The sequence below is a fragment of the Zalophus californianus genome, chromosome 6 (genome assembly GCF_009762305.2).
Source record: "Zalophus californianus isolate mZalCal1 chromosome 6, mZalCal1.pri.v2, whole genome shotgun sequence".
NCBI classification, from domain to species: domain Eukaryota; kingdom Metazoa; phylum Chordata; class Mammalia; order Carnivora; family Otariidae; genus Zalophus; species Zalophus californianus.
The window spans coordinates 57,791,008-57,935,186 of NC_045600.1; the positions used below are offsets into that span (position 1 = coordinate 57,791,008).

At 38.5% G+C, this 144,179-nt stretch overlaps 2 protein-coding genes, 1 non-coding gene and 3 pseudogenes across 7 annotated transcripts; 1 reads left to right on the plus strand and 5 right to left on the minus strand.

Annotated features, from left to right (window-relative positions):
- Positions 1 to 2,962: 2,962 nt before the first annotated feature.
- Positions 2,963 to 24,476, minus strand: GEMIN2 (gem nuclear organelle associated protein 2). Its single transcript, XM_027569841.1, has 10 exons — positions 24,280 to 24,476; positions 23,809 to 23,893; positions 22,333 to 22,422; positions 21,429 to 21,488; positions 18,371 to 18,484; positions 16,667 to 16,711; positions 15,468 to 15,536; positions 10,484 to 10,594; positions 8,316 to 8,374; positions 2,963 to 3,414 (listed from the first exon to the last, which is right to left on the minus strand). Exons 1-10 carry the CDS (start codon positions 24,447 to 24,449, stop codon positions 3,375 to 3,377), a joined length of 843 nt encoding a protein of 280 aa, XP_027425642.1. The 5' UTR covers positions 24,450 to 24,476; the 3' UTR covers positions 2,963 to 3,374.
- Positions 3,459 to 8,239, minus strand: LOC118357052 (annotated as a pseudogene).
- A 1,088-nt stretch (positions 24,477 to 25,564) lies between the features above and the next one.
- Positions 25,565 to 97,999, plus strand: SEC23A (Sec23 homolog A, COPII coat complex component). 5 transcript variants are annotated; one of them, XM_027569836.2, is made up of 21 exons: positions 25,565 to 25,875; positions 26,070 to 26,262; positions 42,672 to 42,913; positions 44,556 to 44,613; positions 44,815 to 44,901; positions 46,029 to 46,265; positions 49,657 to 49,736; positions 51,132 to 51,276; positions 53,393 to 53,551; positions 54,853 to 54,968; positions 58,060 to 58,183; positions 61,343 to 61,423; positions 63,015 to 63,104; positions 64,293 to 64,399; positions 70,464 to 70,617; positions 78,438 to 78,515; positions 80,715 to 80,876; positions 82,829 to 82,915; positions 85,217 to 85,372; positions 87,205 to 87,270; positions 96,575 to 97,999. In XM_027569836.2, exons 3-21 carry the CDS (start codon positions 42,693 to 42,695, stop codon positions 96,662 to 96,664), a joined length of 2,298 nt encoding a protein of 765 aa, XP_027425637.2. In that variant the 5' UTR covers positions 25,565 to 25,875; positions 26,070 to 26,262; positions 42,672 to 42,692; the 3' UTR covers positions 96,665 to 97,999. The 5 variants fall into 5 exon arrangements, with proteins under 5 accessions (XP_027425637.2, XP_027425636.2, XP_027425639.2 ...); XM_027569835.2 differs by having other exon boundaries at positions 25,565 to 26,262; XM_027569834.2 differs by lacking the exons at positions 25,565 to 25,875; positions 26,070 to 26,262 and adding an exon at positions 36,653 to 36,869 and having other exon boundaries at positions 96,575 to 97,969.
- Positions 98,000 to 111,172: 13,173 nt separating this feature from the next.
- On the minus strand, positions 111,173 to 112,038 carry LOC113909293 (annotated as a pseudogene).
- An 8,546-nt stretch (positions 112,039 to 120,584) lies between these two features.
- LOC113910386 lies at positions 120,585 to 120,798 on the minus strand (annotated as a pseudogene).
- A 343-nt stretch (positions 120,799 to 121,141) lies between these two features.
- Positions 121,142 to 121,214, minus strand: TRNAK-CUU. Its single transcript has one exon. It is a non-coding gene; the product is annotated as a tRNA-Lys (tRNA).
- Positions 121,215 to 144,179: the final 22,965 nt, after the last annotated feature.

Below are 144,179 nucleotides of genomic sequence, written 5' to 3' on the forward strand. Positions count from 1 at the left end.
ATGAGTATCACAGCTGTTGTTTAGCTTGCCTCAGAACCTGTGGGGTGGTCTTGTGGCTCAGTTCCTTCCCTTTATAGATCAATCATACATAGGGAATGGTGTAAAGTAATGCAAATACCGATGTCACCAAGGTGAGAACATACACCTACAATGTTGGGTGTTGGCTTCCAGGCCTGTGGTTATTTGGTACCAGAAGCTATAGACAGGAAGTCTGCAATCACACATGATCTAGGGGTAGGTTTAATAGCTACCATATTTTGAACTACTGTGTGAATATTCTTTTTTTTAAAGATTTTATTTGAGAGAGAGAGAGAGCACATGAAAGGGGGGAGGGTCAGAGGGAGAAGCAGACTCCCTGCTGAGCAGGGAGCCCGATGTGGGACTCAATCCAGGGACTCCAGGATCATGACCTGAGCTGAAGGCAGTCGCTTAACCAACTGAGCCACCCAGGCGCCGCTGTGTGAATATTCTAAAACATCTGCAACTACAATTTGATATGAAAACATTAGGACTTCTAAACATTAGGTCCTTGAAAACATCAAGGACCCTTAATGAATAGCTAACAAAGTCACAGTTAGCAATGAATGCTGCTATGGTTTGTTGCCTGTATTTGGAAATGAAAGAAATGCTAAGTAACAGGAGGATAGTAAAAGTAAAGATGTAATTTTTTTCCCATTCAAGTTCATGGACTCCAGGTTAAAAACCTGTTATGAGGGGCACCTGGGTGGCTCAGTCAGTTAACATCTGCCTTCGGCTCAGGTCATGATCCCAGGGTCCTCGGATGGAGCCCTGATGGAGCCCTTAGTCCGGGTCCCTGCTCAGCGGGGAGTCTGCTTTTTTCCTCCACCTCTTCCCCTCCCCCCTGCTCTCATGCTCTCTCACTCTCTCTCAAATAAACAAAATCTTTAAAAAAAAAAAAAAAACCTGTTAAGAGGGATAAAATCATAAGATTGGTGTAAACATTGAGATAATCTATGTAAATAGATTAAAGTGTCTGTTGTGTGTATATATGGAAATAAAGAGTAAAAACATCACAGAATATTGTGGCTTATAAGCCTATTGCAATTAGAAAGTAGCTTCGATTTCAGTATCCTTTTGCATGATTTCATCTTAATTATAGTCATAAAGGACCCTTAATAGCATACCTGTTTTAAAGAGATGGATTTTTATTTATTTTTTTTTTTTAAAGATTTTATTTGACAGAGAGACACAGCAAGAGAGGGAACACAAGCAGGCGGAGTGGGAGAGGGGAGAAGCAGGCTTCCCACCGAGCAGGGAGCCCGATGCAGGGCTCGATCCCAGGACCCTGGGGTCATGACCTGAGCCGAAGGCAGATGCTTAACGACTGAGCCACCCAGGCACCCCGAGCAGATGTATTTTTCAAAAGTAGAAAACTATACTGTATGGGGGTGATGGGGTGGCTCAGTTGGTTAGGTGTCCAACTCTTGACTTTGGCTCAGGGTTGTGAGATCGAGCCCTGCGTCAAGCTCCACACTGGGCATGGAACCTGCTTAAGATTCTCTCCCTCTGCCCTACCCCCTCCCTCTAAAAAAACAAAAACTATACGTATGAACTATACTGTATACTGCCTATGTAAACTGTTTAGTCAGTGGCTTCTACTAACCGTAATGACACAGCTTGATCTCTCAGGTCTAGCAATACAACCTCATAAGAGGACTTAGGACTGGAGATGTCATCAGAATCAGTCTGTCTGGGGGCGCCTGGGTGGCTCAGTTAGTTAAGCGTCTGCCTTTGGCTCAGGTCATGATCCCGGAGTCCCAAATCCAGCTCCTTGCTCAGCAGGGAACCTACTTCTCCCTCTGCCGGCTGCTCCCCCTGCTTATGTTTGCTGTCCCCCCCGCCCCGTGTCAAATAAGTAAATAAAATCTTTTTTTAAGTAAATAAAATCTTTAAAAAAAAGATTTGAGAGTGAGAAAGAGCAGGCATGTGCACGGGGGGAGGGGGCAGGTAGGAGAGGAATAGCAGACTTCTTGTTGGTCCCAGGGCCCCAGGATCATGACCTGAGCCAAAGGCAGATGCCCAACCGACTGAACCACTCAGGTGCCCCAGATCCGCAGGTATTTCCAATCCCCTTTTCTCTCCCCACCCCTTTCTTTTTCTTCCTCCTACTGGAAAGACTGGAAAGGCTTACAATTTCATTTCTCCACCTTCCTCAGAGCTAGAGGTGATCATGTTATACTTGTGGCCAACAAATGAACACATATCTTTTGTAAATTTCTGGGGAGTTTTCCTTTTATGAGAAAAGAATCAGATGTGGAAGGCTCTGAGTCCTTCCACCTTTTTCGGTCTTGAATACAGACACATTGCCTTGAACTGCAGTGGCCATCTTGTTACCCTTTAAGGGAAAGGCCATAAGACTCACAGATAATTGGTATTGTGGAGTCATCGACCCAATACCAGTAGCCAGCTCCTCTTGACTTCTGGTTGTGTGAGAAAAATAAATCCCTACTGAAAAACCACTGCTACTTGGATCTTCTGTTAAAGTAGAAAACATTCCTACCTGATAAAGAAATAGGTAAATTTTAAGTGATATGACAAGAGATTTGACAGACAAAACAGATGACTTATTAGGGTATTATACAAAATGATTTAAGAAAGTTTTATGTAATAAAGCAGTTAAAAAGAAAAGTATTGAGCTTAAAGGGAAAACATTTGATTAGTTTTGTTGCTGACTATGAAAACATTTGCCATTTAACCAATTATCTTAATTCTAATGCTAAGGACATTTATCCATTGTCTTTTGTTTTGTTCAAGAGTCAAAGTAAGGGGCACCTGGGTGGCTCAGTCAGTTAAGTGACTGCCTATGGCTCAGATCCCAGGGTCCTGGGATCGAGCCCCGCATCAGGCTCCCTGCTCAGTGGAGAGTCCACTTCTCCCTCTCCTCTGCCGCTCCCGCTGCTTGTGCTCTCTCTCTAATAAATAAATAAAATCTTAAAAAAAAAAAGAGTCAAACAAGATTTTAATAACCAAAACACATTTTCAATAAAAGTTTATGTGTATATGTAAAGAAAGAATGAAAAAGCACCAAGGATCTCTGTAAAATTTCATCATACAGTTTCTGTACAGAATGCTTCATCAATAAATGGCACTCAGTTTGTTTTAAAAATATGTAATTACAGAAAACTGTTTTAACTGTTCATCAAAAACTGGCTGGTTGGGATTTTCCAAAGAATACTTCAGATATTCAAATCAATACAATATATCTTCTAAATGTTAACTTCAGATGCACAGGTTAAGATGAAGACCCTTCAAATAATGTTGAAGATGTAATTCAATTCTCACTTAAGTTGCCCCTGTACATCCTCAGACTGCCTTCATCACAAGTATCTTCTACCCCTGAGAAGCCAGCTACATCAAGATGGTTCATCAGCTAAATCACGTTGGTCAAAATACCTAGTAAAAAAAGAATTTCATGTATGTTTAAAAATATTAATAGCAGCACCTACTTGTAATAACAAAACACCACAAATAACCCAAACATCCATCAATAAGGGCACTCATTGAATAAACTATAGTACATCTGCACAGAAGACTCGAGGCTTTTTATAAAAGCCTTTTTTATAAAAAGAAATGAAAATACACTGCTATATAGTGTGACTTCTAGGATTTATTAAGTGAAAAAAACAAGGTACAGAACAGTATGTTTAGTATGCTACCTTTTGTAAGGATGTGTAGGAATGCAGATATATATACTTGCTTACACTTTTAGAAAGAGTGAATGGAAGGATAAACCAAAAATTAATAATAAATGGAAAACTACAGAAGGGAGAAAGGCTAGAGAGGATAAAGGTGGGTTCTAAAATATTTCAAATGTACTTTGTATTAAAATTTTAACTTTGGAACAATGTAAATATTTAATTATAAAACAAGATTAAATAAGAAAATCACCAAACCCAAACAAATGAATCTTCTCATTTATCAGATTGCTGGCCTAACCACACAGAAGGGAATAATTTCTAAAATTTGATGTTCTGGTGTTTGTCCCTAGTGAGATATACCAGAGAGAAAAAGAACTGCAAAGAACTCTTAAACTGATTTCAACAGTTGTACTATCAGTAACACTGTTAGTATATTTATTCTGAAACTATTATGTGCATATTGTTGGATAAAGCCAATAACTGTTAATGTTAGAAACCAGAATTTTCAGCAGAGGAGAAAAGAAACATAGGTTAAAGAAAAATCATGTAATCTTAAATCAACTGAAATTTCAATCTGAGGTCACGATTTCATTTTTCTCTTTCTAAAAAATACATACTTCCTACCTGTGGTCATTGAAAAGGCCTAAAGGCAACGACCAACCTGATAACAGCTAGCTTCCCTAATGTCCAAATTGTGGACTCCAAATACCATTTTCTACTTTAGAAGAGGAACCAGCAGTTCTGGGAAAAAAGACTGATTCCAGATCTGGGGCCAGAAATGTCTTAAGATACATTTGAACCATCTTGATATACCTGAAATAAAGAAAGCTATAAAAGACCGCCAGGGTTATATAGAACAAAAAGCATAGGAACTGACCTAATGGGTTCCTACTGGCCAAAGGCGGAACAATTTGAGCATCAACAAAGATAATGACTGCAATATCCCTTTACCTGAATGCAGTGATCAGCTTCACACTAAAAGTGGAACAACCAGACATTACGTGCCTCCTGATGTGCACAACAGCACTCATGGAGTCTTGCCAAACAAACAAAATAACACTATATAATAATCAAACCTTTAAACCAACCTACCAGCTTATAGAAAATATGGGAGATAAATGAGCACATTAAACACTATCATGAAGATAAGATATAGCTGTCAAAACCAAAATGTGGGAAATTTTACAAGTCAAAGGACTTTTTTTTTTCAGTAAATAAATGGCAAAGAGATAAGCCCAGGAAATTGATGGGGAGACTCAAGACATATCAAACAAAGCAATGAGTGCATTTTACTTGGATCCCGATTTGGGTTTTTGTTTTGTTTTTTTGGGTTTTTTTTTTAAACAACTGTTTATTTTCCATCAACCTTATTTCCGTTTTGTTTGACTTTGTGGAAGAGTGGCTTAAGACTGCTTGGTGGTTGTTCCTATACATTCAGTGGCCTGAGCAGTGGAAGCTGCAAGCTAGTCTTCAGTGGCAGGCTGAGCACTCCAGTTTTCATTCAGTAGGGAACTGTCTGTGACCAGTCTGTGACTTCAGGTTGAGGCAGTGAACTCAAGAGCTGGAGCAGTCCATTCACCCTGAAAGTCTTCCTTGGTCACAGCCTTTTCAGCAGCAGCCTGTTCTTCCTTTTCAATCTCTTCAGAATCCCTGTAGTAGTAGAGATCAGGCATGACTTCGCATGGGTGTTCATGGGAAATGGTGCCAAGCACGCAAAGAACTTCCCGGGCCAGGATCCGCCACATCAGACCAACTGAGTGAGCTCCCTTGTTGTTATAAGGAATGGCAATGTCCATCTAGCACAGAGCAGAGTCTGCATTACACAGAGCGATGTAGGCAGGTTAACATAAGACACCTCTGTGACAGGCTGTGTCAGTCCTAGGATTAGTAACCACCAGAAGTCTTGGCTCCAGGAAGGCTGCCTGGATCTGGTTAGTGAAGGTTCCAGGGGTGAGGCGGCCAGCAGTAGGGAGTGGCTTCAGTAGCAGCAGCAAAGTTCAGCACAGCTCGCTGGCTAGTATTTTTGGATGACAGGACACTGACATCAGCTGGGTTTTCAATGGCAACAGTGGCACGAGTTGCCAGCAGAAGCATCTCCCAGGTTCTCTCCAGATTGTTTTTTTTTAAAGTAGGCTCCACGCCCAGCATGGAGCCCAACATGGGGCTTGAACTCACGACCCCGAGATCAAGACCCAAGCTGAGATAAAGAGTTGGATGCTTAACCAACTGAGCCACCCAGGCGCCCCTCTCTTCTGATTTATGATGTAAATATTATCACTTTTCCTTCTGCAGATGTACTATTCCATTTGGAAGTCAAGGTTGGTGCTACCTAAGTGGGTTCCTCCTGTGAGGAATTTGAGGACATCCTCCTCCTTCATTTGCAGGATATCAAGGGCTCTGGACGTGTGAAAGTTTCTCTTTAAGTTACCATGGGAATGCAGAACAACAGCACATGGTCGGACCCCTCCCTGGCTACTGTAGAAAGGGAAAGGGTTGAATCCCAATTTGAACAATTCAAATGTAAGAAGACATTCTGGGGACAGTTAAGGAATATGAAACATGAACTGGGCATCAGATAATATTGTGGAGTTATTAAATTTATTAGGTTCGTGATACCAGTATTAGAGTCATGTTTTTAAAAGGTCCTAATCACTCAGATACACTAAAACAGGAGAAATGACATGTCTGAGATTTGTTTAAAATACACTGACAAAAAATATGAGACAGATGAAACATTCTGGTGAAGTTAATAAATGTTGAACTTGGGTGGATTGCTTGGGTTGGGGGGTGCATTTTATTCTACTGCATTCGTATGTGCTTGAAAATCTCCAGAAGAAGCAGCTTAAGACATTTTCACTGATAAAATAATTAAGGTGGCTAACATATGGCTATTAGATCCCATTTGAATAGGTATTTCTATCAATTAGCAGTTTTTGCCTTAAAGCTATAAGACAAACAAGACCAAAAAAAAAAACCACAACAGACTTATAACAATATTTGCTACTTATATTGAAATGGCTACTGCAAAGAGTCAAGGTCTATGTTATCTTTTTTCAAACTTTCTAGAATCCTCTTTAAGTCTGCTTTTCTTTTTTTTAGAGAGGGCCCACTGTGTGGGGCAGAGGGAAATGGAACCTTAAGCAGGCTCCATGCCAACGTGGGCACCATCTCATAACCCTGAGATCATTACCTGAGCCCAAATCAAGAGTCGACGCCAAATGAGCCACCCAGGCACCCCTCTTCTGCAAGTTTTCTTAAGCGAAGCCTATAGTCTAAGAAAATTTTCTAGCCTAGAACTTATCTTCCATTTTTACGTAATGTTCTGAGGAAAAAAAAATAACCATGACCAATTACTTGGATATTTCTTTTCTCATAATTGCACATTATAAACTATCAGTGGATTAGTAGTCAGATGATATGTTTAAGTCTCTGGTTCCATTCAGTACTAGTTTACTGAACCTTAATTACTTAATGTTTCTGAACCTGTGTCCTCATCTGTAAAGTAAAAGAAAAAACTGAGTTGCGAGGATTAAAGACCCAGTATACGTAGCACCTAGGGCTCTCATTTAATCCTTATTACCAAGAGATGAGGTTGTTTGATACGGGCATAGTCCAGAACTTAGCTCTGGAGCAAAGCTGCCTGGTTTTGGATCCTAGCCCTACAATTTACTAGCTTTGTGATGGCAGGAAAGTTATCTCTGTGCCATGATTTCCTCAAATGTAACTGATCACAGCACCTACCTTCTAAGGATTAAATGAGTTTCTATTATGAAGCACTAAGAAAAATGCTTGGCACCAAGTGCCTAGTTAAGTATTAAGTTTCACCAGCAGCGTAATTATAAATTTAGAAAGTATATGTTGAACACATGTGTACTCTGAAAAACTGTCTTGTTTGAGGAAGGATACTGTACACAGATCATTTACCTTCTCACTATTTAAATATAAAGCTTTAAAAAGTTATCAGCATTAGATTAAAAACACTGACCAATGTACAAAAATATCAAGCCCAGAAAGACACCTAAAATAAACATGTGTGCATGCGTATGTGTAAGTATAATACACACATACTCATACACACGAATTCAGAATATGAGAACATTTTCAATGTGGAATTTCAATGTAAGAAATGAAATCAAACACATACTAAATATGTCCTAACTGAAAATGAATAAAGAAACAGGCAATTAAAAAAAACTGCAACAAAATATTTTTTACCCTTACTGGTAATTAAACAAATGCAAATAAAAATAATTTGTATCTTTTTGTTATTAGAATGGAAATATTTATATCAACCGAAAATGCCCAAAAAGGGCATTTTTCTGGGCTTCTTTTGAATAGAAGATGGGCAGTCTGACACTTTCATGGGAAAAGAGAAAGGTATGAGTTTCTGGAAGGCAAACTATTAATAAATATCTCAGTTTTAAAAGTACATGCATGCCCTTCAACTTATTTCTAGGAGTTTGCCCTTAGGAAATAATAGAGCTATAATGTATACAGATCTACATGGCAGCAGTACTTTTAGAGAAAACTCGAAATACAGGGAATTGTGATACATAAAATATTGTTTCCTCACACCTCAATTTCCTCTGCTTGAAAATGAAAACAGTATTTTCCATTAATAACATATTACAAAGCAAAGAGTCAAGGATTACTTACCTGCTAACCAGGCAGATTAATAAATTCAAAGCAGGAACCCGCTCATCATCTTTGCTGTCCTAAAGAAAAAAAAAAAATCAGAAAAATGTAGAGTGTTCTCCTTAATATTTTTGAAACAAATTTCCTTTTAAGATGCAAAATATGAAAATTTTATTAGATAATAGTAATAATCACATGGAAGTAGAAAACCTCAAAGAAAAAGGAGAAAACTAAACCCTTGAGAATCATCTGACATGATCTTTTTTAAAGATTTATCTATTTGTCAGAGAGAATGAGAGAGAGAGCAAAGCAGGGGGAGCAGCAGACGAGGGAGAAGCAGACTCCCTGCTGAGCAAGGAGCTCGATGCAGGACTCGATCCCAGGACCCCAGGGTCATGACCTGAGCCGAAGGTAGACGCTTAACAGACTGAGCCACCGAGGTGGCCCCTGCATGATCTTTTAAAGAAAGGTCCTTAACAGAGAAAAGAAATAAAGCGTTGAAGGTTTAAAGGAGAATAACTTGGGAGAGAGATTTTTCCCGGTTCCAAGTAGAGGAGCAAAAAAAAAACCCCAATGTCCTAACTAGACAGTAGTGAAAACAAACTATATAAAAATATTTTAAAGAACTTAGAATTGAGGAATGAAATCCTGGCTTCTAGCATAAGACATACCAGAAAATACTCCCAGCAGATCAGGGTTCTCAATTACGATGGAGGTAGTTGCTGAACTATATATATATATATATATATATTTAAGATTTTATTTATTTATTTGACAGAGAGACACAGCGAGAGAGGGAACACAAGCAGGGGGAGTGGGAGAGAGAGAAGCAGGTTTCCCACAGAGCAGGGAGCCCAATGCGGGGCTCGATGAGGGGCTCGATCCCAGGACCCTGGAATCATGACCCAAACCGAAGGCAGACGCCTACCGACTGAGCTACCCAGGAGCTGTGTATTTTATAAAGTGGTGTTACAGAGCGTGAAGTTTATTTTTATACATTTCAAGATATAGTTACAATAACCTATCGAGTAATGTTATAACAGACATGTCACATGTTAATTCAAACTTGGGACACACTTTCATAATGTTAGTGTACTCAACTCTGTGTCAAGCACTATATGGAACAAAGCTGAATAAAACATATTACGTGCTAATAGCAGAGAAGATGAAATATCCACATTAACTTTAATGAAAGGAAAAAATATGAAGTATACTGAAAAAACAGAGAATGCAGAAATTCTTTTTAATTGTTAGGGTCAGGGAGAGTATCACAAAAAGTGGTTGAATATGAGCCAGATTGTGAAAAGTAAATGGTATTTAGATGCAGATTGGAAGAGTGAAAAGGCACTTCTGTAGAGGAAATAAAGTCTAGGAACAAAACATGGGAAATATTTACCAAGTAGCAAGTACATTTTGCTTGGAGTACAAGCCATAGAAGCTAATTTGGGCCATATCATGGATGTTTAACAAAAATATTTTTGAGTAGTCAATAGAGAATGAGTATACATTTTGTGTAAGAGAAAGGGATGAAAGAAAAAAAATCACAAGTGAACTTAATCTGGCATAAGATTTATATTGTAATGCTGCAGGCATGAGTTAGTGAAGCACCTGATTGGAGAAATTCGAAACAATCATCTTGCCAGACTGTTAGTTGACCACTCTAACTTCTTGTTTTCCCTTACTCTTTAGCAAAGGAAGCTCATTTTAACCTAAGCACACTGTCCCCCAGCTAAAAGCAAACATTTCCCATAGTTCCTTATGGCCATGTGACTAAATTCTGGCTAAATGAGTTACATATATATAGCCAGATATGCTTGTGGAACCTCTGGGAAGCTTTGTTAGAGGACAACCTTCTCTTTCTAGTTCCTATAACCGAATATAATGGCTGACTCCAGCAGCCACCTCGGACCATGAGATGAACTTGGTAACGGAAGCTACATGAGGCAGAACTCAAAAGCAGGGTTACTGCCATATTAGATTTGCTCTGTCCACCTGCAGACTTCCTTTATCTAAGAAAAACATGTCCATTTCATTTAAGCTACTGTTATTTTGGGCTTTTTAAAATTATGTGGCCAAATCTAATCTTGACTAATAAAATATTCCACGTTTTCCTATTTCAATGGCATCCTTTTTTATCACCATATAAATCAATGAGCGCTCTCAATTTGAAACAGCAAGTTGTAACTTACCACTAAGAGCCTTACTTCAGAGCACCTTCTTGCAAGCTGCCGAATCAGTGAATGAGCCTCAGGTAATAAAGGTTTTTCAAGACAAGCCAATAAAGCATAAAGCCACCTTCCCTAAATAAGATTTTAAAAAGTAGTAAGTAGCAAATACTGTACCATAAGTTTAACTTATTTTTTAAAATGTCCAAAGTTGTATCTGGTTATTTGCTATGAATAAATTAATGCAACATTAACTGTATTATATTTGGATGTAGACAACAAGGGATCATCTAGACAGCCAGCTGATATTTTCTGTTATCTTCTTACTACAGACACAGAACATTGAACACTTCAAAATACCCTTAGTTCCAAAGAGTTCATTTCAGAGATTCTTACTATAATTGAAGTCCCAATTTATAGGTAGAAAACTACATTAAGATGTGCATAAATCCTTGCAAAAATTAAGACACATATTTTCCTCTGCCCTTTATAGACAGATATACAAATAATTTTATAACTTTATAACTTTGCCCCGTGTCTATACAAAGGAACTATACTCTAGATGAAATCATGTTTTGAGGGGCACCTGGCTGGCTCAGTAAGTGGAGCATGCAACTCTTGATCTCGGGATGGTGAGTTCAAGCCCCACGCTAGATATAGAGATTACTTAAAAAAATAAATCTTAAAAAAATTATAAAAAATGTTTTGATACTTCTGTAAGTATCATGGCAAACTAAATCTATCCCCATCTTTTTTTTTTTTTTTTTTTAAAGATGGAGCCCAATGCATGGCTTGAACTCATGAACCTGAGATCAAGACCTGAGCTGAGATCAAGAGTCAGATGCTTAACCAACTGAGCCACCCAGGCACCCCATCCCCATCCTCTTTTATTTATTTTATTTTTTCTAAAGATTTTATTCATTTATTTGACAGAGAGAGACACAGCAAGAGAGGGAACACAAGCAGGGGGAGTGGGAGAGGGAGAAGCAGGCTTCCCACAGTGCAGGGAGCCCGATGCGGGGCTCAATCAACCTGAGCCAAAGGCAGACGCTTAAAGACTGAGCCACCCAGGCGCCCCCCAATCCTCTTTTAAAATGAAATTTTTTTCAATTACAAAAGGAAGAAATACTAAATGCTGAAAAACTGAATACAAAAAGCACAAAGTAAAAAACACCTGCAACCCCACCATCCAGTTTCTAATTTTAAAAATGCTAATTTTTATCTTTTTCGTATTTATACGTACAACTTTAAAAAAAATAAAGTTCCATTATCATAGTAACATTAATAATGTGGTAATAACATTTTGTAGCCATCTTTTTTACTTGCAATACATAATGAATATCCCCCATGTTGTTAAATGGGATTTGGGAGGAAATGTTATTAATCTCAACACAGCACTTATATAATACTCTTTCACCAAACACTTATACTTTCCTGTCATTGCTGGTTTAGTCTTTTCTTCCCCAAACTCTGTGAGAGTATAAAATTAGATATTATACTCCTAGGACCCAGACTTGAGTTGGAACACAATAGGCGCTTAAATTAAAATTTCTGTGGAATGAATGTTCCATTTTGGATGACCATAATTTACTTAACCAATTTCTTATTGTTGAGCACTTAGGTTTAATTTGTTGCTGTCATATAAAAAATAGTGTGATAAATATCCTTGAACATAAATTTTAGACCATCTCTGATTGATTTTTTGGGCTAAATTACTAGAAATAAAATGGTGGTATCCAAGGGTATGTATGTTCATAAATGTTTCTGAGATATCATCAATGAATTGTGCCTGAGAAAAATTATATGAAATTATATTTCCACCAGCAGTGTATATGACTGAGTTTATTCTGAGCAACACATCACTTTGGAGAAACCTAAAGAATATTAAACAATGTTTACATAGCAATTCATGCAATAAAAAAAATTAGCTCCTCAAGCTACCCCAAATCAATAAGACTTTTTCTTAAACAAAAGATTCACATCCAGGTTTCTTTTATAAATAGTAAGTGGAATTCTCTTCTATATCAAAAAAGCTATTACACATTTAAATTTGGCTCAAATTCTGAGGGCTACATTTACCATATATAACTGGTATTCAGGTATTCAAATGGTGCTTAAACCTCTACTGATTGTCTAAGATGTATTTATACTGAGAGGTGCCTTTTCTCAAAGTCAGTGGGCTCACTGTGGTAATACTAAACGTAAAAATAAAACCCAAAACAAGATAGCTGAAGATATTCCTTCATACCTCACATTTGGATGAAAAATAAGGCTGTATTTATTTCTCAAGAGAAAATTAAAGTAATCCCAAGTAAAGACATTTAAAAAAGATCCATTTTCCTTTTGCTAGTTTATGATAAGCAAACTTTGTGATACCGGTTTTTATACACTGATATTCTCAATAGTAGAGTTCTGATAGTACGGTTAATTGGATAGTGGAATTGAACACCGTTGATTTAAGAGAGAGATTAACTCCAGGTTAGAAGCAAAGGATTAATTAAGTTAAAATTTAGTAAATCAGTTGTCAGTTCCTCTGGCAAATATAGCTACTTTTTGGTAATATGCTCTCACTAATTAACAGGAACAGCCAAACTTATCACCCTCTTCAGTGGGTAATCTTTAGAAGTTAAAAAAAAATAAAAATCTTACAACAAAGAGTTGAAAAAATAAAGATTAAAGGACGAGACGGAAAACAGGTCAGGTAATAGTGCTAAAACGTCACTATCAGAGAGAAAGAATGGATATAGAATTTAAAGTTCAATATCCAGATTCCAATGAATAAATAATATGAATATGAACAAAGTTATCTATTAAAGGTATACCTAATATACCTATGATGGAAAAATACAAATACAAATTACATTTACTTTGAAGTGCTACTATAAATTCACTAAATTTGAAAATAAACAGAAATCATAAAATGTTAGATGGAACCATATGGAATTACTGATAATCAAATTTTTTAACCTACAAAAATGGCAAATGCACATGGTTCAACTTAAATTGGAATTGCAGGGAAAAATAAGAATCCTTTGCCAATGGCATTATTAACTGGTTCATTCCTTTTGGAAAGCAATGTAGCAGAAAGTAACAAAACAAAAGCTTATGAAATCTTGATCCAATAATTCTACCCTAGCAATATCCTGAGAAAATGATAATTAAAATGAACTTAGTATAAATGTTTATAATTTAGTCATGATTATAAAATATAAGAACCCAGATGGTCAATAATGAGAGAATCAAAGTAAACTGAGACATTAAGACAATGGAAATTATATGAATTACAGTATCATATAGAAATATATATATGTAATCTAAAGCTAAAAAACCCAGAATAATGTATGAATTACACTATGTAAAAGACATGTTTGACCACTGAATCAGAAACCGTGATTTTGTCTTTCTTTCTTTCTTTTTATTTAGTTAGTTAGTTCCATGCTGGGCACGAAGCCCAATTCAGAGCTTGAACTCACAACCCTGAGATCAAGGCCTGAACTGAGCTCAAGAGTTGGATGCTTAACCATGGTCTTGAAATCCAATTTACAAAAGTATATCAAATACCAATAATAATAGCAAGCACTGTGTGCCAGGCATTACTCTAAGGACTTTGTATACAGTAATTCCTTGAATCCTCCAATAACCTATGAGCTGTTACTTGCATTTTACAGACAAGGAAACTAGAGTACATAAAGATTCAGTACTTGCTTAAGATGACACATACCCTTACTGGTGGAACTGAGAGTCACACCCCAGCAATCCAGCTATACTCTTAAGAACTATGCTGCACTGCCCCTCTGCTTTATAGTTTTATATTCACAGCTCATTTTCACCTTCAAAAATGGGTCAGTTTGGTGGACATGATATAAATAATATGCTTAATCCCCTAGGAAGAAATTTTATTATTCTTTCAAGTTAGATTTAATTTTTAGAAACATATATTTTTTATAGTTAAGGATATTTGCAAAAGAGTGTACCTGAAGCTCCAAAGCTCCCTGTCAAAGAGTAAGATATAATCTTTGCCCACCAGAAACTTATAGTCTGCTGGGAGAAACAGATAAACCAACACTGCAATACAATGTACAAGTTTTGAAGCCTGCCATTCATCCAAGTAGCTAAGTCTCTTACGTAAGTATAATGATCATATTCTTTACCACGAGATTTTCATTTTTTGTTTTTGTATTTTATTCTTTTAAATCTCTACTATATAACATGTACATTTAAGGGAAAAAAATTAATGTTTAAAGTCACTGTTTCTGGGGCACCTGGGTGGCTCAGTAGGTTGAGCATCTGACTCTTGATTTCATCTTAGGCCTTGACTGATCTCACGGTCATGAGTTCAAGCCCCATGTTGGGCTCCACGTTGGGCATGGAGCCTACTTAAAAAACAAACAAACAAAACAACACACACACACACAAACAAACAAAAAAAGAAAATGCATTTCAAATTTCTTTAAGCCAGTGCTACTCAAAATGGGATGTCCAAACTGGATGTCAGTTGGTGATCTATTTGTTACTGGACTGCAGTAAGGTAAGTTGCTTCTCCCAGGATATAAATAAGCTCTTTTTTTTTTTTTAAGATTTATTTGTTTATTTGAGAGAGCAAGAATGAGAGGGAGAGAGTACATGAGAGGAGGGAGGGCCAGAGGGAGAAGCAGGCTCCCCGCCGAGCAGGGAGCCCGATGCGGGACTTGATCCCGGGACTCTGGGATCATGACCTGAGCCGAAGGCAGTTGCTTAACCAACTGAGCCACCCAGGCGCCCTAAATAAGCTCTTTAATTGACTTTTTCCAAGGCAAATCTTTCTCAATGAAGGAAGTTTAATGTTGATTTGCATTCTACTCTAAGTTCCTTATTTCACTGCAAGCAAGCACAGTTTGCATTGTACATGTAGTTATATGTACAAGTATAATACACACATATACATAAATATCTTAGAGTCATATCTCATATATAAAATAAGTCTATACAATTTTGTCTGCATTATGAAAATAAAAAGATGCGATACTACCAATTCTGGAGTAAAGTCTCTTTCTCCAAACCAATTACTCAGATATTCCAAGACACTAGTTACCGTTGCCTAAAAAAAGGGGAAAGGGAAGGTGAAAGAAATGTATTAGTAATAAAACAAAGACAAGTTCAACATGGGTTTCATTAAGTTTGGTTAGAAAGCAACTCTGATATCTAAAATAGTCCCGTTCTTTAGACTTCCAGAGAAAACTGATTGTATTTAGTAATTTGGTTAGGTGGCTCACTCAGAGAGAAGAGGCTTTTTAGACATATTTTTATATACTTTCAAGTATCAATACCTTGGCTTAAATCCCAGGATTTAGTTTGTAACTACTAATTTAGTTTATAAATACTTGAAAAATCCCACACGCTCTTAAAAAAACCTTTGCATAAATACCTTCAAGTTATTTTCATTAAGTCAAAATCAAAATATAAGGAGAAAGTTAGCTGGAGAAAGCTCTGTTTTCAAAGTTATATAGATAGAATTTACTAAACTGTTGAAAATATTCTCTTGCTTCTTCAAGCATAGTTGGACACTTAACAAAAATCACTCATTGAATTTAGTATAACTACTACAGTATTTTAATGCAAATGATCAAGTAACTGAGACCAGTATATGATTTACAATAGACCACGACACTTAAAAAAACTTATTTTCCAAGGGAACCAATGCTATGTGAAGGCAAAACAATCAAATTTTTCATTTGCTCTTTAAATGGATAACAGAGTTCTTCATCCTAAAAGAGTGAAGAAGCTTCTGATCCAAGAAATTATGTATTTCATTCTTAATGGGATGTGCAGAACATCTGGAACTAGAAATAACAATCTAACCTTAGTTTTACTTCAAACCCCAGAATCTAAGACTTAAAACTGAAATGTATACAGTTGAAGAGTTTAGCAACATGGTTTAGCATGAGCTCTGGAATTAGATCAAACAGGGGTTAAATCCCAGTGTTGCCATTGTAACTTGCTGAAAAACCACCTGCAAGTCACTTAACTTTGAATTTTGTCTCCCAATCTATAAAAATTGGATATTAACAATAATTCTCCATATAGGGTTGTATTGGGGATTAAATAACAACTGTTACAGAGGTTAGGACAGGGCCTTATATACTGTAAGTATTCAATAAATGTGTTCATATTTTCATACACATAGAAAACAACAAAATACATACATTCTTATTATTAGATGGATTTTACCTGATTCATTCTGCTAACAATACTAAGCAAGGGAGGAAAACCAATCTGAAAGAAAAATAAGACTGAAATTTACTAAATGGCATTATAAAGGGTGATTCATTGTTTTCAAACTGGTCAATTTCTTACCACATTTTTTAAAAACAAAGAATGAATAACAGGAAATTCCTTCATTACCCATTATAATAAAACATTCCATCAACTATTATGTTGGTAATGCCTCAAAAAATGTTTTGCAATTTGAATATATAAATTTAAAAATAATGACTTTAGTAATTAAAATATGAAATTTCTTAAACTGATACTATGATTAACATGCTGCACACTTTCAAAATCTTCAGCTAAAGCTAACATTTTCAGGAATTAAGGGTACTCAGAGTAATTTTTTTTTCAAACCTAATATAAATCAATTAAAAAAGTATTTTGAAGGTTAATGCTGGGAGCCTTCGTTACGAAAATAGCACTGACTTTAGAGAAAGTTAAGAGGAGGATGTGCGTTAACTCTGCTTCCTTATGTTATGGTTCTTCCACATGGTGTATTTTCCTTGTATGTATTTTGTAGTAACAAGCTAAATAAGTTTTAATTTTTTGTCAAATTAAAACACATTTTGAAATGTAACATCCATTAGGGCTATTATCCAAAAGAAAAACAGATTGTGTAAGAAACAGGGCCAAGTTAGTTCACTTCCAGATCTGAATCTATTTATACCCCACCACCATGTGTAAAAGTGCCTATTTTCCCAGCCCTTGTTAATACAGCGTATCAAATTTCCTTTGCCAATGTTATCAAAAATAGCAGCTCAGTGGAGTTATGAGTTATATCTCTATTATGAGTGAATATGGCATCTTCTAACAGCAATTCATATTTTTCTTTCTGTGAGCTATTTATTTCTTTTGCCTTTTCTGTTTTAATTGGGTTCTTGGTCTTTTAGTGATTTTTTGGTGTTTTTTTTTTTTTTTTTTTAAAGTAGTCTCCAGTGTGGAGCCCAATGTGGGGCTTGAACTCATGACCCTGAGATCAAGACCTGAGCCGAAATCAAGAGTTGGATGCTCAACCTACTGAGCCACCCAGGTGCCCTAATTTTTAGAGCTTTTACATTTTTTGGATCAATTACTTTTAAATGGGAAAAACACACACCTTGGGGGGCCAAGAACCAGTTGGCCACATAATTTATGATTAGAATAAAGCCACAGGAAATTTAAATATACCTTTAAAACTTCATCTCCAGAATACGAAATCCACTAAGCATTTTTAAGCACCTAATTGTGTCATGTTTTCCTTTGTTTCCCTGACTACTCACAAGTCATAACCCATGCTTAATCATTAAAAAAACAAACGAACCCTGATACTATCTAACTCACGAAGTTAACACATAGCTAAAACCTAAGAGATATGAAGCCCACCTAAGAAAAGTCACAGTACATTGTTTCAGAAACTGGGCTGCACATTTTTAAGTTAAAGAGCCAATTAACTAGGTCATAGGTTGGGAAACATTTTCTGTAAAGATCCAGACAGTAAGCATTTTAGGCTTTGCAGGCCACACACTGTCTCAGTAACTTAGTATTATAAAAAAGACACTCTTAGCTCATGGGCTGTACAAAAACAGGCTGCAGACTAGATTTGGCCTAGGTTGTAGTTTGCAGAATCTTTGCATTAAATCATGCACCAAAAGTAGAACCCTTTTTGTTTATCCACAGATCACCTACTTGCACATAATCGATTCCAGGACCTTCACTTGTAGCTGGTCCAACAGCTCCTTCAGCACATAACCTTTCACCCAGACAAAATTTTTTCCAGCCTTCTTCATCTTCAGATTTTGGCTAAAAGAAAAAAAAAATTTACTTATTTCTATGTTTTGTTTTTTTTAATGGAATAGTAAAAAAGATATAAAGTCCTCTATATTCCTACCACTTCAACAGAAAGATATGGTGCCTGTTATGGGCTGAATTTGTCCCCCCCCAAATTTCTATGTTGAAGCCCTACCCTCTAGTATCTTAGAATGTAATGTGACTGTATTTGGACAAGGCCTTTATAATGGATTATGTTAAAACCAGGCTTTTAGGGTGGCCTTTCATCATCTAACCAATGTCCTTATAAGAAGAGGAAATTTAGGGGCAGCTGGGTGGTGCAGTCAGTTAAGCGTCCAACTCTTGGTTTACGTTCTAGTGGTGATCTCAGGCCCCTCGTCGGGCTCCACGCTCAGTGCGGAGTCTGCTTGAGACTCTTTCCCCGTCTCCCTCTGCCCCTCCCCAATGCCCCCCCATATGTGCACACACTCTCTCTAAAATAAATTAGGGGTGCCTCGGTGGCTCAGTCATTGGGCGTCTGCCTTCGGCTCAGGTCATGGTTCTGGGGTCCTGGGATCAAGCCCTGCATCAGGCTCCCTGCTCGGGCAGGACCCTGCTTCCCCCTCTCCCACTCCCCCTGCTTGTGTTCTCTCTCTAGGATGCTCTCTCTCTCTCTGTTAAATAAATAAATCTAAAATAAATAAATAAATAAATAAATAAAAAGAGAGAGGAAATGTAGACATAACAAGAGGCACTAGAGATGCTTGTGCACATAGGAAAGACCATGTGAGGACATAGCCAGATGGCCACGTGCAAGCCAAAGAGGACTCAAGAGGAACCAAACCTGCTAATACCTTGATCTTAGACTTTTAGCCTAGAGAACTGTGAGAAAATAAATTACTGTTTGCTAAAACACCCAGTCTGTGGTGTTTTGTTATGGCAGCCCTAGCAAATTAATACAGTGCTCAAGTGTTACATATTATGTGAGATGTGTTTAGTTTGGATACTGATACCGACAAATAAGGGTTTGTTCAAGAGGGTGATAAAGATGGAAACTGGTATGGGAAAAATGCATTAAAAACACAAGAATGAAAGATGTTTATGCCAGGGAAAGAGACAGAATTAAATGCTTCACATACTTGGAAGGGCAGTCCAATCAAAGAAAGAACAGATTTATTCTACACTACCAAATGCAGACCAGTGGGGAGAAACATTGACAAAACAATTTTTGATTGTACACAACACCTTACACATTACTTTGCATAGGTGTAGTTTCTCCCCCTGAGGATAAATAGCTTTCATTAGATTCTCAGGACAAACATGAGACCCCTGAAAGGTTAAAACCTATTGTATTAGAACAATGTATCTGCCCGTTCCCTTTACTCCATTAGGTCAGAGACTATTTCTATTTCAGGTAACACTGAATACCCTGATTATTAAAGATAGGTGCTTAATAAATGACTGAATAAGTCAATAAATAAATGTTTATATTTATCTAGTTACTTTAAATAAAATGTCAGAGTGCTTTACTTTAAAAATTTTTCATTATTTACATAACATTTACTTTTGCCATGATGAACATGCTATTAATATTTCACTGTTTTGATGGATCATAATTTATTCAATCAATTATGTTTGGTCATTTACATTTCTGACAAAATTATATTGTCATAATGTTACTGATGCAGCTTCTTTTTGAATTAGTAAGCATGTACCCAAAAGTCCTTCTACTGAGCAAGAAAAAAATACGTCTACTTACCTACTTACCACCTGTCCCCCTACCCCCTTTTCCCAGGAGGCCTCACAGCACAGCAAAAAGCTTTATGGCCAAACTTTGGTTTGAATCTCAGCGATACCTTTTATGAGTTAAATGATCTTGGGCAAGAGATGTTAGTTCGTTTCACACATTTCCTAGAGCAGAGCTTTTAATTGGTATGGAGAAGCAAGTAGAGTCCATATACTGAATTTCTCAGCTTTCAGCTCATAGTCTAGGGCTATGCAAGCAGCCTCCTCCATTTATCCCAAGGTATTACAATGTAAAAGATATATGAAACACTGCCCAGAGAAAGCTTCTAAAATCTGAAATCTATGAACTACCTGAAACTGGGAGCAAAACTGTGTGCCCTGGTGCACACAATTTTTTCCTCTGAAGATAAGGATTGCATGAAGATAAGATGTATGATTCTCAGGAAGAATATGAGACTCCCTAAAAAGCTAAAAGTCTTGTCCTGGAGAAATATATCCATCTCTTCTCCAACTCCCTTTTTTATTCAGTAGTCCAGATACGACCTATCTCCTGAAGTTGAAAATTATATCTAAGCTGATAAAGCACAGAAAATACCACTTTCTAATATGCACAACAGGCTTTATTAAAATGTCACGGTATTAGCGCCATTACCTCACCAGGAAAATCCAATAAGCCTTTATTCAATCTTTTTGTAAACACTGAAAATGTATTTATTTTCTAAAAAGGCAATGTCTAGAAGAACCCTTAAAAATTTGTAGAGGCTGGGGTGCCTGAGTGGCTCACTCATTAAGCACCTGCCTTCGGCTCAGGTCATGATCCCAGGGTCTTGGGATCGAGTCCCACATCGGGCTCCCTGCTTGGTGGGAAGCCTGCTTCTCCCTCTCCCATTCCCTCTGCTTGTGTTCCTGCTCTCACTAGCTCTCTCTCCGTCAAAAAAATAAAAAAAATCTTAAAAAAAAAAAACTTAAAAAAAATTGTAGAGGCTGAACAAGTACCTATTCAAAGTCTCTCAAGATGCTGTGGATTAAAACTGTCATAAAAATAACAACTTGCATTACTGATTCTATACTTTTAAGGCTACTAATACAACAAAATTGCTTCTATTAATGGTGAATAAAAAAGAACAAAAATAATATAAACTAAGTAAGTGAATCTTTAAAGACTGGCAGGAAATATGGACTATTTCAAATAGGCACACACTGTACAACTTAACCAAAGAAACTTACATACCATGGTCACGTTACTGTCTAACTGTTGTGATTTCCAGTGACTTCTATGTCTGATCACACTCTAAAGGAAGAAAAGTTAGGCAAGTGACCTTCAGAGAATGGATAACTGAAAAGAAATCAATTATGAAACATCCTAACAATCCTGAAACTTGGAAGACATGTTTTAAACTGTATTATGTCTAATGATTATAATCTGGTAATTGATTTATAAATATTTTAACTTTATCCTTCAGAATAATGAATCTTGGGGCGCATGGGTGGCTCAGTCGGTTAAGTGACTGACTCAGTTTTGGCTCTGGTCATGCATGATCTCCTGGGTCATGGGATCAAGCCCCTCTTCGGGCTCCACACTCATTGCTCATGAGAATATGGCTGAAGATTCTCTCCCTCTGCTCCTCCCCCAACTCACATGCCTGCCTGCATGTGTGTGTGCTCTCTTTCTCAAGTAAATAAATCTAAAAAAAAAAAAAAAAAAAGAAAAATGAATCTTATTTTTCTAGCTACAGTCTAAGAACAGAAATAAATCTTGAGGGAGGAAGGCAGGAAGTGGTTTAATTTAAAATTCAATTAGCCAACATATATTACATCATTAGTTTCCGATGTAGAGTTCAATAATTTATCAGTTGCATATAACACCCAGTGCTCATCACATCACGTGCCCTCTTTAAAGCCCATCACCCAATTACCCCATCCCCCACCCACCTCTCCTCCAGCAACCCTCAGTTTGTTTCCTATAGTAAGAGTATCTCATGGTTTGTCTCCCTCTCTGATGACTTCCCATTTAGTTTTCCCTCCTTCCCCTATGATCCTCTGAGCTGTTTATTATATTCCACATATGAGTGAAACCATATGTCTTTCTCTGGTAGAAGGGGTTTAATCTGATTAAATAATTAAAGTACACTTACCTGTCGAACAGATGAAAACTGTGCCACTTGTTGTTGTTGCCACTGAAGTGTGGGAGAATATCCTTCAGGAGCAGGTTGGCATCCTGAAAGCTGGAGATCAGTTCATAAATATTAGAATCAATGTTAGTGTTATAACTAGAATCTCATGCCTCTGCAAAGTAAAAGCAGAATCAAGATGAAAAGTAATAAAGTAAATGATTAAGGTTATATAAGAAAGAAACTACACTTCTTGCAGATGCAAAAAAGTAGGCCTTTCACTTCATTATTTTTGTCCAAGTTTAAACATTAGGAAAAGATCCTTGTGGAGTCACTTCAATAAGAGCAATCTGGAATGGTTTATAGTTGGGAGTTTTTAAACTAAGAAATCTAAATTATATGAGCCCTGAAGATAGAACTTAGTCCTACCTTTCTATAATAAAAAAACTGTTTGAAACAAAGAGATATATCCCAAATAAAGAATTTTGTTATGGGCAGAATGTACTCAAATAATCTAAGACACTTGACTTTACAAAGGCTACTTTAGCTTCCTAAGACAGCAAAATAGTTCATAATTGACGACAGACTGCCTTGAGATAAAAGTGTACTTTTCAAAAGCTAGGTGCATGACATTCTTGTCCATCAACTAAAAATTTCTGAAAAAAAATTATATGAAACATTATAGTATCTGAATTAAAATATCCTGATAATAAACATCAGATAAAGAAATTACTTGGAACATAAAAGGAAAAGGACCTAACACAATTTAAAAACTGCTGCTCTCCTTTGACCTTAGGTTAAATAGCACGACCTTAGAGAGACCTTCTGCGACAACTCTACCTTGTACTTATTGATCATTATACATGCTAATTTTCTTATCAGTAGTCACAATATATAATTACTTAGTTTGCTTGTTCACTCTCTGTCTTCCGCAGGAGAATGTAAACTCTACTAGGGTGGGGATTTTTGTGTCTCATTCTCTCTTGTATTCCCAGTGCCTGGCACAACCTAGTCGCTTAATAAAAAATATGCTGGATTAATAAATGAACAAAAATGTTCAAGGTGTGCAAGTAGCTAGAAAAACATAAGATACTTGAGTTTCTCTTCTTAAAAAACAAAACACAGTCAAATTCAGAACATGCCAACTACACTAAATAACATTAAACACCAGCCCTAGAATAATTATGAAGACAAATGGAAAAAGGTTCCCTAAAAATAAATGATAACGTAAGTAACCCATTTAAAGAGTCTTTTAGGACTGCCCTAAAGTATGATGAGTCTCCACGAATGCCAAGGTTACTGAAAACCTCTCTGGAGGCAGTAAATGCCAACTGTCCTTTTGGGGGGAAAGTAGAAGCTAATGTTTAATGTCACAGGGAGTAGTCACATCTTACATATAGCATGAAGATACTGTGGGATACCATAGGAAAAGCCTTGATCTTTCCACTTGGGCGGGGGAGGGGGAAAGGGGAGAATCCCCTGCTGGGTAATAAAACTCACAGAAACATTCACACTTTGCTTCCTTTTCAACTTCTTTGGGTCAATCTGAGCTACCACAACATCTGGACATTGAGCTGCTTCGATCCTACAAATAAGTAATAAATGCAAGAAATGTGATTACGGCTGTGCTTTGTTCATGTGTAGTAAAACGAGCGATCCATTTCTACGGTTCTTTACGAAATAAGAAAAAAAGTTCAAAATTGCCATTCACGTACTAAACAACGTATTTCCGAAATTAACTGGATTGAAAGCAAGGAAATCAAAAAGTACACATCTTGACACAGGTAAACATAATTAGGCTCATAAAAACTCGCCCAGGTAAATATGTAATCAAGTGATCTTGATTCGACCCTACCTCGCGAGAGATTGGGAAGGGCAACAGAGGCGGGGCTTTATCACACTTAGGGGGTCGAGCTGTGCCCAGGGGCAGAGCGGACGACCAGCCCACCCGCAAAGGGCCAAATCACTCACTGGACCCGCCTCAGGTATTCCTGAGGCGTCCTCGGGGGTACGGAGGGATCAAAACTTTCTGTCAAGTCGCAGGGCTCCACTGGCAACAGCCTGGGCATCAACTCTTCTACTGCAGACTCCACTGGTATCCACGCCATGGTTTTTAATCCAGCCAATCCCACCCAGCGCATGCGCCAAATGTAGGTCACAGCGCAGGCGCAGAGGTAGGCACCTTAGGCGCGGAGTTGAGGGAGGCAGGGCTTAGGGGGCGTAATTGCACTTGAGGAAGCCTGCTGATTGTCCCAAGGTTAAGGGTCCGGTGCTGTAAGAAGACAGTGAATTTAGTTCCTTGCAGAAGTGGTTCTGAAGTGTTTCTGTGTGTTTCCCTTCGTTCTCTCTTAAAAGGCGAGGGTAAAGACAGAGGATTATTAACCTTTATGCATCTGCAGTAGTGAGGGATCCTTGAATATTTTTCGAATTAACGAGCGGTGTTACTGTAATTACCATTTATTGAGCTCTAGATTCTTTTTTTTTTAAATTGTCTACAAGAAATCTATTTATTTATTTATTTATTTATTTATTTATTTATTTATTTAAGTTCTGGATTCTTAAACCCTGGTAGACACGTCACGTATATTTCCTCGTTTAATTTTTTAAACCAACCTTTTGAAGTAAGTGGTATTATCCCGGTTTTGTAGGGGAGGAAATCGATGGAAAGACTGTGTCACAGCTGTGACTTTCTTCCGAAGGGGAAGAGTCATTTCCAAACCAGATTTATCTGATGCCAAATGAATAAAAAATAAATTTTCCAGAGAAATTTCTTGTGCTTGGCTACTTGAAAGATCACTTTATACTTTCCGGAAATGAGTATTAGACGTTACGTAGCCATTATTTTCTTCTTCTTTTTTTTTTTTGGAGAGACCTCTTTGTTTAAATATGAGTAGTGAAAGGATAAAGCTAATGCCCGTACCCAAGAGTTACCATGATTAATCTTAGGGCCAATCTTGTGAAGCAGGTACTATTATCTCCATTTTGCAGGTGAGGAAACAAGTCAGAAATGGATTAAGTAACTTGTGCTGGGTGACAAATTACAAGAAACAATGAAAGTATTATATCTTATTCTTTCTAAACAAGCTCTAAGTGAATACAATTGACTTGTATTTTCTAAGATTGTTTATTTTTAAGGCTTTTTTTTTAAAGCACTGCCTTTAGCTTGCAAACAATTGATTTTTTTTTTTTAAGATTTTATTTATTCATGAGAGACAGAGAGAGAGAGAGAGGCAGAGGGAGAAGCAGGCTCCCAAGGAGCAGGGAGCCCGATGTGGGACTCGATCCCAGGACCCTGAGATCATGACCTGAGCTGAAGGCAGACGCTTAACCATCTGAGCCACCCAGGCACCCAGCAATGGATTTCAATACCAGAATGTAACTCTCATTTGAAGATAAAGTGAGAACAAGTACTTGGGTTAGAGCTAAAGAAATTTGTGCTTATGAACAATAACTAAACAATTGAGAGGCTCATAAACACACTGCTTGGCAAACTGGAAGGTTATTTGGTTTAAAATGTTACTGATTTTGTAATAACTTTGGTGACAGATGGTAACTACACTTACGGAGGTGAGCATTTAAAATTTTTTATTTTATTTATTTTTTTACTGATTTTGGAAGAAACAAATTTAAAGAGAAATATGGAGACTCTTGTCCCCAAACATTTTGGTAATAATCAAGAAAAAATTAGAAAATGTAAGTGATGACTTCATTTCTGGATTTTCTTACAATTTTCTTTTTTTGGGGGGGAACAAATTTGTTAGCAATTCCCACCCATTTTTTGGATAAAAGAACAGGTAATTACCTAGGAGACCAACCACCAAAGGAACAATGCTTGACACTGGATTTCATGTATAAGTACGTGGCAGAAATACACATAGATGAAGAAAGAAAGGAGAAGAACAGCAGAATGGAACACAGGTTGTCCCTGACGATAATTATTTTCCAAAAGAAGAGGTGAGTAATAAAGTACATGAATGATTTGAAATGGTTCTAAAATTTTAAATACATAGGAATGAATTCATTCAGGAAAGAAGAAAGTAAATTAAAAATTTATAAGGGTTGCTTTCTGCTACTGCAGTGGAGTAAGAAAGCTTTATACTGGAAAAAAAGGGAAGGCTTTGATATGCCCTGGTTGGAGGCTGTGTGGCAGGGGAAAGCTATAGGTGGGCTACTGTAGGAGAGGTAAAATTTCTCCTTTACCCTCTTAGAGTCTCTGGCTGGGACTAATAATTAAACTGACATAAGACTTATGTCAGGAGACATAACAGGAGAAAAGCATATAAATTTTATTTAGTATTTCTTACATGTACATGGGACCCATCACAAGAAAAATCAAGAGCCCAGTAAGATAGGACTGAAAGCTTATATAATAGGTTGCACAAAGAGTAGTGAATTTTGATAATGTAACAAAGGGATTTGGGCTGGGGCAGTTAATTGTGGGAAAGTAACTAGGAACATAAGGGTTTAGTTTAATAAGGTTTGTCTGTACACATTTATCTCAGCTTCAACTTCCCATCTCTGGTGATAGGAAAATCCTACTGGTATAGGGAGGGTACCTTTCACATGAGAGTTTTATTTCCTGCTTTCAGGAAAAAAAAGGAAGGTTAGAGGGCCCTTCTTGTATATGCTTTTTTTTTAAGTGCCTTTAACTCAAAATAATATGCCAAGGTGGCATATTTGGGAGTGGCATGCTCTGACCCCGTATTCTACCTAGAAGAGGAACATCCTATGAAATTGGTTAGGGGTGCATATTTGCTTTCTTTGGTTGGTTGGTCCTAAATTGGAAGCAGGGAAAAATATTAGGAAAGCTGTCAATTGTTAATCAAGTCCTGGCTATCATGGGACAGTTATTGTGAAGTTTTTGTTTGGCTTTCTGGATTGTTTCTAGAGATAGCAGTATGACTTCCTACAAGTTTGACTTCTAGGCTGCTTTTCCTGGCTGGTTACTGTAGAATAATAGGTTGATTTCCTGGGATGGTTACTGCAGATTTTAGGTCAGAGTCATATTGTCCATTTGTATATTCAATCTCAGCAGGTGGAGGAAAGGGTTTGTTCAGGGCCTTATTACAGAAGAAATAGGTCATGTTGGAAAAATTGGAAGGAGGTCAATATAGCTGATGCGTAGAAAATAGGGAATGAATGGTGCTAGACAGGGTTGTGAGAAATGTAGCTGTACATAGTTATGTATGGGGCACTTACTGTGTGCTCGGGGCTGTCAATGCCCTCCAACCATAGACTACCAGAAAACTCCTGTAGTCACGTGATTATCGAGACTAGGGTATGTCTCAGTAAAAGGATGCTAAAACCAACTTATTTATCATAGGATTTGGGCCTTGGTGATTTGGGGATGTCAGGAATTGGGGATATTCTGAGTCTGACTGCTGGTTAAAAACCTATGGGTAGGGGCATCTAGGTGGCTCAGTTGTTAAGTGGTTGCCTTCGGCTCAGGTCATGATCACAGGTTCCTGGATGGAGCCCCACATCAGGCTTCCTGCTCAGCGAGGAGTCTGCTTCTCCCTCTCCCTCTGCGTACTCCCCCTAGCTCATGCTCTCTCCCTCCACATCAAGTAAATAAAATCTTTAAAAAAAAATCTAAAACTATGAAACAAAACAAAACAAAAATACCTGTGGGTGATTTTTCACACCTGACCATAGCAATTAAAAAGGATTTACCTAGCAGGCTTCACAGGGGAAAACTGCTCTCCCCACACCAGACTTGGTGCACAGCCAGTGCATTGCAGGCTCTGAAGAGAGTTGCCATCAGACTCAGCCCCTCCTGGCTGGCCATGCTCTTATGTATAGTTGCATTCCTAGCCAGGTGTCCCCATTTGGAGGTCTTCTTATCAGGAAACTGACCCACTCTCTCAGTACCCAGTACTTTTCCATTCCTACCACCCTTTCTTCCCCACCCCTCACAATGGCCTAGTTCCATAAATCTGCAGAAAACACTTGTTAGGGACCCCCTCAACAGTGAGATGACCCCCAAGTTTGCGCTGATCCACTTGGCCCTCAAACAGTGGGAGAATTGATTCCATAGGATAATGGAAGTGATTAGAGCCTTCACCGTTAATTCCGCTTTGGCTCATTGTTGCTTTAATTGCCTGCTTTGACATCGAGCAGCTCAATTCTCTCTCTAGCTTATCTGAGCACAAATGCTGTGATTAGGTATCTTAATACTTATATAGAAGGTAGAAGGAAAAAGGGAAGCTCATGATATAATTGGTAAAGAAGGCGCAGTCACTCAAAATAGGTTAGGGAGGTATTTGGTCATTTTGTGGCTTGGACAAACTTCTTGATTTGTCTGAGTTCAGACACTAATACAGAGTTGTCTTGTTTTTGTCTTGATCCTTCAGGGACACTAAGTGGCCTTGTCTGATGTTGGTGTGCTGTGAAATGGTTTATAGTCAACAGGAGAACCACATGGCCTTGCTGTGAGTGCCAGGACAGCTCCTAACAACAGCTAGGCACAGTTGATAGAGCCCAGCCCAATTTCAGGCTCTTAGAATCTTCTTTTCTTTCTTAGGGCTAAACATTTTATATAGATTATTTCATTTAATTCTTACAATGTGTTGTTATCCTAAGTTGTAGGTTACTATATCTTCACTTTCAGATGAAGAAACTATGACTCAGAAAAAGTTATGGGAAATACCTAGGTTACACAGCTAGGAAGTGGATGGAGTTGAGATTCTGCCCTGGGTGGTCAGACGTAATGAGCCATTGCTGTAAATCGCTATGCTTCACAAGATACAGCTCAAAAAAGATAAGTAGCTAAATAGAGCCTTTACGACCTACTCGTTATAGAGTAGAGAGAGGCAATGAAAAGATAGATACAAGGAGATTCTAGTTTTTTTTTTTTTTAAGATTTTATTTATTTATTTGAGAGAGAGAGAGCACAAACGGTGGGGAGGAGTAGAGGGAGAAGTAGACCCCCCGCTGATCAGGGAGCCCTGTGCAGGGCTCGATCCCAGGACCCCAAGATCATGACCTGAGCCGAAGGCAGACACTTAACTGACTGAGCCACCCAGGCACCCAGATTTCTAGTCTTAGTACCTACCCTCTGAGCACGAGCAGTCTCTTTAATCTCTCTGTCTCTATGTCTCCATCTCTCTGTCTCTTTGAGAATGCTATCCTCCAACACTGGAGTCCAGGTGCACAAAGAAGACTACAAAGCTGACTTGATATCAGAAAATCAAGGCAAGGACTAGTTTATTTATAGAAAATGAGGGGCACCTGGGTGGCTCAGTCGTTAGGCATCTGCCTTTGGCTCGGGTCATGATCTCAGGGTCTTGGGATCAAGCCCCACATCGGGCTCCCTGCTCCGCGGGAAGCCTGCTTTTCCCTCTCCCATTCCCCCTGCTTGTGTTCCCTCTCTCGCTGTGTCCTCTCTCTGTCAAATAAATAAATAAAATCTTAAAAAAAAATTATAGAAAATGAAACAAAACAAAAACTTTACTCCTCTTTTAAAGTAAAAACACAAATCTAGTTCCTTCCTTTTAAAGTAGAAAAGTTCCCTTCTTTGCTACATGAATTTTAAGAATTCTTATGTTCTTTACAAATCAAATAAAAGATAAAAAGAAGGGGCACCTCGCTGGTGCGATTGGTAGAGCATGCCACTCTTGATCTCAGGGTTGTGAGTTCGAGCCCCCTGTTGAGCCTGGAGCCTACTTAAAAGAATAAAATAAAACAAAAATCCTGTGTATATAAAAAGAAAAACAATCTGTCAGTATATAACTATGATTTGTTTCTTTGCATTACTATAAATGGTTTAAGAGTAGATCAAAGGATTTCATTTGTTTAGTTTGATTAAATAAACTCTTAGTAATCATTCTGGAGTTGATAGAGTGGCAGAATGAAGTGATATTGGAGTATAATACTGGTGGGGCACTCTGTGGAATAGAAACAGTTGCTGTTTGAGCAAGAGCTAGAAAGTTTAAAGGCAAGTCTTGTCAGCATTTAAAGGGGAAAAGACATGCATGAAATGAAAACTCAGTGTTACAGGTTTTAAATGGGCACCAGCACCTCGATCCTGGATATGCTATTTAATTTCTCTTATCTTTAATTCATTGTCCTGTATAGGGATTAGACCAAATGATCAGTAAGGTCTATTTGAATTTAGAATTCTATAACTCTCATGTGTAATTTATAAATTAGCCTTATTTATTATTACTATATTTAATGTGACTGTAGTAGTTGTGTGTGCAGACTAGAGCCCCAGACACATGATATCCTATATACATGGACTTGACACACTGTTGATGCTGAAAATTCAAAGTTAGAACAATCTAAGTATTGCTTTTTCTAGTGAGTACTACAAAAATAGTTGGTGGGTGCCATGTAATGTCACCATCTGAACAAATGAAAGAGAATTCATGTTAGAAAAAACTGCAGGCACTTGATTTATACTAGAAAATGGGTTAAACCAAAAAAAAAAAAGTACTGGGGAAAGCTCCATCTGGTGGTGACCATATAAAATTCTAAGTAGTTTACATTACACTTCCCTTGACACTGTTCAAAGTTCTGGAAACTTCAGTTGAGAAATATCCGTGGGTTTAGAAGTACACAGGAAAATACTGGTTGTTACACATTAACTAGTATTTAAGGTAATTAATGACTGAAAACAAAGTCATAGGGTATTTATAATACTTGATCCCAGATGGTTCCTGGAAAAAATGTTCCAAAGGTCAAATATCTTTGGGAAATGTATTTAAATACTGTGCTTAAAGATTCACAATGAATATTAGCATACTAAAACCCCTGACAAGTCAAGAGACCTATTTTACATAATTTAACTGGTGCTTCCAGACTTTATTTGACTCTAGAACCTCTCCCTTTCTCTTTCTCTTTCTCTTTTTAAAGATTGATTTAATTATTTTAGAGAGAGGGGCAGGGAGGGGTGGAGGGAGAGGGAGAGGGAGAATCTCAAGCTGACTCCCCTCTGAGTGCAGAGCCCCATGAAGGACTTGATCTTTTTTTTTTTTAAAGATTTTATTTATTTATTTGACAGAGAGAGACACAGCGAGAGAGGGAACACAAGCAGGGGGAGTGGGAGAGGGAGAAGCAGGCTTCCCGCTGAGCAGAGAGCCTGATGTGGGGCTCCATCCCAGGACCCTGGGATCATGACCCGATCTGAAGGCAGGCACTTAACGACTGAGCCACCCAGGCGCCCCAGGACTTGATCTTAAGACCCTGAGATCATGACCTGACCTGAAATCAGTAGTCAGATGGTTAACCGACTGTGTCACCTAGATGTCCCAATAATAATAATAATAATTTATGATTGTTTAGGTTTTCATGCACATTCAGGAACATTTTTTTCTTGTGTGTGTGCAAAATGGTGGTGGTTTTATTAAAGCATGGGAACAAGACCTGTGGGCAGAAAGAGCTGCTACACATTCATGAACATTTAAGGAATAATTATCTTGTGCCAGGATCTGTACAAGGTGGTGTAATGAAAGTAAACAATTATAATCAGTTGCATGTTGGTAAATGTTTAACAAATATCCTTCAGGGGCACCTGGGTAGCTCAGTTGGTTAAGTATCTGACCTGGACTCAGGTCATGAGAACGGGGTCCTGGGATCAAGCCCCGCATCAGGCTAGGAGCCTGTTTCTCCCTCTCCCTCTGCCTGCTGCTCCCCTTGCTTGTGCTCTCCCTCCCCCCCTACCCCCGTCAAATAAATAAAATTAAAAAAAAACAACAACCCCCCCCCCAAATATCCTTCAGAGTCAAAGATTAATCTCAAATGCCTTGGGCTAGGGATGTCTATAGATTAAGTTAGAAAGCTAAAGAAGGTTGTTTTAGGAGAGTCTTCCCTTTCTCCAATTCCTAGTCTAATTCTCCTTTCCCAGGAGCTTAAGATATTTTCCATTCTCTCTCTATTCTTCTCTTCCTCAAATCAAAACCTCTTAACTTTAAGTATACCAAGAAAAATAGTCTTCACCATTTATAATCTAAGTCCAATGGACTCTTTAATTTTTATATTTTTATATCATTTCATGAGTTATTTATACAAATTAGAGTAAAGGGATATTCAAAGCTGTTATAAAAAGAGTACACTGTTATAAAAAAAGAGTAAAGGCATAATGGAAAACAACTTTACTGGAAATTTAGGTAACTATCTAAATATAGCAAATCCCAATTTTTATTCCATATTTTCCTGGTTTTGAAGACATATCCCAAATGGGCAATGTCCTCTGAATGCAACTGTGATGCATGAGTCTGGAACATACCCATCTTGTAAATAGTGATTGCAGATTTCAAATGCTTCATTACTATATCCTAGCTAATTGTTACCTCTGGTTCTTTGTGCATTTGTATCATCAAAACACAGGACCTGAAGAGTTTTTTGAGACCTTTAAAAAGGTTGAATTTTGTTGAAAAGAGGACAGACATCATTTTGGCTCCCTAATTGCAAAACTTTTGTACTTTTAGTTTTATAAATAAGCAACCCAAAGAATTAAAAATTTTTTTTTAATTTTAAAAATTATTTATTTATTTTTAAAAAGATTTTATTTATTTATTTTGACAGAGAGAGAGAATGCAAGCAGGGGAAGGGGCAGAGGCAGAGGGAGAAGCAGCCTCCCTGCTGAGCAGGGAGCCCATGTGGGGCTCAATCCCAGGACTCTGGGATCATGACTTGAGCCGAAGGCAGACGCTAAACCAACTGAACCACCCAGGTACCCCTAAAATTTTAAAAGATTTTATTTATTTATGAGAGACAGAGAAAGAGAGAGCAAGCATGCAAGTGAGAGGGGAGGGGCAAAGGGAGAGGGAGTGAGAGAATCCTCAAGCAGACTCCCTGCTGAGTGGGGAGCCAAACAGAGCTTGCTCCCATGACCCCACAGTCACAACCTGAGCTGAAATCAAGAGTTGGACTACTCAATTGACTGAGCCACCCAGGCACCCCAACCCAAAGAATTTTTAATTTCTAGGGTATCTGTTTCCTTCCTATCATCTTAGTATACACGACTACCATTATTAGCATTTGTCTACTTAAGAATCATATCAAGTAAATTTATCCATATAAACATCATAAAAGAATACTGTCATGAAGAACTTGATTATACAATATTTTGCAAGAATAATCAGGATGGTCTCATTTTGCTAAGAGCACATATCAAGTTATTCCTTTTGAATGAATAACTGGATAAAAATAACATATTTCAGGGCACCTGGGTAAAAGGGAAGAGATAAGTGGGGTGGTGTAAGTTGTCTTTAATGTAGTATGCATTACCAGGTTTAGTGATCACATAGATCATCATAGATGACATGTTTATAAAAGTAGAAAGTCTGAAAGAATTTATATACTACTGTTGGAATTAATATGTTAAGTTGTCAAGACTTCTAGATCAAGGTCAATATACAAAATTCAACTATATTTTTTATACTGGTGGCAAACATAGAGAAAACAGCATTTACAAAGATACAATATAGGGGCGCCTGGGTGGCTCAGTCAGTTAAAAGAGACTCTTAAGGATAGAGAACATAGGGTTGATGGAGGGAGGTGTGTGGGGAGATGGGCTAGATGGGTGATGGGCACTTGGTGTGCCCATAAGTGCCCATGAGTGATGAACCAGTGAATTTTACTCCTGAAACCGATATTGCATTGTTAATTAACTAAAATTTAAGGGGCACCTGGGTGACTCAGTCGTTAGGTGTCTGCCTTCGGCTCGGGTCGTGATCCCAGGGTCCTGGGATCAAGCCCCGCATCAGGCTCCCTGCTCGGTGGGAGGCCTGCTTCTCCCTCTCCCACTCCCCCTGCTTGTGTTCCCTCTCTCACTGCCTCTCTCTCTGTCAAATAAATAAATAAAATATTTTAAAAAATAAAATAAAATTTAAATAAAAATTGAGAAAACAAACAAAAAAAGAAATAATATTAGCTCACTGATACTTGAGTTTGAGAAATTCTAGGAGATAGTAATGTAAAGATACACAGTTCGGGGCGCCTGGGTGATTCAGTTGGTTAAGTGTCTACCTTCAGCTCAGGTCATGATCCGAGGGTCCCGGGATCGAGCCCCACGCTGGGCTCCCGGCTCAGCAGGGAGTCTGCTTCTTCCTCTGCCCCTGCCCCCATCCATGCTCTCTCTCAAATAAATAAGATCTTTAAAAAAAATGAAGATCCACAGTTTAAGATTTCACTGTCATTATCAGGATCTAGATTGCTGTTCTCTGTATCTCTGCATTCATCTTCCAAATTCTGAATTCTTATATTTATTGAAAACTAAAAGCATAGTACAAAAATCTTGAAAAATGCTGCAGTACTTTGAGCATTGCAAGAAGAAAATGCAATATGACCTACTTCACTACTGTATCATCTTTGGTAATTCTATTGTTCTTCCATTTTCTTATTATTTTAGTCTTTTTAATTTAAAATTTTTAAAAGATTATTTATTTATTTATTTGACAGAGAGGAAGAGAGAGCACAAGCAGTGGGGTCAGGAGAGGGAGAAACTGGCTCCCTGCTGAGCAGGGAGCGGGATTGGATTCAGGGCTTGATCTCAGGACTCTGGGATCATGACCTGAGCCAAAGGCAGATGGTCAACAGACTGAGCTATCCAGGCACCCCTATTTTAGTTTTTTTTAAAGAGCTTGAATAATTGATGGGTAAACGATTCCATGGATGATGAATTAGCAGAATATTTCCAGATATAGAAAAATAAGATCAGTAAGGTCCCATGATATATTCTAGATTTATAAGAGTCCAATGGACCAATAAGGCAATTACAAATAGAATAAGTTTTATTCTATTTTTAAAAATTATTTTCTCTGTTCTTTGGAAGAACTCTAAGAAAGAATAAAAGTCACGAAACATGGATTCTTACATACAGAACTCCAAAAAAAAGAAACCCCCAAAAACTAAAGTTGAGTCCAGTAGATCTTGATGCTATAACTCATTCATCTTAAAGTACAATGAAGACGGATATAAATAAATTTATTTCCCATCCTAATATCTATTTCATTGTAATAGGGAACACAGGCCTTTGTTCAGCTAAGAACAAGGGATTTATGACTTCTTAGGTTTCATTGAGCTGCAAGGCAAAGATGCATTTCTGGGGACCACAAAATGAATGAAATTATCAAAGGTGCTACACTTTGGTTTATTCCTCACTGAATTCCAGATTTCCCATGGATCCTCTCATCTATGTCTATTTACCCTACTCATTCTTGGATCTTGCTTCTTTTTTGTGAATGTCCTTATTCCACCTTTTTACCATTGCCCACAGCTCTTTACTTGCTGTACTTTAAGTCAAGAATCCTCATTAAGATAGCATCCTTATCTCACTTTATTTGCAGGCCTACACTGAATTTTTGTGTTTGATTCCCATTTCCTCTTCAGGATTGTATTTAAATTTGACAAGCAAAAGCATCCTCTTCTACCTTACAAAACAACCTTAGCATACACATTATAGGCAGAAAATATATGACTGGTGTGCATCTTATTTCTCAACTATAATGAAGAACAAGGGTTGGGTCTTTTTTCCTACTCCTTAAAAATGCTTATAAGGCTAAGCCTGACTGGATTTTAGGTGTTGTCATATATGGAATTAATTCCATGAGCAACCCCTCGCTTAAGGATGGGGTGCTCCAGACCACCAAGCTCTAATGTCTTAACAACCTGTTTCTCTCTCCCATTTTGCTCAGCTCTTTCCTTGGAAAGAGAAGCAGAAAACGCCTTAAGATTAAGCAGCCAGAGATTGTAGTGGTGAGGAGGAGGGTTGGCAGATGCAGTGTAGGAGGAAAGAGGTGGACTGTCTAGGAATACAAAAATCCAATGTACAGGCCAGGTATTTTGGCCTGTTTTGTCTATGTCATATCACCAGCATTGCTACTGTACCTGGCACATAGTAGTGTTCAGTAAATATTTGTTGCACTAGGTGAAAAAACGAACTTTTCACTTTGATTTTTTAGGAGAGATGTGGTTTTGTGGTTCTAGGAATCAACCAGGGCCTTACAGGAGAGGATGTCCTACGGACGCCCCCTCCTGCGATTTGAGGAGTCTGAATGGCGACAGAAGTTCTCATTCTCGCCTGCGGCCCTCAGGGAGTGGGATCCGCCGAGGCTGCCGAGAAAGGGTTAAGGCGCTCCAATTCCGCTGGGGTCCCTCTTCCCTCCCGTGGTCCCCCGCAAGGTTTGGCGCGGTTGCCCCGCCCCCCAGGCTCCGTCGCCGCCCCTTCCCTCCCTTTCTCCTCCTCGTCCCCACCCCTTACAGTTCCGCCCGGGTGCCGCACCCTCCCCATTCGCTCCCTCCTCCAGGAGCCCCGCCCCGGCTCCGTCCACGCCCCTTCCCCTCCCCTCTCTCCTCCTCGTGCCCTATCCACGCTCCACTCCGCGGGGTCCCGCACTCTTCCCTTCTGTTCCCTGGCGCGGTCGCCCCGCCTCTTCACCCCTTGACGTGGCAGAGGCGGCACCAGCCATGTTGGCCCTGCGGTGTTGTGCGCGGAGGCAGGGGGCGAGGCGGTGCCGGCCCTGATTGCAGTGCCACGGTTGCTCAGGTCGGCGGAAAGGACCGATTTTGCAAGGCGGTGGCTGCGACCGGCGCGGGTCTTGTTTGGGGGCACTGTGGTAAGGACTGACTTCGGGGCTGCCTCCTCCCGGCTCCCCGGAGGGGCTGCGGACGCTCAGCGGAAAGCGGGGGAGGGGAAGCTGTGCGGCCGTGGGGCGGCAGGCGGGTGGGCCGGGGTCTCTGGGGTGGTGCCCGTTCTGCCCTCTTGGTGCCCCGGAGCAGGCGGGCGTGCCGGCGCCAGCGACCGGCCGGCGGAGGCACCTTTGAATCCTCTCCCCTTCGCTGTCTCACCCACCACTCTGCTTCGTTCTTCCGGGGCCTGGGGGCCCGGGCCCCTCACCAAGCTTCCCTGGATAAGGTGCGAAAGGTGGGAGTTGGGTCAAAAACGGCTGTTCAGCATCTCGCCGAGCACCCACCCCTGCCTTCCGGGCGACCTGCCTTCCTCACCCCAGCTTATCAGCGCTTCTGGACACTTGGGCTTCTTGGTTCATACCTTGTCTGATCTGAAGTGCCCTAGACTTTGAACCCAGGTGACTTCGTCACCGGTAGTTCGGCCTTGGGAGTCAAAGGGGATAAGGAGAATTAAGTGCCAGGTCAAGCTAACGCCTTAGGCCTCGATTACAAGTAGAGTGCAGTTTTCAAATCGGACCAATTTTTCTGTTGTGCTAGCGTTTTCCGGATTTGGTGGGAAAGGAAAAGCACAGCCAATGTACATATAATCTCTGGTGTATGTTGAATTCACGTGAATTGTTCAAGATCATAAAGCTAGGCATGGAAAGCAGTTGAAAATACTTCATTGAGGATTTTACAACTGAAAAGTAGAGAGGCACACTTAGTTGTTAAATACATCTGATTGGAAGACACTCAAATTTTACTTGCAGTTTAGGATATTTTTCACTTAGGATCTATAAAAGTGCTAAAATTGGAATATTGCAAACTCCCAATTATTATTGAATAGGAGAAGCTTTTAAAAATACTGTGGGCATGTATTTGATATGTTAGGTTAAAGAGATATAATGCTTCGCTTTGCTTCTTTGCTTTTAGTTATACCATGAGAAATTATTTAACTAAAGTAAGTCCTACTGATTATAAGTTGTGCTGGGAAATGAGACATTTCTTTAGCGTAGTCTTTTGTGTTTTGTACCACTTTAAAAAATATTATGAGTAGTATTTTAAATCTCCATCCTAATACAGTGTCTGAATCATATTTATTTGGTTTAAACATTAGGGGACAGAGTGCTGATCAAATAATGCCATTTTATAAAAAGCTAGTTTGTAAAAGGAATTTATTTCAGATATGCCATTGTTGGATATGAGGCCCAGCGTGGAAAGGTTTGTACTAGAATTAGTTTTAAAATTGAGCAATTCCTACCTTGGAAAGGTGAGGGAAGTCAGGGAGGTGTTGTGCATGGCCATGTCATTGGACCAGTTAAGAAGAAATAGGTGGGACTTTTTCAAAATAGTGATGGAAAGTGAGAATGTACAAAATAAAATAGATGTGATTTAGTGAACAAATATGATATTAGAGCAGAGAGGAAAAGGAGGGTAATTGTGCTCAAACATCACACAGGTGATATTTCATATGTCATATTAAAAGGAAGGATGTTACAGTCCAGCCTTGTTACTTACAAAAACTTAAACCTGGCTATTGTGTGTAAATGTCTTTATGCTAAGTCTCAGAGCCTTTGTCTACTAGGCTCTCTGATTGAATTAAGCCCTAATGTCCTAAGACCTTTGTTCTTTTGTCTTTTTTTAAATTAAAGAATTTTATTTATTTATTTGACAGAGAACACAGGCAGGGGGAGCGGCAGGCAAGGGAGAGGGAGAAGCAGGCTCCCCTCTGAGCAAGGAGCCGGACACAGGACTTGATCCCAGGACCCTGGGATCATGACCTGAGCCGAAGGCAGACGTCTAACCAACTGAACCACCCAGGTGCCCTAAGACCTTGGTTCTTAGGATCTCTTTGGACTCTTAAACATTATTGAGGATCCCCCCCAAAAAAACCCAAAAACCCACCCCTGCCTTAATAGAAAACAGGTGGATTTTCATATCTACTTCTGCATTCGGTCTATTGTGATATGTTATTTTGCTTGAACCGTATGAAAGAAATCTGGCCTCACATAGATATGTACTGGGAAAAAGGAATATTTTAATAGCTTTTCCATATAATTGTGCATATTCTTCTTTGGTACTAAACCACAACTTGACAGTTTTAATTCAGAAATCAAGGGTTTGTTCTTTTTTTTATAAAGATTTTATTTATTTATTTGATAGAGACACAGTGAGAGAGGGAACACAAGCAGAGGGAGTGGGAGAGGGAGAAGCAGGCCTCCAACAGAGCTGGGAGCCTGATGCGGGGCTCGATCCCAGGACCCCGGGATCATGACCTGAGCCGAAGGCAGACGCTTAACGACTGAGCCACCCAGGCGCCCCAGAAATCAAGGGTTAATAACAGTGTGAAGTCTGAAATCTTAGAAATGAACTTTTTGTATCCTATTGCATTAAAATTCATTGGTCTGTCCTGTACTTTGGATCTATATCCATGCATGATTTTGTAATATCATGAATTGATCATTTGGGAGATTTTGCTTCACTGAATAAAGTATATTTTCTAAATGTTGACATGTTTCATTATAACAGTAGAAAATTCACATTAATATCAGCACCAATCTTATCAGAAAAATCTTTACATACTAGCCAGCTGTGAAGCTCAGGGTCATGGACACAGGTTTTCAAAAATTTTGATATTTGTAGGGTGCCTGGGTGGCTGAGTGGGTTAAGCGTCTGCCTTCAGCTCATGTCACGATCCCAGGACCCTGAGATAGAGCCCTATCAGACTCTCTGCTCAGCGGGGAGCCTGCTTCTCCATCTTCCTCTGTCTGCCACTCCCCCTGCTTGTACACTCTTTCTCTGTCAAATAAATAAATAATATCTTTAAAAATTTTTTTTTATATTTGCTTGAATGCTCAATTTTTATCTTTGTTAATAACTACTGTCAATTATTTTCCAGGTGACAGATTCACTTCATCAGTTGAGAAAGAGTATGTCAAATATCTAAATACTAGTTATGTACCATTTTTGGATAATTGAGAAAATAGTCAAAACATTTTTTGTGTTTTTATGGTTCAGATGAAAAACCTTGATTGGTCTAGTATTTTAATAGGTATTTTAATGCTTTTTGGTGATGTATTTTATTATTTTTTAAAATTCTAACTAAAAATTTTTTTTGATGATACATTTCAGATTATATAGATTCGATTCTGCACGCAAAAATGGAAAACTTCATTTGCTTTTTGTTCTGTAGAAATAATGGGAGGGATTGCATAGTGCTGGGGTTTGTATGTTTGTTTATTTATTTATTTAAAGATTTTATCCATTTTTTGGCAGAGAGAGACAGACAGCTAGAGAGGGAACACAAGCAGGGGGAGAAGGAGAAGCAGGCTTCCCGCTGAGCAGGGAGCCTGATGCAGGGCTTGATGCTGGGCTTGTTGCTGGCTCGATTCGGGACCCTAGGATCATGACCAGAGCTGAAGGCAGATGCTTAACGACTGAGCCACCCAGGCGCCTCAATCCTGGGGTTTATATTCACATGTGTAGCATGGAAGCTGTTGCTAAACCTAGATTTCTCTCCCAGAGGAAGCTGTTTCTCCTTTAAAACTGAGGTTGGCGTCTAACTGTTCTCTCACTATTCCAGACATTTGTTTTATCATTATTTTTCAACACCCACTTTTTCTTGAAAACTCATACTATTCTTCTCAAATCTGGCTTCTATATTTACCTTGAAGATCATCTTTTCTAAACAAGTTTAGTTATCTTAGGATTCCTCTTTATCCCTTATCAACCTTTGAAAAATCTGTGTTCGCTCTTGATTAGCACACAATTCTCTAGTGGTCTCTGAGATTCTGATAGGAAATACAGTGTTTAATTTTTCTTTTATTTTTTAACTGAGGTGTATTTAATATGTAACATTCTTATTTCTTTTAAAGAAAAAAAATTCTTAGCTGTTAAGGAAGAGAAATACCTAGATTTGTTAAGCTTCGCTTTCTGTAATTTTTATTAACAAGATCTATTTGAAAATGTTTCTAAAATTAAAATTATTATATTCAATATGCTTTTTTCAAATGATACCTTTTTTTCCCTCAGTTACATTTTAGAATCAGTTCCTCATCCTGTTGTCATTCTTAGCAAATTATGAAGGTACCCTACTTTCATAATTCTTCAGTTGTTGATATCTTTCATCTCTCCTACAAATATTTTGGCCAGCCACTTAGCACTTGAAACTCTCTGTTCTCTCAGAACTTTAAATTTTACCGTTTCCTTCCTTCACTAATCACTGTTGCAGTTTGAGAATGTGAGATAGAACTGTTGCTGAGGTAGGAAAGCTGGCTTTCTAGGTAGGCGGTAAGAGTAACAAGATGGAGATGTCTCTTGATACTGGGCCCTAACGAGAGCAGCATCCTCCTTCCCCTGCTAATAAATTGAAGTGATTATATTGAAATTGTATGTCTCAAATTAGAGTTTAAAATGCTCTCCTAAGTTGGAATGTTGGAATGTTAAAAATATTCTGAATTAAGTTTCTTCCAAAAGAAGTCAAATGGCACGTAAATCATACAGAACACCACTTAGCAAGCATTTTATGTATTGTGCCACAAATGGTCCTGTATTTGCACAATAAAAAAAATTGTCCAAAATAGAAGTACCCAGTTTTAGAAAAAATGTTTTTGTTATGCGTTGTTAAGCATTCTCTTCTAGCATGGTTTGTGGAAACTTGTCATCTTCTGGTTAGAAAACCATATGAGCTTTAGAATTTAATGTTTTTGATAATCTGTTCATTAGAAAAGTGTAACTTAGAGGGCTGATATGGAAAATGTGGGATCTAAATTTTTCCCCATCTTTGCCTTTCTTTCCTATACACCCTTAAATAAATAGGATACCTATTTTACTATTTTTTTTGCTGTAGTTTTTTTTATTTTCAGAATGAATAAAAAAGGATAAAATACCCCTTACTGGGGGGCGCTTGGGTGGCTTAGTCAGTTAAGCGTCTGTCTTTGGCTCAGGTCATGATTCTGGAGTCCTGGGATGGAGCCGCCCCCCTTCCCCCTGCCCCAGGGAGCATTGGGCTCCCTGCTCATCGGGGAGTCTGCTTCTCCTTCTCCCTCTGCCTGCCGCTCCCCCTGCTTGTGCGCATTCTCTCTCTCTCTGTCAAATAAATAAATAAAATCTTAAAAACAAAACCAAACCAAAAAAAACCTTCTTACTGGGCCTAATGAGCACTGGGTTCTGTAGAGTCATTAATCATTTTGTTATAAGTAAGGTTATTGTTGCTTGTGAATTTTTTTTCTGAGATAAATACTTTTATTTTTTTTTAAAGATTTTATTTATTTATTTGAGAGAGAGAGAGAATGAGAGATAGAAAGCACGAGAGGGAAGAGGGTCAGAGGGAGAAGCAGACTCCCTGCTGAGCAGGGAGCCCAATGTGGGACTCGATCCCGGGACTCCAGGATCATGACCTGAAGCTGAAGGCAGTCGTTTAACCAACTGAGCCACCCAGGCGCCTTAAATACTTTTATTTGGCTATGATTTCTCATGGATTAATATTGCTGTAAGTGGGGAAAAACGTACTTATTTTAGTTTTCCTTAAGAGGATTTTTAGGGGTGCCTGGGTGGCTCAGTATGTCAAGTGTCTGCCTTCGGCTCAGGTCATCATCCCAGGGTCCTGGGATCGAGCCCCACGTCCAGGGAGCCTGCTTCTCCCTCTCCCTCTGTCTGCCACTCTCTCTGCTTGAGCTCTCTCTCTGTCAAATAAAAGAATAAAATCTGTAAAGAAAAGAAGATTTTTAAACATCTTTAATTTGTCACAGAAATAACCATCAGGCTCTACGATGACAACGTATTTGGAATTCATCCAACAAAATGAAGAACGAGATGGAGTCCGATTTAGTTGGAATGTTTGGCCATCAAGTCGACTGGAAGCTACAAGGATGGTCGTTCCAGTAGCAGCCCTATTTACACCCCTGAAGGAGAGACCTGATTTACCACCTATTCAGTATGAACCTGTTCTGTGTAGTAGGACCACTTGCCGTGCAGTTCTGAATCCTTTATGGTAATTAAAATATAGTGAAAAAAACTTACGTGGCAATACTATTTAAAATTATAGTTTCTTTCTTGCTCATTTATAGAGAATGTTTTTGTTATAATTTTTCGGATTAGGATACTGAAATCCAAAGTGCTGTAAAATTGAAGGATATTCTAGTTGTAATGAGTTGATAAGAGACCAAAGGTAAAATTGTCACTATATGAACTGTTAGATCCTGTCACTAGTATCTCTAGATACTGGTGCTGGCTGTGTGTCATTAGACCCATCTTGTCATTAGAAAAGTCATAATTGAGTGGTATGGTATTTGAAAATGTTAATTTCTTTTTTTTTTTTTTAAGATTTTATTTATTTATTTGACAGAAAGAGACAGCAAGAGAGGGAACACAAGCAGGGGGAGTGGGAGAGGGAGAAGCAGGCTTCCCACGGAGCAGGGAGCCTGATGTGGGGCTCAGTCCCAGGACCCTGGGATCATGACCTGAGCCGAAGGCAAACTCTTAACGACTGAGCCACCCAGGCACCCCAGAAATGTTAATTTCTTAATGCATAAACCAGAATATCAAGAATCATCTTTTATTCCTCTTTCTACCCTCTCTACCCACCCAGTCCACTAGCAGCTCTGATTCTGCCTCCAGAACATTACTGATTCTGTCTCTTACATTCTGTACTACTGATTCTGCTAGTACACTCTACTTAAAGATACACCATCTTTTTTTCTGGACAATTTAATTATCCTCCTAAATGGCCACCCTGTTTCCATTCTTGTCTTTCAGCAGTTTATTATTTATCCAGAAGCTAGAGTGTTACAAATGCATATCAGATTATTAAAATCCTTCAGTAGTGTCTTACTATACTTGCAATGAAAAATCCAAACTGGTTGTCAAGACTTAAACCTATATCACCTAGCCTTTGTATATTTCTGCTTTCATCTTATGTTACCCATTTTCCTTATTGTTATCTACATTATACTTTACCCTCTTTCGGATCCTTGAGCATCCAGATTTATTCCTACCTTGAAACTTGTGCAATAGCTATATATTCTGCCTGGATTGCTCTGCCTGGATTGACTGGTTCCTTTTCATTTAGATCACATTTCAGTTGTTTATTTAAAAAGGCTTTCTTTTAAAGTAGCCCTCCTAAACACATTCTCACACCCTGCTCTGTTATCTTTAATCTCTTATTATCACTATCTGAAAGTATCTTCTGTGTTTATGCATCTATTTTTCTGATATGTCTTTCTGTTCTAGATTATAAGCTCCATGATAACAGGGACCTTTGATCTCTTATTTACTGCTGTATTTACTGCTGGAATAATGGCTGGTACATATTAGGCATTCAGTAAATATATTTTTGAATTAAATAAATGTTTTCTAGATCTGAGTGTAGAAGTTACCAAATCATTTGAAGAAAAAAGGATTATCTTAATTTTATTGATATTTCCTATATATTAAAAGTTATGTTCATTTAGGTGAAATTGTATATGCTAAAAGTATCAATTAGATATTGGCAACATCTAAAAGTAATTACCTTTAAAGATCACTTTAACTGTTAATTTGGTTGTGTTCATGTTTCAGAAAGAATTTTATTAAAATTAGGTTCATTGTACAATTGAACTGAAACATGAGCTCTTTTTTATCTTTTCTTAAAACAGTCAGGTGGATTATCGAGCAAAACTCTGGGCTTGCAACTTTTGTTATCAAAGGAATCAGGTAAGAAAACCCCTAATGCAGATGTTAATGCTTTGGTACTGGTCTAAATATGTAGAAAAATGCATATTTAAAAAAAGATGAAATTTTTCATATGACAAATACTTTTTAATAACTAAATGCAGAAAATTATTTGCAGTTTAGAATTTCATTACTCTTTCTGGTAAATAATTTGTTAAAAATTTTTGTTTTTTTTCCCCACAGTTTCCACCTACTTATGCTGGTATATCTGAACTGAATCAACCTGCTGAGCTTTTACCTCAGTTTTCTAGTATTGAATATGTAGTTTTGGTAAGAACATAAGAGTAAATCCTTAACAAAGTTTTAAATATCTAGTAATTTACTTTATACCAAAATAATTGTTAAGTTGAGATGACTTAAAGGGCGTCATTCTTGATTCTCACATTGAATTGATGGAGCATTTAAGAGGTAAGAGCTATCCTAGTCAATTTGAACAAGGTAATTTCTCTGTTGTAGTTATTTAATGGGTGGCCAGGATATTGGGTGATGTGATGATTTGCTATGCTGAGTAGATCAATAAACAGTACAGTGTCAATGTTGTTATGTATTTGGGAGATTATATTTCTGAACTAACCTGCAGATGCCTCAGAAATACTTTTCTATTAATATGATGCTAGAACCTGATATTTCCCCAAGTCTAATTAATAAAGTTACTCTTGCATTGGTCCTTGTTAAGAAAGTCATTTTTCTTCCCTTTCTGAATGACTTTACATAGTTGTTTACATACTTAAGTATTAAAGTGATATTATCCTTTATGAATGTTGTAGAGAAAGCAGAATATGGTTCACTTGAGCCAGTAAGTAATTTGTCCAGCCTACCTAGTTTCCAGTTCTTTTGCAGTCTGATTCAGGTTTAGATAATTATTTTATAAAAATTACCTTTTTTTTTTTTAAAGATTTTATTTATTTATTTGACAGAGAGAGACATAGCGAGAGAGGGAACACAAGCAGGGGGAGTAGCAGGCTTCTCCACGGAGCAGGGAGCCCGATGTGGGGCTCGATCCCAGGACCCTGGGATCACGACCTGAGCCGAAGGCAGACGCTTAACGACTGAGCCACACAGGCGCCCCAAAAATTACCTTATTTTGTTTTTAAACTTTATAGCTACTGTTTTTTTATTTTAAGAGAAATAAATACTTGTTAAAGAAAATGAAGCCTCATGCAATTAAACAAATCAAAAGCTTTCGAAACTATAAATGTTTTTAAATTTAATTTTTCTCTTGATAGGTCTTACATATCTCTCTGTTCATATGTAACTTGTTTCATTTCTGAAATGACTTAAGATTTCATTGTATGAATGTACTGTAAATTATTTAAGTCTTCTACTAATTGTTCTTGTATATTGTGCTGAGTATTAATGCATTAACATTATTTTCTTATTGCAACATTTTTTAAAAGCGTGGTCCTCAGATGCCTTTGATATTCCTCTATGTGGTTGATACTTGCATGGAAGATGAAGATTTACAAGCTCTGAAAGAATCTATGCAGATGTCATTAAGTCTTTTACCACCTACAGCTTTGGTTGGACTTATTACTTTTGGGAGAATGGTACAGGTTCATGAACTTGGATGTGAGGGCATTTCAAAAAGCTATGTGTTCAGAGGAACAAAAGATCTGTCTGCCAAACAACTGCAGGTAAACAACAAGTATGGTAGTTTGATCTTATCTGTGGGCACCACTCCGTAAATGTCTATAAATGCATTCTGATATAAGTTTGTAGAAAATATATTAAGATGAATGATTAATTACATTCTAACAAAGGCTTTAAATTTAGTGTTGGTATCAGTTTTCTTTCATTTCCCTTAAATTGTTATTATACAGATTGAAGACCCCTAACTTTTGATGGTGAAACTGAAGGTATTTTGCTAGAGATTTAAAGGGCTTATGGAAGTCATGCTGAAGACTGAGGGAAAGCAACCATAGAATGAATGTTAACTTTGGTTTCTTGACATCTCATTTAGGACGTAAGCACTTCTATTATGTTTGCCAAGGGGAGTATTTTAAAGCTTGAGAGTTACTAATGTATGAACCAAGAGTATATAGTTTTTCATACCCTAGGACAACATTTTTATTTTGGGAGCAAATTGAAGCTTTTCTTCCAAGACAGGGAGTTGCGTGTAGCTTACTAGGATCATTTGGGTATATTTTCTTTTTTTTTTTTTTTTTAAAGATTTTATTTATTTATTTGACAGAGAGAGCGAGAGAGCACAAGCAGGGGGAGCAGTAGAAGGAGAGGGAGAAGCAGGCCTCCCGCCGAGCAAGGAGCCCGATGCGGGGCTCGATCCCAGGACCCTGGGATCATGACCTGAACCGAAGGCAGACGCTTAACCATCTGAGCCACCCAGGCGCCCCTGGGTATATTTTCAATATATTTTTTTTTTTGCTTAGAGATTTTGCTAGACCCTGAGAGAGTAAGTGAACATGTGCTTGTATTGGGAGGTTGTTGAGAGGGCAAGACTGTTCATGTAAGTATTTTGAAAAACTTTATAAGTGATTCTGCTACAACCCCCAGTTAAGAATAGTTAGCCTAGAAGATGATAGGTAAGCCTCGTATAAAGTACACAGACATGAAGTCAGACTTTGGAACATCCAGGTAGCCCAGAATGAAAAAGAAAAGAAGATTTTGAGAATGATTTTAAATGATTCTAATTTGAAGCTTGGTAGACAGGATAGTGGTGCTACAGTTAATTGAGATAGAAAATAGTGGAGGAATTTGCAGCTTTGGATGGGGAGGATAATGAACAGTGAATAAGATCATGAATAAGGTTTGAGGAAGTGAAGAAAATTAGAGTCTGCGTTCGTTCAAGAGGTTTGTTGAAGGTAAGGAAGGCAACAGTGTGGGAATTTGAGAGAGAGAACGGAGTTAACAGGTTTACTTTAGGAGGGACACTTGAATGTGTTTTTACACAGGAGGGAAAGAGAGACTAAAGAGGGTGAGTGAAAACAAGAGTGAGGTGAGGTTTCAGAAGACATGGTAGGGAATAGAGAGGAAGATCATTTGTTTCCATGAGACAGGAGAGAAAGTGGGCAAGTTTTAGTCTTTCTGTGCCTTAATTTTTTTCATTTGTAGAAGAGAGGTAATAACAGTATCTACCTTACAGTGTGGTCATGAAAATTAAATGGTTTGTGCCTGTAAGTGTTTGCTGTTATTTTTAAAGTGTAAATTTATTTAAAGTTTAATATTACCTCTGATTATAGAGTACATTTTGCTTATATAATACATATGTAGCACATAAAATACCTCCTTTTTTGTAGCAGGCAGTACATGCCTACAGACTAAATTTTCTTCTTCATTAAAATGTTTTTATTTTCCTTCTCTATTCATTTCATCGAAAAGAGCTTGGTCTTTGCTCCCCAAATAGTATTAAACTCTTCCAGTTGTGCAATCTTGGGTTGATCTCTTTGCTTGTTTTCTTATCCTCTGTGGAAAGGGATAAATACCTATTTTACAAGGCTATTATTAGTACTAAGTGAAATAATGTGAGAATACTCAGAATACTGTAAACTGTTACAGGGCTTTGTTGCAAAACCTGGATTAATATCTTGCTTTGCCATTTAACTAGTTGTGTAACCTTTGGCAAGTTATGTAGCCTTTCTGAGTGTCAGTTTTCATTTATAAAGCAGGGACTAAGAAATCTACTTCATTTTGTTGTGTGAACAAAGAGTATATATAGAGTTTAGCACAGAATCTAACACATAGTAAGTTCTTAGTAAAAAGTTGTTTTTCCTGCTAGGAGTATAGGAAATACCGTAGGATTAATTCAGTATTTTTTCTTTCCAAATATTTAGAGTTTCTGATTTTCTGTTACCTACTTTTACTCTGTCACTTCATGATGGAGCATTTCTAAATTCAAGAAAACTTTAGGGGGCGCCTGGGTGGCTCAGTCATTGAGCATCTGCCTTCGGCTCGGGTCGTGGTCCCGGGGTCCTGGGATCGAGCCCTGCGTCAGGCTCCCTGCTCCTCGGGAAGCCTTCTTCTCCCTCTCCCACTCCCCCTGCCTGTGTTCCCTCTCTCGTTTCTCTCTCTGTCAAATAAATAAAATCTTTAAAGAAAAAAAAAAAACTAGTAAAATATTTTTATGTGTCTAGAGAGGAATTTTGTACACATTTAAAATTCAAAACAAAACTGGCAATTTGGTTAGACGATAAGTCAGAAATTAAGAAATATAAACACAAGGTATATGAACCTTATAACCCCTTTTATTTATTTATTTATTAAGATTTTATTTATTTAACAGAGACACAGCAAGAGAGGAAATACAGGCAGGGGGAGTGGGAGAGAGAACCTTATAACCCCTTTTATATGATTCCATGTACCTCTCCTTTACATTTATTACAATTGCAATTTTATACTTTTTTTTGCTAATGATTTTTATTATCTGCTATTTGTTTCACCAGATTTTAATTTCATAAGGTCAGGGACTGTATATTTTTTTTTACCATTAGATGCCTGGCACATAGCAGATACTTGAAATATAGTTGCTCAGAGGGATGGATGAACATAAGTTAAGAAATACAGACATTCAAGTTACACAGTAACTTTTTTTTTTTTTAAAGATTTATTTATTTATTTGAGAGAGCGAGAAAGAGAGAGTACATGAGAGGGGGGAGGGTCAGAGGGAGAAGCAGGCTCCTTGCTGAGCAGGGAGCCTGATGTGGGACTCGATCCCGGGACTCCAGGATCATGACCTGAGCCGAAGGCAGTCGCTTAACCAACTGAGCCACCCAGGCGCCCTACACAGTAACTTTTTGACTATTAATTAGAAATGAAGTATTTCGGAGCTAGTACCCCTCTTTGCTTCTACAGCATCTTGTGCTTTGCTCTCTTACGGTGATTATTTCATTGTATTGTTATTGTTTACCTGATCATCTCCCCAACTGGACCTTTTGCTTTCTGAGGAAAGAGACTTTATGTTCTTTATTTTTGTGTTCCTAATACCTAGCACAGGACCTTGCACATGGTAAGAGGTTGTTTCATCTTTGTAGGAGTAATTGAATGGATCTCACAGAAATCATCTCTTTACAGGAAATGCTCGGACTCTCTAAAGTACCCGTTACTCAAGCAACACGTGGTCCTCAGGTACAGCAGCCACCTCCTTCCAACAGGTAATAATTAAATATGGCAAAGAGAATTTTACAATTTGTGCAGCTCTTTTAAGCATCCCCCCCTTAACTTGAAAATAAGACATTCAGTGATACTATGTTGTTAAATATTTTTAGGAATATAAATACATTGCATTAGTATACCTTCTAAAGAGCTGAGGCAGAATCATGTTACCAAAATGGTTGCTTTCTCATCATTGCAATGTTAAGGAGTTACTTAAGTTTTGATATTTTGATATATTCCTGATCTTCTGTTTTTAAGTTCATAAAAACTTTTGTGGTTGAAGGCAGCCAAGCAAAAATAGGGCCTCAGAACTTTCTCATTTTGCCTTCTTAGCCTTAGAGGTAGTTTTTTTTTTCCCCCTAAACTTACTAATCAGAGGTGGTATTAACTAAAATTGAGTCTCATAATTATTTCAGTGGCCTTAAAACTTAACTAGACTGGTAAATAAAAGATGTAGTCCTGAAGTAATACTTGGTGTGAATGTTTCCCTTATAGCAGTTGTACTCAAACTGGTTCTGGACCAGTAGATAGCATCACCTAGGAACTTGTCTGAAATGCAAATTCTTGGGCCCTACCCCAGACTTACTGAAACAAAGCTCTGCAACCAGCAATCTGTTAAAATAAGTCCTCCCACCAATTCTGATGTACACAAAAGTTAGAGAACCAGTGGTCTGCTATGTATTCAAGTTACTTTTCTTTCTTTTTTTTTTAAAGATTTTACTTATTTATGAGAGAAAGAATGAGCAGGTAAGCAGCAGGGAGGAGCAGAGGGAGAGGGAAAAGTAGGCTCCCAGCTGAGCAGGGAGCCCAGTGTGGGACTCCATCTCAGGACCCCAGGATAATGACCTGAGCTGAAGGTAGATGCTTAACCAACTGCGCCACCCAGGCGCCCCATACTTTTCTCTATTAGTAGACAGTTTGTTTCTTTTTTTTTGAAGATTTTATTTATTTACTTGACAGAGAGAGACACAGCGAGAGAGGGAACACAAGTAGGGGGAGCGGGAGAGGGAGAAGCAGGCTTCCCGCAGAGCAGGGAGTCTGATGCGGGGCTCGATCCTAGGACCCTAGGATCATGACCTGAGCTGAAGGCAGACGCTTAATGACTGAGCCACCCAGGTGCCCCGACAGTTTGTTTCTTAAACTCTTACCCACAAACATTTTTTTTTTTAAGTTTTTATTTATTTATCTGACAGAGACAGCAAGAGAGGGAACACAAGCAGGGGGAGTGGGAGAGGGAGAAGCAGGCTTCTCGCCAAGCAGGGAGCCTGATGCGGGGCCCAATCCCAGGACGCTGGGATCATGACCTGAGCCAAAGGCAGACGCTTAACTGAGCCACCCAGGCGCCCCACCCACAAACATTTATAAATGACTTTTTATTTAATATTGTTTTGTAGATTCTTACAGCCAGTACAGAAAATAGACATGAATCTCACAGATCTTCTGGGAGAACTGCAACGAGACCCTTGGCCTGTACCACAGGGAAAGAGACCTTTGCGTTCCTCTGGAGTGGCACTTTCCATAGCTGTGGGACTACTTGAGGTAGTGACAATAGCTTTGTTTTAGAATGTAAATGTGTGTGTGTGTGTGCGTGTGTGTATATGTATCAGTGGTATGTACAAGATAATGTTGAGTGAAAAAACTAGGTCATTAGGACAGCAAGTATATAATTATATTTAAAGTTTGACTTGCAGAGGCCCCTGGAAGGGCGTTCATCCAAGTATTAGCAGTGGTAGGATAAGGAGAAATTTTGCTTTTAAGTAGAATTGGAAAATTTTACACTACACATATCTTAAGCTTTATAATTAGAAAAGAGAGTTTTAAAAAATGCATTTTAAAAATGTGAAATGCTGTCAAATTTACAGAAAAGTTGTAAAGAACTTTATTCCTTTGTTTATTTGTTTGTTTATTTATTTATTTGACACAGAGAGAGAGACAATGAGAGAGGGAACACAAGCAGAGGCAACGGGAGAGGGAGAAGCAGGCTCCTGTGGGGATCGATCCCAGTACCCTGGGATCATGACCGGAGCCAAAGGCAGACGCTTAATGACCGAGCCACCCAGGTGCCCCAAGAACTTTTTTCCTCTTGAGCTGTTTAAGTTGCTGGTACATTCTCAACCCCTTGAATACTTGATTTGAATTCGTGTAAAGAAGGATATTTTCTTACATAACCACAATACAATTATTAAAATCAGAGTATTAACACGGATACATTACTATCACCTAATTTTCAGACCCCATTCAAGTTTTGCTGGTTATTTCAATAATTTCTTTTACTAAAAAGATTTAGTTCAGAGACATATATTTAGTGGTATGTCTGTCTAGTCTCCTTCAGTTGGGAACAGTTCTTCAGCTTTTCTTTTACTTTCATGACCTTGATACTTTGGAAGATTCAGGCCAGTTATCTCATAGACTCTTTCAAATTAGGTTTGTTTTGATGTATCCTCACAATTAGATTTAGGTCTTGCATCATTGGCAGGAATATCACAAATAATGCTATTCTCATTACACCCTATCAGGTGGCCCATAATTTTCATTTGCCCCATTCAAGGTGATACAATCACCATGGTCACTTACTAAGATTGTGTCTGCAGGTTTCTCCACTGTAGAATTACTCTCATTTCCTCGCCTCTTGTAATTAATAAACATTAGATGGTGAGGATCTTTGAATCCATGCAAATATCCTGTTCCTCATCAAACTTTGAGTTTATTTGTTTATTAATATCATTATGGAGTTTACATCTCCTTCTCTATGTGTATAGTTATTCTAATTTGTTCCATAATTAGAAAAATTTATGTAGTCGTATTAGAAATGCTTTTATTTGCAATTTCCATAGTTACTGGACAAAAATTCAGAGCACATTTTTCACGTTATGTTATAGCTTTAGAAAATAAATAAATGACATAACTTTTGTAATCCACTGTGTTTGGATTCCTCAAAATTTCTGGTCTACTGATAGCACTCTTATTTATTTATTTATTTATTTATTTAAAAAATAATACCATTTTTTCTAATGTCGCTGATACGTTGGGAGAAAGGAGAGGTAGATTGGAGTACTCCATCATCTTGAACTAGAAACATATGCTTGTGTTTTAGACATAAAAATAAAAAATAAAATGACAACAAAAAGAAGATGTGCTCTATTTACTCTTCTCTACTTCTCCCAGTCTAGGATTAGCTAAGCATGAGAAGCATCCTTGTTTATAGGGATCAGGTTTATAGATTATTTTAAACTTAGGAAAGTACTCTTATTTAGTATAGGATTTCAAAAGAGAGTTATTCAAATGCCCTGTTTTTAAATTTCATTTTAAACATTTAGTTGTTTCTTGGAAAATGTATGCTTTCCTGTTTCTAGAAAGAATATGTCAAAATTTACTTTTAGAAATGTGTATCCTTGGGGGCGCCTGGGTGGCTCAGCTGTTAAGCATCTGCCTTCGGCTCAGGTCATGATCCCAAGGTCCTGGGATCGAGCCCCGCGTTGGGCTCCCTGCTCGGCAGGAAGCCTGCTTCTCCCTCTCTCACTCCCCCTGCTTGTGTTCCTGCTCTCACTTTGTCTCTGTCAAATAAATAAATAAAATCTTTAAAAAAAAAAAAAAAGAAATGTGTATCCTTGTATTTTCCTTTAAACTCTTTTGACAGATTACTTTTTTCCAATAGTGTACTTTTCCCAACACTGGTGCTCGTATCATGATGTTCATTGGCGGTCCAGCCACTCAGGGGCCTGGAATGGTGGTTGGAGATGAATTGAAGACACCTATAAGATCATGGCATGACATTGAAAAAGACAACGCCAAATATGTTAAAAAGGGAACTAAGGTAATTTTGGTTTTTAAGCCTTTTTGCTTTAGTAGACAAATTCATTTGATGGAAGAGGAAGAATACAAATACTTGATGATAAGAAATCTGATATTGCAAAGTCTGATATTGTAACTTCTATTCAGAATTGGAGAAATAGGTTTTTTTTTCTTGATAATTTTTCTGGTTTTAAATATTTAAAGGCTTAATAGCACCAATAGGTATCTCTTTAAAGATTATTCCAGAGAGAAGTTCTGTGTGCTTTTTAAATATTCATTTGAAAGAATATCTTTCCTGGGCGCCTGGGTGGCTCAGTTGGTTAAGCGACTGCCTTCAGCTCAGGTCATGATCCTGGAGTCCCGGGATCGAGTCCCACATCGGGCTCCCTGCTCAGCAGGGAGTCTGCTTCTCCCTCTGACCCTCTTCCCTCTTGTGCTCTCTATCTCTCATTCTCTCTCTCAAATAAATAAATAAATAAATAAAAGAATATCTTTCCTGCTTTGGAAAAGTTTCTTTCATTTTCCAATTTTTCATTTCCAAGAGGCTGTCTTGTAGATACATACATTGTACATAGCATGGATAGTCTATCATTTTCTTGTGAGTTGTTTTCTGTTCATGTTATTTCAATTTTATTTGGGTTCATGGCAGTACATTTTCACTTTTGACTATTGACTACCCTGAATTGGTTTTGCTGTTAATGTCCCTTTAAAAAAAAAAAAAATAAGATTCTCTGGAGTTCACAATTTTAGTTTAGTTGTGCTGTATTATCTCTTATTTCTTTTTGGTAGTCATTATATATAATATTTTTAAAAGTGTAATTAATAACATAATTTTTGTCACTATTACTGGATGCTTTTCTCCTGCTACCTAATTTCCCTTTGAGTTTGGAATTTTTCTTAGAGCTTCAGAAGTATTTTTTTATTTGTTTATCTAATAGCTTTTGTTACTGTTTTTCTATATTTGATGTTTTTGTTACCTGGATGTGGATTTACTCAGGAAAAACAGTTCTGTGTTGTTCTACTATGTTCATGTATGAAGAGCAAGATGTTTGATATGCCTTTTCTCCAAGGTTAGCTTCATTTAGGAGTATATTTAGAAAGAATGCTTTCAAAATGTGAAAGTGTCAGGCTTATAGAAGTTACTGTAAAATGAGAAATTTTTTATTATAGAAAATTAAATTAGAACATAATCACATTTAAATTATGATTATTCTTTTAGTATTTTTTAGGTTATTTTGATCTCTTTATGGGAAAAATGATTTATAGGATGGTTACATTTGTGCATTACTTTGATTTGATTTAATTTAAAAAAATCTTTTATAGCATTTTGAAGCATTGGCTAATCGAGCTGCTACGACTGGTCATGTTATTGATATCTATGCATGTGCATTAGATCAGACAGGTCTCCTGGAGATGAAATGTTGTCCCAACCTTACTGGGTATGTATTTATAGTTTTTACAGTTTTTGCAATTATAGACTGATAATTACAGTTTACAAATGTAAACCAGTAATGGCAGTTTAAGAAAAACAGTCGTCGTCCTACCACTCCAGGACAACTGTTAACAGTTTTTGATACTCCTTTCAGTAAAGCTCACTTTAAATTTTTTCGAAAATTCAGTTATAAAGGCACAAGTTCTGTTTGAAAAGCTTGTCTTGATATTGTGCAGTCATTGTTTTATTATTGTAGTAGCTTTTTGAGATATAATTCGCACATGATAAAATTTCCCATTTAAAGCTTACAGTTTTAATGTTTTGTTTTTGGTGTATTCACAGGTCAAGCGACCATCACCAAATTTCGTTTTAGAACATTAACATTACCCCAGAAAGTAACTCTGTACCCATTAGCAGTCATTCCCCTTTCCTGCTTCCTTCTTCTCCCTCTCCCCCTCTCTCAGCCTAGACCACTAATCTACTCTCTGTCAATAGATTTGTCTGTTCTTGGTCTTAGGGGGAAACCATTTCATTTATCACCATTAAGTGTGATGTTAGCTGTGGGTTTTTGTAGATGCCTTTATCAGGTTGAAGAATTTTCTGTCCTTAGTTGAGATTTTTTTTCATCATAGGGTGTTGGATTTTTAGCTGGAGTGGGGTGAGTGAGAAGGACAGATTGTGAGGGTCTTTTGACTATTGTAAGGGCTTTGGATTTTACTTTGAGTGAGATGGGAAATCGCTGGAGAGTTTTCAGTGGAGGAGTGATATGATCTGTTGTAATGTTTTAAAGGGACCATCTGACTTCAGTTGTCTACATAAAGTCTGTATAGGGATACAGGAATACCAAGTGGTGGCGGAGAAGTGGTTGGGTTTTGGGTGTATTTAGAAGGTAGAAGATTTGCTGATAGATTGGATCTGGGATTTGGGAAAACCAAAGGAAATCTATTGGAAGGATTGCCCTTTATTGAAATGGGTAAGCCTGTGGAAAGGAGTATTTGGGGAGAAGACTAGGAGTTCGGTTCTGAACATGTTTGGTTTAAGATGCCATTTGACATCCATGAGGAGGTGTTGAGTAGGCAGTTGGATATTACAACATAGAGTGCAGGAGATAGGTTTGGGCTGGGGATAAAAATGTGGGAGCTGTCAGAACATTGGTGTGTGTGTTTTTTTTTTTCTTTTAAATAGCAGTAAAAACGGATGAGATTGTAAGATTTTGCAATTCAACACTGCAAAGGTCATCGGTGACCTTCCTAAGAGCAGTGAATGTTGACTTAAAGTGATCTAGAAGATGAATACGAAGGGGGGATTGGAAACAGCTGGTATAGATTACAACTTTTCAAACTTTCACATATGCAGATCAGCTGGGTATCTTGTTATAAAGTACAGGTTCTGGATTTACCATGCATAGGATGGGACTTGGAATTCTACTTTTCAAACAAGATCCTTGGTGATGCTAATGTTGCTGGGCCAAGGGCCACACTGAGTAGTAAGGGTATAGACAACTCTTTCATAGAGGTTTGCTGTAAAAGGGAACAGATAAGTGGGGTGGTGTAAGTTGTCTTTAATGTAGTATGCATTACCAGGTTTAGTGATCACATAGATCATCAGAGATGACATGTTTGTAAAAGAAAGTCTGAAAGAATTTATATGCTACTGTTGGAATTAATATGTTGTCAAGACTTCTAGATCAAGGTTAGTGTACAAAATTCAACTATTTTTGTATACTGGTGACAAACAGAGAAAACAACATTTACAAAAATATAGGGGCGCCTGTGTGGCTCAGTCAGTTAAGTGTCTGCCTTCGGCTTGGGTCATGATCCCAGGGTCCTGGGATCCGAGCCTCATGTCGGGCTCCCTGCTCAGCGGGGAGTCTGTTTCTCCCTTTCCATCTGCCTCTCCCCTAGCTCGCTCGCTCTCTCAACTAAATAAATAAAGATATATAATAGCATCAGAGATAACATAAATCAAGAGTTTCACAGTATCAAAAATAAAATTACCATTAATTATGCTATATCAGGTTTATTCTTTTGCCTGTTTTAATTTTTGATTGTATTTTGTTTAAAAGCTACCTAAAATGTTTTAAAAATATGAGCAAATATATTTGTATGCATGTGAGTGTATGGGTGTATGTATCTCCTTTTTCTGTGAGCAGCAGAAAATTCTACAGAACTTTACCCACTTCGCATTTTCACTTATACCCTAGAAAGTGGTCTATAGCAGTATATTACCTCATTGTGTGGATGTGCCATATTTTATTGAACTAGTCTCTAATAGATGATTATCTGGATTGTTATCTGGATTGTTTCCAATCTTTTATTACTAGAAGTAGTGAATAGCCTTGTGCATATATTCTGCTTTTTGTTTTTGTTTTCCAGAATATCTTTGGGATAGATTCCCAATAGTGGGTTGGCTAGATTAAAGAGAAAACACATAGGTAATTATGTTAGATATTGTCAAATTCCCCTGCATTCAGGTTGCATCATTTTGCACTCCCATCTGTTTCCACAGCCTCATCAACAGAATATGTTGTCAAACTGTGAGTTTTGCTGATCTATTAGAATAAAATGGTATCTCAGTTTTTTTTATTTGACCATTAATGTTTTTTAAAACTTAAAATTAAAATAGGTATATGCTTACTGAAAAAAATCAAGCAGTACATAAGTGCTTAAAGTGAAAATGGTCCTTCAGTCTCCTTTTCTCATTCATTGGGTGTGATCCTGTTAAGTTTGATGTGATATACACAGAGACAGTATATGCAAATATATACATACAGAGGTATATATTTGTTTTTAAGATTACCATTTTGTACCTTTTGAATTTTGTAATGTGTGGCTGTATTATCTATTTATAAAATAACATTAGTAAATTACCAAGGACAAATGCAAGTGTTAGGGGCACTCAGATACCCTCAGGATTGAGATTATTTGTGGGGTGAAGATGGTCTCATATATTTGAGTTTTTAAAATTAATGGTAATATAGCACATTTTGGAAAGTATCTTTAAAATTTGTTGGTAGTATTGGAAGGTAATTTACTTTTCTGGTTTTAACACATGGACCCAATACTTGTGTCACATACGTTATTTTTCTTTCCATGCAGAGGATACATGGTAATGGGTGACTCTTTCAACACTTCCTTATTCAAGCAGACTTTCCAAAGAGTCTTTACCAAAGATATGCATGGACAGTTTAAAATGGGCTTTGGTGGTACATTAGAAATAAAGGTAAGAGCCAAAATTTGACATGTATGGTATGTTATCAAGAGAAATCTATAGGCTTGACTGTGATTTTAAAATATTATAAATCAGGGCACCTGGGTGGCTCAGTCGTTAAGCATCTGCCTTCAGCTCAGGTCATGATCCCAGGGTCCTGGGATTGAGTCCCACGTCGGGCTCCCTGCTCAGCAGGAAGCCTGCTTGTCCCTCTTCCACTCCCCCTGCTTGTGTTCCCTCTCTCGCTGTCTCTCTCTCTGTCAAGTGAATAAATAAAATCTTTAAAAAAATAAATAAATAAAATAAAATAAATCAGTTAATCAGGGGCACCTGGGTGGCTCAGTCGTTAAGCGTCTGCCTTCAGCTCGGGTCATGATCCCAATGTCCTGGGATCGAGCCCCACATCGGGTCCCCTGCTGAGCGGGAAGCCTGCTTCTCCCTCTCCAGGTCCCCCTTCTTGTGTTCCTTCTCTTGCTGTCTCTCTCTGTCAAATAAATAAATAAAATCTTTAAAAAAATCATTAATTAAATTCAATATAAGCTTTACAAGTAGTGGTTGTTTTATATCGAAAACCAGAATTAGAAATTTTACCAGGAAAATGTGTCATCATTAAATGTACATGAAATATTACTTGAGCATTTCCAAATAATTGTTAGAAAAGAAGATACTATATAGGTAAAATTTCATTTAACTCTTTTTAAGTGTGCTTTATCTTTTTAGTGTTGTGTTTGCTATTGTTAATGCTAGATTTTGTTAGTTGTAGGAATTAGTTTCTAACTTAGGAGAAACCTATTCTATACCATTTGGATAATCAGTAATTGTTTTATGGTTGGTAGGTTGTTGATATTACTTTTTTTTTGTAAAGATTTTATGTATTTATTTGACAGAGAGAGACAGAGAGAGAGGGAACACAAGCAGGGGGAGTGGGAAAGGGAGAAGCAGGCTTCCCGCGGAGCAGGGAGCCCGATGTGGGGCTCGATCCCAGGACCCTGAGATCATGACCTGAGCCGAAGGCAGTCGCTTAACCAACTGAGCCACCCAGGTGCCCCTGATATTACTCACTTCTATCGTTCACTTCAGATAAATCCAAAGGGTTGGGCGCACCTGGGTGGCACAGTCAGTTGGGCATCCAACTCTTGGTTTCAGCTCAGGTGGTGGGATCGAGCCCTGCATTGGGCTCAAGGCTCAGAGGGGAGTCTGCTTGAGATACTCTCTCGCCATCTCCCTCTCTCTCCCCTCTCCGCTCTCTCTCTTTCTCTAAAATAAATAAATAAATCTTTAAACAAAACAAAAAACCCAAAGGCTTAGTGTTAGTTACAAGTGTATTATAAACATGTTGATTTTGAATTTCCATTAAATATTTCTTGTTAATCTTTTTATTTTATTGAATGCTTGCTCTATATCCAGCATTAGGCAAGGAAATTATAGAGATCTCAGGGGTTTTTAAGGCACAGGTTTTCTTAAGAAGAAACTTAGCCTTGGGGTACCTGGTTGGCTCAGTCCATAGAACATGCAGCTCTTGATCTCAGGGTCATGAATTCAAGCCCCACATTGGGCATGAAGCCTACTTTAAAAAAAAAAAGCAACTTAGTTTTGAAAGAAAGATAAGATTAACACTTGATAGAGTATAATAACAGATTATAAAAGTCATGTAAAGGTTTAGGGAAGAAACATGAATGTATGCAGGTTACAATTTATTCTTCATGATAAGTGGTTTTATAGTGACTTATAGTGGTTTTGAAAGATGGCAAACTTTAAGTTGGTTGACGAGAACACATTTTAGTTAGGATCCCACGTGAGGAGAGGTAAAGAAGTGAGAATCAGTCTGGTATATTTGGGGAAACTTCCCAGTGAGAGTGAATGGTTTTTATTGCAGTGTAAGGGAAATAGTTTTAATTATGTGGTTGGTTGTAGTTTGGAGATGCATGTCTAGGCAGAAGAAGCCATTGTAAATTAGTGAAGAACAGTGTTTCGGGAAAAATTTGTCTGACAATAGTATTCAGTTTGTCAGGAAAAAGAATCTCAAGAAAAGTGAATTAGGCTTTCTAATTTTTTTTCTTTAAAGATTTTATATTTATTTATTTATTTATTTGACAGAAAGAGCAAACACAAGCAGGGGGTAGTGGCAGAGGCAAAGGGAGAAGCAGGCTTCCTGCTGAGCAGGGAGCCCGATGTGTGACTGGATCCCAGAATCCTGGGATCATGACCTGAGCCAAAGGCAGACACTCAACAGACTGAGCCACCCAGGCGCCCCCTAATTTTTTTGATAGAATGTAACAATAGCTTAAATTTTGGTGTCAGTAGAGATTGGAAAGAAACCAATCTTGGTGACAGATTTTCTAAGGGAGGAAAAACAAGATAGTGTTTAAGGCTTTGGATTAGGATGTATGAATTTTTTTTTAAATTTTAATCCAATTAACGTATAGTGAGTGTATTATTAATTTCAGAGATCAGTTGCATGTAACACCTAGTGTTCGTCACATCATGTGCCCTCCTTAATGCCCATTACCCAGTTACTCCATCCTCCCACACACCTCCCCTACAGCAACCCTCAATTTGTTTCCTGTAGTTAAGAGTCTCTTATGGTTTGTCTCCCTCTCTGATTTCCCTTATTTTGTTTTTCCTTCCCTTTTCCTATAATAGGATGTATGAATTTTTGGTATGGTTTTATTTTGAATTGAGGGTGAAGTTTCCAAATGGAGACCTCCTATGGGCAGTTGGAAATAGAGTATTAAAGTTAGGTCGGGACTAGATTTTATTTTATTTTATTTTTATTTATTTATTTTTAAAGTTATAGTGAGCTGTATATATATATTTTTTAAAGATTTTATTTATTCATGAGAGACAGAGAGGCAGAGGGAGAAGCAGGCTGCCTGCTGAGCAGGGAGTCGAATGCGGGACTAGATCCCAGGACCCCAGGATCATGACCTGAGCCAAAGGAAGACGCTTAACCATCTGAGCCACCCAGGCGCCCAGGACTAGATTTTAAATTTGGGAGTTACCAACCTAGAAGTGCCCAGTGATTCATTATTTCTAACATTAGCATGTTTTCATTGACTTTTAAGTTTTAAATATGGAAAAAAAAATGTCTATTCTTACATACTTACAGTTGAGTGTGTTTGAACTTATCTTTGACTACACTGAAGTTTTCACTGTGTTCTTATTTTGCAGACCTCAAGGGAAATAAAGATTTCAGGAGCTATTGGACCCTGTGTGTCTCTCAATTCTAAAGGACCTTGTGTATCTGAAAATGTAAGTCACCTTTACTCTAAAAAGAAAATATAGTTAATTCAAAGGGCAGACCAACAAGAGACCTGGAGTGGCAGTCTATAGCATTCCTTTCAAAATTATTATGTGGGCTAAGTTTTCAGTAGAATGTGGTTCAGCTTCCATTGGTATAATCTGTTTGTGGTCACTCCTTTTGCTTACCCCTTTTAACATCTACCCCTAAATTTAAACCTTTTGTACTGTAACCAATCTCCTATTTTTTATGCCTAAGTTATTCCTTGCCCCAGTGTGTCTAAAAAAACCCAAAAACTGTGATTTAGAAATTTGGAAACTTCTAAAAGTCGAAATACAAAATTTTTTTTTGTTAGTAGGATTTCCAGCAAAGCAACCAAGTTAGCCAGATTTTAGTTTCAGTTCCTTTCTTTTTTGTTATCCCATCTAGTGGTCATATAATATACTTTAAAATGGTGGAATTATATAGCTGTAGAGAGGATGATGGGACAGATAACAAAGTGAGTAATCATCTCTAAAAATACAGAGTTTAAAAATTAATTTGAAGCAGTTTGCATGGTAAAAATTCATATCTAAGACATGTTTTTGGGAATCAGACTGCTTACATTATAGAATTCTGATCTAGAGAACCTATATTCATATGTGCATATATTATGTTAAATCGATAACTCTTTACACAGATTAAATAGTTGGTTAGAAGGATAGTGTTAGTTGTAATTATGTCATTAAATGGTGTATTTTTTTTTAATCATTAAATGATGTATACTTTTAGGGGCACCTGGGTGGCTCAGTCGTTAAGCATCTGCCTTCAGCTCAGATCATGATCCCAGGGTCCTGGGATGGAGTCCCACATTGGGCTTCTTACTCATCGGGGAACCTGCTTCTCCCTCTGCCTGCCACTCCCCCTGCTTGTGCTCTCTCTGTCAAATAAATAAATAAAAATCTTTAAAAATAAAAAAATAAATATGTATACTTTTAAAGTCTACAATATGAAGAATTTGTATCAATACTTAGCAAGAATTTGAATTATAATTTTGTGTAAGAATTGCTTGATTTTAATAACATTTATATGACCTTTAAAAATCTTAAGCTTTTAACATTCATTAAGTTAGTTAGAAATGTGAAACAGTTTTTCTTACTGCAGTTTTTTCCTCCCCTTTTTACCTTAATATATATTATAGTAATAGATTGGGGGTGCCTGGCTGGCTCAGTCAGTGGAACATGCTACTGTTGATCTTGGAGTTGTGAGTTCGAGCCCCACCTTGGGTATAGAGATTACTTAAAAGCAAAATCTTTTATTTTTTTATTTATTTATTTTTTTTATTTATTTATTTTATTTTTTTTTTTTAAAGATTTTATTTATTTATTTGAGAGAGAGAGGATGAGAGATAGAGAGCACGAGAGGGAAGAGGGTCAGAGGTAGAAGCAGACTCCCTGCTGAGCAGGGAGCCCGACGCGGGACTCGATCCCGGGACTCCAGGATCATGACCTGAGCCGAAGGCAGTCGCTTAACCAACTGAGCCACCCAGGCGCCCCAAAAAGCAAAATCTTTTAAAAAATTGTGTTCTCTAGCTTTCACACATACTGTGTGTTATTTTTACAGGAAATAGGAACAGGTGGCACTTGTCAGTGGAAGATATGTGGACTCAGCCCCACTACAACCTTAGCTATATATTTTGAGGTTGTCAATCAGGTATGACTTTTTGTATTAGAAGTACTCAATTTAGGCCATAAATATTTCATATTTTTTTCCAATAGTAATTATGACTTGAAGATTAATCTGTTTTGGAATTTTTGTTTGTCATTTTCTGTTTTGCAAGACTAAACTCCTTGGTAAGAGGATAAACTATAATAGAAAGAGATGTTAGGGAGACCTGCAAATGCCTAACATTGGGCAACCCAGCTTTTTGTCTCAGTTTTCTTTTTATTTTTTCTGTCTTAATATAAAATTGAAGCATAAATAAAATCTTAATAAATTCTGTACTAGCTCTGCATTTTTGTAATTAGGCATCGAGCTCCTCCTAGTTGCCACAGGGTATATAACAATATATGAAACCCCTACAAGAAAGTTTAATATGTCAAAATTCATAGAAAACGATTGGAAGGTAAAGATTCTAATATTTGAAAAGTTTTTTTTCTGGTATAGGAGGAAGTTATATTAGGAATGATATAATGTACAAATTACTGACTTATATACCAGTAGTTAATTAGGCATAAAATGAACCACAAAATATTAATGGTCAGCTTTCCTAAGACCGGTACAGGAATTTTTTTGTTTATCCATCAGAATTTGTGGAAAAAATAGTGGCTCTTACTGACCAAATAAATAAAGAAATAAAGAATGCTTATTGTCAAAGGTCGTGAACAAAGTTTCTCGTATTGACCACTTGCTATTTCTTTCTGAGGATCATTTATTATAAATTACCATTGGGTTCTTCTTATTAATGGTTTTCCATTAGTCATCTGTTCATCACGTGATTATCTTCCTAAAAGTTCTGTTTTCATCTCATATACTGAGGGGAGAAGGACTTGTTCAGTTTCTCTTTATCCAGCTACTATTTGGCGAAATTGCTTTACTTATGCCTTTGCCATATCTGTTAATTTCTTTACACTTCTCTCTCCATTTTGTTCTTTCACATCCCTCTGATTATATATTACTTGAAATTGATATCCTAGCTGGACTGACTTCTCTTATGCTTCATCATTTTTCCCCTTTCCCAGATAACATTTCTCTTTTATGTGGCAAATCACAATTGTTTGGTATGCATTGGAAACAAACATCCTTCTAATCGATTTTAGAATGAATTTCATTAATGCTAGGGAGACTGTATGATAACACTGTAATAGATTTTGCTTAGATTTTACTCTTGTTTTTATATAGCATAATGCTCCAATTCCTCAAGGAGGGCGTGGTGCAATCCAGTTTGTGACTCAGTATCAGCATTCAAGTGGGCAGAGACGCATCCGAGTGACCACCATCGCTAGGAAGTAAGTTGTATTTGTTAGAGATTTAATTTGCATATTAAAACTATTCTGGGTCATGTTTCCAAACTGGGTTTCTGTTTTGAGCAACATCTATAACAAGAAAGTGAACATTTATGACTAATAGCATTTTATTTCTTTCTAATCCAGCTTATTGGCTAAAATATTCATTGTTAGGAACTGTGAAGTAACTTAAAAAATGACTCCTAACACACATTCTTCAAAATACTCTTTTATTTACCATATTCCTCTGAGAGGAGGAGAAAAACTAATAAACATTATCCTATAATAGGCAATAATAATATATATATACATATAATAATAGCATTACTTTTCAATTGATAAAGCTTTTTTTTTTGAAAGATTTTATTTGTTTATTTGATAGAGAGCACAAGTAGGGAAAGTGGGGGAGGGAAAAGCAGGCTTCCCGCTGAGCAGGGAGCCTGATGCAGGACTTGATCCCAGGACCCTGGGATCATGACCTGAGCTGAAAGTAGATGCTTAACCGACTGAGCCACCCAAGTGCTCCTGATGATAAAGTTCTTAGCTACTTTTATTATTATGTATTTTTTTCAGTTTTTTATTAGTCATTTAATTCATTTACCAAGCTTTATTCACTGGCTTATTTGTGGATTAGGTACTTTGGGGGCAGGCTATGGAAGGCAAAGCTCTTTAACATACTTGGTCTGCTATATGATGTGGAATAGACCAGTCCTCAAAACTCTGTAGTGAAAGGACAGTTGTTTTTTTCCTTCCAATTTTTTGGAGACTAATACTTTTTTTTTTTAAAGATTTTATTTATTTATTCATGAGAGACAGAGAGAGAGAGAGAGAGAGAGAGAAGCAGAGGGAGAAGCAGGCTCCCAAGGAGCAGGGAGCCCAATGCGGGACTCGATCCCAGGACCCTGGGATCACGACCCGAGCTGAAGACAGACGCTTAACCATCTGAGCCACCCAGGCGCCCGACTAATACTTTTATTAAATACGATAAAAATGAATTACTAGAAACTTAAAAAATTCAAAATACAAGTCCCTATTTTTATTATTAGATTTATTGGACAAAAAATTATTTTGTTAAATCGCTTAAAAATTTCTAAACATTTATTCTTAGTTTCTCTTCTTTATTTATTTATTGAGAGAGAGAGAGAGAATGGTAGAGAGAGAGCATGAGAGGGAAGAAGGTCAGAGGGAGAAGCAGACTCCCTGCTGAGCAGGGAGCCCGATGCGGGACTCGATCCTGGGACTCCAGGATCATGACCTGAGCCGAAGGCAGTTGCTTAACCAACTGAGCCACCCAGGCACCCTCTTAGTTTCTCTTCTTACCTCATGGCGAACTGGCACTGGGTTTGCATACCACACTTTGCATAGTACTGGTTGAGACCACAAAAGGTGAAAGTCTCTTAACAGTTAATATTATAAGGTATCATTTTATGTAACAAAGTCATGTCCTACATTTCTTGAGGTAGTTACAGTTTCCACAAGGGAGTAATAGGGCATACCAGATGCCTTTTCTTATTCATATCTATATGATATATCCTGAATAAGGCAAAAGAGAGAGTTGATTAGTATAAACTTACCTGACTTAAGCATGGGCTAGAAAATGGACACAGAAAGCATTGGAGCTCTCATTTTATTGAACTGTATTTAAACTCTGGCTTCATTCCTGAAAACCATGAGATTGTTTTGGTGAGAGACAGACATTAGCCTTATGCTTGAACTGAGTTTCGGTTGGGTGGTCTATTGCTTAGCAAAGGATTGTGCATAGATTTACTGTCCTCCTCTTTTACCTTGCTTTGACTTAAAATCCTGGACCAATGTCAAGAAAATACATTATTCATTTGAACTAAAAATGCCAACTGACTGAGCATTCACTTGGATTTGTTCATATTTCGGATCAGGAACTTGGATGTTTTGATTCTTGGCAAACATGTCAGTTTATTTATGCCCCTTCAATACTCACACATTCACACGTGCGTGGGCACATGAATGTGCAACTTAAATTGGACATTCAAAACATTTTCTTACGGAAACCACTGGACATACCAAGTTGAGGGATATTTTATAAAGCTGCTGACTTAGACTTGTCAAAAATGTCTTGGAAGGCAAGCAAAGCATTAGTAACCAGTCCAGATTAAAGGAGATTGAAGCAATGTTATGACTAAAGCCAATATGTGATTTTGGGTTAAATCCTGTGTCAGGAGAAATTTTGCTCTAGAGAACACTATGGAGACAATTGGAGAAATTTGAATATGGTTTATATATCGGATAATGTTATATCAATGTTTAATTTCATGAATGTGATAATTAAGGCTATATAAGAATATAAGATAATTGCCTTGTTCTTAAGAGATATACATTGAAGTTTTCAAGGGAGAGGTCATCATATCTCTAACTTAAGAAGTTTGGCAAAGGAAAAAGTATGTTTGTGTATGAAAGAAGTGAGAATGATAAAGCAAATGTTAAAATGCCAACAACTGATAAATCTAGATGATGGATATATAGGAGTTTATTCTAGTCATAGCTTTTTTTTTCTTTTTTTTAAGATTCATTTGTTTATTTGAGAGAAAGAGACAGAATGAGTGGGAGGGGTAGAGGGAGAGGGAGACTCTCAAGCTGACTCTGCACTGAGTGTGGAGCTGGACGCAGGGCTCCATCTCACAATCCTGACATCATGACCTGAGCCGAAACCAAGAGTTAAGATGCTTAACCAACCTCCCAGGCACCCCACCAGTCATAGCTTTTATGTTTAAAATAATGTTTTTTGGGGGGGCCCCTGGGTGGCTCAGTCGTTGGGCATCGGCCTTCAGCTTAGGTCGTGATCCTGGGGTCCTGGGATCGAGCCCTGCATCGGGCTCCCTGCTCTGTGGGAAGCCTGCTTCTCCCTCTCCTACTCCCCCTGCTTGTGTTCCCTCTCTCGCTATGTCTCTCTCTGTCAAATAAATAAATAAAATCTTTAAAAAAAATTAAAAATGTTTGTTTTTTTTTAAAGATTTATTTGAGAGAGTGAGCATGTTACATGAGCAGGGGGAGGGGGAGGGGAAGAGAGAGAGAGAATCCTCAAGCAGACTTCCCACTTAGCTCAGAGCCCAACTCAGGGCTTGGTGCCAGGACCCTGAGATCATGGCTTGAGCTGAAATCAAGAGCTGGCCGCTTAACTGATTGAGCCATCCAGGTTCCCCTGTTTAAAATATTCTTAAAGTGAAAAGTTTTTAAAAGTTAGGTAATAATCCAGTTAAGAAATGGGCAGAAGACGTGACATGAATAGATATTTTTTTAAAGAAGACATACAGATAACTAACAGACACATGAAAAGATGCTCAATATCACTCATCATCAGGGAAATACAAATCAAAACCACAATGAGATATCACCTTACACCTGCCAGAATGGCTAAAATTAACGACACAGGAAACAACAAATGTTGGCGAGTGTGTTGAGAAAGGGGAACCCTCTTACACTGTTGGTGGGAATGCAAACAGGTATAGCCACTCTGGAAAACAGGATAGAGGTTCCTCAGAAAGTTAAAAATAAGACTGCTGTATGACCCAGCAATTGCACTACTAGGTATTTACCCAAAGGATACAAAAATACTGATTCAAAGGGGCACATGCATCCCAATGTTTATAGCAGCATTATCAACAATAGCCAAACTATTGAAAGAGCCCAGATGTCCATCGACTGATGAATGGATAAAGAAGAGGTGGAAAAAAAAAAAAATATATATATATATATATATATATATAAATATTTTATTGCTTTGGATGGTTGAGTGAATATCATCCAAAAGAATGAAATATTGCCATTTGCAATGATGTGGATAGAGCTAGAATGTATTATGCTAAATGAAATAAGTCAGAGAAAGACAAATACTATATGATTTCACTCATACATGGAATTTAAGAAATAAAACAGATGAGCATGAAAAAAAGGCAAACCATAAACCAGACTTTTTTTTTTTTTTTAAGTAGATTCCATGTCAAGGGTTGAACTCATGACCCTGAGATCAAGACCTGAGCTGAAATCAAGAGTCTGATGTTTAACTGGGCCAGGCACCCTTAAAACACATTCTTAACTATAAAGTACAACAGGGTTGCTGGAGGAGAGGTGGGCGGGGAATGGGCCAGATGGGTGATGGGCATTAAGGAGGGCACTTGTTTAGTACAGAGTGCTTGTGCTCTCTCTCTCTCTCCCAAATAAATAAATAAATCTTTAAAGAAAACCCATATATTTCTTTAAAAAAATAAAATAAGTTTGATTTGAAACTAGTTGTAAGAATTACAGTGAAATGGGGATATTGGAAATGCAGAAGACAGATTTTACCATGTGAGTAAACTCTTAAAACTTGATTTTAAGGGCACAATTTTTAAGTTACAGCTAAATAAGTTTTAATTAGTAAATATGCATGTGTTTACTTGTCAGTGTAATTAAAATGTCATCTTTATGTTTCAGTTTGAAGCAAGTGAATATCATGGTCATCTAAGTTGGGAAAATGTTGATTTTGATAATTTTATTTTGAGTTCTTTGAGTTTTTTAAATTAAAATTTAATACTTAAACTATTAGTATAACCACTCATTGTTTAAGTTACATTAGAAAACAATTTCAAAATTACTAGTTCTTATTCTTTTACTCATTCTCATTCTTTTCTGCCTCTTGTCTGTTTCACTAGACTGAGATACTTAACGGTTGTTAGTCATCTGGAAAATATTAAAAAATTGTGTATTTGAAAAAAATTAAAAATAGAGGAAGAAGAGAGAAGAATTTTTCAAAATGTTACTGCCTGAATTTTCTGGGGATTACTCCTTACATCTTTGAGTCATGCAAAAGTGGTGTAGCTTTTCAAAAGTCCTTAAGTATTGCCAGACTTGCTTAAAGTGAGGTACTTTAGAATTAGGATCAGCTGAAGTATTACAAAACTTTGTGAGGGCGCCTGGGTGGCTCAGTTGGTTAGGCGACTGCTCGGGTCATGATCCTGGAGTCCCGGGATCAAGTCCTGCATCGGGCTCCCTGCTCAGGGAGTCTGCTTCTCCCTCTAACCCTCTTTCCTCTCGTGCTCTCTATCTCTCTTTCTCTCTCTCTCTCAAATAAATAAATAAAATCTTTAAAAAAAAAAACTTTGTGAAACATTAAACTAACAAACAAAAACTGTTGCTGTGTCTACGCAGGATCAGTTTGACTTGATTGGATTTATAGAACATGTGAATTTAATAAATGACTGCTGTTTTATCCTTAATAGCAAATTAATCCCTTAAACTAAAATTTTCACTTAACTAACTTTTGATTAGTTGTAGTCAGTATATTAGCATAGAGAGAAAAGAATACAAAGAGACTTTAATTATATAATTTTTTATCATTAATAGTTGAATTAAAGACCAAATGAGAAAACAGTTTTGGGTAATTTTGTTCATTTTCCAGGTTGGTAAATGAGAATTATTTAGGCTGCGGGGAAAACTTTTATTTTTGTTGTATTTCCATGTTTCTGCCTTTAGAAAATTGAAGAAATAAAATTGAAAGTCTGATACAGAGACTTGTGTATCTGTGTGCACATGCATACACACATATATACCTGTGCTTTTTCTTTACTTGTAAAAATCTTAATGTTTTGGGGCGCCTGGGTGGCTCAGTCGTTAAGCGTCTGCCTTCGGCTCAGGTCATGGTCCCAGGGTCCTGGGATCGAGCCCCACATCGGGCTTCCTGCTCCACGGGAAGCCTGCTTCTCTCTCTCCCACTCCCCCTGCTTGTGTTCCCTCTCTCGCTGTGTCTCTCTCTGTCAAATAAATAAATAAAATAAAATAAAAAAATCTTAATGTTTTAAGGAATATGTTTGGAGATCTATCTTTACAATTATATTAGAGGACTTTATTAGGTTTGGATATATTTTTCTGAAAAATAATGCTATACTGAAACTGCTATTAGTGATTTTAAAAATGCTGGTTTTCTATGTAATGTTGGAATTTTCAAATATTGATGTAATTTTCTGCATCATTTTAATTTAAATCTGTGTGGTGGCCAGCTGTGATATTGTGACTTGAGTAATTCAGCAGCATCTCTATGCTTTCTTCTTGCCTTTAGCTGGGCAGATGCTCAAACTCAAATCCAAAACATTGCTGCGTCTTTTGACCAGGAGGCAGCTGCCATTCTTATGGCCCGGCTGGCAATCTATAGAGCAGAAACAGAGGAAGGACCAGATGTACTTAGATGGCTAGACAGACAGCTCATTCGACTGGTAAGAAGTAAACATTGCACTTTTCTCAATCTATATGCTTTTGTTTGTTGTAAGTATTTGTTGCTTTTGTTAAGTATCTCTTTCAACATACTTGACAATTTAACTGAAAGACTGTATGAGAGATTCCTATTCAAGTTGCTGAGAAAGGCATAGTAATGAATAGTAAGTATATTTATCTCTTCCAGTAAACTAAAATACCTTTTTTCCTTAAAAGAAAAAGTGACACCTAAGTAACCTATTCTTTTTTTTTTTTTTCTTTTCTTTTTTGGGGGCTGGTATCATATTGTTCCAAATTTAATCCTAAATTATTGTAAATTTTTTTAGGTTTCTTTTTGCATATTTTTTCTTCATTGCCATGGTTTTAGTATTTAAGAGGAGTTAATTGTGATATAAAAATTATATACATTAACATACAAAAATATAAGTAAGTATTGATTATCTGGATCTATTAGCAAAATGTGTGTTAGTAAAATTATTGATAATGCTGATTTACTTGGGTTTTTAATATAGCAGGAACCCAATACTTATATTTGGACCCACAATGCTTAGTTAAGTTCTATTCTTTTTTTTTTTTAGATTTATTTATTTATTTGAGAAAGAGAGGGAGAGAGAGAACACGAGCACACAGAGGCAGAGGGAGAGGGAGAAACAGACTCTCTGCTGAGCAGGGAGCCTGTTGTGGGGCTTGATCCCAGGAGTCTGGGCTCATGACCTGAGTGGAAGGCAGACATTTAACTGACTGAGCCACCCAGACACCCCTCAAAATGAAGTGCCCCAATTAAATTTTATTCTTAATGCTACATTTTTACTCAGCAAACTCTGGCTTATTATTTTAGTCAAACACCCCGTTGAGAACTCTCTGCTAAGCTATTAGATTCCTGTTTGTAACAGGTTTTGCACTTTGTTTGGATTTTCATGAAGTTTTTAAAACATTCTTGAGTGAACTAGTCTTTGTTTAGTATCATCCAGGACTTTTTTTTTTTTCCACTTTACCTTCAAAGGTGTTTTTATACTAACCTCTCTTTTCAAGAGGAGGCATAAAACCTCTCATAGAGTCAACCACTGATTGAACACCATCGGTACAAATGCCAACCCAGTTCCTCCAAGATGAACCATTGTTTCTAGATAGGACGATAAAATATTAAATATATTTTGACCTTTGCTAGTTTGGGACAGCAGAAACATTTTCCTGAATCACACTACCATTTAGCAGTTTGACATGACAGTGCAATCTGTTGGCTCATCAACCTGAATAGAGAAGCTGTTATTTTTCAGCTGATTGTGTAAACCTCTTTAGCATCATGTGACATGTTATCAATGCATTCACTTATTATATTGTTTTAAAATGGAACCTTTTCAGTTTCTCAGACTGCATCTTTTTTTAAGATTTATTTATTTTAGAGTGTGTGTGCGTGAGTGGGGGGAGGGACAGAGTGAGAGAGAGTCTTAAGCAGACTCCCCACTGAGCACGGAGCCCCACATGGGGCTCGATCTCATGAGCCATGAGATCATGACTTGAGCCAAAACCAAGAGTCAGAAGCTTAACCAACTGAGCCACCCAGACACCGCTCAGACTGCATCTTATCCTAGCATTTTACTTACTATAATTTTATATATTGGTATTAGTAGGTTCTATTACTAGTTCTGTGACTTTTCTTTTTCTGGGTGAGAAGTTAGTAACCTGAAAGAGCTTGCTTCCTGAGCCTTTTCAATGAATGTGACTTTGTTTTAATAAACACTTTGTTGTTTTGAGAAGAAGGTGTTTAAAGTAATCAGCACCTTTATTTGCCAAATGGCTGTGGTTTGTAGTAAAGCTTTTGCTGTTTTGCTAGAACTGTTACTGCATATTACTGCATTACTGTCACATGTGACACAAAACTAAATAGTACAGCTTCAGTTATCAGCCCGCATAAAACCCATTGATAAGTAGGTTTCATTTGTAAAGATTGACCTTTTCTGTGTCTCTTATTGCCTAAGTGTAGTGAAATGACTCAGAAGATTGTAATTCTTCAGAATTCTCTGTGGGCTTCTGTTTGAATCTCTCTCTCTCTGTCACACCCGAACTTCAAATTTGCCATATTGTTTGACATGCTTGTAACACACAAACACTATTAATATATAAAACAGAATGGCCTTGTAAAGAACTAAATGAGACAGTTACAAAAAGTAAAAATTACAAAACCTACAATATAATTTACTTCTACACATTCTGTAATTTTATAGCATTACAATAGCAGCACAAGGCTTCTGGGGATAGAGAATAGATGAGTCATGGCATGATGAAAATATTTTACTCTTATCTTCTGCCACACCAGTATAGCTTGTCTATTCCTATAAGTCAGTCGGCAAATGTGTGTAAGAGGAAGTTGGTGGAGGTAATTTGAGGGAGAGGTTGACATTACCAGACTAGTGCCCTGCTTTCTGTGCAAAATAGCTTTTACCAGTTATTGGTGGCCTCCCTTATCATACGTCAAAAACTGAGAATGGAGTTCTCCAAATGAGCATAGTCCTACTGCATACTGACACATGGGACTGAAAGGTGCCTAAGAGAAATTGCTAACAGGTAACTTGGAAACCGTCTATCACTGTGGCTGGCATCATGTGGTATGCAAAGTTCAAAAAACAAATTAAAAAAAAAAACACAGTCTCTTACAGAACCCATAGTGACTAAGAGACCCTGATCTATGGTAAAAGTGGTGAGAATGTATCTTTACATTCTTTTAATTGATTGAATCAAATTGGCATACAGTTGAAGTGAAGCTCAAGGTGATGACCAATGAGCCTTTGTTACAGAGGCTGTTCTAACATTCATTTTTTGTATTGATTCTGTACTTCTGAAATTTCAGCTATAACAGTGATAACACAGAGAAGGGGTTAATAATACCTTTTAGGTACTATACTTTTCTAAGTTTTTTCCTAATGAAGAAAAATCTATGAAATTATACGAACAAACTTCTTCAATTTGGCATAGTGAATATAATTGTTTTCTTTTTTCTTGATGCCTAAGACTAATTTTCGTTAAAAATAAATATCTTTTTGGGGCACCTGGGTGGCCGACTCTTGGTTTTGGCTCAGATTGTGATCTCAGGATCGTGAGATTGAGCCCCGCATTGGACTCCCTGCTCAGTGTGGAGTCTGCTTGAAATTCTCTTTCCCTGTCCCTCTGCCTCTCCTGCTTATGCTCTGTCTCTGTCTCCCTCTAAGATAAATAAAGAAATCTTTTAAAAAACCCGAACATCTTTTTAAAAAATGTTTTGTAGATAATGGGCACTGTATGGCCAGATTGGTACTGTACCACATTTGCTTCTGACATTTTTAATGTAAGCCCTTGCTCCCCTTGGTCATAATCACTTAAGATACTGGTGTCAACATTTGATTTGTCACCTACATCCAAACCTCTTGTTTGGGTCCATCTTGTGCCCACCTTCATGGATTTGTTCCTTACTTTTTTGACTCCTGACCTTTTCTGTTGAATGATACCCTTTTTACAACTTAAACTTGATATTTGATTTTTTTTTTTCCTCTTTGACCATTGGTTTACCCTCTAACCACAAATTGTATTTTCCCTTTAGCTGTGCTGCTAGTTACAGTGGATAAACAGTTCATCTGATCAGACTTGGCCCAGGAGACCCTTGGGACTTTCCTGGCAAATCCTACCCCAGCCAGCTTTTTTCTTGTTATACCAGTGGGACCATGCACTTTAATTGTGCTGTTTTTTTGTTTTTTTGAAGAGAGAGTGGGGGTGGAGGAGCAGAGGGAGAATCTTCAGGAGGCTCCATGCCCAGCACAGACCCTGATGGGGGGCTTAATCTCAAAACCCTGAGATCATGATCTGAGCCAAAATCAAGAGTCGGAAGCTTGACCGACTGAGCCACCCAGGAGCCCCTGTTGTGCTGTTTTTAAAGATGACCACGTTTGTCGTTACCATTTTCTTATAGAGGTTAGGCTTTGACCGTTAGGGCCTTTTATGTGTCTGCCTTTATGTATAAATAGTTACTAAATTAAAGACAGGACTAGATTTCTTGTTAAGTGTTGTTATTTTCCTAAAGAAAATTATTGTTGCCTTATCTGCCCAATCTTATTACTTCTAAATAACTCAAACCATGGATCTTTGATATACCTTCTTTATTCTTCAGTCTGTTTTTCTTTTTCATCTGTGTTAGTGTTTTGGTTAGGTTGTAAATAAGGACTATTCCTCATGATTCCAGTAATTAATGCAAGGCACTTGATAAGTGTTCAAAAAAATTTTTAAGAAGTAACTCAAAGTGAGATGCCTAGGTGGCTCAGTTGGCTCAGGTCATGATCCTACAGCCCTGGGATGGAGTCCCACATCGGGCTCCTTGCTCAGCGGGGGCCTGCTTCCCCTTCTGCCTCTGCTCCCCCTGCTTGTGTGTTGTCCCTCTCTGGCTGAGAAATAAATAAAATCTTTGAAAGAAAAGTAACTCAAAGATTAGAAATATATGTTTGTTTTTAAAAAGTTTTGCAAATTTTGTATTGTTATCTGTGATAAAGTTTGGCTATATTTATCGAAAAATTAGGTTAATACACATTTAACTTCTGGATGCAGAAAGATTTCTTTTTTTAGGAGGGAAGGCGGGAGGGACAGAGGGAGAGAGAGAATCTTAAGCAGGCTCCACATCCAGTGTGGGGCCTGATGCAGGGCCCGATCTCACAACCCTGAGGTCATGACCTGAGCTGATGCTTAACTGACTGAGCCACCCAGGTGCCCCTGATGCAGGATTTTTAACACAAAATAAAAAACAGGAGCCGTTAAATAAAAATATTAAAAAATTTTATTATAGGGGCACCTGGGTGTTGGTTAAGTATCCAACTCTTGATTTTGGCTCAGATCATGATCTCAGGGTTGTGGGATCCAGCCCCACGTTGGGCTCCAAGATCAGCAGGGAGTCTGCTTCAGATTCTTTATCTCTTCCTCTGCCCTGCTCTCTCTCTCTAAAATAAATAAATCTTAAAAAAATAAAATAAAAGGTTTTATTACATTAAAGTGAAATTAAAAATCTGTGTGGTAAGGGTGCCTGGGTGGCTCAGTCAGTTAAGCGTCTGCCTTTGGCTCGGGTCATGATCCCAGGATCCTGGGATGGAGCCCTGCATCGGGCTTCCTGCTGAGCGGGGAGTCTGTTTCTCCTTCTCCCTCTGCCCTTCTTCCCAGCTTGTGCCCTCTCCCTCTCTCCTCTCAAATAAATAAAATCTTAAAAAAATAAAATCTGTGTGGTAAAAATACTATTATCAAAATTTAATGCCAACTAGTATGTATGACTTATTCTTATACGACATATTCTTATACATATAACAGAATGTGGAAATTTTCGTATATATATCCTCTTACAAATCAGTAAGATATGGGTAAAAACTGAGTAAAGATCAGGAACAAGGAATTACCAAAAGAAGGAATGCAAATGACCAGTAAACATATGAAAAAATTATCAATCTTATTTATAATCAAAGTTAGAACAAGGTAACAATTTTTATCTGTCAAACTAATAAGAATTAGAAAAACAATAATGCTTAAAAGTTGCTTAGTATTCAGGGAAATGAAAGACAGCTTCATAGCTTGTAGGTTTGGAGTATGAACTGTACAACTTTTATAAACATCTGTATAACCTTACGTATAGAAGGCAGTTGATGACATATGTCAGAAGCTTAAAAACTGCCTTTTACCTAGAAATTCTACCTCTTAAGAATTTATTCTAGAGATATAACAGGATAAATACAAATGCTAATAATGAAGGATTGGATAAGATTGTTATGGTATATATTTTAATATAGTGGAAAGCTCTTCAGCCATTAAAAATGAAATGATTGTTTAGGGATATGAAAATAAATGTTCATAATACAAGTAAAAATTTTGGACATAAGTATCAAATATGTCCCACTCTAAAAATTAGCCTTTTGGAAATCCATGGTTACCCAAGCATAAAAGTCAATAATGTTGGGGCGCCTGGGTGGCGCTCAGTCTTTAAGCGTCTGCCTTCGGCTCAGATGATGATCCCAGGGTCCTGGGATCGAACCCCACATTGGGCTCCCTGCTCGGCGGGAAGCCTGCTTCTCCCTCTCCCACTCCCCCTGCTAAATAAATAAATAAAATCTTTTAAAAAAAAATCAATAGTGTTTTTATTACCCTCATTAACCATAACATCAGATTTTCCTAATGCTTTATTTTAACAGAATTCCAGGCACAATTTAAAATGTGTATATTGTAATGTGATCAATAGTTCTGAATAATGTGTGACTACTGGTTTTGCTCACAGAATCTTTTCAGTGTATTTGACATTTTAGATTTCAGGTGTATCTGATATACAGATCAACAATTCAGGAGAGCTTTCCACTAATGGTGAAAATGTTCTATAATCTGCACTGTCCATTACAGAAGTATTTACTACCCACATACAGCTGTTGAGCACTTGAAATATGGCTAGTGCAATTGAGGAACTGGAATTTTATTTAATTTCAATTTATTTAAATTGCTGCATTTAGCTAGTGGCTATCATATTGTACAGTGAACATTACTCTCTTAGTCTATAAGTTCATCAGTGAAGTATTATTAAGGGGCATTAAAGACAACAATACTCTTATTTTCAGATACCAAGATCTATTTTCTGAGGATTAGCTCTACAACCATAGCTTTTCTTGCGTGACAGTAGTTCTGAAATGATCTTTCCTCGAAGCCAAAAATGTGATCAAACCAATTATGCCTTTCTATGTGCTCTATACATAGTTGCATAAATAAATCATATAGTTGAACATTCCAGGAAGCAAAAGCAACTACACTAACTATAGCAGTGAATCCTTTGCTAGTTTTTACTTGTTATTTGTGCCCTTGATCATATGTGAGAACTGTGCTGAACATTGCCAGGCTATAGACCAGTTACATAAGTACTATAAAAAAATTTTCAGATCAGAGACTGTACAAGAACAAGAAGAAGCTAATGTTTGTTGAGGGCTTAGTGTTAGTCACTGTACTGAGCACTTTCTCATATGGATTATTTCAGTTATTTAGTTGCCTTTTGTCACATTATCATGGAGGGCTTACTTCTCGCTTGCCAGTATGTGTGCCTCCATTTACTTTATTTCCTTATTTCTGCCTTTGTGTTTCTTCTTTGTTTACCAGTTTACCTGTTTGTCTCAGATTTTCTTTTCCTCAGCTCTTCTTTCTTTTTTGGCATTGTTTCTATTGTAGACTTTTATATCATTAACTTGCTTTTACAACCCCTGTGGTATTTTGATAGTTGCATCTTCCTGTCAGGCTGTTGTCCTTTTTCAACAGAGTCTTAAGGGGCACATATTGAGCTCTTTTGGCCATTATCTAAGAATTCTTTATCAGATACGCTTAGTTTAAAAAAAATCAAAACATTGAAGATGAGTTGTTGCGCCGGAGCAATGTATTGTTTGCTTCTCAAATTCAAATATATTTTTTTGGGTGTAATCCTTCTCTTGGTAAGTCTGTAAGTAATTCCAATTTTATCCCATATCAAGTATCTGCCTTCTAAAGAGTAATAGCTTTTTTTTTTTTTTTTTTTTTTTTTTAGGTTTTTTAGTTTATTTGAGAGAGAGAGAGAGAGAGCACTAGCAGGGGGAGAGGCAGAAGGAGAGGGAGAAATAGACTCCCAGCTGAGCAGAGAGCCTGACTAGGGTCTCAATCCCAGGACCTTGGGATCATTTCCTCAGCCGAAGGCAGACGCTTAACTAACTGAGCCACCCAGGTACCCCAAGAGTAATAACTTTAAAAAAATAGAATATGTACAGCCAAGAGGTTTAGCTGTATGCCAGGCAATATATTACTAACATTTTATTTTATTTAGTGTCAGAAATTTGGAGAGTATCACAAAGATGATCCAAGTTCCTTCAGATTTTCAGAAACTTTCTCCCTTTATCCACAGGTGAGTAGATTAAAAAGTCCATGTTCTTTTCTTACTGTTGACAGTAGCATTGGGTCTCACTTTTTCTGTTTTATAAGAATATAGGACCTGTTGTATTGGGTTATTCTTTTGGTAATGTTTTAAGTTTTGGGGTAGCTGAGAAATTAATATTGTGCTTGAATAGTCATTGAAAAGTGTATTATATTTTTGTGATTGCCTTCAAATAGTCATTTATTTGTGGTGAAATAAATTTACACTGGAACCCTACTCTGGAGTAGAATTAGGTGTGAGGTAGATTAGCTTTCCATCTGATATAAGGGATCTAATTACAGTAGTACCGAAAGTAAGTAACTTGACCAGTCAACTAGTCTTACAGCATGGTATCGTTTTACCTGAGAACAAATTTATGGGGATATACCAGATAAATAGAAAAGAAGCTAATTTGATTTATCTTACAGAAATTTTTTCACTTGGGTTGTAGAATCTACCTGTCTTATTTTCATAGATACTTTTAAAAGTCTAGGTTGTTTATATGATGAGTAACAGAACCATTTATTCAGCTGAGGTCTTTATGCAGGGAACTTTAGGAGAATAAAGATGACTGACACATCTCACTTTTAAGGAGCTTTCAGTCTGAAGGGTGAGATCTGAAATATATCTAACACAGAACAGAGAGAGAGAAATGCTATGTGAGATATACAAAATTTAAAGGAAACTTAAAGGAATCCTTCCAAGTGAATGGTGTGATACATCTTTATAGAAGAGGTGGCAATTTTAGCTTAGCCTGGAAGGATGATTATATTGAGATGTGGAAATTCAAATTTTTGCCCATGAACACCTCGCTCAAAGCTTCAACTTTGTTTTCAGAACTACTCTTATTTTTCATTGATCTGTAGCGTAGAAACTTCATGTTTATACAGGGAGATGTCCCTAAACCTCGGGTTGCAGTTTTGGAGAACTAGGAAGGGGCAGAGTCTTTTTGTCTTAAGGCAGGCAAAACCATTTCTCAGGCCTCATATTAGCAGAAACTAATGGGAAAGAGAATGTGGGCATTAGCCTCAGTATTTGACTGAATGCCGAACACTTTCCTTTCTTTCTCTTCTCTCCCAACTCCAAGCCTTCTTTTTAGGCTTTTGATAGTTGATAGATCTCCCGAGAGATCTGGGCCTCTCATCTTTTCCCCTCTATTGGAAATCACAGAGGACCCAGAAATAATTTTCTTTGGGCTTTCAAAGCCTGATGCTCTTCTAAAAGGTAACATAGACTAAATTTAGGGAAGGTTTTTATTTCTGGAAAATCTACTCCCAAATTTACCAATTACACATTGCTGTGAGTAAACAGGAATGGCTGAAGTGGTAAGGAATGAGAGAGCATCTTAGTGAATTCTGATCACTGAGAACAGAGAAGGAATGAGAGTGTCACTGAGCAGCATGTACTGGGAGAGACCTGTGGAATGAGTCCCAGGGCAGAAGCATCATGTAGGCACTTGAGCCCTGAGGGTGGAGGGCAGTGGAGAGAAGTAACTGAAAAACAAATGAGAGTTCTTTGGAGAGCTGATTCTTTTCATTGTATCTGAGACCCTTTGATTGTATCAAAGTACAATGTAGCTGTCCTTTATTCAGGCCAGACTCTTCCCCTTTTTGATCTCTTTCATATGAGGAGTGGGTGGAATGAAAGTGAAAGGAGAAAGAAGTAATGAAATGGTCTAAAGAATGTTTCTTAGGGATGAGGAAGAACTTAAATATTAAGAAACAAGTAGGTGTATGTAAGTCCTTTTCTTTTAAATCAATGCAGACCCTTCCCAGTGCAACTTTTGGGAGCTCTCAAAACCTAGAAAATCTGTTAGTCTATTTTTATGTACGCTTGGAGTCTTTTGATGGTGGTAAGGAATAGTAATAAAAAAGTTCAAAGATGTGCCAGAGAGATGATGAGTAGAAACAAAGAATGCTGATAATGCACCGTGTAGCATCAGCCTCTGAATAACTTAGATGTGAGCAAGGACTTTTTTTTCCCCTATTTTTGTTTTCCTTTTGAGTCATCTCTTTTAATTTTATTTATTGTTAAATTATATTTTCAAGTAACTGATAAAGATCGTGAATACAATTTAGAAGGTCCTTATTATAACTTGTTATTGTCTTAATAGTAATCAAATGCTTTTGTAATAGTAAACTTCTGTTGAAGTAAAATCAGTAAAAGCTATCTCACATTTTTTTCTTGTAGTTTATGTTTCATTTAAGAAGATCTCCTTTCTTACAAGTTTTTAACAATAGTCCTGATGAGAGTTCATATTATCGTCACCATTTTATGCGTCAAGATTTGACCCAGTCCCTAATTATGATACAGCCTATTCTGTATGCATATTCTTTTAGTGGACCCCCAGAGGTAAGAGAGACAGAAAACAAAAATTGGTTTTGTTACTGTGATGTGTGTCATTAAAAAGCAAAAACAACTAAGTTTTTCTTGGAATATAGTTACTAAATACAGGAATTTAGTTCAAGAAGTTATGTTATCCATATATTCACTTAAAAATATTTGAGTGCTTATTATATGCTAGGTTGCACTAGGAAATCATTTTAAAAAATACAAAAACCGAGATGGAAGAGACTTTTAAGATCAATTTGTGTAGTTATTTGGTTGATCAAATTCTCTAGGGCTTATGATTATCCTTTTGTCTTTAACAGTGTCCATTGGTAATGATGATTCTAGAACCTGTAGCTTATTCCAGAGTATATACTGTCTGATAATTAGGACATTCTGTCTAAAGAAAACCTCTTGCTTAAATATCATCTCATTCTCCTGTAGCTTTTTTTGAACATAAGATACAGTTAATTATAAAGACGTATATTTAGAAAGGTGGTAACAAAGTCATCCATTTAGATTTCTTAGCAAACTGTCCCACTTACTTTAACCAATTGTTAAACAGTTTTTCTATTTTGTAGTTAAAATTGTCTGTTTTACCACTTACAAGTATGTAATGACTGTATTTGAAAGTAATATTTAAGAATGGTCAGCATAAACAATATTTATAATATCTCCTGATTAATGATCTCTGGTGATGCCTTTATTCATTGTTTCGGAAAAATAGTTTTAAAACATTTTGTTACTATAATTGTTTTTAATTTGTCATAGTGTCTACTTTTCTAGAAAATATAATATTGTTAATGTGATGGTCTAGCTATGTATTTGGTTTTATAGTTCTTTGAATCAGGAAAGAAAACTTTAGAGATTTTTTTTTTCTCATTTCAGAGTAATACATGTAAATTGTAGATATCTGGAAAATGTAGATTAGTGTTTAGAAGAAATTTGGAATCCCACAATCCCTACTGTCTGCTCCTGTTAAATTCCAACCTTTCCATTTAATCCACGAATCCCATTAGCTTAATTTACTTAAGGCTCTGCTGTTGGAGTTACTCTCTTTCCTCCATCATCACTTGCTCTTCCTCTGGATCATTCTCATTAACACAGAAACCCGAGTCACATTCATGTTAAAAACCAACAGACAAAACCACCCTTGACTTCACATTTTCTCTAATTGCTACTCATTTCTCTGGTCTCAATTGCAGCCAAACTCAGAAAATTACCTATTGTCTCTATGATGATCTCACCTCACATTCTCTTTTCAACCTCCATTATTCAGATTCTTGTTCTTAACATTACACTGAAACAACTCTTACCAGACCACCAATGTCCTACGTCTTGCCAGAACTCTTGACAGCATTTATTTACCTAATGAGGACTCTCCTTGAAAACCTTTTGTTTAAACTAATCTGACACCTGCAAAACCTACTGGTTTTCCTCCTAATCACTGCCTGTTCCTTCTCAGTTTCCTTTTGCTGACTTCTCCTTTTCAGATCTTTGAAGTGTTGGCATGTTCCGGGGCCCAGTCTCTGGCTTTCGCTCTATCTTCCTTCCCTCTGGTGTAGATATGTACTGTGATGTAGTATAATCACATAGCTTTAATTACCATCTTCATGCATGTGATATCCAAATTTATGTCATTAGTTCTGGCCACTCCCTTACATTTCCTACTCAGAACTATTTTTCCATCTCCAGATTTGCTCTTTCCCAAGCCTTTCCCCTCTCACTCAACGGTCCATCATCAGGCTTAGGAGTTAACCCTGATTTCCTCTTGGCTGTACTCTGTTTTTCAGTTGTTACCTGTGTTTTTACGAGTTCTCAGAAAATTAAAATGTACTGCAAGAATTCATGAGAGCGAGATGTTTTTAAGTTATAAGATACAAATTTAAAATTTTAAAGGTATCCTGGAAAGATCTGTTTTGTAACTTTAATTTCTTTTTCCATCTTCCTCCTTTCTCATTGTTTTCTTCTGTTAGCCGGTTCTTCTTGATAGCAGCAGCATTCTTGTGGATCGCATTCTTCTCATGGACACGTTCTTCCAGATTTTGATTTATCATGGTGAGGTAAGAGTCCACTGCATTTAACCCTGTGCACGTGTGTGCAACAGAGTGTTTTTATTCATGGAAGCTGTCCCTTCTTTACCATATGATTACTGTTTCCTCTCTGATAAACTTTTATTTCCATTTTTATAAAGTAGGTATAAAATATGATTCTTCTTGCCACTGGTTTTTAGACTTCATTTGCATTTGACCTGCCTGTGCTTGTTTTGTCCATTTGTCCATGTACGATTGGATAAATGGATTTTACACAGAGCATAGTGTTGTGAAAGTAAGAGCATTGATGTATACATAGACATGCCATACTTTTGGGTTTTACTGGAGACATCGAGAAGGAAAAAGCCTTTGTCAGTAGGCAGGCTCTCCCTTTCATTACTTCATGGTAATCATTTAAAAAGTATTCCATTTGGGCCCCTGAGTGGCTCAGTTGGTTAAGCGACTGCCTTCGGCTCCGGTCATGATCCTGGAGTCCCGGGATCGAGTCCCGCATCGGACTCCCTGCTCAGCAGGGAGTCTGCTTCTCCCTCGGACCCTCTCCCCTCTCATGCTCTCTCTCTATCTCATTCTCTCTCAAATAAATAAAATCTTAAAAAAAAATTTAAAAAGTATTCCATTTAATGCATTTAAAGTATTTAAAAAATATTCCACATGATCTGAAAACTCATTTTTAATGGATAAGTGAATTAAAATTAAAATTTACACCTTTACTTAATTGGAATGGTACATGATTAAAAAGAGAATATTTCAGTAGCTATTAAGCTTTAATCAGGTATTTAGCAGAACTCTGTTCATTCCTGCATTTATTCATTCAGCCAGTAATTAAATGTTTCCTGTGTATAAGAAAGCACTGTGTTCTGGATGCCTTGAAAGAGATTCTTTTTTTTTTTTAATTTTTTATTGTTATGTTAATAACCATATATTACATCATTAGTTTTTGATGTAGTGTTCCATGATTCATTGTTTGTTCATAACACCCAGTGCTCCATGCAGAATGTGCCCTCTTTAATACCCATCACCAGGCTAACCCATCCCCCTACCCTCCTCCCCTCTAGAACCCTCAGTTTGTTTTTCAGAGTCCATCAAAAAGATAGAGATTCTTTTTTTCACAGATCCACACTCAAATTTATAGTCTAGTGACTTGTGCAGATTTATTTATTTATTTATTTATTTATTTATATTTATTTTCACAGACCCACACTCAAATTTATAGTCTAGTAACTTGTGCAGATTTATTTTTCCAGTTGTTTTAATTGTAAATGATTTTAGATTTGCACTCTAATTGTAGAGGTGTACTCAAAATATCCTTTTAAGTAATATTATCTAGGCCTTTGAAAAGATTTATTGATTATTGATACCAGTACTAATGTCCTTTAATTTTTAAGGATAATGCCTATTACATGAGAGTGAGGTATTTTGCTGCTTTTTTTGTGTGTGATTTTTTTAAAAATAGCTTGTTAATGTGCTTAAAGGAGAAATCTGAAATGCACATGACTGCTTCTCTGTTAAATACAGAGCTGTAAAGCCATATAGAGTATATATTGACTGATGCAGTTAAGTTAGAAACCAAGCCAAGTTTAAATTTTTAGATGATTTAATTACATGGCTTTTGGAGCCACTTACCTTAATAAAAGAATTGATTCAGATACTCTTCTACAGGTATATTATCTTTATAATTTTATTGCTATCATTACTAAAGTTTTATGTTTATATATCTTGTCAGAACATAACTCCATTGATAAAAACTTTATAATAGTAGGTGGTTAATTTTGAAGTCTCTGGGAAATCTGTTAACAAAAATCCCTCTTGTTTATCATAAACTTAAGTAGATAGCTTTTAGCTAATAATATAAACAGTATTTAAAAATTTTTTTGGTTTATTTCTTTTTACTTTTAAGGGAGAAGAAATATTCTAATTTTGCATCTCTTTACTCAAGAATACCAAAATTAGTGTTCTTCTTTTTTTTTTTAAAGATTTTATTTATTTATTTGACAGAGAGAGAGACACAGTGAGAGAGGGAACACAAGCACGGGGGAGCAGGAGAGGGAGAAGCAGGCTTCCCGCAGAGCAGGAAACCCCATGCGGGGCTTGATCCCAGGACTCTGGGATCATGACCTGAGCCGAAGGCAGACGCTTAATGACTGAGCCACCCAGGCGCCCCAAAATTAGTGTTCTTGATTTAAAAACTGATAAATAATGATTTATAATTTTCTTATTTTCTGAAGATTAATTCCTTTGAAAAAACCTCTTAAAATTTTTGGATAGGCAAGAAATTAAAAGTAATAATTCCTTTAATTGTTTTAAAATTAGACCATTGCACAGTGGCGCAAGTCAGGATACCAGGACATGCCAGAATATGAAAATTTCCGCCATCTTCTACAAGCCCCTGTGGATGATGCACAGGAGATTCTTCACTCCAGATTTCCAATGCCAAGATACATTGACACTGAACATGGAGGTAGCCAGGTAAGTATAGTTAATTTGTTTGTCGTTAGTATTGATTGTAATGAGTTGTTCCTATATGCCTTCTGACTTTTAATTTGAAAAGACTGTTTCACAAGGCAAGTATAAGAGGAAGGATGCGGGTAGAAGGTCACCAGGGAAAATATGCTGGCTTTTTGCCTTAGCAGTGGGAGCAAAGCAGTGACTATTGGCCAGTTGCCTAAAGCTAGCGGTTTCTCCCACCTTCTACCACCAGCTCAGATTTAATAACAGAGCCAGGATGATGTTATGGTGGCACATCAGCTTTAGTGGGGCAAGAAGAACAACTTGGAAAAAATTTTAGTGTAGCTTTTTTAGTATAATTTTGTTAAATCTGTTAATTTAATGAAGAAGTCTGTGAATATGAAGTTTGCGGTAACATAATTTTTTGTTTTCCTCATTCTGTCATTTCAGTTTTCTAGAAAATGTCATGTAATAGGAAAGCATTATATTACAAAAGGCCTTGTGGATTTTAGAATTATGAAGATTAAATAAAGTACATGTACATATATACATGGCCCTTCAGGACCTTTCAGAAGGCTAGGTTTAAGACCCCTTAACATAGACTTTTTTTTTTTTTAAAGATTATTTATTTATTTATTTATTTGACAGAAAGAGAGGGAACACGAGCAGAGGGAGTGGGAGAGGGAGAAGCAGGCTTCCCACTGAGCAGGGAGCCTGATGCGGGGCTCGATCCCATGACCCTGGGACCATGACCTGAGCTGAAGACAGACGTTTAATGACCGAGCCCCTTATCATGGACTTCTTAAAACAGTTTTTACTTCTCCCTTGTAATTGTATTAGAGCTATAATAAATTTAATTATAGGTTATCATAAGTTTCTTTCACTTGCTAAAGGCAGGTACCTTGCTTCATTTATTATTGTTTCCCTTGTGCCTAGCACAGTATTATAAAATAGGTGGTAAATATTAGTAACTATTATTCATAAATGATAGCAGTTATTTTTAGGGTTTTATTATATTTATAATAAGAGCTACCGTGTGTTGAGAATTTGCAAAGCTGTTAGTACTTTACACACCTTGTCTCATTTGATCCTCATAACAGTCCTATTGTTATTTCCATTTTACAGATAATAAGACTGAGACTTAGGTTACTTGTGGCCAAGGAAACACAGTAAATGAAGAAGCAGGCATTCAAATCTAGGTGTTCTAACTCTAGAGCCAGTGCTCTTATGTTAAACTGCTTACTCATAGATTAGAAAAAGATTTTGTGTGATACTAAATTTCAAAAGATATGACTATGTTTTTCAGTATGAAATAATCATTTATGCCTAGTTCTCTCATTGATGTCTCCTCATGTGTAGTGCTATTTTCCTCTTTTATTTTGGTTTTCATGATGATAAAGCTTAGTGGAGAGATGGTTAAAATGTTGGGTAAGTTGTCTTATGGAATAGCCTACAGGTTGAGAAAGTTTGAGAGTCATTGTTTAAAGTAAAAGAATGTATAGGGTACTTTTTGGTACTTCAGATCTCTGATGACGTTTCAGACCAAGGGTTTAGTAAATTTCACACTAATCTTGTACTTGTTGCACACATAAATTTTATATGCTGAGTTTTGGAATTAGCAGTTTATTATTTGTTATGAATATATGATTTGGAGAGAAGAGGGTGCATTTATTTGTAACATGTAGTGGCCCACATATTTCCAAAATTTATTTTTTTTAAAGTTGCCTCTTAATAAAATTAATTTTATCAGAACATATTAAATAAAATTGATTTTAGATCATAATTTGTTTGTTCAGCTCATATTAACTAAATCTATTTTTGATGAATAATGTTATGTCTTCTTTGCTTTTAAGGCCCGTTTCCTGCTTTCGAAAGTCAACCCTTCCCAGACTCATAATAATATGTATGCCTGGGGACAGGTAAGTGTAAATAGTGGATCTTGGAAATTATTTCTTTTGTGTATTTACAGTTTGTTATTTTAGTGAAAGCTACATTTTTCCCTGTGTATTTGCTAATGATTTCTATTGGAAAAGTAATGAAAAAATGAGTAGAAAATAGAATTAGCATTTGGTGGCACCATAGAAAATAAAAGGTGATCATATCAAATAGGTAGAATTCCTTCATATTCCTAGTTTAGGACTTCACCCTTGAGACAAAAAGCAATATAGTGCATAATATAAGATAGGAAATGATGATTTAAGGTTAATGCTAGGACGTGAACTATAAAAGGCCACACATAATAAGTTGGAAGAGGTCAGGGATTGTAATTGAACAAGAGAGGCAGGAGGCCTGGAAATCATTGTTAATATATTTTGATTTCTTAGAAGTCCTACCTCTTGGTACAATATATCAACATTTATCAAGTATCCAATTACAGGACTCTGTTTGGGTACTTTTGGGTACAGAGTGATCATCCCTGCTTTTTTTCTTTGTTTCAAGTTTTTATTTAAATTCTAGTTAGTTAACATATAGTGTAATATTGGTTTCAGAAGTAGAATTTAGTGATTCATCAGTTTGATCATCTCTACTTGTAAAGAGCTGGTAATCTAGCATTAGAGATAAGATAACTAAGTAATTAAAATATAAGTCAGTATGAGATATGTTCTTTTTAGAAAAATATAAAATATTACAGGAGTTAGAAGAGGAAGAGGGGAAGAGAGCGCATGGTGGCAGCAGGAGACAATGTATAATCAGAAAAGAGCTCAGAAAAGGGAACATTTCCTTTTAGAATGGTTACAATTTCAAGAAGTAGAAATTGTATGAGGAGTTCCAGGTAGAGGACAGTGTGGACCAAGTAAGGTACACACATAGGATGAATAGAACAATAAACTGGAAATGTATTGTGTGGCTGAATTGTAGAGGATCTTAAATGCTAGGTTGAGTGCCAAGGAGCTGAGTATTTAGTAAGTAATAAAATGTTACTGAAGGTTTTTGGACAGGGGCAAATTTGAGTCTTAGATAATATAGTTGACTCCTAAGATTAATTGAGAGCAGTCTTTAAGTTGAAACTGTATTTTGAAGTAATCCGAGTGAGGGGGAATGAAGGCAAGATGGCGAAAAGGAATAGATTTCAGTGATATTTTAAATGTGGAACCAGTGAGATTTGATTAGAAGTTGCAGGAAAGTAAAAGTTTCTCTAGGGCAAGACAGCTAAATGCAAAATGTGAATTCTGATTGGATTCTGAATTAGAGAAAACAATAATAAAGAACATAATTGTGATAATTTGTGAAATTTGAATATGGACTGTATCAGCTACTAGTATAATATTAAATTTCTTGATTGTGATACTACTGGTGTGGTTATATAGGAGATTGTCTGTAACCTTGGGAGATGTATCCTAAAGGGGGTAAAATGTCATGATGTCTTCAACTTATAGAAATGATGCAACAAAAGAAAAGGAAACGTATAGAAACATAAAGCAACTGTGGCAAAATATTAATCAGTGAATTTAGGTATAGAGTATGTGGGTGTTCATTGTACTTTTTTCTCAACTTTTCTATACATTTGAATTTTTAAAAAATAAATAGTTGAGGAAGAACAAGGTAATGTAGGATTTAGGGCCTGGGTAACTAGGAGAAATGTGCCAGTAAGTGGGAAGGCAGAGAGAAAATGTTTGATTTTAGGCACACTGAATTTGAGATAACATCTAGATGGCCAGATAGAGCAGGCTATTAGAAATTTGGGTTTGATGATCAGGGCAAGAATGTGAAAGTTGATCATGGACAAGTGATACTTAAAGTCATCACAGTGAATACTTGTTCAGGGAGAGTTGAGAGGCAAAAGAAGGACAAGATAAACCCTTGAGGAAGTACAAGTGGTAGGAGTATTTTGTAATAGAGAGGTGGAAGGAATATGAAAAGAATACCATACTATGTCATAATAGGTGAGGGAGGGCTTTATAGAAAGAAGGAAGGGTGTTAACAAATTCTGAGATGCTGCAGACCTTTGAAGGAGGATGAAGACTTAAAAAAGGTGGATGGATTTGAAGATTAGGAGGTCATTTGTGGCCCTGGTAAGCAGTTTTAAATAGTTGTTGAGTACAAGATAGATTGTAAGGAATTAGTGGGTGGTAAAGAAATGGAGGTTGTAAGTGTTAATGGTTCTTTTGCAAATTTAGTCTGAGTTCGGGTAGTAGGATAGAAGGATGATTCTTATTCGGATAAGAACACAGAACTTATTTGTAGACCAAGTGCAAGATGCTGATAAAAGAACAGCGTATAGATGTTTAAGATCCTCAAAAGCAGACAGTGTGATCACAGCACTGTATGGAGTTGAAGCATTGTTAAGGAGGCAGGACATTTCCTTCTGCAGAAGCAAATGGTAGGAAGGGTAATGACAGAGAAAGATGTTGAGAACAGAATGCTCATATTGGGTAATTACCTGTTACTTTTCAATAATAGTGGATTATTCACTAAGAGTGAGACATGCTGGGGTTAAAGGAATAGAAAACAGAAAAGATTTAAAAACAACTATAAGGAATATAAGAAAGCAACAGCAGGTGAACAAAAGGCTTTTATAGCAGTGAGGGCCCATTTTATTTACAAACAATTTCTAGAGCTTGCTTCCATTATGTTTTTTAACCATGCTTTGTAGTTCAGGCATTGCATCAAAGATGAAAGACTTTGGGGGTGATTTAGCACTGGAGATAAGAAAGATGGACACATTAAAGGGAGTGCAATGATGTAGAGCAATGGTAAATGACTGTGAGGTCCAGGCTGGGTAGAAGATGTAGTAATTAGGATTAAGGCCCCTTCCCTTTAAATATAGAGGTGCCTCAAAATTTTGCCCTGATTTCTCTGCATACATTGTTTTTCTGGGTGATTACACCGCTGTGGCTTCAGATTTCATCCAAGGCTAACTTGCAAATCTCCACCTTTGGTTTGACTTCACCTTGAGCTATAGCTTGGAATTTCCATAACTGTCTGTTACACATCACTGGAGCTTCCTGTACACATTTCATAAGCAACATGTCCCAGCTTGAACTTACTCTCATTTATACCATCTTGGTCTGCTTGACTTTCCTATTTTTACAGAGGACCCCACCATTCTCTCAATTCCCAAGGCTTGGAACTTTAGTCATTTGCATTTTATTTTCTCCCTTCCACCCCTAGTTACTCACAAATGGTTTGATCTCTTGCTCCTAACCATTCCCTCCTTTCCCTGTCACTAACAGGTCAGGCCCTTGTTACTATTCACATAGATTGTCAGTGCTTCAGCCCTGTTTCTTCCATTTTGGCAATGGCCAGAGTCATCTCCCTGAAGCAGTTCTAAGTTAATCTCTGGGGCACCTGGGTGGCTCAGTCGTTTAAGTGTCCAGCTCTTGGTTTCGGCTCAGGTCATGATCTCAGAGTCATGAGATCAGGCCCTGTGTTGGGCTCTGTGCTCAGCGCAGAATCTGCTAGAGATTCTCTCTCTCCCTCTGCCCCTCCCCTGGCTCATGTGCTCCCATGCTCTCTCTCAGATAAATAAATAAAATCTTTAAAAAAAATTAATCTTTAATAACCTCCTTTGGAATTACATATAACTCTTTATATTGCTTTTGAGGGTCCTTTGTTGCATAATCCAAAGTTTTCCCACTTTTAGCTACTGTTTTGCCTTTTTAGCCAACTAGATTTCTTATTTCACTTTGAATACAGTAAGCATGTTACCATCTTTGTGGCTTGTCCCTAGTAGTCTCCTATGTCACCACATGGTAGCCATCCCTTAAGGCTGGGTTCAAAGTTCACTGACTCCATGAAACTTCCTCTTTTTCTTTTTCTTTTTTTTTTTTTTAAAGATTTTATTTATTTGAGAGAGACAGCATGAGCAGGTGGGAGGGGTAGAGGGAAAGGGAGAAGCAGACTACCTGCTGAGCAGGGAGCCCGATGCAGGACTCGATCCCAGGACTCTGGGATCGTGACCTGAGCTGAAGGCAGATGCTTAGCTGACTGAGCCACCCAGGTGCCTTCCATGAAACTTTTTTTATGATTGCATGACTCGTTTGATATAATATCCCTGCCCCTTCATTCCTTTTTTTCATCCATTTCTGATGGCCCTTATGAGTAATGACTGTCATTTTAATTTTTGACTTTCCACAGTACCTTAAACATAGCATGTATTGAGTATAATAGATTTGGGCAGGAGAACAGAGTTTAGAGTATGGGGGCTTTGTGGAGGTATTTAAGAGTTAAGGAGCCTTTATGATATAGATAAATAAATTGAATCCATGGTCTAAAAGTCCTGAAAGGTAAAGTCTTTATGGTAAGGAAAGGAGCTTACTCTTGGAAAGTGTGGAAGGGGTATAGCATGTGAGAGAAAAAAATTTGTGCCCATATAATGCATATACATATGCATTATCAATATCACCCTCACCATTCCACTTGCTGTGAAACAAAAAGTCAAATACACTACTGTGATGTGGAAGTTTGGAATACAGAATGTACAATGAATCAGCCTTTCCATTTTGCTTGAGTCATCTGAGTATTGAATTTAGTTCTGGATCTCACAACTTAAGAGAAACTTACTTAAGAAAAGAAAATTGAAAGAAGATAGGAAAGTAGGACCAATTAATAAAGTTCATGGAAATGGTGATTAGTCATTATGGAGAAGAGGAGCTTAAAGGATGCTTTAAAATGGTATTTGTCAGGGGTCCCCTATCAAATGCCCTTAGGGGCCAGGTGAGTAACAAATGAGTGAAGCTCTTTTAAGAAAATCTGATGCTCTCAGTGTGAAGAGGCAATACTTGGTGCTCTGGTGGACTAGGGTTTGTGGGAAGAATACAGAAATCCTTTTCTAAAGGGGGTAGCTGTTCCTCCCCTCTAGCTGATTGTTGCCGTTTACATAATTTATTTAACAAAACGTTGTGAGCCCACATTAATGCAGACCAAATAAAATATATCTTTGTGGCTGAATTTCTACATTAAAAAGTGTAGTTTAGTTCATGGAAATAAAACTTGCTTCTTGCTTTTCTGGGTTTAAATTACAACATGGGGGCGCCTGGATGGCTCAGTAAGTAGAGCTTGTGACTCTTGATCTCAGGGTTGTGAGTTCAAGCCCCTTATTGGGTTTGGAGCCTACTTAAGAAAAAATAACAACATGGAGGTATAGTTGGTATGCTTATAAAGAACTTGAGCTGTTAAACATGGAGAGGCATCATTCTGAGCTGGTAGTTGAAAACTATAAGTTACTTATCTTTGCCTTTTCTTCTTTGTTACAGAGTTTAATAATATGTGCTTGATATGCACAGTAAGACTCAGTAAATATTAGTTATTATTAGTTTTCCTTGTTATCAGTGGGGAAAAATAAGTCTCTCCTTAAGATCTTTTATTTTTAAAGATTTATTTATTTTAGAGAGAGGGAGAGAGAATCTCAAGCAGACTCCCTGCTGAGTGTGGAGCCTGATGCTTGATCCCATGACCCCTGAGATCATGACCTGAGCTGAAATCAAGAGTTGGATGCCTAACTGACTGAGCCACCTGGGGGCCCCAAAGATACTTTAAATAGGAAAGAAAACCTGTTTTAAACTTTGAAGTTTAATTATTATGACCTGGAAGTAGAGGCATTAGAGGCATAAACGAGAGCTCTAAGGTCTTTCTTGACCTATGCCTTTTTTTTTTTTTAAAGATTTTATTTATTTATTCATGAGAGAGAGAGAGGCAGAGGGAGAAGCAGGCTCCCAAGGAGCAGGGAGCCTGATGTGGGGCTCGATCCCAGGACCCTGGGATCATGACCTGAGCCGAAGGCAGATGCTTAACCATCTGAGCCACCCAGGCGCCCGACCTATGCTTTTTATAAGAGAAATTATGTTAATATTTTTATAGATAATAATAATAACTGATAAACTGAATCTATACTGTTTTAGTTCCTGTGCTGAGCTTCTTATGCACACCTGTTTAATCATTAAAACACTTATGAGGTGGTTACTATTAACTCTTTTTCAGAAGAGGAATTAGGCTTAAACAGCTTAAGTAATACCCAAGATAACATAGCTAAACTGTGGCAGGGTCTGGATTTGACCCTAGACCATTCTGACTGGAGAATTTGAATTTTTAATCATTAAGCTAAATCAGTGATTACAATTTAGGGCGTTAACTTGGTAGCCAAGCATTTTACTAAAAATTATACAATCTTACATTTTAGTTTTCTTTTTGTCAGCAATCAAGTACCCAGCGGTAAGTTATATCCATGATGGCCTGAAGAGGGCGCCACTGCAACACTGCTTCCCCACTGCTGTCGCGCTTCCTACGCTCAGTGATAGCTTGGCTCTTTCTGCCTAATCGTGGATATATTTTAAGGAGAAAAAGGGTGCAGTTGAAAAATTAAGATCAGCTGCAAATTTTTGATGTTTGAGTTGAGCATATAATTTCAAATAAGATCTCTACAGTATATAAATTAGAAAATTGATGAGTATTTTGTCTTGACTGGGAGAAATAGATCTGGGATTGGGTGAATTGAGGTGGAAAACATGTAAATTGAAAGAAAATCAGGAATAGTTAAAGAAAAAAAGCAAGAGTTACCAGGTTATTATTAGTCTAAGTCATATCTTTGAGGCCTTTGCTTCTCTGTTAACTATGAATGTACAATAAGGAAAAATATTTCAGTGTTATAAAATAATAGATTTTTCAAAAGAGGTAATAATATAGCTCAAACATGTTGTATTCCTGCTATGTGTCAGGTATTGTTCTGGTTTCCTTACACAGTTGAACTCGTTTAATCATTATAACAACCATATGAAATAGGTCCTGTTGTTATCTTTATTTTACAAATGAGGAAACAAAGACACAGAGAGGTTAAGTAACGTATGTTCCTCAAAGTCATACAAGCAGTAAGTGGCTGAGTGAGGAATTGAGGCCATGCAGTCTGGCTCCAAACTCCAAGCTCTTATTCCCAGTGCTGTTGTCTCCCTTCATTGTCCAGTTCTTCACGTTTTTATAGTTAATGTATGAAAACACATAATAAAATCGATTTTCCTTTATTCAGAAGAGGTTACGGCATGTCTGTGGCAATGCTGGACTAGAATTTACAAGAGCTATAAATTCCCATCTCCTATTTGTTACCCACTTGCTGATCTCTAAAAATTACTTCTTTGTTTTAGGTTTCTTATATTTACTTATAAATGAGAACTTGAGTATGGGGTGAAAAATTTAAAAATCCAGATATGAAATCTTTCAGAAAACCTTTTTCTTGCTACAATAGAATTTCACTATTAGTGGTTTGGATTAGTGAAAGTCATTCTGTCAACACAGTTTTTATTAAAATAGAAGTTAGGAATTTTCCTTAACTCTTGTTAATTAGAACCCACGGAGATCAATTAAAATGACTTGAATGAAAACAGTAAGCATAGTTTATTTTAAAAATACTGTAAATATACTTCCTTCCAGCTGGCATGTCTGTTAAAATACGTGCAATTTCTTTTTTTTTTTAATTTCATTTATTTATTAGAGCACAATCGGGGAGGAGCAGTGGGGAAGGGAGAGGGAGAGAGAGAGAATCCCTTAAGCAGACTCCTCACTGAACACAGGGCCAGACATGGGGCTCGATACCAGGATCCTGAGACCATGACCTGATCAGAAACCAAGAGTCAAATGCTCCTGAACCACCCAGGCACCCCAAAATATGTGCAATTTCAGTTTTATTTAGTAGTCAGGCAGCAATAATCTCACCAAGCCATTTATTTATTCCTTAGTAGTGATAAAGCGCCAATACATTCAAGACAAATGGACACTGGGGCACCCAGGTGGCTCAGATGGTTAAGCGTCTGCCTTCAGCTCGGGTCATGATCCCAGGGTCCTGGGATCGAGCCCCACATCGGGCTCCATGCTTGGCGGGGAGCCTGCTTCTCCCTCTTCCTCTACCATTCCCTCTACTTGTGCTCTCTCGCTCTATCAAATAAATAAATAAATAAAATCTTTAAAAAAAAAAAAGACAAATGGACACTTCACCACTGTAAAGATTAAGTTGGGTATGTAGCTATTCTGATTCTGCAGTGCAAATCTGATCCTGACCACTTGGGGTAGTGCAGACTCCACCAGTTAAAGGACATGGTTCACAGCAAGCCTGCCCTCAACTTGAGGTGCCGGCTGTAAGCAGGATCCTGCACCTCTGACCAACTAGCCACAAATCTGTATGGGTGTGTGTGGGGGGTGTTCCCCACACCCCCCACCCCCACCTCAGGTTTGACAGCTTCCTAGAACAACTCATGGAACTTGGGAAAGCACTATATTTATGATCACAGTTTTATTATAAAGATTGCAAATAAGAACCAGTGAAGAGACCCCACAGAGTGAAGTCTAGGAGGGTTTCTGATACAGAGCTTCTGTGTTCTTTCCCCGTGGAATCAGAATGTGTCACCTTCCTAGCATACTGATAAATTTGGTAGGAAGTTCCACTGAGCTTTGGTATCCAGAGTTTGTTTCTTTACTACCACGCCTGATTGATTGAATCTCCAACTCCCTTCTTCTTTTCCCTCCCTTGACCTCACTTCCTCTCCCTAGAGGTCAGGCTTTTTTTTTTTTTTTAAGATTTTATTTATTTATTTGACAGAGAGAGACAAAGCGAGAGAAGGAACACAAGCAGGGGGAATGGGAGAGGGAGAAGCAGGCTTCCCGCTGGGCAGGGAGCCTAATGTGGGGCTTGATCCCAGGACCCTGAGATCATGACCTGAGCCCCAGGCAGACGTTTAATGACTGAGCCACCCAGGCACCCCGAGGTCAGGCTGTCTTAAATCCCCAAGTCCTCTAATCACATGTTGATCTTTCTGGTGACTGGCCCCCATCCTAATTCATCTCATCTCAAAGCATGAACTCAGCTGTGATCCGAGGGGTTTATGAATAACAAAAACATTGGGGCGCCTGGGTGGTTCAGTTGGTTAAGCGACTGCCTTCGGCTCAGGTCATGATCCTGGAGTCCCGGGATCGAGTCCCACATCGGGCTTCCTGCTCAGCAGGGAGTCTGCTTCTCCCTCTGACCCTCTTCCCTCTCGTGCTTTCTATCTCTCATTCTCTCTCTCTCTCAAATAAATAAACAAAATCTTAAAAAAAATAACAAAGACATTATTAGGAAATTCCAAGGATGTAGTAACTCCCTCTGAGGAACCAGGGATAAAGGCCAGTCTGATTATTTTACAACAGGAGCATAGGCATTATTCTGCTTACAATGGTTCCTTGTCTGTTTTAAACATTTGCTTATACATTTTAAGGTATTACTCTGTTTTAATCATAGCAAATATCTTTCTTTTCCTCTAGGAATCTGGAGCACCTATTCTCACAGATGATGTTAGTTTACAAGTGTTTATGGATCACTTGAAGAAACTTGCTGTGTCAAGTGCTGCTTGAAGTGCTAAACATTTTAAGGACACTTAAGAAGATGAAATATTTCAATTTCATTTTTTTCCTTTTTCAGTTTATCTGTGGAAACTAACAGAGGTATCTCTCTAGACTATTAGTATTAGTATGGTTTGAGACAACATGTGGAAAAATGTTCACATTTGTAGATTAAGCTGGAATATAAGAGCAATAAGAACAAATTTATTTTGTTTGCCACAGTATTATGACTGGTTTTAGAAATCTGAGGTCTTTATAACTTAATTATGTTAAAGAGTAAAAAGAGAGTTGGCCTTGTACTACAGAGATGTAACTTGTTTGTATATTGCAGAAAAATCCAAAGTGGCACTGAATGTCCTTGCTGACTTTTTGAAAACTTGTTTCTTGATTTTAACCAGAAAGTGAACAAAATCATCAACAGTAATGATAAATGTGAACATTTTTGCCTGTTCATTGAAATATATCCGTGATTTTCAAGCACTTATGCGTATACTTTTTCTGTACTTATTCTGTTAAGGCAGATTTATTTTTATGATGATTTGCTTAGGAATTATTTGACTTTATATGAGGTAATTTTCACAAAGATAATTTAATGTTTTTGGTCATTTGGAAAAATAGTTTAGAGATGAAAAATTTCTGGGGTAGCAGTTCCATAACAGACAAAAAATGTGAAATTCCCATAAAGTACCCAACTTACATCATTAGACGATAATTTTTTTTAAAAAGGGTGATATCACGAAAAGAAACCATTTTGTCATAATGTATTTTAGGAAGTCTGCAGTAAAATAACTGTTGTCACTACTAAACCAAAATTGATTTTTACTGCATGGTTATGTTGTTTTCCCTTGTTTTCTGAGGTAAATTTTACGTATATCCTTCAGTATTTTAACACTATTTTGGGAGTTTACATATTTTTATTTTTGCTTCCATTTTGTGAAATGTATTAAGTTCTTATTGAAACAGTATTATATTTTGTTGAATGATATCATGTGGTGATGCTCAGTTTTATTTTGATTTATTCATTAGTATCATTCACTTTTACCTTTTAAAGTTTACTTGTAGCAAATGTTTACATTGCTAAAGCCAGATGTTTGACAATGAAATTTATACCAAGTACTGCAAATAAAAGGTGGTGCTATGATAAATGCTTAGAAGGACAGTTTGATGATTGTACTTGCATGAACAAATCATATGATAAAACAGAAATTTAAAAAAATTGTTTATATGTTATATTCAGTTAAATAAATTGCTCTGTTCCATTTTATTTGAAATGAACTGTGCTAGGCCTAAATACCAATAAAATATACTTTTTCTGTGTTTTCCTGCTTATTTTGAAGTCTAGTAAAGCCTGAGAAGCCTAATGTAAAATTAGAGCAGTTACAAAATCTGCTATGAGCAGATGAAAAAGTGTTCATTTTTTTAAAAATGACAGCTTTATTGGGATATAATTCACATACCACACAGTTCACCCATTTAGAGTGTATAGCTCAGTGGTTTTTAGAATATTCAAAGTTGTGTAATCAATACCACAATCAATTTTAGAGCATTTTCATCTTCCCCAAAGTAGTTGTTTTTGCTATAAGGAAACTGTGTTTTGGAGTTAACATATTTTGAATTGAATTAAGCCCCTGTGATGATGATACATGTTTAATTTGCGTGGCCCCTTAACTTACACTCTTTAAGAATGCACTGTTATTCTTGAGTGATAAGTCAGTACTTACCACAAAACTGTCCTTTACTTCTAAATCAATTACAGCTGAAGGTGCTAAAGTACCTCTGTATTTAAGGGATAAGGAGGAACAAATATATCATCATACCCCCATTTAGGGTTGAAAGAAAGCACCTGGGATCTGTTTGTGTATAATTTAGCTATTACTAAATTGCTATCTATTTAAATAGATTATTGAGGGATGCCTGGGTGGCTCAGTCAGTTGAGTGTCTGCCTTCGGCTCAGGTCATGATCCCAGGGTCCCGGGATCGAGTCCCGCATCGGCTGCTTGCTCAGTGGGGGAGCCTGCTTCTCCCTCTGTCCTGCCGCTCCCCTGCTTGTGTGCGCTCTCTGTGGCAAATAAATAAAATAAAATCTTTAAATAAAAAAAGATTATTGAAGAAAGAAATGTTTAACCCTTTTAATGAAATTTAGAGTAGATAAAGAATATTTGTTAAATAGTTAGCACTGGTATGTCCACAACTATTTTGTAATTCACTATTGAACCTACTACCCCTAGTGGCCTTATCTCTAAAAACAACTTTAGACATCATCTTTGTACACTTATATTTTGTTGTAACAAGATAAACTTATTCTTTTATTGGCTGATTCCAAAAGTGAGCTGACATTTTCTCTATCCAGGGCCCCACCTGATAAACTTCCCTCTTCTATTTCCCTAGCCCATGGACTGCACCTGATGAATGTGCTTGTTGTCTAGTCCAGGCCAGAAACCAATGAATCATTTTCAGTTCTTACTCTCCACAACATCTTTAGTAACCAAATTCTACCAGGTCAGCCTCTTTAATATCTCCCTATTCTGTTTGTTGTTTTCCATTTTACTGCTCTTCTGCCTTTATCATATCTCATGTGATTGGCGCAACAGCCTTCTAACCAGTCTGCTTTCCCCAGTCTCCTCCAGCCCTCTCTTCAATTCACTGAAATACAAATTTGATTATGTCATTCCCTCTGCCCTCATAATGAGCTCCAAACACTTTGACCTGGTAACATTGGAAACTACACATCAATTGGATCCCAGGTATCCCTTGGAAAATAAGCACAAAAGACACAGTTGAAAAGGTATAGTATTGGAGAGGGGTCTCCAGTTCTACCTAAGCATTAGTTTTAGGTGTGGTATTTGGGATTTATACAGTGACAAAAGCAAATGCATTCTTCACTGGCTGTTACAAATTAAATGCTGTGGCTTGCTGCCCTTGGTTTATTTTAAATGAAAATAATTATTCAGTTACTTTTCAAACACTACCAACAAATTAAGATTATTTGCTTTCTAATGCCTATATTTACATTTTTGTTTTCATTTTTCCAGTATACACACATGCATACTTTTTGTGCTTTTTTGTGTTTGATTTATATTCATCTTGAGCATTTTATCAAGTAATTCAGATGTTTCTCTTGTTTGCTTTTTAATAGTTTACCTTATGAAATTAAAACATCTTCCTTATGTTCATTCTTCCTTTCTTTAATAGAGAAACAAACTCTATCTAGGCTTAATGTATTATTATCTGGTGACTATAATAATTGGTATGCAATACTAGATATGGAATAATCTAGTCACTAAAACGCAGTCACTAAATAAATTCAGATTTTTAAGATTTTATTTATTTGTTTGACAGAGACACAGCGAGAGAGCACAAGCAAGGGGAGTGGGAGAGGGAGAAGCAGGCTTCCCGCCGAGCAGGGAGCCCAATGTGGGGCTCGATCCCAGGATCCTGGGACCATGACCTGAGCTGAAGGCAGACGCCCAATGACTGAGCCACCCAAGCGCCCCTAGCCATGTATTTTTAAAAGTTAAGGATAACAGATAGCAGGAGAGGAAGAATGAAGGGGAGTAAGTCAGAGGGGGAGACGAACCAGGAGAGATGATGGACTCTGAAAAACAAACTGAGGTTTCTAGAGGGGAGGAGGGTAGGGGGATGGGTTAGCCTGGTGATGGGTATTAAAGAGGGCACATTCTGCATAGAGCACTGGGTGTTATGAACAAACAATGAATCATGGAACACTACACCAAAACGAATTATGTAATATATGGTGATTAACATAACAATAAAAAAATAAAAAAAAAAGTTAAGGATAACAAAGATCAAACCAGGATATAAAACTTTCAAACCCGAATATATAACTTCCAAACCGGTGGAGGAAAAGAAGCAATAAAAGCAAGCTGATCAGTCAAAAGGCAAGAAAGGTGAAAAAGGCAGCAGAAGGAAAGCATGGTAAATAAGAGAAAAAAAAATGGATTAATGCTTTTTAGTGTATTTTATGAAAATTGAAAATATCTACTTAATGGCCTTTCACTGTAATGAACAAAATCATATATAGTATTTTGAACCTTCTGTAAATTTGTCTTGTCTTCATAAAAATTTATCTTTTCACAGATCCATGCTTTACCAAGTATAGTCAGACTCATCAGTCTTTTTTCATAGTTGATCATGAAGAACACATTATTAATTTCAAAAGTTTTTTTTTCATTTGAAGCAAAAGATACACAAGTAGGAAATCTCTCAAACTTTGATAGTCATAAAAAAAACCATTTTTACAAATTTCATAAATTCCTAAATTCTTAAAACTGTTTATTCAGAATTGATGCAGCTTTCCAAAAGCTTCTTGGTAGAGGGACGCCTGGGTGGCTCAGTTGGTGAAGCATCTGCCTTCGGCTCAGGTCATGATCCTGGGGTCTTGGGATTGAGCCCCACGTCTGGCTCCCTACTCAGCAGAGAGCCTGCTTCTCCCTCTCCCGCTGCCTGCCTCTCTGCCTACTTATGCTCTCTATCTGTCAAATAAAATATTTAAAAAAAAAATTTCTTGGTAGAAAGATTTCCACTGTAATATATAAGCTACAAAATTCAAGATAAATTCCTATTATGTTTGGTAAAACCCTCCAAAGTTTATCTTCTTTTGCAAAAATGAGCGCAAATGGCTGAATGATGGTGCACGTTGGCATTAGATCCATTGGTATCGAACAAATGTTCAGTTACAGATCAAGGCATTTGAATACTGCTGTTTTAATTTTTTTTCTGGCCATGCAAGACAAACGTCTTCTGTTACTTTACAGGTGTTCTTTGACATTTGATTCTTCAGTGTATATGTCTTTTTTCTTACATTTTGTTATTGCATATTTAATTGCCTTCTCTGTAGTTTCTATGTGCTGATCTAAAGCTTAGTGTCTTACTATACATTGTTCAAGCCTGGTTTAGACTGCAACTACTTTGAGTTTTGACTAACCTCATCTGAATCTTTACACCAAGAAAAATCTCTAAATTTTGCTACTGATTTAATGGTTTATTTTCTTGGTTAGTCTTTTAGTTTTAAAACAAACAGCAGTTAATAAAGACAAATTTTACTTGTAAAGATACTCAAATTCAGTAAAAGATTCCATGTAGGCACTAAAAATATGCACTTGGAAAAATTACACTTCAAAGTTCACACTTTGTTATTGCTGTTTTAACATTATTCACAAACAAAAACTCCCAAGTTTAGAGAGAATTGTTTCTTCATCTTTGTGGTTACTAGGCTAGTGTAGTTTACTTGAACCTACTGTTTAAACAGCAGGATATTTAGTACCATGGGTATTGAAGAAACAAACTCTCCCCACCTCCACCTAGGGAGCTGAAATGAATTAAAATGTGCTACTAACTTACCCTCCAAGTTGAAGGGTGTCTATGTAGTTGGGACTGGACTCTATCTAACTGGGAGTCCTCTGAATTAAGTTGCATACAGAATATAATGTTTATTAAAGGATAAGTAATAAGAGTGTGCTAATTGGAAGGTTACAAACATATTAAAACTCAGCAGTAGCCATAGCCATAATTGTACAGATTTTTATTTTTTTTCTTCCAAGTTTTTAGATTTTAGACCAATAAAAGTCTTTTTTCAGGTTGGAGTATTTTGTCACTGACATCTGTAATTGCTGGCATAGAATGATAAAACTGTTCTGTCCTTGTTATACCACTGTGTTTGGAACCTAAAATAAGGTTTGATTTACTCATGAATTAAATAAGAAATTTCAATGAAGATTATAAAATATTTAGAACTGAACAGTAAAAGTGCTATGTGTCAAAACTTGTGGTATGGGAAAAAGGGTTATTAGAGGGATATGTAGTATTTTAAATGCAACTGGAGAAAAAGGATTGGAAATCAACTTTGCATTCAACTCAGGAAAATAAAAAACAACAACAAATCTAAAAGAAGAAAGGAAATAACGATAAAATCAGTTTGGTTTTTTTTTTTAAAGGTTTTATTTATTTATTTGACAGAGACACAGCAAGAGAAGGAATACAAGCAGCAGGGGTGGGAGAGGGAGACGCAGGCTTCCCATCAAGCCGGGAGCCTGATGCGGGGCTCGATCCCAGGGCCCTGGGATCATGACCTGAGCCAAAGGCAGATGCTTAACGACTGAGCCACCCAGGCGCTCCAAAATCAGATTTTTAATGAGGTGGAAAACAAAATAAAGATCAATGGAGATGTTCCATAAAACAAAGAAGAGCTTAAAAGTCTTAAACCCATTTCTAAAGCTAAGAAGGAAATTGAGTATCAGCTCATCTTCTGAATAGTAAAATAGTGTTTTTTTAAATGGAAGTCATAATAATTACTTAAAAATTTTTGTTCAGGCCAATTAAGCATAACTGTTTAGTTGTTTAATGACCAAGCCATCTAAAATTTTTCCTCCAATGAATTTCAGGGAAGATTAGATGTTACAATCATACATTTACTACTCAGGAATGTAGAAGTAGTTTCAAACTAGAGAAATTGTGGAATCTTGGAGTTCAAAGAGTCCATTGAGGTCAAGTCAAGCCCTATCTCTTTATCCATCAAGAATTCCCTGTCAATATCCCAGATGGTTAGTCATCTGACCTCTGTATACAGAGCACTTTCAGTGACAAGTAAAACAAGATAGCTGTAAATTGCTGAATGCTACAGATGACTTAACACTTAGAGAAAAGATAATGTTAGTGAATTGGGAAGGAATAACATGCCACATACCGGAATAAGCCTTGACCGGAATTTGATGGAGAACATTTAAATCTGTTTTACACAACACATTCTGAGGGATGATAATCATTGACCTACAAAGCCATCTGGCACTATCTGATACTGTCATTAAAAGAGAGTGGGCAGCCCATAATGCAGGAGGTGTTTGCCAATTTAGAAAAACACTTCTAAGCAGGACATGGTGCACTCACTTTCTAACAGAGCACTGTGTGTTTTCCAACAGCAATAACCAGAGTATTTAGGTAGAGAAAAGTGCATTGCAGAGACAAATGGCGTGAGTCTGTTTCCTATAGGAAATGTGGCTTGCTCTCCCGGGGAAAGGGCTGATTTCTGATCTGTGTCAAGATCTCGCTCAGCTACCTTACCAGGGTGAAGCAGCCACAGAATGATCCTTATGTATATGTTTAACCTGTTCTGCTATTTGTTTTGGCAAAGTAGGGAGATCCATAAAATCAACAATTTTTGTAGGGGTTAGAGATTTTTTCTAAGAGAAACAAATCTGGAGATTACTTTTGAGTTACAGTAAGCATGTCATTTTGAAGTGGTAAGTATACTGATTAAAGAACCTCCGAAGTGAAGGATCACATTTCACTTTATCTAGTGTGTTAGAGCAGACAGTTCCTGTCTTCAAGGCAGTTTAAAAATAACTTAATCTGCAAAGGTTTAAAAATTAATCTTCATAAAATCCTTGTGAGATGCTGATAGGTCAAATATTTTGCATGTTTGGAAAACATTGGTGAAGAAGTAAAATTCAACAGAGACAAATTCTAGAGCAGTACTTCTCAAACTTGAACATGTATAGGAATCACCTACAGATGATCATTAAATGCAGATTTTAAAGTAGGTCTGAAACGGAGTCAGATTTTTGCATTTCAAACAAAGTTCCCCAGGATACCAGTGGTGCTTTCTGGATCACAATTTAAAATAGCAAGTTCTGCTAAAGGCGACATTTTCACCACGTTTTGGGACTTCCACACAAAGAAGTCCAACAGTCAGAAATGTGCGTTCTGGAATCAGGAGATTCAGGTTTGGGAACCATAAGCCTAGAATTGATAGCTGAAGCTATGAGATTAGATGAAGTTGCTTTTATTAATTATTTACTAAGTGCTAACAAGGTATGTAGGGAGCACAGTTAGACAGTCTTCCTCTGTTGAGCACGGATTATGCCATCATGTATGGTCTCTTGCAGCGTTTAATTCTAAAATTCTATTTTTAATGAGAACATTAAGCCAACTGATTTATCCAATATATCTTTTTCAGCAAGGAAGTATTTCTATTAAAAAGGCTATCAAGTTACTGAAATATTAATAGTAGTACAATATCATGTGACCAAAGAGAATGCTTTCATTGAAACCTGGGTTTTGATAATACCCAGAATTAGGTTCTGTATTTTAACAGGTGTTTCGAAAAAATAAGATCCTGAGTAATAAACTACGAAATGGCTTAATTAACAGCTGCCTTTAATTATTTTAAGAAGATACATCCCATTTTTTTAGGACCATGAAATAGACTGCCAAGGCATATTCTGAAATGTTCTTAATTAAGTATGTTTATTTGTTGCTTAGATCCCCATTATGGATTAGGGTAGACACATCTTCCTGGAGGTAGAAAAATAAATTTGACCGTCTGAGCAGACTTTAGACCAACAGACTACTGATTTGTGTGTGTTGTGTCTTCTCATCTGCTTATATATTTATAGTGAAGCTTTTCAATTATGTTTACTTATTGAATGTCATACACACTCTTGACATGGCTTGTTGTAAATGACTCTAATGATTAGCTTCCATTTGGAGTCTAAAGTCCAGCACCGTTTCAGGGAACTAATGTTTTATTATTGCCGGTCCCCTGGCAGGAACATTCACGGCGCCCACTGTGCTTACTCAGTCTGGGCTGGTGACAGCTACATCTGCTTCTCCATCTGCACCTTGCAGTTTTAAGTCGATATCATGAGCTGTCTGTAAAACTTAAGAATCTGACTGTATCTAATGAAGGAAGCTAACTACATTGAAAAAAATCTCCACCTTTCTGCAGGACCTTCCACACAATAATAGTTCTGTGGAATGATGTGGGGATTTCTTATGATTAAGTAGATCATGAGGCTGTGATTGTCAAACAGATACATTTAACCATGTCCAAAGAATACTTTCATTTATTAAGAATAATAATCACAAAATATGTTTAATAATGATGTAGCTGTGATATGTGTTATATAAGGCTCTGTTTCTGTCATAGATAAAACCCATTTTGATAAAGAAAACCTAAAGTTCCCACTACAGAGGAAGAAAACCAAATCCTTACTGTAGCATATGAGGCATGTCAATCATCACGCCTGCTACATTCAAGATGCGCTCCCGCTTGCAGCCCTCTGCGGAGCTGAGCAACCAGCCCCAGTCTCTTTCCCAAGCAAAGAGATGGGATCATATTTTCTAAAGGCACTTAAATCCACAGACTGGTTGGTGATCTATGAAATGAGTTGGCGTGAAATACTTACCCCTGTAAGGATAATGGTAACTAACTAGACCAATTACACTCTCCTCCTCTAAAAGTTGAATAGGAAACTCCAGAGAATAGCAGCTGTTCTGTAATGAGAGGAAAAATGATAGAGGAGAAACAAGCACATTGGTGGTGGAACATTAGGGTGAAGATTCATGAACTCTGGCTGGGAAATGGTTCCTATTTTGCCTTGAATCCTGTAGAATGGCTATTTCTAGAATCCTTTCACCCTGATTCCCAAATGTGCCCTTACAGCAAATCCTCATTATCTGAGAAGAACTAAACTTACCGGCGAAATAAAGATCACAGTGGCCATGATGATTTACCTTTTGACCTGATATTGCAAAGAATAGGGATTCAGTACTCATGAAACTAATCAGACGAAGCCAGAGTGTGGCATATTTGGACACAGTCCCAGGAGATGCAGTGTTTCATCTGTCCAGTCACCAGGTTCAGGTTTCTTTCTAACACTATCCAGCAGGATTACTAACTTAACAGCTTTCTGACAACAGAAGCCTTAATATCAATGAGTATTGGGAGTTACATATGATTCGCTCCACATCTTTGTAACTAGTATATTGCATGAGGAGGTTCGTGAGCCATAATTATGAAAGCTATTGTATTTTGTCTCTGACTGTCCCTTTGAAGGTGTTCAATGTCTGTAGTTTCCCACCCCTCAGCCACTCAACGGAGACTGTAGCAGGCTGATCATTTTGGGGTGACTCACCAAATAAAGATCACTCCAAGTCATAGACATAGCCCCACTCACTAGTGACCAGGTCCTATGCTAAGTAGGAAATATGCATCACCTCATTTATATTTCTGCCTGATGGCCTTACAGCTCACTCTGGAACCTGCTGTCCATGTTATCTTGACATATTAATCCAAGCCATTGCCGCATATTTATTCATCAGAAGAGTGTGAATGGTATAGACACAAAGAGAATCCCATGGTCAGTCTCTCGTTCTTCTCTTACTCAGCATGTCTTGGAAATAATTATGTTTTCTGACACATTCTTTGCCCAGATTTTCTCCTGGGTCCCACCCACTCAACTCTTCCTCCACAGTCTGTTTCGTGATATATGGTTCTGACTGTAGAATCTTTATTCCTAGTTACAGGATTTGCTTAGAAACTGCTCAAGGTAAACCTTAGGAGCTGAATCTTCACCAACCAATTCTTATGAAAGGCTATGCTTGCCTCTAAAACTCTGGACAAGGCCATCTGCCTGCTTTTCTTATTAATGAGAATGGTGGACATGATGCACCAGCTTTCTGTAGAATGTTGTGTGGTTATGTTCTTCTCTGCCTGCTGGGTCTGTCCTGCTGGGTGGGGATTCTTTGTGGGCTGGAACCATGGGAAGTGTATCTGGTGACGAGAGTCCCTCCCTGCCTGGAGTCAGGACTAAAAATGGACACTCTTTTTCACAACTTGAGGACACGTTGTGTAGCATCAGTGTTTCTTGACAGTTGTAGCTAAAAAAATAGCTCAGAAAAATAATACCACTCAATCACTTTATATGCAATATAGCTCAGAAAAATAATACCACTCAATCACTTTATATGCAATAGCATGTAGGTTAGATAAGTGTTCAGAGACTAGAGATAAAAGTGATTTATAGAGCAGTGCTTTGTGCTAAAAATATTAGCTGCTGATGATTCTAAAAAGTTAGAAATAGAACTAACCTACCATATAATCTGTAGGGAGGAAGGCATATTTTATTTATTTATTTATTTATTTATTTATTTATTTATTTATTTAATTTTTTAAAAAGATTTTATTTATTTGAGAGAGAGAGAATGAGAGATAGAGAGCACGAGAGGGGGGAGGGCCAGAGGGAGAAGCAGACTCCCCGCTGAGCAGGGAGCCCGATGCGGGACTCGATCTCGGGACTCCAGGATCATGACCTGAGCTGAAGGCAGTCGCTTAACCAACTGAGCCACCCAGGCACCCAGGAGGAAGGCATATTTAATCATTTATCCTATCAATGAAAGATTTGCTATGTGTTAAGATGACTCATGCAGTAGAGTATATTTGTCATTTGTTTCTGAATCTGGTGATTTCACAAAATTAATAAACTTGTATTTCTAGCCAATTCTTTACTATTAAATTTTAGAAGGATGTGAAACAAGACTTATGAAGAAATAGGGTTCCTGGGTGGCTCAGTCGGTTAAGCGTCTTGACTCTTGGTTCCACCTCAGGTCATGATCTTGGGGTCGTGAGATCAAGTCCTGTGTTGGGCCCTGCACTCAGCTGGCAGTCTGCTTGAGAGATTCTCTCCCCCTGCTCATGCTCTCTCTCTCTCCCTAAAATAAAGCAATAAAATCTTAAAAAAAAAAAAAAACTTGACAAGAGACAAAAATTATTCTGTGCTCTTTTTTTTCCTGTTGAGGAATGTGTCATTACATTTCTCTATTATTTTCACCTTCTACTTATTTGTGGAATTGCTGAACTAGCTCTTGAATTGAGTGAACATTTTAATTCACTCCGAGTTTTTATATTAAGACTTCAGTGAACAAAGGGGAGAATCACTAAAGAAAAAAAGAAATAATAATATAATAAAAATAGCAAGGAAAGCATCTCAGAGAAACAGGTTAGAAAATGCTAAAATAAATTTCAATTGAGGTGACTACAGCTTGAAGGCCTAACACTTTTTCACCTCAGGGGGTCAGTAGCTACTACATAACTGGAAACTCAAATCCTGTTTTAATATCTCTCTCCTCCAATTTAAATTCTGAACTTTTCTAATTTTTATGTGACTTTTTTTCTATCAACACCCATGCTTTAGTATTTGTTTTTTTGAAACCTAATCCCGACTCCTGTCTGAAATAATTAGACCCCAAAAGTAAAACATTGTTTGTTGAAAGGGTACAAAATTGAAGAGTATGACTTTAATTCCACATCATGCAAGACAAGCTTTCAAAATCTGAGTTCTCAGAAGAAAATTATAAATACATGAAATTTTTTATTTGTTCTGTAAATCAATTCTTTTAAGAGCAGCAATTGTGATACAATAAGAGAGGCTGGGTTGGGATTTTGAGGTCACGTACCATCCTAGCCTCTCTAGATGTGACCACTTTTTTTTTTTTTAAGATTTGTTTATTTTAGAGAGAGAGTGCTTGGGGGAAAGCGCAGAGGGAGAGGAAGAGAGAATCTTAAGCAGACTCCATACTGAGCATGGAGCCCAATGCAGGGCTCGATCTCACTACCCTGAGATCATGACCTGAGCCGAAATCAACAGTCGGTGCTTACCACTGAGCCACCCAGGTGCCCCGTCTCTTGACAAGTTTTGTTTCACATCCTTCTAAAATCATAGTACCTACCTCCTAGTGTTGTGTGAGGATTAAACGATTGAGTGCTTGTAATGTGCAGTCAGGCCTCCCATGACAATGACAACCCATACTTGCAGGGCATTTAATAAGTGCCAGGCAGTGTTCTGTTTTGTTTTTTTTAAAGATTTTATTTATTTGAGAGAGAGAGAGAGACTGTGGGAGTGTGCATGAGCGTGCACAAGCCAGGGGAGGGGGAGAAGGAGGGCAGAGCCCTGCGGGGCTCAATACCAGGACCCTGAGAACCTGATCTGAGCCCAAGGCAGCCGCTTAACTGACAGCCCCCCAGGCACCACCCCAGGCAGTGTTCTATGTGTTAAGGATAACCTCTGAGACAGGCACTATTATAATTCCCAGTTTGCCAATGAGGAAACTAAGACACAGAGTGGTTAAACAACTTACTCAAGATCACAGGCTACTTAATGGTAGACTAGAGATTAAGTCCAGATAGTTTGCTCCAGAATCCATGCTCCTTTTTTGCTCCGTTCCCTGAGGGTGATTAAAATTCCTGTGGAGCTTGGGTCCTGAGATAAGGGAAATGTGTTGGCGGAGGTCATCGAGAGGTCATGACCTCCAGTTGACCTGTGAGCTGGCCCTAGGCAATTGGCGGCTCCTCACCCCTTCCTTGTCCTTGTAATGTAGATTCCGCCCACCATTCCCTCTTTAGGCCCTGTTTCTATAATGCAGCCTTGCTTGGTGTTAACTGAACCCAGTTAAGGCAGTTGTAGAAACTTAAGATTCTGGCAACTGGGTGCAGAGATCTACTGCTTGTGGCTACCGAAGACAAGCCTCGGAAGTTTCCTTGCTTCTTATAATGGCCACTTCGCAATCTGGAGTGGCCTGCCTCCTTTTTCGGTCTCTCCTTGCCCTCTGTGTACGGGGCCAAGTTTACAAGCCACAAAGGGTCATTTGGGCCTCACTGACTTCTGGCTGGAAGGCAGTCCCATTTGGTCTTTGGCCATCAGCCTTTTCCTCACTGTGCGTCGCTTCTGTAACTTCTGGCCTGTTTCTCTTGGTAATGCTCCGGGAAAGTCCGGCTGTGACCCCTTGCTGATCAGGCTCCCACACCTGCTCACCCTGGTCCTCCTGGCCTTCCCAAAGTCAGCCGGCCCACACTGGCCCCTGGCTTGGGGCCATCACCACTCTAAGCTCAGTGTGCTGATTTTCAGGTACCTTCTGCACCTTTCATTAAGGGGTTTGAAACCTCTTGTGACTCTTTCCAGCTCACTGCCGGTACCCAGGTACACCTGAGCAGGGGTGAAGCTCTGTTCTCTCAGGCCTTCTCCACACCGCTACCTACTTTACTACAGTCACCTGTAGAATAGAACTCCAGGCAGGAACAGACTCAAGCCTCTTTTGACTAGGGATTTATACTTACCTGGGTCTCTACTACTTACCCCTCCGCCGAGCACTTTGATGCTGGGCTGAGACACTCAATGTCCTAAATCTCCCTCTTTTACTACTACCCATCTCCTACTTTCCTCTCCCTCTCTTCTGAGGCTCCTAATTTCATTTTTTTAAAGATTTATTTGTTGTCTTTTTTTTAAAGATTTTATTTATTTATTTGAGAGAGAATGAGAGATGGAGAGCACGAGAGGGAAGAGGGTCAGAGGGAGAAGCAGACTCCGGTTATTTTTGCCTGTGCGTGAAGGGGAGAGAGAGAGAGAGAGTGAGTGCACCGGCGTGCAGGAGCGGGGGTGGGGCTGTGGGAAGGGGCAGAAGGAAAAGCACGCTCCCCACTGAGCAGGGAGCCGATGCGGGACTCAATCCCAGGACCCTGGGATCATGACCTGAGCCAGCAGACTCTTAATTGATTGAGCCACCCAGTTGCCCCAATCTCCTTATTTTTTTTTTTTTTTTGGTATGAAGATAAATGTTTAATAGATGTATTGGGACAAGCGGTTACTTTCCCCTGTGTGCACACAGAAACCCAGAAACCTAGAGTTCCTGGATCCTGTTCAAAAGGCCACCCACAGCACGGGGGAAAGATCACCCCAATGCAAACCTTACCACACCAATGCTTTCAAATGAAAAAAATGGCTGTTCCAAAGACGAGAGGGTAGGTCTTCCAAATTGCTATCAGTGGCAACAGGCTGGGGTCTGGAATTTCCTGGATGATAAAACTGGGTGATGATGATCAAGCTAACCAGCATGCTGATGTTGGCCAACAAAGAGAAGATGGTCAAGACCCGGAGGTTCCGGATGAGGACTAGCAGCACCAGGAAGGGCAGGAAGGAGAGCATGTAGAGTCGTGAGTCCATGGTGGGCGTCAGAAACACTGTCTCATTGTAATGGCAGTTGCTGGTGGTCCCATTAACTGCTTCCACTACCTGTTTTAAATTATCAGCCAGAAACACAATGTACACACAGCAAAAGCCCAGCTGGGTGACTATAAGGAAGAAGCTCACGATATTCCTTTCTCAGTGGGCATGGGTCCGGAGCCAGGCACTGGGGCTGGCTTCTAGGCTGTGCATCACCGTGTCGCCATAGTCCATGAAGGGCTTGTTAAGCCTGTGGCAGAAGCGCTGGGCACACCTGACCAGGATGTGCATACAGTGGCAAGCGATGAAGCCCATGGCCAACAAACTGAGAGGGCCCATCAGGATGCCCGCATTCTTCACAGCCAGGCGTAGTCCCAGGATCCCTGTACCCATGTTGCCTTTCACCAGGTGAACCAAGGTCTGGAACGCTGTTATGCCCTTGGTCTTCTCTAAGCCTGGTGACTCCGAAGGCCGTCCATCCCAGAAGCTGGAGTCCTTGTTCTGCATCTTCTTGGCACTTTTGGGAGGGGACCTGCGGTCCAGTTTGAGGTCAACAGTGCCCTGGGGGGCCCCGGCACTCTTTGTCACAGGCATGACTGCTTCCGAAAGAGAGGGCTCTGGGTGTTGAGGAGGTCTGCTCTGGAAGGAGGCAAGCAGGAAGGTGTCCGTCAGGTGCAAACCCCAGCTCAGTAGCTTGTGCCTTGCTCTGGCCGGGCTGGAATGAGGGCCCGCCTACCTCCCTCCCCGATCTCATTTTTAATGGAGATATAGTCTATTTCCCCCACTATCGCTGCCCTCAGCATTGTCACGCCCACTGAGAGTGTACAGCACATTCCCAGGCCCTGGTACTATGTCAGACTTGTAGCAAAGAGAATGTTGGGACCTGCAAGAAACTCTAACAAATTCTCTGGCAAGAGTGTAGGGGGTCATTTCAATTGGGTAATTTCTGCTCCCAATGAATACCTGGGAAAACACAGTAGATAAAACTGGTGAGACAAGGGTGCCTGGGTGGCTCAGTCGTTAAGCGTCTGCCTTCGGCTCAGGTCATGATCCCAGGGTCCTGGGATCGAGCCCTGCATCGGGCTCCCTGCTCCGCGGGAAGCCTGCTTCTCCCTCTCGCACTCCCCCTGCTTGTGTTCCCTCTCTTGCTGTCTCTCTCTCTCTCTGTCAAATAAATAAATAAAATCTTAAAAAAAACAAAAAACAAAAAACAACCGGTGAGACAGCCGGGGGTCAGATCCTCAAGGGCAATGTATCGTCAGAGCAGAAAAGTCTGAAGGGTGGGAAGGCTGGATGTAATCAAACGGGGGCACATGGGAAGGACCTGTGGTCATCTAGGCAAGACAGGTGTTGCTTGGAGGAGGGTAGTGGACATGGGAGGGAGAGGAGACAGGCAGCCTGTGCCCGGAGATACCTCACTGTAGCTAGAGAATTCACACGTATTCCTTATTTTTTAACAACTTTATTGAGGCATGTTTGATATATAAAAATTGTATGTGTTTAAGGTGTGCAACTTGATGTTTTGATATATGTATACATTGTGAAAAGATCACCACAACCCAGCTAAATAACTTACCAATCTTCTCTACATAGTTACCATTTTGTGTTTGTGTGTGTGGTGAGAGATTTAAATTGCGATCTATCCTCTTAGCAAATTTCAAGTATACAAGCGATATTGTTGCAATTTCCTTCTTTTTTAAGGCTGAGTAATAGTTCATTGTGTGTGTTTAATATATATATATAAAAGATTGAACTGTTACTCAGCCTTAAAAAAGAAGGGAATCCTGACATTTTCAACAATATGGATGAATCTGGAAGACTTTACACTAAGTGAAATAAGCCAGACCCAGAAAGACAAATACTGCATACTTACTCTCTCTTTTTTTTAAAGATTTTATTTATTTATCTGAGAGAGTGAGCAAGTGAGAAGGAGTGGGGGGAGGGGCAGAGGGAGAGGGAAAACAGACTCCCCTCTGAGCAGGGAGCCTGATGCAGGGTTCCATCCCTGGACTCCAGAATCAGTACCTGAGCCGAAGGCAGACACTTAACCAACTGAGCCACCCAGGAGCCCCCTGCATACTTATTCTAAAGGATACTTTCCCAGTGAAGTCTTCCCTGACTTCCCATGGCTTGCTCCCGTAGATACTGGTACATGGTTTGTATTATAATTTTTTTTTTTTTTTACTGTGTCTGTCTTTCCTGCTGGAATGTGCTGTCCCTATTGAGGGCAGTAATTTTTGCCCAGCTTCTGTATTCCCAGGGTTTATTAGATTGCTTGGCTCACAGGCCTGCTTCTCCCTCTTCCACTCCCCCTGCTTGTGTTCCCTCTCTCACTGTGTCTCTCTCTGTCAGATAAATAAAATCTTATATAAAAAAAAAAACAAAAACAAAAGGCTATCAAATATCTGTTGAATGAATGAACAAATGAATAGACATATCAGAGTAGTGGGTATTACATTGTGAATGGTTATGGCCAATCCTTGGCACAAAATTCCCTGAGAGACATAAATGAAAAACACCTGGATCCTGCAGTGCAGACGAGGGCATTGCCCTAGAGCTGGAGCAGCAAGAATGTCAAGGCATGGAACCTAAACATTAGGGACAGGCAACTTGGCTTCTTGAGTAGCCAAAGTTGTTTCTGGATTTTAATGTGTCTGGTATATTAACAAATCAGGGAGTCGTTCATTCTGTGCTTTTCTGACCTGCTGAGCTAAAATTCTGGTGAGCCATCGTGAAAAACAAGGGAAGTAATGGGGAGCTGCATCGAGCGACCTTCGTCTTAGGTACCCTTTGCACTATTTGCTGTGTAGGGACTAGACTGAAATAAAAGCATCTTAAACTACTTGGAAGTCTTCAGTGTTGCCTAACCTCAAAACAAAAGCAGATTTCAATAGTCTAGCCTAGTGCATCCACCACACATGCACAGTGTTGGTTGGTTATTGTTAGATTTTTATGATTTTTGCCAAACTAACTGGTGTGGAACTGTATTTTGTTGTTGATCCAGATTTTCAAAACTTTTAATCTTGTATTTTAAAGAAGTTCTCGGGGCGCCTGTGTGGCTCAGTTGGTTAAGCGACTGCCTTCAGCTCAGGTCATGATCCTGGAGTCCCGGGATCGAGAGCCACATCGGGCTCCCTGCTCAGCAGGGAGTCTGCTTCTCCCTCTGACCCTCTTCCCTCTCGTGCTCTCTATCTCTCATTCTCTCTCTCTCTCAAATAAATAAATAAAATCTTAAAAAAATAAAATAAAAAAGAAGTTCTCATCTCTCAGTTCCTGATCCTCTGTGAGTATTTTTCTGTCTTTGCTTGCTGATTAGAGTCAACAGAATTTTTATCCATTTTATGGCTTTTTTCAGAGAACCATCTTTGGGGTATGCCTGGGTGGCTTAGTCAGTTAGTCTGACTCTTCACTTAGGCTCAGGTCATGATCTCAGGGCCGTGAGATTGAGCCCACAAAGGGCTCCCTGCTCAGGGGGCTCTGCTCAGGATTCTCTTTCTCTGCCCCTCCTGTATGCTTGTGCATGCACGTGTGCTCTCTCTCTCTCTCAAATAAGTAAATAAGTCTTTAAAAAAAAAAGAACCATCTTTGGGGTTATCAATTTCATTTTCTTATTATTTTCTTCTTCTATTAATTCCTTCTTTGTGTTTACCCTTGACTCGCTTTATTGTTTTCTTATAAGTGCTCAGCTCATTTATTTTTATTTTTTTAATTTTTATTATTTTTTTAAAGTTTATTTATTTATTCATGAGAGACAGAGAGAGAGAGAGAGAGGCAGAGGGAGAAGCAGGCTCCCAAAGGGTAGGGAGCCCGATGCGGGACCCGATCCCAGGACCCTGGGATCATGACCTGAGCTGAAGGCAGACGCTTAACCATATAAGCCACCCAGGCGCCCTCAGCTCGTTTATTTTAATGCTTTCTTAATATTTAAAGTGTTTATCAATATTTTCATCTGAGTGTCTCATTGGTGATAGTGTATCCTTTTATATGTAGTGTTCTCATTTTGGTTATCTCTAAATTGATCCTGATCATAGCTGAGTTTTTGATTTTTTTTTTCTTACTTAGGCTTTTAGGAGGTAGTGTTTGGTTTGTGGGATATGTAATTTGATATACATATCTATTAACTTGATCTTTATGTATTTCTTTTTTTTTAACATTTTATTTATTTTTGTGTGAGAGAGAGAGAGTGTGAGCGTGAGCATGAGTGGTGGGGGAAGAGGGAGAAGCAGGCTCCCTGCTGAGCAGGGAGCCTGATGTCGATGTCGGGCTCATGATCTGAGCCAAAGACAGCCAGTTAACCAACTGAGCCACCCAGATGCCCTTATTGTGGATTTCTTGAAACATTGTCCTTGTTTATTTTTGCCTACTTGATTTGTCAAGATAGATATTGCGTCAAAGTCCACTGCTACTACTGAGTTGCTGAAAATGTATTCTTGTATTTCTGAAGACTTATTTCCTGTATGGGTTTCAGTACAATCCTAGTCAGCATATAAAGATTTGACTGCTATGCTAGTACTAAGGACCATACCGCTTATTAATATAAAATGATTCTATTTGCCCTATGTAAGGTTTTTGGCCTTAACTTCCTCACTCCCTCTTTTATACCTGCCTTGGTCTTCCCTACATTTTTCTTCCCTCTAACTTTTATCCCTTTATGTCACTTTATATTAGATGGGACTCTTAAACGCAATCTGCAAGTCATTTGACTAGAAGACATTTGGTTCTACTTTTCATCTTGTTTCACGTTTTATTTTCCCTTTTTTTTTGCATTTTCATTGTTTTGAAGTATGGATCTCATTTTCTTTGCTTTTATCTTCCTTTGGAGATACTGGCACACATATTTAAATTCTGCTAGTGGTACTTAGTTCTCCACGTTTTTCAAAAGCATTCTTTTAACTTACATTTCTCTATCATAAAAGTAAAACTGCAGCTTTGATTACCATGGCGGGGCAGGTTCACCTACTTTCTACCTTCTCATTGCTCATTGTCCCTCACCCACGCAGTTTTTGTTAACAGAATCTGGGTTTTTAAATATAGATTATTGTAAAAATTAAAACAAATATGTTTTGACATTAGTTTAAAAAAACTATTTCTGCAGTATTTAAATTTATGTTTGTTTCAGTTATTTTCAGATCTCTGGAAAAATCATTCTGTGTTATGATTCCTTCACTTTTACCTCCTTTTAGGCCTCTTCTCTGGGTCAATTGAAATTTGTCTTCAAATTTCAAATATATACTTAAAGATTTTATTTATTTACTTGACACAGAGAGAGCACAAGCAGAGAGAGGAGCAGGCAGAGGGAGAGGGAGAACCACAGGCTCTCTGCTGAGCAGGGAGTCCAATGCGGGGCTTGATCCCAGAACCCTGGGATCATGACCTGAGCTGAAGGCAGACGCTTAACCGACTGAGCCACCCGGGCGCCCCCAAATATATATTTTTTGAAAGAATTATACATGAGTGGGCATATTCTCTGAAATATCTGATTTTGTTTTGTTGCTTTCACAAGTGTGAGACAACTTGGTTGCATGTAAAATTCTTAGGTTGGGGTGACTGGTGGCTCAGTCCATTAAGCCTCTGACTCTTGATTTTGGCTCAGGTCGTGAGATCTGGGCCCGTGGGCTCTGGGCTCACCACCACCAGTTGGCTTAAGATACTCTCTCTCTGCCCCCACCCCCTTCCCCCCATTTCCACGCACATGGGCCAGCACTCTCTAGTGCTCTCTAAAATGAATAAACAAACAGGGGCGCCTGGGTGGCTCAGACGGTTAAGCGTCTGGCTCCTGCTCAGGTCATGATCCCAGGGTCTTGGGATCCAGCCCCACGTTGGGGTCCCTGTTGAGCGGGGAGCCTGCTTCTCCCTCTCCCTCTGCCTGCCGCTCCCCCTGCTTGTGCTCTCTCTTTATATCAAAATAAATAAAATCTTTAAAAAAAGACAAAAAACCCCAAACAAAATGAATAAACAAACAAATAAAATAGAATCCTTGGATCAAAATGAGTTTCTCCTTAAATCTTTTAGAAGATTTTCCCCACTGACCTCTGGCTTTGAATCTTGCAGTATGTTGTGTTTTAATCCAGAGCGGGGACAAATAGGTGGTAGCTTGGAGTAATGGTTCAGAGGACTGACTGGTGCCTCCCAGACAGAGGCTCGAGGCATCTATTTACCTCTTCCCTGCCTACCGCTTCCCAGCCATAAGGTCTTGGGAAAGTTAGGTCTTGGTTTTCCCAGGAGCGTAAAGAAGAAAACTGATGTTGATAGTTAACCCCCTAGAGTTATTGTAAGAATTCAGTGGGTTAATTTGTATAAAGTACTTGGCCTAGCACCTGTTATGTTACTCAGTTATCATTTATTAGATTTCCCCTTCTGTTTTATATTGGACTTTTTTTCTGGGGATCTCAGGTTGTCTACATTTCTTTTTTTTTTTAAGATTTTATTTATTCATTTGCGAGAGAGACAGAGAACAAGCAGGGGGAGAGGCAGAGGGAGAGGGAGAAGCAGACTCCCCACTGAGCAAGGAGCCCGACGCGGGACCCGATCCCAGGACCCCGGGATCATGACCCGAGCCGGAGGCAGACGCTTAACCATCTGAGCCACCCAGGCACCCTCAAGTTGTCTATATTTCAATCTCCTCTTTTTTTCCCCCTCCACAGTCACCATCTCACCTCCCCTTGCTGCCATCTGTGGTCTCTACCTCTGTAGTTTATAAGAGGATACAAGTTTGCCTTCATTTTTTTCTCTTATCAAACCCACCTTTTCTGTCAACCTAGATTTAATTCTGCTAATATGTTTCTAACACTTTTTTTTTTAAAAGATTTTATTTATTCATCTGAGACACAGAGATACAGAGAGAGAGAGAAAGCATGAGCAGGGGGAGAGGCAGAGGGAGAGGGAGAAGCAGGCTCCTTGCTGAGCCAGGAGCCTGATGTGGGACTCGATCCCAGGACCCTGGGATCATGACCTGAGCTGAAGGCAGACGTTTAACCATCTGAGCCACACAGGCGTCCCTGTTTCTAACACTTTTTTAAAGTTGTGAAATATGATGCACATACAGAAAAGTGTCTACATCCTGAAGGTACAGCTTGAGAAATACTAAAAGAATGAACTGTGTGTACCAGCTCAGGTTAGGAAATAGAATACTGCGACACTCCAGGGCTCCCCACATCCTCATCCCAAGCACAAAGCCTTGCTCCTCTCAAAGGTCACGCACGTCTGACTTCGGTAGTAATCACTGCCTTACTTTTTCTGTTTTAATAGTTTGACTACCTATGTATGCATCCCTAAATATTGTAGGTTAGCTTTTGAACTTTATATACATGAAATCAATCAATAGGAAGGTTTTATCTGGCTTCTTCCATAAGGCATGACATTTGTGACATTTATGTGTTCTGTGGTGAGTAGTTTTAGGTTGCTTATGTTCATTTCTGAAGAGTATTCTGTCGTTTGTGTATACTACCACATTATCCTCTATGTACAGTCGGGCTGTTGGGTTGTTTGTTTTTGCTACTACAAGCAATGCTGCCAAAAACATTCTTTAAAAACTTATAAAAAAGAAAACTATGTATTTAAGCTATACAACACGGTGATTTGATATATACATAGTGAAATGATTACTACAGTCAAGCTAATTAACATATATTTAAAAAAAAGAATTATTGGGGCACCTGGGTGGCTCAGTCGGTTCAGTGGCTGCCTTCGGCTCAGGTCATGATCCCAGGGTCCCAGGATCGAGCCCTGCGTCGGGCTCCCGGCTCAGTGGAGAGTGTGCTTCTCCCTCTGGCCTCTGTCCCAGCGCCGCCCCCCCCTTGTGATCTCTCTCTCTCTGTGTCAAATAAATAAATAAAATAAAAAATTTATTTATTTATTTGAGGGAGGGGGGCAGAGGGAGAGAGAGAATCCCAAGCAGACTCTGCGCTCAGCGTGGAGCCTGATGCAGGGCTCGATCTCACAACCCTGAGATCATCACCTGAGCTGAAACCAAGAGTCAGTCACCCAACTGACTGAGCCACCCAGGTGCCCCTAATTAACATTTCTTCTCCTCACATACTTACAGCCCCCAAAATCTACTCTCTTAGAAAATTTCCAATATTCAGTACGGTATTATTAACTTGAAATGTGTATCCTGGTGCCCCTGTGACATTTCTTTGGGTAAAGTTTCTATCTAGGAGAGGGTTTCTTGGGTAATAGGGCATGCATATAATTAAACTCGTAGATATTATCAAACTGTTCACTAAAACAGTACTGTGTGCCAGAGTGCTTTCAGTCTCTTTAAGATGGTCATTTTGCCATCTCATTCCAGCCTGCTCCTTCCTTGTCCCGCTTCTCTTTGTTAAACCGGTATCTTTTTATATTGTCCTTAAAGGGCTAATCGGGGTTTGGAAATTTTCTTCTGGAGTACAGAAAGAGTTTATTTTCGGAGCTTAGCTCTTTTTTTTTCCTGGTCTCTTCCATATGGTTCTCTTTTTCTTTATCCTGTAATTTTTTCCCATAGACTCATGTTGGTTTTCCTTTTTTTTATCCCTTGAACAAGGTGAGATGAATCCAGATGGTGTATTTGTCATCAGGCAGGTGAGGAGGGCTTTTGTTATTTTCCCCTCACCTGTATCTCCCACAAAAATGTGTTGATGTATTAATACGTCCAAAGATGTTTTGATATGGTCTCTTTTTCAGAGGAGATGAATGTTTTTTATGGTCTCTTTTTCAGAGAAGGGCAGGTTAATGCACTGAGCCTTCCACTTAACTCCCCATTTCTAAGTAGGTATTTGTTCCACTGACACGCCATCTAGCTCTAATGTCTGATTCTGTGATACATGAAGCATCCTCATACATAAAAACTACAGTCCCCAACAGTCAGGGTCCCTATGGCAGAAGCCACCAGCTGCCACCAGTCCCTCACCGCATCTCCTTGCAGCTCTGCACACATACCAATCACCCAGCACGACCTGCCATTTGCAGACTCTGCCTGGGTACAGAGATTTGGGAGAGTAGGGTAGGTAAGGAGAGGCTTGTGTGATATTGTATTTGGCACAGAGAGGAGCCCCTGAGGGAGCATAGAGGGCAGCTGCCTTTTTCTCTGGTTGTTCCATTCTTTTTTTTTTTTTTTTAAGAGTTTTAAAAAATTTAATGGAGTTCAAATCATTGTGCCAGGTTCATTTCAGCTCCTTCACTCCCAAACTTGGGGGCAGGGACTGCTTCAGTTTCTCTGCCTTCTCTTTGTATGTGATGACCAAGGTGTAAAGGGTATCTGCTGCATTGAACTTGAAACTTCACATTATCCTTAGTTTTCTTGATCTTGATGTATTTTGCATCATTTCACCTGAGTATGAGCAGAAAGTCCTTGATTTCTTCAGTTTTGCAAGGCATGGCTGGGGATGGGGGTGCAGGGGAGTGTGCAGGCAGCACCTCCAGAAGGGACACTCACCGGCAAGAGGTGAGAAGGGAGGACGCAAAAGTGGTTGTTACATTCTCTTGGACTCTGAGTCCGTGAACTGAAGGTGGGGGGAATAGAAATATCTTTACTGATTTTTCGGTGAAGCTCAAACCCTGGTGTTGGGGGATTGGGGTAGTGGTTGGGAAGGGGCCTGAGGGCACTCTTTGGGCCACTGGTAATCTGTTGATGTGGGTGCTAGTTACACAGATGAGTTTAGTTTGTAAAAAGCCAATGTATCATTTATGATACATGAGCTTTTCTGTTCAAAAGGACTTGCGCCCAACGTGGGGCTCGAACCCACGACCCTGAGATTAAGAGTCTCATGCTCTACCGACTGAGCTAGCTGGGCTACATGAGCTTTTCTGTATCTGTATTATACTTCAATAAAAAGTCTTGTTGTTTGTTTCAATAAAAAAAATCTGTATTATTTTTTTTTTCCTCAAGCAGCTTCTTTCTCATGATGCAAACCAGACTGTGTGGTGTGATGAACAACAAATAGGTTTTTCTCTTTGTGCATTTGCACATGCCGTGGGCTTTGTTTGATTCCACTAAGATTCAGCCATAAGGTTATTGATCACTAAGTTATAGGTGTGGTGGGTTTTGTCTTATATTTTCATGACTATTTTAGTGCAAACGTAGGAGCAACTTTATGGGAAAATGTTAACCAGATTCCACTTTGACCTGGAAGCCGTAACATTACATTTAATTAGCAAAGTAGAGAAACATGAAGGCAAGTTATATACTCTTAAGTGTATCAGCTGGAAACATTATAGTAAGGGTGCATTAATACCCCTTCAAAGAATCAAATCTAAATCTACCATGTTATTTTATGGGGTAATGGTACCAGTTTTAGGATGACTACTGAGATTTTTAAAACCTTTTGAGATATTAAACTGGTTTTATGCCTCAGCATTAAAGAAGATAGTTGATGACATCTAGTGAATTGAAGATGTCAAGATAGACAGGCCACATAATTAAGACTGTATCATCTTTCACATACCATCAGTATGACATGTGCCCTGAGGGGTAAAAACTATCAGTTTTTCCTGAATTAGTTATATTTTTAAATGGACAGGACAGTGGTTTTCAAACCTGATTGTGTATCAGAATTATTTGGGGAGCTTGTAAAAAAATGCATACTTATTCACTGTCACACCCAGACTTACCGAGCACATCCACGGGTGTGCCAGGATATGGTATGCATTTTCATGCACTGCACTGGGGCATATAGTTTCTCTTCTTGTTTTTCTAGGATTCTGAGATACTATCCTTACAACTACATCTGGCCCCGAGGGATCATTGGGTCTGGTCTCCTGGTCCCCCTGGTCCCTTGCACCCAGACTGACCTGAAGGGTTTCAAAAAGGAGTTGTTGAAACTGTAACAGTTCTGGGAGTTGGGATGGATTGTAGGAAAGAAGAGGCAGTGTCAGTACAGGAGTGTCCTGCATGGGGAGCTGAAATTTGAGTGTATGGGGGTCACGGAAGCAGCTCAAGATCCCACGGAAAATAATACATTATATGTTAAAAAAAAAAAAAAAAGAAGAAGATAGTAGGAAGGGAAAAATGAAGGGGGGGATATCGGAGGGGGAGATGAAGCATGAGAGACTATGGACTCCGAGAAACAAACTGAGGGTTCTAGAGGGAAGGGGGGTGGGGGGATGGGTTAGCGTGGTGATGGGTATTAAAGAGGGCACATACTGCATGGAGCACTGGGTGTTATACGCAAACAATGAATCATGGAACACTACATCAAAAGCTAATGATGTAATGTATGGTGACTAACGTAACATAAAAAAAAAATTAAAAAAAAAAAGATCCCATGGAATCTTCACCCCTGTTGAAGCTGGGGCTGTTGATGACACCTCACAGGCTACAAGTGTCTATGAGGGCAGTATGATGGAGTAGGGACAACAAGGTCATTGTCAGCAGCAAGTTTAATATTTGAATCCAAGTTTTGACACTTTATAACCGTTTGACCACGTTAAACTACTTGTCAGAGCTTCAGTTTTCTCATCAGTAGAAAATGCAGGAAAATAATATCTACCTCGTTAGGTTGTTGTTGAGAAAATGAAATGTGAATGTGAAAATGCCTTGGTACAACACCTGGTGCACAGAAGGTTCTCAGGAAATGTGTTTTTTCCTCTTTCTCCATGCATTTTCCTTCTTAATCCACTCTATGAGTTTTTAAATTTTTTTTTCAGATGGACTGAATGGTATTTACAATTTTTTTAAAAAAGTTGAGGTATAATTGGGTGCCTGGGTGGCTCAGATGGTTAAGCGTCTGCCTTCGGCTCAGGTCATGATCCCAGGGTCCTGGGATCAAGTCCCACATTGGGCTCCCTGCTCCTTGGGGAGGCTGCTTCTCCCTCTGCCTCTCTCTCTCTCTTTCTCTGTCTTTCATGAATAAATAAATAAAATCTTTAAAAAAATAAAAATTGAGGTATAATTGACATATAACATATTAGTTTCAGGTGCACAACAGAATTGTTCAGTATTTGTACACACTGAAATGATCACAATAACTCTGGTTACCATCAATCCCCATAAAAGTTATGAAATTTAAATTTAAATTTTTTTATTGTGATGAGAACTTTTAAGATTTACTCTCCTAGCAACTTTCAAATGTGAAATACAATATTATTAACTTTAGTCACCATGCTGTGCGTTACATCCCCATGGCTTATTTGTTTCATTACTGTAAGTTTTGTGCATCTTGACCCCCTTCACCCATGTCACCCTCAACCCCCTTCCTCTCTGGCAGCCACCCGTCTGTTCTCTGTATCCATGAGTTTTGTTTTGTTTGTTCATTTGTTCTGTTTCTCTATGAGTTTTTAGTGTCACATTTGTTGCTATGGTAGTTTCTTAGCAAAAGTAATAAAAAAATGAATTCCATTCATTTATTCATTCTACAAATATTTTTCAAGTACCTGTTTCAGTTATCCATTATTGCATAATAAATCCCAAAATTTAGGGGCTTAAAATAAAACAAACCCTTAATTTTCTTATAGTTCTGCAGTATGGGCTCAGGTGCAGAGTTCTGTTGATCTTATTAATGGTCACTCCTGTGGCTCAGTCAACTTCTGGAGCAGCTGGGGGCTGAACTAAATTGGGACGCTGGGATGACAGGGCCTCCTTCTCTTTAGCAGGGCAGCCCAACTTTTCATATAGTAGCTCAGAACTCCCATGGGTTCAAAAGCAGAAGTTCCAGATCTTCTCAAGGCTTAGGCCAGGGACTGACAGTGTCACTTCCAATTCTGTGGTTAACACCAGTCACATGGTATACTCTAAATAGGGAGGGAAGCACGCAAATGTGTGAATATTGGGTGTTGTGGTTCACTGTGAACTACTGATACAATAGACTGTCACAATGACTATTGCTGTGGTAGATGTTGACAAAGGGGCAGGGATACAAGGAAGTGAAACTGATGTCAAAACGTTACATTCTAGGGACACCTGGGTGGCTCACTTGGTTAAGCGTCTGACTGTTGGTTTCGGCTCGTCATGATCTCATGGGTCATGAGATGGAGACCAACGTAGGGTCTGCACTCAGTGGGGAGTCTTCTTGAAGATTCTCTCCCTCTGCCCCTCCTCCCCTTGTGCTCTCTCTCTCTCTCTGTCTCTCTCAAATAAATAAATAAATCTTAAAAAAAACAGGTCACTTTCTAGTTGGAGGTATGATTAATATACAAGTACTTATAAACAACACTGAATTCAGGCTATTAGGTCCTTATACCATTGTCAAACCTGTCTGTATGCGGATGGAGTGCAGAGGCAAAGTTAGGGATGCATGGTAAATGAGATGGGTTCTTGAGAGATGAGTAAAAGCTTCCCTAGGAGCAAGGTGGTAGGCTGTGTGCTTCAACAGTCATTAAACTCTGTAATGGTTCATACTCCACACCTGGGCTATTTGATGTCCTTTCTGAACAGGCGTTTCGTTTTAGCATCTTTCTAGGTCACCAGCATTCCTCAGATACCTTCTGGTTTGTTAGGTGCAGGTTAGCTCAGGAGGAAAAGAAACACGGACACATGGGCAGCAAGAGCAAAGAGGATAAAGCTTGGCAAACAGGGCAGAGACAAGACCCTATGTTATTCTAGGGCTGGTCTACTTTAGGGGGACATGCATTTGCATTTTCTGCAGGGATGATGCCTGTATCTCCATCGTTGGAATTTTCCAAAGACATAACAACTAAGGTCGTCTTCTGTTCTTAAAATCCTCTTTGCCTCGGGGTGCCTGGTGACTCAGTCAGTTGAGTGCCTTTGGCTCAGGTCATGATCCCAGGGTCCTAGGATCGAGTCCCGGATCAGGCTCCCTGCTAGGCAGGAAGTCTGCTTCTCCCTCTGCCCCTCCCCACTGCTTGTGCTCTCTCACGCACTCTCTCTCTCAAATAAATAAATAAAATCTTAAAAAAAAAATCCTGTTTGCCTCACAAGATAGGATTTTCAGTTTAAAATTCTGTTCCTGCAAGGAGATCGATAGTCTCACTATTCTATAATTGTCTTCATGTGTATTTAAAATGTCAGGCCTATCATTAGAGAGTCGGTGCTCTGTCTTTGAGCAAGTATCGTGGAAAGAAAACAAGCATTTAGAGCCAAAGGACTTAGGTTTAAGTTCCGACTCCTCAAGTCCCTTAACCTCTCTGGCTGTTTCCTTGTAGGGATGCGGGTTTCCACAATAATATAAATTTTCCCAACTAACTCACCAAGCTAGGAGGAGAATTAAATGACATAATGGCACATAAATGACCAGGTATTCTTTTTTTTAAAAAAGATTTTATTTATTTATTTGAGAGAGAGACAGCATGAGAGGGGGTTGGGTCAGAGGGAGAAGCAGACTCCCTGCTGAGCAGGGAGCCCGATGCAGGACTTGATCCCGGGAGTCCGAGATCATGACCTGAGCCGAAGGCAGTCACTTAACCGACTGAGCCACCGAGGCACCCAAATGACCAGTTATTCTTAAAGTAAACATTTTAGGATATCATGTAAATGTTTTTTAGCTACTTTGATTCCTTTGTGGAATAAGTAAAATATTTATTGCTATTGTTATCCAATGTGAACATAGCAAGCACTCAAACGTTGACTGAATTAATACATGACAGAAAGGTCCCCCTGGGTTAACTGCACATTTATCACTTTGGGGCTGAATAGATGGTAATGTGACTATTAGCTAAATTAAGCATATGTTCATTGGTAACCTGAGAGTCAGCATGCTTAGACACATGGCTTTTAAATCTGTAGAGGGTTATTTGCTGGTATGGAGCCTCCATGGCTGCAATTCTAGAAAACCTCAATAAACATGGTTAAATGGTTTTTGCAAGCCCTCAGATTGAGAGAACAAATTTTTTTTTTTAAAGATTTTATTTATTTATTTGACAGAGAGACACAGCGAGAGAGGGAACACAAGCAGGGGGAGTGGGAGAGGGAGAAGCGGGCTTCCCGCCGAGCAGGGAGCCCGACGTGGGGCTCGATCCCAGGACCCTGGGATCATGACCTGAGCCGAAGGCAGACGCTCAACGACTGAGCCACCCAGGCGCCCCGAGAGAACAAATCTTTTAAAAAAATATTTATTTGAGCGAGAAAGAAGGAGAGACAGAGAATGAGCCGGAGGGAGAGGGAGGGAGAATCTGAAGCAGGCTCCCCACTGAGCACAGAGCACCACTTAGAACTTGGTCCCATGCCCACAAGATCAGGACCTGAGCTGAAACCAAGACTCAGCTGCTTAACCGACTGAGCCACCGAGGCACCGCAGAGAGAACAGATTTGAAAGACTTCAGGACACTCAAATACCATAATAACACTGTAACCTCAACTGGTTATACCTCTCAAAAAGTTAATCTTTAAGTGAAAATGCTAAAATTGCCAAATTTGCTTTTTATCTTATTCTGATAAAGTCATAAGAAGGTCCTTCTAAAAAAAAAAAAAAAACCCAAAAACCAAAAACACCACAATACAAAAAAACTGAAATACTCTAGGACAAGGGTCGGCAAACTATGGCCCATGAGCCAATTCTGGCCCCCTGCCTGTTTCTCTATGGTCTGCAAACTAAGACTATTTCTCCTTTCTAAATTGTTGAACGAAAATATTTTATGACATGTGAAAATGATGTGAAATTCCAATTTCAGTGCCCATCAGTAAAGTTTTATTGTAACTCAGCCATGCACATTCATTTACATGTTGTCTGCAGCTGCTTTCATGCCACAAACAGCAGAGTCGAATAGTTACAATGGAGACCGCAGGGCCACAAAGTCTAGAATATGTGCCCTATGGCCCCCTGCAGAAAAAGGTCACCGATTCCAGTTCCAGTCTCTTTACAAGGGAAGCCGAGGAGCTGGAATTTTCCACCTGATATTTGGGATTGCCGGATAGGCAATGAGGAGCTGCAGGGGCCTGTCACCCTTGAAAACACGTCTATTGGCCCCAGTGATGGGAATTTCTTTCCTGTGTATGGTGGTTTCCAGTCCTGTAGAGACTTGGAGATTTTCACCAGGCTTCTCATTATTCAGACAGGAGGAATTCTCTTATTCAATGAATATATATAGAATATGTAGTAATGATGTATTTCATACGAGGCCAGATGCCGGAGGAGAGTGAGAGTGTCTGATCTGCAGGAGCACACTGTCTAGGCAGGCAAAACAAGATGTGCACACACAAATCTGGAGCATAATAGTGCTGGATCAGGAAGACAACTTTTATTTTTGTCCGTGTAGCATTGTTCCTTTTGGAATGAGAAACCTTCTTTTGGGATCCTCCCTTCCCCCTTCTCAGTGCATGGGCTTTGGGTGGAGCTGATCTGTTTTTTTTTTTTTGTTTTTTTGCTTTTTTAAGATTTTATTTACTTATTTGGGACCGAGAGATAGAGAGAGCATGAACAGGGGGTTGGGGGAGTGGGAGAGGGAGAAGCAGGCTCCCATTGAGCAGGGATCCCGATGCAGGGCTTGATCCCAGGACCCCGGGATCATGACCTGAGCCGAAGGCAGACGCTTAACCAGCTGAACCACCCAGGTGCCCTGGGTGGGGCTGATCTTGACCCCGATGCCAGAGGTGAGCCTATAACCCAGGGTTGGGCCTCCTGCCAACAGCCTCAGGACTTCTTCCAGAACTTTGGGGAAGAGGGTCTCTTTTCCTGGGGTCTCCAACTCCTAGGATCATATAAGCCACCTTGTGGGGAGAGCTTGACTGGGAAAGAAACTGCATAGAGGGAAGGCAAAGGCAAAGAGATGGAGAAGGAGGCGGAGATCCTCATGACACTGAAGGACCCTCGGGACACAGCTGGCCCTTAATTCCTTCCTCCTCTTCTGGGAACCAGCGCGGCCCCTTTATGAGATTTCTTGCCAGTGAAAGATAAGACGATGTAGGCCAGGGTGAGTGGATAGACAGAGAGATGGAAGTCAGAGAAGAGCAAGAACAGAGGCAGCTGATGCATCTGGGAAGATGTTGCAGATGTGGTGGACCTCGCTGGGCTTGGGAGGATGGAGGTGGGTAGGCTCTGTGAAGGGGGAGAAAGAAGGGCCCAGGGAAAGAGTGAGAAAGGAAAAGTCCATTTTTGAAATCCATTATTGAAATGCAAATAGTCAGGAAGCAACTGATTTCTGTGCATTGATTTTGTACCCTGCCATATTACTGAATTGCTGCATGAGTTCTAGTAATTTGGGGGTGGAGTCTTTTGGGTTTTCCACATAAAGTATCATGTCATCTGCGAAAAGAGAGAGTTTGACTTCTTCTTTGCCAATTTGAATACATTTTATTTCTTTTTGTTGTCTGATTGCTGTTGCTAGGACTTCTAGTACTATGTTAAACAATAGTGGCGAGAGTAAGCCTCCTTGACGTGTTCCTGATCTTAAGGGAAAGGCTCTCAGCTTTTCCCTATTGAGGATGATATTCGCTGTGGGTTTTTCATAGATGGATTTTATGAACTTATACACTAACAATGCATCTGTAGAAAGAGAAATTAAAGAAACGATTCCATTTACAATAGCACCAAAAACCATAAGATACCTCGGAATAAACCTAACCAAAGAGGTAAAGGATCTATACTCTAGGAACTACAGAACACTCATGAAAGAAATTGAAGAAGACACAAAAAGATGGGAAGACATTCCATGCTCCTGGATTGGAAGAATAAACATTGTTAAAATGTCTATGCTACCCAGAGCAATCTATACCTTCAGTGCCAATGACATTTTTCAAAGTGCTGGAACAAACAGTCCTAAAATTTGTATGGAATCAGAAAAGACCCCGAATTGCCAAGGAAATGCTTAAAAAGAAAAAGCTGGGGGCATCACGTTGCCCGATTTCAAGCTATATGACAAAGCAGTGATCACCAAGACAGCATGGTACTGGCACAAAAACAGACACATAGACCAATGGAACAGAATAGAGAACCCAGATATGGACCCTCAACTCTATGGTCAAATAATCTTTGACAAAGCAGGAAAAAATATGCAATGGAAAAAAGTCTCTTCAATAAATGGTGCTGGGAAAATTGGACAGCCACATGCAGAAGAATGAAACTCGAACATTCTCTAACACCATACACAAAGATAAACTCAAAATGGATGAAAGACCTCAATGTGAGACAGGAATCCATGTCCCTAGAGGAGAACATATGCAGTAACCTCTTCAACATCGGCTACGGCAACTTCTTTCAAGATAACATCTCCAAAGGCTAATGAAACAAAAGCAAAAATGAACTTTTGGGACTTCATCAAGATAAAAAGCTTCTGCACAGCAAAGGAAACAGTCAACAAAACAAAGAGGCAACCCACAGAATGGGAGAAGATATTTGCAAATGACACTACAGATAAAGGGCTGGTATCCAAGATCTATAAAGAACTTCTCAAACTCAACACCCAAAAAACAAGTAAGTCAAAAAGTGAGCAGAAGAAATGAACAGACACTTCTCCAAAGAAGACATACAAATGGCTAACAGACACATGAAAAAATGCATCATCATTAGCCATCAGGGAAATTCAAGTCAAAACCACACTGAGATACCACCTTACACCCGTTAGAATGGCAAAAATTGACAAGGCAAGAAACAACAAATGTTGGAGAGGTTGTGGAGAAATGGGAACCCTCTTACACTGTTGGTGGGAATGCAAGTTGGTACAGCCACTTTGGAAAACATTGTGGGGGTGCCTCAGAAAATTAAAAATAGAGCTACCCTATGACCCAGCAATTGCACTACTGGGTATTTATCCCAAAGACATAGATGTATTGAAAAGAAGGGCCATATGCACCCCAATGTTCAAAGTAGCAATGTCCGCAATAGCCAAACTGTGGAAAGAGCCCAGATGCCCTTCAACAGATGAATGGATAAAGAAGATGTGGTCCAAATATATAATGAAATATTACTCAGCCATCAGAAAGGATGAATACCCAACTCTTACATCAACATGGATGGGACTGGAGGGGATTATGCTAAGTGAAATAAGTCAAGCAGAGAAAGTCAATTACCGTATGGTTTCACTTACTTGTGGAACATAGGAATAGCATGGAGGACATTAGGAGAAGGAAGGGAAAAATGAAGGGGGGGAAATCGGAGGGAGAGACCAACCATGAGAGACTATGGATTCTGAGAAACAAACTGAGGGTTCTAGAGGGGAGGGGGTGGGAGGATGGGTCAGCCTGGTGATGGGTATTAAGGAGGGCACGTACTGCATGGAGCACTGTGTGTTATACGAAAACAGTGAATCGTGGATCACTACATCAAAAACTAATGATGTATTGTATGGTGACTAACATAATAAAATATAATTTAAAAAAAAGAAATGCAAATGATCAGATGTGAGAAAGAGATGTAGGTTAAAGCAATTTCACAGTCAAGTCAAGTCTTGCAAAAGTGAAAGTTAACTAGACTTCCTCTTACCCCAGATCTTCATGGCTTCCATTCTTTTTCTTGGTAAAGGCTGACTCAGTTTCTCTTAGAATACTATTTGGAGAGAAAAATGAAATGCAAAGGGAGAAAGACAGCAGTTATTAATTCTTCCAAAGAGTAGTTCGGATGATGACAAAGAGAAAAATAAAAAAACATGCTTTGCCTCCCTATGGGTTAAGCAGGGCACCTGTCCAGGTTTCAGACCAGTGGGTCCTCCCAGACACAATAATATCAGATCTGGCTCTTAGCATTTAAAAGGGGATTTTGACCTTTAAGTTTGAAAGGAAATGAAAAACAAAGGGATTACATAATTAAAAATCTGTTTCTGTCTCTTAAAGGCAATTCAATTTAGGTCAGGAGCCAACAGTCTTCCTTTCCCTCTGTTTTGCCTTGGCTCCGGGTACCTAGTTCTTGTTTCTCCTGTGAATAGCTCATTAGTGTTGGGCAGATGTTCCCCTTGGGTGCACCGCGTTAATGGGGAAATAATGGAGGGAGCATTGTCATCCACGAGAAGTTAATATTGGATTCAAAATAGAACGATGAATGAGAGCATGTGCCTCCTACAAGCCTGTTAGCAGCAAACTCTCAACTGGGCTTTATTTATTTTCTGTTTGACCTTGGTCAACCCACCATTAAGAAGGATGGGGTGAAACCATGTAATAGATGGCTGTCTCCTTCTACTCAGGTCATCTTCCTTTTAACATCTGAAAAGAGACCAAGTAGATATGGAAAAAAAAAAAAGAAAAACTCATGCAGATGGAGATTTGAATATCACTGATATTAAGTCAAGACTTAACCACTCAACTAATCACTTAGGTACAATTCTGGGAATACACGATAAAAAAGATAAGTCCCTGAGTACAAAAGACTAAAAATTTCATTTTGGACTAGGTAACCCATTCACAGGTTTCAAACACCCTGTCCCCCCTCAGCTCAGTTGGTTTCCTCACAGGTGAACGCTGTTACAAGTTTCCTATTTACCCTTCGGGTAACTTTTATGCACATATGTGCCAGTCAAATCTATCTTCTTTATTTTCCCTTCTTTTGTGAACAATTGGTTGCATACTCTGCATTTTCTGCCTCTTGATTTTGCTTTTTCACTTAATACATGTTGGAGCTGTAAAGACTGCTTTTTTTTTTTTAAGATTTCATTCATTTATTTGATAAAGAGAGAGAGATCATGATAGAGTGAGTGAGAGAGAGAGCATGAGCGGCAGGAGGGGCAGAGGGAAAGGGAGAAGCAGGCTCCCCACTGAGCGTGGAGTCTGTTGTGGGACTGCTCCCAGGACCCCTAGATCATGACTGGAGCTGAAGGCAGATGCTTAACTGACTGAGCCATCCAGGCATGCTGAGACTGATGATTTTAAAAGAGCATTAGATGTAGCCTCTGGAGATTTGTATATAAATCTTACCACTGTATGTATTTATGGCATAATATTGCTTTAATAAGTGATAAGAGTAAAAAAAATAAATGCTAGGTCACTACTTAAATGATCATCTTCAGCCACAGCTACTAAGTTTTCTTCTTGGCAGTTCTCTTTCCTTTTTACCCATGTAAATCATAGTTCTTGTATAAACATTAGAAAATAGAAATAAGCAAAAGGAAAGAAATCATCCATAGTTGTTATCTCTCAAAAATATTCATTTACATCTTGGTGTTTAATCAAATCTTTCCTCTATTCTCTCTCTCTTTTTCTCTGTATACACATACACACATGTTCAAAGATACATGCAAACATACCTATTTTTAAAAATGAGATCACATTATACTTCTAGTTCTATAACCTGCTTTTCTTACCTAACAGGTTTCTGTGTCAGTGAAAGCAGGTCTAGACCATAGCTTTAAGTCACAGCAAACTATTTCATTGTATGGATAGTCCACAAAAGAGTTAACCAATCCCTTGTGGTTGAACACTAATGTCAAGTATTTGCTGTCGTCAATGACTCACACTCGTAACATCCTTACGTGCCTAATGCCTTATTGAGAGATTTTTCAGATACTTTACCCAAGGACACTTACTTCTCTTTGATTTCTTGCCTTTCCCTTCCTTCCCTCCCCCGCCCTATGTCTTTCTTTCTTTTTTGGTGGGGGGTGGGGTGGCAGGAGTGGGGGAAAGTTTCCGTCTGTCAGGCATTTAGTTCTGTCCTGAAAGATACTGGGCCTAAATCAGGGTGGGCGGCTGGCAAAGGGTCTAAGAGGAGCTTTTAAAGCCTTTTTTTTTTTTTTTTAAGATTTTATTTATTTATTTGACAGAGAGAGACACAGCGAGAGAGGGGAACACAAGCAGGGGGAGCAGCAGAGGGAGAGGAAGAAGCAGGCTTCCTGCAGAGACAGAGAGGCAGAGGGAGAAGCAGGCTCCCCGCTGAGCAGGGCTCTGGATGCGGGACTCGATCCCAGGACCCTGGGATCATGACCTGAGCCGAAGGCAGATGCTCAATGACTGAGCCACCCAGGCACCCCTAAGAGGAGCCTTTAACAGCTGGTGGGAGAGAAGAGAGGTTTCTGCCTCTATAAACTCTCCATGGGCATTAAGGTGCCATAAGCCCTGTCTCTGCACACGCCTCCCATATAGTATTTTTGATACAGTATTTGATAAAGTGGGTTTTTTTTAATATAGTCTTTTAATTTGAGTTCACTGGTATCAAAACGCAGCCATGTGGACTAAATATTTAGCCTCCCAGGGTGATTATTTAGAAAGATAAGACTTTATCTGGATGCAGAAGTCCTGATATGTTTGTTTAAAACAAAAAGCCTCACTATTTAGGGTGATGCTAGGCGTTTCACCAGGGTAGAGTCCCTAGTTGACAAAAGGTGGGAGATAGAGTGGGAAGCTGGAAGCTAAACAGAAGAAAAGCCACATACCTGAACCTGTTGGAGAAGAAAAATACATTTGAATAGGGTGAGAGCAGCCATAATTATATTATGTCTTAATTTGCATCTCATCTCCCAGGCAGGTCATGCAAGATAGCAGAAACAATTAGAATTTCATAATGTAATAATCCTGTATTCCAGAAAAACAACTCATATGTGAAAGCCAGATTAATTCACAGAATGAAGGCGCTGAACTCCCAGGCGTCATCCCTGGTTCGGTTGTTGCATGTTCGGTATGTTCTGAAGCAGGGGAAGCAGACAAGATTGTGGAGGTTAGGGCCTCCCTACTTTGAGAAAGATACACAACGTCGTAGTCTCCCTCCTGCTGGTTCAGTATGGGGTTTTGCACGTGTGTGAGTTGCATCGGAGCTCCAGGCTTTCTCAAGTAAGTCCCGGTTTCCGTGAGCACAAGATCACAGAGGAATGAGATTGTCACTGACAGTGAGGTGCCAGGGAGGGCTTGGTCCCATTGTGATAACTGATTGTCTTCATCTCCCAAATCACCCAGCCTTAAGGTTCCAGAATTGGGGTGTTATTTCCAAGCTGCAGGTTATTAAAGTAAAACAAAACAAAACAAAACAAATCAAAAACTCTTTTCTGACTTCAAATGCAATTAATAGATGTCTTTCTTGTTAAGTAGTTCAAACCCCTCCATTAAAAAAAAAAATGAAACAAATCCTAGGTTACACAAGTAACAGTCACTGATATTTAATACTTTGTCTTTCTAACCAATTTAATGTGGCATAACATTTCCCAAGCTACACCTGAGCCTAAGAATTTTCTGGGGTCTGATTTTTTTTTTTTTTTGAAGATTTTATTTATTTATTTGAGAGAGAGATTGAGATAGAGAGAGAGAGCATGAGAGGGGGGAGGGTCCGAGGGAGAAGCAGACTCCCTGCTGAGCAGGGAGCCAGATGCTGGACTCCATCCTCCGACTCCAGGATCATGACCTGAGCCGAAGGCAGTCGCTTAACCAACTGAGCCACCCAGGCACCCTCTGGGGTCTGATTTTAAAGGTTGTTAGGGCATTCTGGTTAGAGAGCTTGTGTTTGCCCCTCTGGACCCATTTTCTTTGCCTTTTCTCCATCCAGCTCCACATCCCAGGAGGGTGACCTCTAGTAACAATGGGCTCCTCCTTTCTGGCTTCTGGTTGGGGGTTCAGCAAGTAAGAGGTTGGAGAGAGGGAAGCTAGAGTACTTCCTGCAGGCCTCAGTGAGTGGTGGTAGGTAATGGCTGAGACTAGTCTGGGGTATTGTATTGTCCCTTATGCTTTCCCTGACACACCTTTGTGTGTCACACACAACTTTTTTTCTAAAAAGTTATGGGTTGAATTGTATCTCCCTAAAGATGTTAAAAGTCCCAACCCCAGAACTTGTGAATGTATGACCTTTGGAAATTTAGAAGGTCTTTGGAAATAGGGTCTTCACAGATAATCAAGTTAGCTGAGGTGGTTAGGGAGGGCCTCACTTTTCAGCTCTAGCTCTGAATTTCCAGTTGTTCCCTCCAACTCACTGATATCCGACGATAGCTATTTCCCTAATTATTTTAGTGGGTTTTTGTATTGCTGTCATTAAAAAAAAAACAATCGTACCATGTGTCATTTTGAGTTTAAAAATGTTATTTCAATCTTTTTTTTTTTTTTGAGAGAGAGATTGAAAGCGTGCATCTGGGGGAGGGAGGTGCAGAAGGACAGGGAGAGAGAGAGAATCTTAAGCAGGCTCCACACTAGGTGTGGACATGGGGCTCCATCCCACCACCCTGAGATCATGACCTGAGCCGAAATCAAGAGTCAGATGCTTAACCAACTGAGCCACCCACGTGCCCCAATTCAATCTTTTTAAAAACAGATGGCAGATTATTTGGCAGATTCAAATAAATAACATACCATTGATTGAATATTTTCATTTACATCTTTAGGATCTTCTCAAACTCAGCATGCTTATAACCAAACTTTTCAGCCTCTTTCCAAATTTACTCCCTTCCTGATTTCCTTGAGATTCCCTTTGTTAGTGACACTATGATTTTTTTTAGCCAAACGAGTGAGAACCTTGTCGTATTCTTTGGTTCCCTCTCTTTCCCCATATTCCTTCCTACCATTAATTATTGATTCCATTACCATCATACTCTTGGCCCTTATCCCTTTCCCCTTTCCTTAATCACATCCTGATAGTTTCCCTAAATTCTGCCTCTCTTCTCTCCCAAGTGCCCTGTAGTTTTCTAGAAGAGAAACGTATCTGGAATTCCCTTTAATGATTTTTCATTTACTACAGAGTTCCAGCTCTCTGACCTGGTTTTCCAGGCCTTCCCCAGGCAGTTCCAATCTCATTTCTTCTGCTTTCTTACGTGCGTGTCCGATTTATCTACTCACTGTTTCAAGCTGCTGTGCTTCCTTTCAGTAAAAATAGCTCACTGAATTCCTTTAATATCTTCTCTTCCCTCAAGGGCACCTGGAAGGCTCCCTTTGTAGATGGCCCTGTCCTAGACCTAATGAAGATTTACAGAATGAGGTAGACATGTTCCTTGACCTTGAGAAGCTGTTGGGAAAATGAGGAGAAATGGATAGAGTTTATCTCTTTGCTTTAGCTGTCTTCATGATCAATATCTGTTTCTACTAAGTCAATTTTATGGAGCCTGGAACTGGTGGTGAAAGACCAGATTGAATACTGCAACCATGTTATGTATGTCCATTCCTATTTTCCATGTTGGCGGGGCCAAGGGCCATGCATTCAGTGTGGTACCATCACTGGGGTTAAACATATATAAAAGTCATCCTTGAAATGGATTATTATTCTTCATAAACATTTTTTTTTTTCAGTATAAACACTCTGGCTTCATTACAACACATGGAAAAAGGAATCAGAAACTTATGGTCCAAAGACAGTGATCATAAGACCTAGGTGAGGTTTTTCTAAAAATTTGATATTGTCATTTATTTTTTTCACCCACCAGGACAACTACTAAAAACATTAACAACAACAACAACAACAACAACAAGTTTCTGTATTTATCTTTGGGAACTGGTGGTGAGTCTGTACTAATCTTACTAATCAAGTAGAGCTTCTCATTGTTCTTTTTCATGGCACTTGGTTGTTTCTTCACTATTTGTAATACTGATTTTCTCAATTCTCATTTGTTTCTCTCATGTAAATTTCATAAGGGTGGCGGATATATTTGTTTTGTTCCTTACTGAATCCCCAGAGCCCACCTCAGTGCCTGGCTAGAGTGGGTCTTCTAGAAGTTCCCTACTTCCCTTCTCCTTTTCAGTTGTTTTTAGGAAACTGTCATAGGAAGAGCTAAACTCTGCACACATTTTTGTCTCTATCTGAAATAAGGTTACATCCTTTATTTTTTCACTAGGATGCTTGTAATCTTGATATCATCTTCCTTTGGTTATTATATTTTTCTTTTTTATTTGCTCTTAAGGGAATGTGTTTGAGATAGTTTTGCATTTAATTTTTATATTTCAGTTTTAATATTAAATATTGTACTCATGATGGCTTTTGTGGAATAATATAAAGACTCATTTTTAAGAAGGAATAAATTAACTTTGTTTAAAGCTTAAGACATTGTATTTTTGTATTAATCATACATTATTTATACATGTACGTATTAATGTCTTGAGATGGACTCACAGGGGATTATTTCTGAAGTAAAACCCTCAGGGACATGCTGTATATTAAAAATACAATTATAGTGCTAAACTATAAGCAAATGTGTTCTTTTCCAATCTAACCAAGTACGGTTCTCAGCTTAGATTTTTCATTTTGTTTCAAGATGCATTTGTTTTAGTAAAGAACTCAAGGAATCATGATACATAAAAAATGGAGTTTTGGGGAGCCTGGGTAGCTCAGTTGGTTAAGTGCCCACCTCTTGATTGTGGCTCAGGTCATGATCTCAGGGTCATGAGATTGAGCCCCATGTCGTGCTCTGCGCTGCTGAACATGAAGCCTGCTTGAGGTTCTCTCTTACCCTCTGTTCCTCCCCCACTCTCTCTCTCTTCTAAAAAAAGTGGATTTTTGTTTTGTTGCTAAAACATCATAAGGCCAAAAATTACATGTATCTTAGTGGTGACAATTTATCTATTCAGGCATTTTTATTCAGAGGATATTAGAGTTTCTAAAAAAACCTTGAAAACGATATAAAATATAACTCATCTTAAAAACCATAGTGATACCACTGTTCTCATCCATCATTTACACTTTACTTACCTGTCATTTACACAGTTAACTCCACTGAAGCATGTATGCAAACAAGCATTTTCTTTTCTTTTTTAAATTGAGGTATAATTGACATATAACATATTACAAAAACACATTTTCCATATGAAAATCTTGTACTACCACACCGACAGCCACTTACCTAGATACTACCACAATATCTGGTTCCCACATTTTTTTTCTTGAAAATTAGCTTGATGGGTTCATTTTCAAGGATTAGCAATAACTTGGGCTGAATAACAAGCTCCCACTGAAATAAGTCCTTTTACAATGGAATGTATTTTTTAAAAATATTTTATTTATTTGTTTGATAGAGCTAGCAAGAGCAGGAATACAGGCACGGGGAGTGGGAGAGGGAGAAGCAGGCTTCCTGCAAAGCAGGGAGCCCTATGTGGGGCTCGATCCCAGGACCCTGGGACCATGACCTGAGCTGAAGGCAGACGCTTAGACTGAGCCACCCAGGCACCCCAGAATCTGTTTTTCTTGATACAGAGTCTCTCCTTAATGCATAAGGATTAACAGAGGTAAGACCACCCAAGGTCCAGATGGATCAGTGTTGCTAAGTGGTTAGAGGTGACTGACCAACCAAACATGCTCTTGGTTGGCATGAGAAAAACTATGCAGAAATCTTCCTCTGCCTGAGGTGCCCATCCCTTCTTTGTCTACTTTGGTTCTCCTTTTCTATGTTGCCTGACACCTGTCAGGCACCCATATATTTGTCTTTTGAATGATTAGTGAGAGAGGAGGTTTCTGAGTTAGCCTTTAGATAATAAGAAAAAAATAAGTTGGTAAAAATATGTCCATTAATATTATACACCAATTTTCTTCAAATAAAGTAAAATTGTCTGGAGGCTAAAGAGATCTGGCATTATTTATCTTCTCCAGGTCATTGGTGATAGAGTCCAGTAACTTTCAGGGCCATGGTGGGAAAGATCGAGCGTAGTCAGAGAGGTTTTGTGAAAGAGTTAAAGGGTTGTCTCTCTCACCTCCCCTTCCTGCTGCTGCTCGTTGGTGCTAATCACTGATACTGGTAAGGGCCCTGGCATGGGACCCCCGATGGCAGTGTCTGAGGGGTATCTCCCAGCCTAGTGGGGGCTTGTTATTGATTTTGCAAATTTGCTTAATCAGATAGAATTTATTCTCTAGTATATTTATGTAGGGAGTTTTGGGGAAATAATAAACAATTTATCTTATGTTTAAAAATGACCAGGATCTAAGGGTGCCTGGGTGGCTCACTTGGTTAAACATCTGACTCTTGGTTTTGGCTCACATTGTGATCTTGCGGTCGAGGGATTGAGCCCCACATGTGGCTCTGCGTTCAGTGCTGGAGTCCACTTCAGACTCTTTCTTCCTCTCCCTCTGCCCCTCCCCACTCTCTCACTCTCTCTCTCTCTCTCATAAAAAAATCTTAAAAAAAATGATCAGAATCTAGTGTCTTATGTATACATGAATTCTGATTATAGATTGTGGAGGTTCCGGGCTTGTCACTGTAACTAACAGCAGTACTCTGGGACTGGAGAAAATATTCTTAGTGAGGATTTTAATATTAAACCAGAAAATTACAAAAAAAAAAAAGGTAAATGATCCCTAGGGTATTAGAAGAGACCCGAAAGTCCCCAGTGGGTTGGGCATAACATGGTTTTTGCTCTTTGACTCTACACCCAGTATTTGTTAAACAAATGGCTGCTATTTTTGTTATTTCCAAGTGCTAAATTTTAAATTACCTTTGGCCTCTACAGTTACGGTCTCAAAAACAATATGGTAGATATTTGTACATTTTTAAAAATGATTTATTTAGAAAGAGAGCGAGGGAGTGCATAAGTGGGGGGGGCAGAGGGAGAGGGAGAGAGAATCTCAAGCAGATTCTGTGCTGAGCAAGGAGCCAGACACCACTCTTGATCTCACAACCCCCCCGAGATCATGACCTGAGCAGAAACCAAGAGTTGGATGCTTAACCAACTGAGCCAGTGTTTGTACATTTTAAAAGAATATTAACATTTCTATTTTTTATTTAAGAGAAGGAAATAAAAACAAGCCCCATTATTTATGCTTAGTCTCCCTCAAAGCTGGAATTACTCTTTCATTATATTGAATACTTGGGACTATTTGTTAAATTATTATCCAGGCTCTTACTGGTTGAAGGAGGGCAGAGGGATATAGTGCATCATTTTAAAAGAAAGCATAGCGACTCTCAATCTTGGGTTGTGAACAGTGGTTTACTCTCTCTTCACCTGGTTACTGCTGTCATTAGAAGCACATACTATCTTTTGAGTAAAAAGACAATTATAATCATTTTGATGTATATTGATTTGCCCAGAAGATGTTAACTTTTGTTAGAGCCCAGATGTTGAGAAGATAGGCTAAACCATGGAAACAGAGGTAGTATTTAAAATAAAATTTTTTAAATTCACGGATCTCAACTTGTCATTCTTATTTGAGATAATAAAAAGATACCTTAGGGAAAAATACAGATTCTGACTAATGATTAAATCTGAAGGCAGCCTGGGACAGGGGAGTTTGAAACTCATATCATTTTATTATTGTCAATAGCAGTCACACAGACTGACAAGAACACCTAATAGATACCTCCTTCAATAAATTTATGAGCTAATCTGAATTAATCTTTGTAAAATCCTGTGAGCCATCTATACCTGGACACTATACCAAGCAATCCATAAGAGGCCACATGGCTTTATCATAATTAGAAAAGAGAGTTAGAGCCTGGTGTATTCTATGCAATCATAAAAAAGCCTCAATTCACTCTGCTGTGATTAAAACTCCAAGATATACAGAGAAGGAACAAAAAGCTCTATATTGGAATTCTCTAGCATGTTTAAGAATGAATTGAGTGGCTCAGACCTAAAGCCATCATACACAACATTGATTAATCAAAACACAAATGTGAACAGGTCCCCAGGCTGTTAAAAAGAATACCATAGCACTGAAACTTGGCTGAGGGGATTGGGCACCTTGACTAAATTATGAGGCAGGCAAAGTGTGAGATTCAGGTTCCCTGTCTCCAGAATAACGCTTTTGGATTTAGATGATCTGAGAAGTATCTTTAGGTTTAAAATGCCACAAGGCTAATATTCTAAATTTTAGGGATTGTCCATTTTCTTGTTTCTATGTTGTTTTTGGAGCACATCCTTCTTCTACTAGATGTCAGCTTTTTCTTCACAGCTCAGACCTAAGGGGTCTCATTCAGCTCTCTTTTTCTCCCTTCTGTACTCTCTCCTGCCATGTATGCTCCTCCTTTAAGACCTAGACCAACAACCTAATTTGTTCAAATGATGATTTTAATATGTTACCTCCTCCCTGATATATTTGCATGTATAGAGGGATATTTTGAAATATTTATCTATGCACTTTTCCCCTTTCTTATTATCTTGAGCCCTTGCAGCATTAAAATTAGACATAGAGGTTAAGTCTTACAGCCCCAGGGAAGGAAGAATACAAAGTAGCACAGAGAGAAGAAAATATTTCATTGAGTTTCTATCTCGATTGAACACCACCACCACCACTAGAAGCAATAGTTAGAAAATTCCTGGATTTTCATAGCAAGTGCTAGTTTCTGCTTCTGGTAATTGCTTAGTAACTTCTATCAGAATAATCCTTCCAAAAAGAACTATAAACTTTGCATAAAATAAAAAACACAACCATGTGAAGGCATCAGAAAGCAAACCAAAGTAGGCACATAATGTATGTGTTTTATGTGGATATTTGAAGGAAGGGAGCAGTACTGAGTGGGTTTTCAATTTCCTACAGGTTTTAGCCTGAAGGTAAGTCCCAGTTGTCACATTAGGAAACCAAAACATGGATAGAAAACCCATATCCTTACTGAGCATAGAGTTTGAGACAACCATAACAGCTGAAATGTAAGGGGGGAGCCCTCGAAAAGAGAGAACCACATAGAGGGAGCCCAAATTCTTTCTATCAATTGCCCAAATACCTGAGTGAGCCCTGAATGACACATATATAGGAAGCCTCCAAGCTTCCCAGCCAAGGCTAAAAGAACTGAACTGAGATTTCTGAGTTTGCGATCAGCCTAGTGAAGTTTTTGTCAAATAAACAAACAAACAAAAACAAAACTCTTTGGAGAAACATAGTAGAATCCATTTTTTAATGAAATTGAACAGTATATAAAAGTGCACAGAACCTCTTAGTACAGTTTAACAAATTGTCCAGGTTAAGAAATAGGACATTGCTAAATTTTCAGTACGCTCATTCATGATCACAGACACCTTCCTTCCTCCTAACGGTAAATAGTCTCTCTTTTTTTTTAAGATTTTATTTATTTGACAGAGAGAGACACAGTGAGAAAGGGAACACAAGCAGGGGGAGCAGGAGAAGGAGAAGCAGGCTTCCCGCGGAGCAGGGAGCCCGACGCGGGGCTCGATCCCAGGACCCTAGGATCACGACCTGAGCCGAAGGCAGACGCTTAATGACTGAGCCACCCAGGCGCCCCAGTAAATACTCTCTTGAAGATTAGTTATTGTTTCTTTTTCTTTTTTTACCACCTACTGTAAGAGCAGTCATGCCATAATTTTTCTTGTACAGGGGCTGGCATTACAAGCACACACATTTCTATAGGATAAATACCTAAGAATGGTATTGCTGGGCCATAGGGTATGCACATCTTTGCCTTTCCTGGATAATGTCACAGTAGTTTCCAGTGAGCCTACCGATTTTCATACCCCACCCATAGTGTATGAAAGTTTTGTTGTTTAATATCCTTGACGGCTCCTTTCTTTGTATCAGACTTTAATTTTTTTGCCAGTAATGCTCATACCATTTTGCAGTCCTCATTCTCAACTGATGACTTTCCTTCCTGTTTCTTATTCAGAAAATAAACCAATTGGAATAGATGTGCCACAGTGCCCAGTTGACAACTTCCACCTGCCTGCCTGCATCAGTGCCCCTGTACACGCAGTTTCTCCTGTTACTATGGAGGAATGGTCTGTGCTGTTGGCTGCAGCAATCATCCCACTTGGGCCCTAGATCCCATTCTTTATTATCTACTCAAGGACATTGCTCTATTAATTCTGTCCTTTCTCCTGTATCATCATTTCCCCTCTCCCTAGATAGTTTCCATTAGCATACAGACATGCAACTGTTTCTCCCAACTTAAATCAACAAAATGCTGGGGGCGCCTGGGTGGCTCAGTCGTTATGCGTCTGCCTTTGGCTCAGGTCATGATCTCATGATCCGGGGATCGAGCCCTGCGTCGGGCTCCCTGCTCTGTGGGAAGCCTGCTTCTCCCTCTCCCACTCCCCCTGCTTGTGTTCCCTCTCTCATTGTATCTCTCTCTGTCAAATAAATAAAATCTTAAAAAAAAAAAAATCAACAAAATGCTGGTTAACACAACAGCCAGCAACTGCTCCATTTTTCTGCTTTTCTTTACAGCAAAACTATGAAAGAGCTGTCTCTTCTTGTGGTCTCCAGTTCCTTACTCCCCATTCCTCCTTAAATGCAACCAATCAAACTTTCCACCCTACTATTTCACCAGAACTGCTCCTGTCAAAGTCATGGAGGACCGTTGGATCGCTAACTCCAGGGGTCACTTCTCAGTCCTTAACTTGATCTGTCAGCAGTATTTTGACATGACTTTCTTTAATTTTCCAGGATGCCTCCCAAGTTTCCTCCTACTCCACTGCTTATTTTTTCTGGGACTCCTTCGCTTGTCCTTTCTCTTCAGCCTAAGCTCTTAACGTTGGATACTCTGGACCTCAGTCCTCGGATCTCTCCTTCATTTTTTCCCTCTCTAGTGATGAACTTATCCAGGCTTGTGGCTTTAAACAGTATAATTAAGCTCTCAACTCCCAAATTATATTTCCTTTCTGGATCTATTCAGGGAACTCCAGATTTGTTTGTTCAACTGCCTACTTGACCAATTTGCTTTGACGTCTAGTAAATCCCTTACATGCCTGAAACGAAACTTTTGATTTTTCTTTTTGCAAATTAGAAAAAGACTTCCCTTTCTCTAGATAGATGATGCCTGTGTAGGGTATACAGCTTTGGCTTCTCTTTTTTGCAGCTTCCCTTGTTTTCCTCTTCAAACTGTTCCTCCCATGGGTTTTCATTCCAGGTGATAGCAGCTCTATGCTTCCTGTTCCAGTCCAATATTCTGCAGTCATCCTTCACTCCCTTCTTTTTCTCAACCACATCCAATTAACCACTTAGTCTTGACGGATATATTAGGTTGGATAAGGGAAAAGAAAATTCTAGTTAAAGGAATAACATGAAGACAGAAAGGTCAAAGAACAGGAACACATTTGAGGAGGCAGTGTAGCTCTTGAGCCTTGCCAACTTTTTTCATGCTATGCCTTTTGCCTGGAATGTCTCCCTTTCCAC

Bases quoted from the DNA above. Each gene is read 5' to 3' on its own strand.
- SEC23A (XM_027569835.2), top strand. From the start codon at position 42,693: ATGACAACGTATTTGGAATTCATCCAACAAAATGAAGAACGAGATGGA. The intron at 63,105-64,292 runs GTATGACTTTTT...GTTTTTATATAG, and splicing joins ATTTTGAGGTTGTCAATCAG to CATAATGCTCCAATTCCTCA. The intron at 80,877-82,828 runs GTAAGAGAGACA...TTCTTCTGTTAG, and splicing joins CTTTTAGTGGACCCCCAGAG to CCGGTTCTTCTTGATAGCAG.
- GEMIN2 (XM_027569841.1), bottom strand. From the start codon at position 24,449: ATGCGCTGGGTGGGATTGGCTGGATTAAAAACCATGGCGTGGATACCA. The intron at 18,485-21,428 runs GTATGTAAGTTT...TTTTTCTTTTAG, and splicing joins TAGACAGTAACGTGACCATG to CCAAAATCTGAAGATGAAGA. The intron at 16,712-18,370 runs GTAGGTGATCTG...TTTTTCTTTCAG, and splicing joins CTGGAATCGATTATGTGCAA to ATTGGTTTTCCTCCCTTGCT.